The following is a 144,179-nucleotide window of genomic DNA, read 5'->3' as shown; positions in this document are numbered from 1 at the left end:
CATCATTAATTCACAAGCAATTAAAAGGAAATAAAACTTAAAACCAGGACTACTTGATACTGCGCACAACTCTCCTACAGTGGTTTGTTTTCATTTCCTCCAATGCTTGTTCCAGTTGCTGAACCAAGTGCATCAGGGTAGCTGGATCTGTCTGCAGAACTTTGGTGTTGCGATCTCCATTCTGATTAAGGTGTAATTTTATAGTCACTGATGGTTTTATCTGTTGCCTGAGGCTTCTGCTTGCAAGCTTGATTTTAAATGGAATAAGAGCATAATAACAATTTAGTACATAAAATACACTTAATACATAACATTTATAATTACTTATACCATGTATAAAAATAAAACTTCAGATAAAGCATAGACTTCAAAATGAAAAGTAAACTTTAAAACTTTTTTTGGGGAAAAAAAAATCAGAACATACATGCAACCTTACAGTGTGGAAAACTTTCTTAAATATGATATAAAAGGCACAAACCATAAAGAAAAAAGTGACAAATTTAACTATTTTAAAATTATTAAATTTTCTTCAAAGGACACATAAAGATGGTGGAAAAACAAGCCACAGACTGAGATTATTTTGCAACACATACAAGCAAAAAAAGATTAGTATCCAGAATGCATGAATAACTGCTCTGATTTATAAGGAACAAAACATAAAACCAACAGAAGAACGTACAGAAGACGAAATAAGCACTTAACAAAAGTAGTAACACAAATAGATAAACAGGCAAGTATGCTCAACTTTATTAGAATCAAGAAAATGGTCAATAAGACCATAAGATACGTTTCACTAGCATGATTAAAAAGCTTTCCATATGGAGCACTGCAGGTGATGGGAATGGAAACTCTCATCCACTGCAAGCGAGTAAAAAACTATAAACAAAAATTAATAGAAAATTTAGGATGGTGGTTACCTCCAGGGTGCTGGGAGGGGTTCTTATTACGGGAGGGAGATTCAAAGGTACTGGTTTTGTTCTAGTTCTTCAGCTTGGCAATGGGTACTTGTTTTTATTCTTCTTCTTTAAACTGAGTATCTATAATCTTTTGTTTGTATGATCTAGTCCAAAATTTTAAAAATAAGTACTACTGGTGGCTCGGTAGGTTGGCACATTATCCCATACACCAAAAGGTTGCAGTTTTGATTCCTGGTCAGGGTGTGTATAGGAGGCAACCAATCGATGTTTCTCTCTTACATCAATGTTTCTCTCTTTCTCCCTTCCTCTCTCTCTCTAAAATCAATAAAAACGTACCCTCAGATGAGGATTTAAAAAAAAAAAAGCACTAGTGATATATTATTAAAAGATAAAAAACTACTAGAAACAATGACCAACTTGGAAATTATGGCATTTAACCCAACACCAGAATGTGCTCTCTACAGGCGATTTTCCATTAAAAGGAACCAGGACCTCCTTGAATAGCTGATTCGATTGAAGTCTGGGACAGGAATTGTACAAGATGAACCTGAAACATCTTGTTATACAAGAAAGCAAGATTGTTATCTAAAACTACTAGAGTAATGTCAAAAGGACAAGAAGCCAAACTGAAGAGATTTCCAAGTGAGTGACAAATCTAAATCTAAGATTTCAGGATTAACTTAATACCACAACAGAATATTCTGACTAATAACTTCTTCCAATTAATTCTGGATCATTTGTACATAAAAAAAAGATACACACACACACAAAAACAAGATACTAATCCAAAGCTGAAATTTAATGTCTCAAAATAATTTGGAAACAATAGATTAATTCCTTTGGGTGAGTTAGTCTCCAAACATAAAATATATATCTGTAAGGCAAATTATCTCTGTAAGATCATTTCTCTAGTACAGAAGAATAAATATTATTACTGGAAATACTACTTATTCATTCAGTTATGCATTATTTATACTTCTTTTCCCTCTATATCTGCACTGACAGATAGGGACCAAATGTATTTAGGTGTAATTAAGTCAGGAATTTTAAAAAATATATATATTTTATTGATTTTTTAAAGAGAGGAGGGGAGAGGGATAGAGAGTTAGAAACATCGATGAGAGAGAAACATCGATCAGCTGCCTCCTGCACACTCCCTACTGGGGATGTGCCCGCAACCAAGGTACATGCCCTTGACCGGAATCGAACCCGGGACCCTTCAGTCCACAGGCCGACGCTCTATCCACTGAGCCAAACCAGTTAGGGCAAGTCAGGAATTTTTTGTTGAAAGACTTAAGGTCACTCAATCTATCCTCCCACTTTTAGATAACATGAGTCTATTTTTAAAAAATAAATTTTTATTGATTTCAGAGAGAAAGGGTTAGGGAGAGAGAGACAGAAACATCAATGATGAGAGAGAATCATTGATCGGCTGCCTCCTGCATGCCCCATACTGGATTGAGCCCACAACTTGGACCTGTGTCCCTGACCGGAATCAAACCTGGGACCCTTCAGGCCTCAGGCCAACGCTCTATCCACTGAGTCAAACTGGTTAGGGTAACATGATATCTAAATGTACTTATAAGATACTTATGTGTACCATTATTTTAAAAATTTCTAGATAAAGATTATATAATATACCTAACAAACACCTAGTAAGATAAAATTACACCTAATTTTTTCTCAGAAAGAAAACTGAATGACACTCAATACTACTACTGCAGGATAAAGAACAGTATCCCACAAAAGTTCATGATATGAACTTATTTTTAATGGGGATGGAATTCTGTCCTTCTCCCTGTAAAAATAACAACAGCAATCTACACTAATAAAAGAGAAACATGGTAATTGGCGTACGACGCTACCCTTCCATTGGCTAATCAGGGTGATATGCAAATTAACTGTCAGCCAAGATGGCGGCCAGCAGCCAGGCAGCTTGAAACTAACATGAGGCTTGCTTGCTTCAGTGACGGAGGACTCCAACGTTCCCACGCCTGACTTGCCCGCCTCTCAGCTGCAACTCTAAGCAACTATGTTGCAAATATAGAAGATAAACAAAACCCCAGAAACCTGCTTTACTCAGCGGAGCTTCAGCCAGCCAGACCGCAACACTGGATCAAATACAGACGGTAAACAAAGGCCAGAAACCTGTTTTCAGCAGCCGAGGCCTCAGAGCTAAAGCTGGCCCAGAATAAAAAAGAAAAAAAAAAAAAAAAGGAGGGGTTTGGAGCTTCAGTCACCCGTCAGCCTGAAAACGGCTCTCAGCCCCTCAGCCAGACTGGCCAGGCACCCCAGTGGGGACCCCCACTCTAAAGGGTGTGTGACCAGATGCAAACAGCCATCATCCCCTCACCCAGGCTGGCCAGGCATCCAAGTGGGACCACCACCCTGATCCAGGACACCCTTCAGGGCAAACCAGCCAGCCCCCACCCATGCACCAGGCCTCTATATGCCTCCCAGCACCGGGATCAGCGGAGCCGCGACCCCCTGATCGCCCTGCAACTCTGTGTGTGACAGGGTGCAGCGCCCTAACCCCCTGATCGGCCCTGCTCTGTGTGTGACAGGGTGCAGCGCCCCAACCCCCTGATTGGCCCTGCTCTGTGGGTGATAGAGGGTGGCACTCAAATCCGCTGCCCCCCACGGGCCCTGCTCTGTGTGTGACGGGGTAGAGCCATAACCTCCCCATCGGCCTTGCCCTGAGTGTGACAGTGGCGGCGCCCCAACCCCCTAATCGGCCCTGTTCTGTGGGTGATAGAGGGTGGCGCCCCCAACCCCCTGATCCGCCCTGCTCTGTGTGTGACGAGGGGCGGTGCCCCAACCCCCCTGATGGGCCCTTCTCTGTGAGTGACAGTGGGGAGCTCCTCAACCCCCTGATCGGCCCTGCTCTATGTGTGACAGGGTACAGAGCCCCAACCCCCCTGATGGGCCCTGCTCTGTGCATGACAGGGGGCAGCGCCCCAACCCCCTAATCCGCCCTGCTCTGTGCGTGACAGGGAGTGGCGCCGCAACTTCCCTATTGACCCTGCCTTGAGTGTGACAGGGGGCGGGGCCCCAACCCCCCAATCGGCCCTACCCTGAGCGTGACTAGGGGTGGCATCGCAACCTCCAGATCCGCCCTGCTCTGTGCATGACAGGGGGCGGCACCCCAACTCCCCAATCGGCCCTGCTCTGAGCCCGACCTGGGGCTGCACCTAGGGATTGGGCCTGCCCTCTGCCACCCGGGAGCAGGCCTAAGCCAGCAGGTCGTTATCTCCCGAGGGGTCCCAGACTGCGAGAGGGCACTGGCAGGGCTGAGGGACCCCTTTTCCTCCCGAGTGCACAAATTTTTGTGCACCGGGCCTCTAGTTTTAAATATAGTAGCCTTAAAGGTAACATCCTCCTTCACCAATGTCAGATGCATTCAATTTACTGGTGCTACTAATAAAGGCATTAATTATGTTTGTAATTTATGAAGTATAGGAAGTGGCTTTTTTTTAGAAACTCAACTATGATTAATTTATTTCCCATAAGCAACTGCACAATAATTAGATGGTTCACTACCAATCTCTACAAGACAAATCAGTTACTCAAAAATGAAAAGTTCTGTATTGTTACTAGTTTCCTAGCCTTTTAGCTGGTTTTCATTTGATAAGTCTTCCTCCCATAGCAGAAAATTCCACTCCAGTTAAAATCCCTTGTAATAATTTCAACTAATATGCACACAGAATCAATTAGTTCTCTAAGTAGTTTTAGCACTTAAATGCATTTCACCATGAGGCAGTATTCATTCAGTATCCCCTCAACTTCAAACTGTAGTAATTCTTATAGTAACCCAGCTATTCAAACTAATTTCACTGGATAAATGAGCTCTCTTGAGTTTAACTTTAGAAAATTCAATTGCTTATCCTTCTAATTTTTAAGATGTCTTTATAATGAAAAATTCGAAATCAACAAAGCAAAACAACAAAAAAATTCTAAGGGCTACTGGACCCCAAGATTCAGAAGATATCATCACTACATAATAGAGGTAAAAATGTATAAGATAAATTATCCCTGAACCTCATGAACATAACCATCCCTACTTCTCCACCTAGTTATTATGAAAGGACCTAAACATAAAGGTTTAACCAAGGATCTCCTCCTCCCCATGAGCTCTGCAGGACTTGCTGCTTAACCTGTACCTTGTCCCTTGCTGTATCCACACCCCATGATAGGTATACAAGAATTATTTGATAAATCATTTCTTTAAGAAGGTGCTTACCACCACTAGCCACCCTCCCAACCATTTTATATTTAGCAGTGAATTCCTGTTATGTGCCAGGCATTGTGCTGGGGACACAGTTGTTAACAAGATATAGTACCTGCCCTCAGGGAGTCTATAATCTGGTTCATGCCATATCTTGTGTTAATATCTATTCAAGTACTCATCAAACTAAAGTATAAGGTGTACCAGTTAAAAATGCGGATTTTTTTCAATAGATGGAGTTACACATATGTTGATATACATGCGATTTAATATATATGCTATTTTGTTGTATTGACAACAAGCTTCAAAACTTCATATGTCAAATTTTCTGAAGGTGTTAACATCATAGATATTTCTACACTTAAAAATGTTGAAATTCATGCCAAAAAAAAGAGCAATTGCAGGAAGTTTTAATTCATTACTTTATTTCGAAGAAAAGTGCTGCTGAATATTTCAGCAAGCTTATTGTGAACATGCTCCATCCTATCTAATAATGAGAAAATATGCTAATAGACCCTTACGCCATCACAAAGATGGCAGGGCCTGCAGCCAATAAGGAGAGAATATGCTAACTGACTGCCACTCCCTCAAAGATGGCAGTGCCCACAGCCACAAGATGGCCAGCAGGGGAGGGCAGACGTGGGTGATCAGGCCAGTAGGGGAGGACAGTTAGGAGCAACCAGGCCAGCAGGAGAGGGCAGTTAGGGGCAATCAGGCCGGCAGGGGAGGGCAGTTGGGGACAATCGGGCCGGCAGAGAAGCAGGCGTCGATAAGGCTGACAGGGAAGTGGTTAGGGGGTGATCAGGCAGGCGAGCAGTTGGGAGCCAGCAGTCTCAGATTGTGAGAGGGATGTCTGACTGCTGGTTTAGGCCTGATCCCTGTGGGACATCCCCTGAGGGGTCCTAAATTGGAGAGGGTGCCCCCCTCCCTCAGGGCACGAATCTCGTGCACTGGGCCTCTAGTCTCAAGATACTTGTGAACACTGGTTTAAATGCTTTATAAAAGTGATGATTTCAATGTGAAAAATAAAGAACGTCCAGGACAACCGAAAAAGTTTGAAGACCAACAATTACAAGCATTATTGGATGAAGATGTGTGTCAAACTTAAAAACAACTTGCAGAAAGATTAAATGTTGCTCAGCAAACAATTTCCGATCGTTTACAAGCAATGGGAAAGATTTCAAAGGAAGGAAAATGGGTGCCATATTAACTGAACAAAAGACAAATGGAAAACCAAAAAGTCATCAGTAAAGTGTTGCTTCAATGGCACGAAAGAAAGTCTTCTTTGTATCAAATTGTGACTGGAGATGAAAAGTGGATGTGAGAATCCCAAATGCACAAAATCATGGGTTGATCCAGGTCAACCATTAACATAGACTGCAAGGCCAAATCACTTCGGAAAGAAGACAATGCTCTGCGTTTGGTGGGATCAGGAAGGTGTGGTGTATTATGCGCTTCTAAAACCAGGTGAAACCGTTAATACTGATCGCTACCAACAACAAATAATGAATTTGAACCACGCTTTGATCATGAAACAACCAGAATGTGCCAGAAGACACAGCAAAGTAATTTTGCTTCATGATGATGCACCATCACACACTTCAAAACCAGTTAAAGACACGTTAAAAAAGATCTTGCCTGGGAAGTATTAACCCACCCGCTATATTCACCTGACCTTGCTCCTTCAGATTACCACTTGTTCAGATCGATGGCACACGCACTTTCTGAGCAGCACTTCTGTTGGAAGCAACCCATTTTCTTCCCTATCAGAAAAGTGTAAACAAGGAGCCCGGAATGCTGGTAACCTTGAGCTCAGGCAAGGGCCAAAGCTATGCACTGATTGTTTAGTCAAGACAATGGTGACTCAAGCAATTCACTGACCAAATAGTCTCAAAGTAAATCTTTACTAATATTTATTGACCTTTAAGATAGTCTGTCTGTTATCAGAATTGCCTGCCTTACTAAGGGCAATATGTGTATCCAAAATTGAATAAAAGGTTGGCAGGGCCTGGGCACCAGCTAAGTCTTTCTTCTTGAAACAGATTCTCTGCCTGGCCCACAATTTCCAAATTATTATTTCTTGTCTCGTCTTGTCATTTGCCCGTGGCCCTTCTCCAGATCCTGAACCCTAAGCTACACGGTACGTGGCATCACACACACTTCAAAACATATGAAGAAGTGGAAAATTGGGTCTTAGAATGGTTTGCCTCAAAACAAGCAAAGTTCTATTGGGGCAGTATCCACAACAAATTACCTGAAAGATGGGGAAAATGTGTAGCTAGCAATGGACATTACTTTGAATAAAGCACTTTTGATGTTTCTCTTGAAATTATCGTGTTTTCTTTGATTACAAAATCATTATTAACCGATAACACCTTTAACTGCTAAACTCCTCTATCAGAATTTCTATAACCTATTTGGACCACCTATTCAAGTCAGGAAGAATCCATGGTACAGTGGTTTACAAACTTTTTTGCATATTAGAATGACCTGGGTAAATGGAGAGCGTTTAAAAAAATCCTAAACCCTGGCCATTATGGTTCAGTTGGATAAGCATCATCCTATGCACTGAAAAGTCACTGGTTTGATTCTGATTCCCAGTTAGGACAAATGCCCAGGTTTCGGGTTACATCCCCAGTCGGGGTATGTGCGGGAGCAACCAACTGATGTTTCTCTTTCATGTTGATGTTTCTCTTTTTCTCTCCCTTTCCCTTCCTCTCTCCCTAAATCAATAAAAACTTATTTTAAGAAAATACTGATGCCCTGGCCAAACCCCATACCAATAAGTCAGAATCTCTAGGGAAGTGGGGTGGGGAATGGAGCACAGAATTTTTTAAAGCTCCCAGGTCATTCCAATATGCAGTTCAGTTTCGCTAGGCTAGTGTGCTAAAAACCACATATTCCAGTGGTTGCCAACTGGTGATCTGTGAGGTCTGAAAGGTTGGCGACCACTGATATATTCAACATGCTCATTCCCATATGCATGTGGGCCTTTACAGCTTACACTGTCTCCTCTGTCAAGAATATTTATCCTAGTTTTCTCTATTCATTTATCCTTCTGAGATTTCACCCCCTTTTGTTCAGACTTTTCTGAATCATTCCTGTGTACATTCACTGAACTACCTGAACTACAGCTTTTTTGAAACACTCAGTGTATCTTGATTTACACAATTCTATTCTTTTCCCTCCTCCAAAATCATCTATATATATAAAACCCTACTATGCAAATAGACCCAACGGTGGAACAACCGAACAACTGGTCACTATGACATGCGCTGACCACCAGGGGGGCATGTGCGGAACATGGCGGGTGTCGGCAGCAGGAGGCAGAGCGTGGAACATGGTGAGCATTGGCCATGGCGGGATGGTGGAGCAGGTGAGTGGGGGTTCCAGACCTAGGTAGGGCGCCAGTCGCTGTCATCAAGGAAAGCCTCTGGTCATTACTGAAAATACTTTGTTCCCGCACACTGCAGTCCCGCTGGGCACTCACACCTGCTGCCGGCACATGGTGCTGGACCCGATCACTTGGCGCTGTCAGCGGGTGCGAGCGACGGCTGTAGGCCCCTATCGCCCCTGAGGGCTTCTCCACCTCCCCCTGCTCCTGAGGGGCAATCAGGGCAGCAGCCGCTGCTCATACCCACTGCTGGCACCAGCCCAAATCACCCTGTACCGTCAGCAGGTACGAGTGGGGCCAGTGCTGTCAGTGTGTGGGGGGAGCGGGACGGCTGGCAGACAGGGGACTGGGGGCCACGGTGAGAGGGGCCGGGCGGAGGCGCGGAGGATGGGCCAATACCTGCTCCTGTGCCCACCACAGCCTTGTGGCCCACAGTTCCTCTTAAGGTACACGAATTCGTGCACTGAGCCCCTAGTCCTATATAATAAAAAAGCCTAATATGCTAAGTGTCCAACTGTTCGACCAGTCACTACGATGCGTACTAACCACCAGGGGGCAGACACTCCAATTGGTTGGATAGCTTGCTGCTGGGGTACAGCCAATTGGGACTGGGAGAGATGGGCTGGACATGCCCTGGACCCCTCCCGCGGTCCCTCGCCAGTCCTGATCATGCACCAGTGGGGTCCCTCGGCCTGGCCTGCACCCTCTCGCAATCCGGGACCCCTCAGGGGATGTTGGAGAGCCGGTTTCGGCCCAATCCCCACAGGTCAAGCCAAGGGAACCCACTGGTGCATGAATCTAAGCATCGGGCCTCTAGTATTTCATAACTATTTTTTTTTAAATATATATTTTATTGATTTTTTACAGAGAGGAAGGGAGAGGGATAGAGAGTTAGAAACATCGAAGAGAGAGAAGCATCGATCAGCTGCCTCCGGCACACCCCCTACTGGGTGTACTGCCTGCAACCAGGGTACATGCCCTTGACTGGAATTGATCCTGGGACCCTTGAGTCCCCAGGCCGACGCTCTATCCAGTGAGCCAAACCGGCTAGGGCCATAACTATTTTTAATTACAGGGTATTTCGAGAACATCTAATATTCCTAAATGACAATATCTTTTCCAGCTGAGAAAGCATCTTACACTTTGTTTCCCAAAGCATTTAGCAAAGCAAATGGATGACAATCAATAAACATCTCTTAATCTGTCACTGTTTGAAGAAGGGTTACATGCAATAGTCTGACAACTACCTTTTGGTTATCTATATGGCTTTAAAAACAAATGAATCTCACAAATATAATATGTACAGAAGCCAGAGCCAGGCACAAAAGAGCACTGCTGAATCATTCCATATACATAAAGTTAAAGAGCAGCAAAAGTAATCTATGTATTAGAAATCAGGAAAAGAAAAAAGGGGAAGTAGTTGGCAGGAGATGAGGAAGACACTTTTGGGATGCTGGTCATGGGTAAGTGTTGGTTTCATGGGTATTTTCACCATGAGATAACTCATTGAACTGTACATTCACTGACCTGTGCACTTTTCTATGTGTGTATTTATTTAAACAAAAAGGCTTTAAAAAATCTAAGCATCACTGAAGAAAATCTGCATAACCATCTCCTTTTCCAAAATAACCTATTTCTTACAAACTTTGCAAATTAAACTGATGTGACACATTAAAAATATAAGAAAATGAACTATTTGTGAAATGGCCTGAAAAATGAACATTAAAAAACTAGTTTCAGGCCTTCAACACACTATTGTCTATGTCTACGGGTTATGCATATATGCATGTAAGTTCTTTGGTTAAAAGGCCTGGGGAGGGGGTTAAAATGGAGGGCAGGGGGCCAATGAGGGGAAACAAGGGGACACCTGTAATATTTTCAACAATAAAGATAAATTTTAAAAAAATGCTATCTAAAAGACATACAAACAAACAAACCTCTCAAGTTTCAAACCAGAGTTTGGTTAAGGTGGTAAAGAATAGGCCTGAGGACATAAACCTAAAATTAATCTTGTATCTAATTCAGATTAATAACAATAAAAAGCCATACCTGTACATCTAGTCGCCATTCAAGGCTGTGGTAACTGGGGAGGTCTGGTGCCAGTTCACTCAGAATAGTTCTGATCTCCTTTCTGTTATCCAGATAAAGCTGAAGCAACAATTTGTTCAATTCTTCTGAGAATCCCAGAACAAAAACAGAGTCTTGGAAATCCAGTTCGGAAATCTAAAGTGATTTGAGTTTAACAGAACATCAAAATTTATCTTTGTCTAGAAAATGCTAAAACAGTTGATATACTACTACACAAAAGAATATGAAATCCCTGAATTCTTTTGATAAATCCCCAAATTCTGTCTGGTAAAAGAAACAACACTCCTTAATTAAAGGCAACCCTTGCTCACTATTTTAAAATCTGAGTTTCTGAGACATAAAAATACTTTATTAAAATATAAAAATAAAGAATTATTAAAATGCCCTGTTTTCTCTCCTGTTCTGTATCACGCCAGATGCTGCTAATATGCAAAAAAGTAAATCACTATATTCTCCCTTCTCTTAGGATACATACTATGGTATATGGTTCAGTAACATGCAGAATTAATGGCAATTTTAATTTACACTAACACTAGAGGCCCCATGCACAAAATTCATGCAAGAGTAGGCCTTCCTTCCACCGGCTGCCAGCACTGGCTTCCCTCTGGCAGGCTTCCCCCCAGCAGCTGGAGGGCACCGGGGACCCAGCTTTGTCCTGAAGGACGTCCGGTCTAATTAGCATATTACCTTATTATTATTATAGATGAAGGTATTCATGACAGCAGATTGTTATACACTAGAGGCCCAGTGCTCGAAATTCATGCACGGAGGGAGGGGGTGGCTCTCTCAGCCCGGCCTGCACCCTCTCCAATCCAGGACCCTTGGGGGATGTCCGACTGCCGGTTTAGGCCCAAATCCTGCAGTTTGGGCCTAAACCGGCAGTCGGACATCCCTCTCGCAATCTGGGACTGCTGGCTCCTAAGCACTCACCTGCCTGCTTACCTGATCACCCCTAACTGCCTCTGCCTCAGCCCCTGCACCCGGGACCCAGGCTTTCCTCCTCCGGCCAGTCACAGGCACCTGGGACCCGGGCTTCCCTCCCTCTGTCCAGCAGCAGGTACCCGGGACCGGGGTGGCTTCACCCAGGCCAGCTGCAGGCACCCAGGACTCCTGATCGCCCCTAACTGCTCCCCTGCCAGCCTGATCACCCCTAACTGCTCTCTGCATATCTGATCATCCCTAATTGCCTCTGCCTCAGCCCCCACACCCAGGACCCAGGCTTCTCTCCTCTGGCCTGCTGCAGGCACCCGGGTCCTGGGGGAGGGCCCTCAGCCTGGCCTGTCCCCCTTCACAGTCTGGGAGCTCTCAGGGGATGTTCTACTGACAGTCTAAGGCCACAGTCTGGCCTCCCTCTGTGGGAGGTGACCATGCTAATCAGAGGAAGGTGCACCCCATCACCCTACCACTGCTGCTGCCTCTGGCCTCCCCTATGGGAGGCAACTGGGCTGATCAGGGGGAGGCACGCCCCCATCACCCCTCTGTTGCTGCCACCTCTCCAGCCTCCTTGGCCTGCCCTGGGCCCTCGCAGCCGCAGTATAGATTGTTTAGGCCTGGCTTCACCAAATCAATCATAAGCCATGAACAACATTACTGAAATAAGCAGGTATTTGCCAGAACTATGATGTAGAGCAGGGGTCCTCAAACTACGGCCCGCGGGCCACATGCAAATACAAATATTGTATTTGTTCCCGTTTTGGTTTTTTACTTCAAAATAAGATATGTGCAGTGTGCATAGGAATTTGTTCATAGTTTTTTTTTAAACTATAGTCCGGCCCTCCAACGGTCTGAGGGACAGTGAACTGGCCCCCTGCTTAAAAAGTTTGAGGACCCCTGATGTTAAGTATGCATGACCTTCCTAAGGTTGGGGAAATGCAAGATAGTCCACAGAAGTCCTTACCATGAGCTTTGAGCTTTCAGTGAGCAGGTATATTAATCCTTCCACGCCATGCTGGACAGTGTCACTACTCACATTGAGTTTTCCTGAGAAAAAAGGAAAAATGAGCAAATAAATTATTGTGTGGTTTTTATCCTTTTACTCAAACTCTTATTTAAGACTAAATATTGTCCATTATTCCATTTTTTTTCAAACAATTAAAAACAATGAGGTGGTAACAGCGTCCCGCTCCTTCTCGCTCCCAGCCCCATGCCTTCAGGAGCGCCCGCTGTAACCTTCCTTCTTCACCAATGCAGCCGCCCGAGGCCAGACCTGCGGCAACCGACTTAACCTGAGAACCTGCCCTCCTGCAGCGGGAAAAAACAATGCTTCACCAAAAGAAGACGTGTGAACAATAATAACCGAACACTGGCGTGATGCGGCTCGCCGGGCTAGTCCACACACTTCGGTGAGCGTAAGCCTTATGGTATGTCTCGCAGGCGGTAGTATGTCTATTTTACCCACGAGGAAGCCGACTGATAGAAGCTCTAAAAACCTCACGGCTTCTTAGGAAAACGGCAGGCCCTGCGCCCGGACTGAAGGGCCCTCCGGGCGTTACTCTACCACAAGGGCACTAGACCCTCGGAGACGCAACGACCCCTTTTCAGGGCTACAGACAACGGCTAGCACAGCCTGCGGGGCCGTGCCCCTCCCTTCTTACTGGCGGCGCCCTCGTAGATCTTGGGGTTCGCTCCTCGCCTCAGGAACTCCACCGCAATCCGCCCAAACTCGGCGACGACTGCAACGGAAGCCAGGAGACCATGAGCACCGGGCGCTCCCGCGGCTTCCCTCCCGGACCCCACAACGCCACCCCCCGCTGCCGCGCCCCGGACCCGAGCTGTTCACTCGCGGCAGAAAGGCCAGGTGCTCCTTGTGCTCCTCGGATAGGTCCAGCAGCATCTTCGCGGGGTCGCCACCTTCCCTTCAGCGCGGACCCCGCCCTCGCCACTTCCGGTCCCGTGTCCGCTCGCGAAGGAAGTCCGACGCGTCAGCGTCCCGAGCTTTGGGTTCTGGGCTGTGTTGGTCCCCTGCTCCAAGGAGCCCTGGGGTGCGAGCTGCGGCGCGGGGGTTAGCGGATTCTTCTGATCGCAAATACTATCAAATATGTAGCAGGCTGGGGGGCACGTTGCTAGGCCCTGTGGGAGACAAAAAGGGGTTTAAAATCCGAACGCCCCTCTACCGCCGCAGAGCTTACATTTATATCAATAGCTAACAGTTATTAAGCACTGCGTCAGGAACTGTTCTTACCATGTTCTCATTAAAGGTAAGGAAGCTGAGACTTTTTTCATTCTTTACATTTTTTTATTACAAATATATTATACATTTCTTTTACAAATTAAGAAGGTACAGGTTAGCAAAACTATACACAGGTTTTTTTAAAAGACAAGTTTGAATCACATTATACCTACATTTATAACGGTGTTGTTTTTGTTTGTTTGTTTTCCATTTAAAGCATACCATGTAATACTTATTTACCATTAACTGGTCTTCTACAAAATCATTTAAAAATTTTTTTATTGATTTCAGAGAGGAAAAGAGAGGGAGAGATAGAAACATCAATGATGAGAGAGAATTATTATTATTATTATTTTAAATTTCTTTATTGATTAAGGTATTACATGTGTCCTTATCCCCACATTACCTCCCCCCACACACACACTCATGCCCTCACCCCTCTGTTGTCTGTGTTCATTAGTTAGGCCTATATGCGTGCATATAAGTCCTTTGGTTGATCTCTCCCCCTTACCACCACCATCCCCTACCTTCCCTCTGAGGTTTGATGGTCTGATCGATGCTTCTCTGTCTCTGGATCTGTTTTTGTTCATCAGTTTATGTTGTTCATTATATTCCATAAATGAGTGAGATAATGTGATATTTATCTTTCTCTGACTGGCTTATTTCACTTAGCATAATGCTCTCCAGTTCCATCCATGCTGTTGCAAATGGTAAGACCTTTTTTTTTTTTTACCACAGCGTAGTATTCCATTGTGTAGATGTACCACACTTTTTAAATACACTCATCTACTGATGGGCACTTAGGCTGTTTCCAAATCTTAGCTATGGTGAATTGTGCTGCTATGAATATAGGTGTGCATATATCCTTTCTAATTGGTGTTTCTCGTTTCTTGGGATATATTCCTGAAAGTGGGATCACTGGGTTAAATGGGAGTTCCATTTTTAGTTTTTTGAGGCAACTCCATACTGTTCTGCACAGTGGCTGCACCAGTCTGCATTCCCACTAGCAGTGCACGAGCGTTCCTTTTTCTCCATATCCTCGCCAGCACTTGTCGTTTGTTAATTTGTTGATGAGAGAGAATTATTGATCGGCTGCCTCCTGCACACCGCACACTAGGGATCAAGCCTGCAACCTAGGCATGTGTCCTGATGGGGTATTCAACCATGATCAGTTTATACTAGTAGGTCTATGCTCAACCACTGAGCCATGCCCACCAGCATAAAAAATCATTTTTAATGTTAGCATGCTACTCCATTCTACGAACATTCTATAATTTATATTTTCAATAATGGTTAGATATTTGGCTTCCTCTTGCTCCCCCCTTCTCTTCATTAATAGCTTTTAGAACCAATAAAGCCACGTTCTGATGTTTTCTATTAGTTTTTGAATTTACTAAAACTTCAAAAGGCAGCAGTAGCAAACACTAAAATAAAAACTGTTCTTACCTTGGATGAAACTTTTCCCTACATTGATTTCCAGAGAAAGTGGAAGGCAAGTGGTGGAGGGATGGGGGTGGGAGAGAGAGAGAGAGATTGACTCCCAAGCATGCTCCCGAACCTGAGCTGGGGAATTGAACCTACAGCCCAGGTACATGCTCTTGCAAAACCTGAAGCCCTTCAGTGTGCAGGCCTATGCCCAACCACTGAAACAAGCTAGCCAGAGCAAACCCGAAGCTGTGATAGACTACTAGAGGCCCAGTGCACAGATTCGTGCACCGGTAGGGTCCCTCAGCCTGGCCTGTGCCATCTCGCAATCCAGAGCACCATGGGGGATGTTGGACTGCCAGTTTTGGCCCAACCTGGCCTGCAGGGATCGGGCCAAAACCAGCATTCCGACATCCCCCAAGGGATGTAGTAGTGCATGAAGCAGCAGGTGGCTGGGGAGGAGCCTAAACCCAGGCCAGGTGCAGCGCAGCTCCTGTTTCCTGGCCCCACTGCACCTGCTGCCACCACCGCTTGGTAGGCTCGCTGAGCAGCGCTCTAGCTGTGGGAGTGCACTGAAACCCAGCAGCAGCTTGTTCATTGAGTGTCTGCCCCTTCCTGGTTAGTGTGTGTCATAGTGACCGTCCACTTGTTTGGTTGGTTAGGCTTTTATATATATATACTAAAGGCCTAGTGCACAAAAATTTCTGCACTCGGGGAGGAGGGGAGGCCCCTCAGCCCGGCCTGTGCCATCTCGCAGTCTGGAACTCCTCGGGAGATAAAGACCTGCTGGCTTAGGCCTGCTCCCGGGTGACAGAGGGCAGGCCCAATCCCTAGGTGCAGCCCCTGGTCTGGCTCAGAGCAGGGCTGATAGGGGCGCCGCCCCCTGTCATGCACAGAGCAGGGCGGATCGGGAGGTTGCGATGCCACCCTCAGTCACGCTCAGGGTATGGCCGATTGGGGGGTTGGGGCACCGCCCCCTGTCACACTCAAGGCAGGGTCGATGGGGAGGTTGTGGTGCCACCCCCTGTCACCCACAGAGCAGGGCCAATCAGGGGGTTTGGGTGCTGCCCTCTGTCACTCACAGAGCAGGGCCCATCAGGGGGGTTGGGGCTCCGTACCCTGTCACGCACAGAGCAGGGTCGATCAGGGAGTTGGGGAGCTCCCCACTGTCACGCACAGAGCAGGGCCCATCAGGGGGTTGGGGCGCCGTCCCCTGTCATGCACAGAGCAAGGCGGATCGGGAGGTTGCGATGCCACCGTCAGTCACACTCAGGGTAGGGCTGATAGGGGAATTGGGGCACCACACCCTGTCACACACAGAGCAGGGCAGATCAGGGGGTTGGGGCGCCGCACCCTCTCACACTCAGGACAGGGCTGATGGGGAGGTTATGGCTAAACCCTATCACACACAGAGCAGGGCCCGTGGGGGGGGGCGGTTGGGGCGCCGCCCTCTATCACCCACAGAGCAGGGCCGATCATGGGGTTGGGGCGCCGCCACTGTTACACTCAGGGCAGGGCCGGTGGAGAGGTTATGGCTCTACCCCGTCACACACAGAGCAGGGCCGATCAGGGGGTTGGGCACCGCACCCTGTCACACACAGAGCCGCAGGGCAATCGGGGTTGGGGAGTTCCCCCCTATCAGGAACAGAACAGGGCTGATCAGGGGGTTGGGGTGCCTTCCCCTGTCACGAACAGAGCAGGGCGGATAGGGAGGTTGTGGCCCCGCCCCCTGTCACACACAGAGCCTCAGGGTGATCAGGGGGTTTGGGCACTGCCCCCTGTCACGCTGATCCCGGTGCCAGGAGGCCTCGCGGCTCCGCTGATCCTGGTGCTGGGAGGCAAATTACCCTTTTACTATATAGGATAGAGGCCTGGTGCACAGGTGGGGGCCGGCTGGTTTGCCCTGAAGGGTGTCCTGGATCAGGGTGGGGGTCCCCACTGGGGTGCCTGGCCAGTCTGGGTGTTGGGCTGAGGGCTGTTTTCAGGCTGTTGGGTGACTGAAGCTCCCAACCGCTCCTTTTTTTCTTTTTGTTTTTTATTCTGGGCCAGCTTTAGCTCTGGGGCTCGGCTCCAGCTCTTAGGCCTCTGCTCTGTTTTGTTTGGGTTCTATAATTGAAACACTGTTTCAACTCCAGCTCTGAGATCCCGGCTGACTGAATGCAGGTTTCTGGGGTTTTGTTTAGCTTCTATATTTGTAACAATGTTTCAAACTGCAAGCTCAGAGGCCGGCAGCGGCAGGCGGGGAACGTTGGAGTCCTCCGTCACTGAAGCAAGCAAGCCTCATGTTCGCTTCAAGCTGCCTGGCTGCCGGCCCCCATCTTGGCTGGCAGTTAATTTGCATATCGCCCTGTGTCGAGTAAGACTCCCTCCACATTCTGCATGGAGTAGGGTTCGGTATCTGAAAGAGGAGCCGCACAACAAATGAGAGAAAAAGACACGAGATAATTTTGCAATATTGGGGGACCAGGCGGGCAAGTCCCGAAGGACTTCCACCACTGCTCAGGCTGCTCCAATCTTTTATTGATCTGGAGTAGCCCTTAGGGTAAGGAGGTTTCAATGACACACAGATCAGCAAACAATTTCCAGGAATAGACAAAGTATCTGATTAGCTCATCAATAGATTTCCGGGAGTAGGCAGAGTTTCTGATTAACAATAATCAACAAGGATCTACATAAGTATCTAAGGAATTAAGGGAACTAAGGTGGGGATGCTTCAACTATTATTACCTAAATTAACTGGGTGGTGCACAGTTCTGACCTTTGCTAGAACTTCAAAGGTTACTAGCTTTTGGGGGGTCTCTGTCTAAACTCAGCTAGTGAAGACAATGAATGGACTCCGGCAGCCCTGATTAGCCAATGGGAAGGGTAGCAGACGTACGGCTAATTACCATGTTTGTCTTTTATTAGATAGGATATACTAGAGGCCCGGTGCGTGAAATTAGTGCACGGGGGGCGGGGGGAGGGTTACCTCAGCCCAGCCTGCATCTTCTCCAATCGGAGACCCCATGGGGGATGTCTGACTGCCAGTTTAGGCCCAATCCCCGCAGGCCAGGTTGGCCCAAAACTGGCAGTCCGATATCCCTCTCACAATCTGAAACCACTAACTCCTAACCACTCACCTGCCTGCCTGCCTGATCACCCCTGACCACACTGCCTGCCTGCCTGATTGCCCCTAACCCCTCTGCTGGCCTGCCTGATCATCCCTAACTGCTCCCCTGCCAGCCTGATTGCCCCCAACTGCCCTCCCCTGCCGGCCAGTTCACCCCCAACAGCCCTCTCCTGCCGGCCTGGTCATCCCCAATAGCCCTCCCCTGCAGGCCTGATCACCCCCAATTGCCTTCCACTGCTGGCCTGATCTCACTCCCAACTGCCCTCCACTGCCGGCCTGATCTCTCCCCCAACTTCCCTCCCTTGCAGGCCTGATTGCCCACAACTGCCCTCCCCTGCAGGCCTGGTTGCCCCCAACTGCCCTCCCCTGCCAGCCTGGTCGCCCCTAACTGCCTCTGCCTCGGCCCCCACCACCATGGCTTTGTCCAGGAGGAAGTTAGATGTCTGGAAGATGGCTGGTCAACCTGGTCTAATTAGCATATTACCCTTTTAGTAGTAGATAGATTATATAGGATAGGATTGCTTAAATGTGGATGAAAAGCCTTTTTCAGCAGGAGGAAATGCTCTTGGCAGACGAAAATACATAATCCCTATATCTGGACTGATAGCCAGCCATATGGACTATACTGCCAAACCGGTTATTAAAAAATTGAACTGCTTTCTTACACCTTACACCAAACAGCTGTTGCCCTTAAAACCCCTCCTCAGCCCCCACCTTAGGTTCTGCCTTCACAGTTCACCCAGATTAGGTTCTGATTGGTCGGTTTCTATGCCAGTCAGCGTCAAACTCTCTGCCTCCTAGGCAGCCATTGGCTCATTGCAGTTCACCCAGATTTGGTTCTGATTGGTCAGTTTCTATGCCAGTCAGCGTCTCCAGGCCTATCTCTGGGCCTCTCTCTAAGCCTGATCTTCAGCCTCTATGGCAGCTGCGTATCAGGCCCTGCCTCTCTCTCCAGGCCTCTCTGGGAGCCTAATCTGCAGCCTCTGCAGCAGCTGTGGATCAGGCCCTTCCTCTCTCTCTGGGCCTCTCTCCAGGCCTGATCCACAACCATGCCTGCCTCGCCCTGCTGCCCCGCCCACCCGCTGGCCACCAGCCTTGCTGTGATAGGAGCCTGTGGACCACAGGGGAGCACCAAGAGGTGCTCCATGCACTTCCTGGTGACCAGTCATCTGTCTGGTCATTTAGATTGTGATGACCCCTGGCCTCTTATAATGTAGAGAGACTAGGGGCCCAGTGCACAAATTTGTGCACCTTAAAAGGAACTGTGGGTCGCAAGGCTGTGGTGAGCACAGGGGCAGGTCTTGGCCCATCCTCCGAGCCCCCAATCCCAGCCCCTCCACAGCAGCCCCTGATCCTGTCTGCCAGCGGCCCCACTCTCAACGCCACTGCTCCCACCCACTAACAGCACCAGTCCCGCTCGCACCTGCTGATGGTGTGGAGCAATTGGGGCCAGCGCCAGCAGTGGTTGCAAGCAGGGCCGGCACCATAAGTGGTGGTGAGCAGCGGCTGCTGCCCCAGTCACCACTCAGGAGAAGGGGGAGGTGGAGAAACCCTCAGGGGTGATTGGGGCTGGTGCCAGGCTCTGGCAGTGGGTGTGAGCAGCAGCTCTGGCACTGGCAGCGAGTGCAAGTGCCCGCTGGTGGGATTGCGGCATGCAAGAACAAAGAATTTTCAGTTACCACCTGAGGCTCGCCCCGATGACAGTGACTGGTGCCGGACCTAGGTCTGGCGCCCCCCACTAACCTGCTTCACCATCCTGCTGTGGCGGACCCCCGCCATGTTTCACTCATGCCGCCTGGTGGTCAGTGTACATCATAGCGACTGGTTGTTCGGTTGTTCTGCCATTCAGTCTATTTGCATATTAGCCTTTTATTATATAGGATTAGTTTGCACAGAGCTTTTGTATATGTTACCTTATTTTTCTTACTTAATAGTAGAAGCCTGGTGCACAAATTCATGCACAGGTGGGGTCCCTCAGTCTGGCCTGCAATCGTGGCCGATCGGGGCCATTGGGGCCTGCTGGCAAGGGATACGGACCACGGGAGTTTGGCCGGCCACAGGAAGTTGGCTGTGGAAGGGCACTGACCATGAGGGGGCAGCTCCTGCATTGAGCATCTGTCCCCTGGTGGTCAGTGCAGGTCATAGCGACCAGTCGACCAGTTGTAACAGTTGCTTAGGCTTTTATATATATAGATAAATGCTAAGTAGCCCATAACTTGTTATTTTCTTTATTTTTAAATTTTATTTTATTGTTTAAAGTATTACAGATAGTAGTACATATGTCTCCTTTTTTTTCCCATTGACCTTCCCCCAGCCTCCCCTACCCCCCAGCACATGCCCTCACCCCACCCCTCCAGTGTTTTGTGTCCACTGGTTATGCTTATATGAATGCATACAAGTCCTTCTGTTGATCTCTTACCTCCCCCCCGCAACATTCCCCAGCCTTCCCACTGTAATTTGACAGTCTGATCAATGCTTCTCTGCCTCTGTATCTATCTTTTTGTTCATCAGGTTATAATGTTCTTTGTTATCCATAAATGTGTGAGATCATGTGGTGTTTTTCTTTCACTGCCTGGCTTATTTCACTTAGCATAATGCTCTCCAGTTCCATCCATGCTGCTGCAAATGGTAAGAATTCCTTATTTTTTATAGCAGCGTAGTATTCCATTGTATAGATGTACCACAGTTTTCTAATCCACTCATCTGTTGATGGGCACTCAGGCTGTTTCCAAATCTTAGCTATTGTAAATTGTGCTGCTATGAATGTAGGGGTGCATATATCCTTTCTGATTGGTGTTTCTGTTTTCTTGGGATAGATTCCTAAAAGTGGTATTACTGGATCAAATGGCAGTTCCATTTTTAAATTTTTGAGGAAACGCCATACTGTTTTCGACAAAGGCTGCACCAGTCTGCATTCCCACTAGCAATGAAGGAGGGTTCCTTTTTCTCAGCATCCTCACCAGCAGTTTTCATTTGTTGATTTGTTGATGATAGCCATTCTGACAGGTATGAGGTTGTACCTCATTGTTGTTTTGATTTGCGTGTCTCGGATGATTAGTGACTTTGAGCATGTTTTCATATGGCTCTTGGCTTTCGGAAAAAAACTTTTTCTTTTAAAAAGTGTCTATTTAGGTCCTTTGCCCATTTTTTGATTGGATTGTTCATCTTCGTTTTGTTAAGTTGTATGACTTCCCTATGAATTTTGGAGATTAGGCCCTTATCAGTGATAACATTGGCAAATATGTTCTCCCATGCAGTGGGCTTTCTTGTTGTTTTGTTGATGGTTTCTTTTGCTGTGAAGAAGCTTCTTATTTTGATGTAGTCCCATTTGTTCATTTTCTCTTTAGTTTCCAATGCCCTAGGAGCTGTATCGGTGAAGAAATTGCTTCAGCATATGTCTGAGATTTTGTTGCCTTTGGATTCCTCTAGTATTTTTATGGTTTCCTGTCTTACATTTAAGTCCTTTATCTATTTTGAGTTTATTTTTGTGCATGGTGTAAGTTGGTGGTCTAGTTTCATTTTTTGCATGAATCTGTCCAATTTTCCCAACACCATTTACTGAAGAGACTGTCTTGACTCCATTGTATGTTCTTGCCTCCTTTGTCAAATATTAATTGAGCATATTGGTTCGGGCAGATTTCTGGCCTCTCTATTCTATTCCATTCATCTATATGTCTGTTCTTGTGCCAGTATCAGGCAGTTTTGAGAACAGTGGCTTTGCAATACATCTTGATATCTGGTATTGAGATCCCACCTACTTTGTTCTTTCTCAGGATTGCTGAGGCTATTTGGGGTCTTTTTTTTATTCCAGATGAATTTTTGGAGAGTTCATTCTAGGTCTGTGGTATATGCCGTTGGTATTTTAATGGGAAGTGCGTTGAATTTATAGATTGCTTTGGGTAGTATGTACATTTTAATAATGTTGATTCTACCAATCCATGAACATGATATGTTCTTCCATCTGTTTATGTCTTCCTCTATCTTTTTTTTCAATGTCCTATAGTTTTCTGAGTAGAGGTCTTTTACCACTTTAGTTAAGTTTATTCCTAGGTATCTTCATTTTTTTGGTGGGTGGTAAATGGAATTTTTTTTTAGTCTCTCTTTCTGTAAGTTCACTATTGGTGTATAGAAATGCCATAGATTTCTTGGAGTTAATTTTGTATCCTGCTACATTGCCTAACTCATTTATTAAGTCTAATAGTTTTCTGATGGAATCTTTAGGGTTTTCTATGTACAATATCATCTCATCTGCAAATAAGGACTGTTTTACTTCTTCTTTTCCACTTTTGATGCCTTTATTTCTTCTTCTTGTCTAATCGCAATGGCTAATTGTTCCAGTACTATGTCTAACAGAAGTGGTGAGAGGGGGCATCCCTATCTTGTTCCTGTTGTTAGGGGAAATGGTTTTAGTTTTTGTCCATTGAGTATGATGTTGGCTGTGAGTTTGTCATATATGGCTTTTATTTTGTTGAGGAATGATCCTTCTACTCCCACCTTGCTGAGAGTTTTTATCAAAAATGGGTGTTGGATTTTGTCACATGATTTTCCTACATCAATTGATATATGACTATATGGTTTTTTCTCTCAATTTGTTTATGTGATGTATCACATTTATTGATTTGTGGATATTGTACCATCCTTGCACCTCTGGGATAAATCCTACTTAGTCATGGTGTATGATCTTTCTGATGTACTGCTGGATCTGATTTGCTAAAACTTTGTTTAGGATTTTGGCATCTACGTTCATGAGGTATATTGGCCTGTAATTCTCTTTCATTGTGTGTTGTCTTTATCTGGTTTTGTTATTAGGGTGATGCTGGCTTCATAGAATGAGCTTGGAAGTGTTCCTTCCTCTTGAATTTTTTATAGTAGTCTGAGGAGGATAGGTTTTAGTTCTTCCTTGAATGTTTGGTAAAACTCCCCTGTGAAGCCATCTGGCCCTGGTCTTTTGTTTGCTGGAAGCTTTTTGATGACTGCTTCAATTTCTTCCATAGTTATTGACATATTGAGATTTTTAGATTCTTCCTGATTGAGTTTGGAATGTTGTATTTTTCTAGGAATATGTCCATTTCCTCCAGGTTGTCTAGTTTGTTGGAGTAGAGCTGTCCATAGTATTTATTAACAATCATTTGTATTTCTGTGGGGTCTGTTGTTATGTCGCCTCTATCGTTTCTGATTTTGTTTATTTGGGTCCTCTCTCTTTCCTTCTTGGTGAGCCTGGCTACAGGTTCATCAATCTTGTTTATCCTTTCAAAGAACCAGCTCTTGGTTTCATTGATTTTCTGTAGTGTTTTTTTGGTCTCTATGTCATTTATTTCTGCTCTAATCTTTATTATCTCCTTCCTTCTGTTCACTCTGGGCTTTTCTTGTTGCTCTCTTTCTAATTCTTTGAGTTGTAGAGTTAGATGATTTACTACCATTTTTTTCTTGTTTTTTGAGGTAGGCCTGTAGAGCTATAAACTTCCTTCTCAGGACTGCTTTCATTGTCTCCCATATATTTTGCATTGTTGTGTTTTCATTATCATTAGTTTTCAGGATGTTTTTAATTTCTTCTTTGATCTCACTGGTAACACAATCAATATTTAATAACATGCTATTCAGCTTTGAAGTGTTTGAGTGTTTTGGGTTTTTTTATTGTAGTTTATTTCTAATATTATGCCATTGTGGTCTGAGAAGATGCTTGGTATTATTTCTATCTTCTTGAATTTGGGGAGACTTTGCTTGTGACCCAGTATGTGGTCTATTTTTGAAAATGTCCCACGTGCACTTTAGAAGAAAGTATATTCCATGGCTTTGGGGTGAAATGTTCTGAAGATGTCAATTAAGTCCATCTGATCTAGTGAGTCATTTAGGATTGCTGTTTCTTTGCTGATTTTTTCTCTAGAGGATTTATCCAGTGATGTCAGTGGTGTATTAAAGTCCCCTATTATGATTGTATTGTTGTCAATCTCTCCCTTGATATCTTCCAGCAGTTCTTTTTTAATGTATTTGGGTGCTCCTGCATTGGGTGCATATATGTTTTTTAGGGTTATATCCTCTTGCTGTATTGATCCCTTTAGTATTATGAAGTGGCCTTCCTTATCTCTTGTTATGGCCTTCACTTTGAGGTCTATTTTTTCTGATATAAGTATTGCTACCCCAGCTTTTTTTTCATTTCCATTTGCCTGAAAGATATTTTTCCATCCCTTCATTTTCAGCCTGTGTGAGTCCCTTCTTCTGAGGTGGGTCCCTTGTAGACAGCAAATATATGGGTAATGTTTTTTTTTATCCATTCAGCCACTCAATGTCTTTTGATTCAAACATTTAGTCCATTTACGTTTACATTATTATTGAAAGGTACTTGTTTGTAGGTATCTATTTTTTGTGCCTGTTTTCTTTCTTAGATTTTTATTTCTTCTTTTTACACCAGTCCCTTTAGCATTTCTTGCATTGCTGGCTTGGTGATGATAAACTCCCTTAGCCTTTTTTTGTCTGTGAAGCTTCTTATTTCCCCTTCAATTTTGAATGATAGCCTCTCTGGATAGAGTATTCTTGGATTCAGTCCCTTGCTTTGCATCACTTTATAAATTTCTGTCTATTATTGTCTGGCCTCATGTGTTTCTGTTTAGAAATCATTTGATAATCTAATGGGAGACCCTTGTATGTAACTTTCTGTCTCTCTTGCAGCTTTTAAGATTCTCTCTTTGTCCTGAACATTTGCCATGCTAATTATGATGTGTCTTGGTGTGGGTCTTTTCGTTTTCATCCTGTTTTGGACTCTCTGTGCTTGTGTGACTTTTTTCTTCCACACCTCAGGAAAGTTTTTTGACATTCTTTCTTCTAATAGGTTTTCTAATCCTTGTTCCTCTTCCTGTTGTTCTGGTACCCCTATTATTCGTATGTTGCTTCATTTCATGTTGTCCTATAGCTTCCTTAGGCTCTCCTCCTGTCTTTTAATTTTTTTCTCCAATTGCAGTTCAGTTTGGGTGTGTTTTGCTTCCCGGTCTTCTAATTCACTAATTTGGTCCTCCACTTCTAGTCTACTTTTGAAACTTTCCATGGTGTTTTTTATTGTAGCTATATCACTCTTTATTTCTTCTTGGTTCTTTCATAAGTTATTGATTTTTTCATCCATTTCTTCTTGATTCTTACATAAGTTGTTGATTTTGTCCTCCATCTGGTTTATGCACTCTAGGACCCTTATTCTGAATTCTTTTTCTGACATATTGCATGCCTCTGTTTCACTTAGCTGCTTTTCTGGCGAGTCCTCCTTTTCTTTCCTTTGAGGGTTTCTTTGTCTACCCATTTTTGGTCTTACCGACTGCTCTGGATGTTGATTGGTGCAGGGGCTTCTCCTTGGGTGGCAGTGGTTCCTCAGGCTGCAGTTGCTCCTCTAGTGGTCATGGTAGTGGCTGCTCCTCAGTTGGCAGTGGCTCCTCTGGTAGGTGCTGTTTGCAGCAGTGGTGTCTCCTCTGGCTGGTAGGTGAGGCTGCTCGCATAGCTGTTATTGCTTGGACAGGGGTGGGCTTATCACGAAGCTGCTTGTCCTTGGATTAGAGCTGGCTGCATGCTGCTGCTGTTCCTCAGATGGAGAGGGCTGCGCGTGAGGCTTCCGCTCTTTGGACAATGGGCAGGTTGCTTACAGGGCTACTGCTCCTTGTATGGGTGCGAGCTGCTTGCACAGCTGCTGCTCCTCAGATGGGGGACGGTCTGCTTGTGTGGCTGCTGCTCCTCAGGTGGGAGTGAGCTGCATGTGCGACTGCTGCTCCTCGGATGGGGGCAGGATGCTCACCCAGCTGCTGCTCTTTGGACAGGTGCAGACTGCGTGTGGTTGCTGCTCCTTGGACCAGTGTGGGCGGTGCAAGGCTGCTGCTCCTCAGATGTGGTCGGTCTGTCTGCTTGTGTGGCTGCTGCTCCTTGGGCTGGAGTGAGCTGCATATGCAGCTGCTGCTCCTCGTACAGGGGCTGTCTGCTCGCATGGCTGCTGCTCCTCAGACGAATGGGCTGCTTGCGTGGCTGCTTCTCTAAGGGCGGGAGCGAGCTGCAAATATGTCTGCTGCTCCTCGGATGGAGGCAGGCCACTCACCCAGCTGCTGCTCTTTGGACAGGTGCAGGGTGCGTGTGTCTGCTGCTCCTTGGACCCGGGTGGACTGCACAGGGCTGCCGCTCCTTGGACGTGGGTGATCTGCTCTTGTGGCTGCTGCTCCTCAGACTGGGGCAGGCTGCTTGGGCGGCTACTGCTCCTTGAATGGGAGCGGGCTGTTTGTGGTGATTCTGTTCCTTGTATGGGTATGGGCTGCTCAAACCGCTGCTGCTCCTTGTATGGGGGTAGGCTGCTCGTGCAGCTGCTGCTCCTTGGAGGGGGGCAGGTTTCTCACACACCTATTGCTCCTCAGACAGGAGGAGGGTGTGGGCTGTGCTGCTGCTGCTCCTCGGATGGGGGCGGGCTGTGTGGGGCTGCTGCTTCTCAATCGTGGGCAGGCTGCTCGTGAGGCTGCTGCTCCTCAAACAGGGCAGGCTGCTCACATGGTTGCTGTTCCTCAGATGAGTGAGTGGGCTGCTCACACAGCTGGCCGCTGCTGCTCCTTGGACAGGGGCAGGCCACGTGAGGCTTCTACTCTTAGGTCTGGGGCAGGCTTCTCGTGGTGCTGCTGTTCCTTGGACAGGAGTGGGCTGCTCACGTGTCTGCTGCTTGCATGGTTACAGTGTCCCGGGCTCAGGTGTTGGACCAGTCAGAGGGAAGCACTCTTCAGAACTCACTGGAGCCTGCGCCCAGGGTGGCTGGAGACTCGTTGACCATGGGACCACAGCTGAGGTAGCAGGTCCCTGGCAGGGGTGTTTGTAGAGTCCCGGGTGATATCTGAGGGCACCCTGGGTGGGGGTAAGGCCTGGATCCCAGTTACAGAAGCTCTCCCCTTAAAAACGCTAGGCTTCTGGGGATGAGCTGGCCTCCTGGAAATGCTTACAATGGTAGCAGAGGCTGCCTAGTTAGGCAAGCCAGTTTAGCCTGACCACGAAGGTCCTGTGGGATCTATCTCTGCCACACTCACATACACACACTCACATCCCACATGACCACACACTGCTCTTTTGGTCCCTCACTGACTTACGCTCTCTCCCTCACTGCTGCCTTCTTCCTGCCTCTGTAGTTGGGTCTGGGGTGTTATTGACCCATTTGTGGATGGAGTTTCCTCTCCAGGTGTCTGGTTATGAGGCTCACTCTCTAGCACCTGGCCAGACATGATAAAGTTCACCTCAACAAGACACAACACGAAGGGACCAAAGCACGAATATACTCACGACAATAATAACCCAACTATAAGTGACCACCTGAGAAAAGAGAATTAGGGGCAAGAAAAGAGAGAATAAATGATATCAAAGAGAGCGAAAAAGATGAGAGAAAAGAAAAAGGAAGAAAATGGATATATATATATATATATATATATATATATATATATATGAAAATACCACAGAACCAATAGATAAATAATCAAACAAAAATAATAATAATGACAAAAAAAAATAAAAAATACAAAGAGGGTGGGGGTAGAATCTGTAGATGCTAAGCTTATATGTAGAAGTTAAGGTTAAGAATTGGATGAATATGGGAAGGATCTCAGTTCCGTATAGAGGAAGTAGAGAGGGGATGGGTGGATAAGAGGAAAGAGAACGAGAAAAAATAATAATAATTAATTTACAAAAAACTTGATTTCAAAAATGGTATAAAAATAGCAAATACAAATAAAATAAAATAGAGTAATGGAAAAATAATGTGAAAAGAAATAGAAAATAAAGCAACAAACAAAAACAGGAAAACAAAGAAAAAAGAGAAAAAATGAAAAAAAAGATCGATAACAAAGTAATGAAAAAAATAAAATAAAAATGAAAAAGTGAAGTGTTCCTTTGGCTGGCTTAAGATCCCAGTCTTCTGTACTGTAGTGTTTCTCAGGTTTCGATTGCTGGGACTGAAAGTCTCTATTTAGTCCAGCCCCTTTGTGCTCTCAGGGACTATTTTGGGTTTTTTTGGTATTTTTTTTTTAATCCTGTTACCATTCAGGGTGGAATCCGGATGTGGCTGTATTAGTTGCCTGGATACTGGAGGGAGGGGCTATCTCTTCAGGACAAAATGGTTGCCCAGGTCCCAGGCTCAGGCATGACTCAGCACCAAACTCAATGCCACTGCTCCTGGATTCCCCTCTCTCCCCAGATTTCACAATTCTGCACCTTCTCTCACACTCCAGCCATGGGTAAGTGTCTGTATCTGAAAGGTCCTATGAACTAGGATCTATGAAGAAAGGCACAAGCCACAGAGGCTGGAGAGGCTGCACCTCTGTGCACTCCTCTCCTGCTGGCACTCTTCAGCCTTTACTGACTGTGGATCCAGGTCTAGAATACCCTGCTGACCAGCTGTTCTGCGTATCTTCTTTCCACTGCACCCGTCCCAAGGGACGCAGCCCAAGCCGGTGCCATGTGGGTTCCCTCTGATCCTCAGGGCTCAGAGTTCTGGCCGATTATCCTTCCCAGAGCCTTGACTTTACCTTCTGCCAGGAGTCTTCTGCCTTTCCTGGCTGCAAACTGTCTCCCAGCTGAATCTCCTATGCCAGTTCGGGCTGGATGTTACTCGTTTCAGCTGCTCACCCTATCTGCTCCGGGACAAGGCACGGGACACGTCCGTCTATACCGCCGCCATTTTTCCCTCCCTGAGAACCTATATGATTCATTTGATTGGGAAAGTTTAGCTATGAAGACAGAAATCAGAATAGTGGTTGCCTATTGGGGGTTGGGATAGATTTGGAAAGAAGCTTAAAGAAACTTTGGGGTAATGGGATTATTCTACCTCTTGATTGGAATACTGGTTACATAGATGTGTATATTTGTCAAAGTCATTGAGTCTTACATGTAAGATCTGTGTGACTCACTGGTTGTAAACTTTACCTCAGTTAAGACAATTAATAAAAAGTAATATTTTAGCAGATGTTCAAAAGATGTCTGAGGCCAGTACTAGATTTAGATTGTATTTTTAATTCTCCTAGGAACTGTACCTATGTAGAATTTCTTAAATTTTATTTTTTCACTATATACTGCATTCATATGGTTTTAAAAAAACAAAAACATTCAAACAAATCTTGGGGGTGGAGGGAGAAATAGTAAAAATTCTTATTTCTGTCCTTGTTTCTAATCCTCCCAGTTTCCTCCCCAGAGGCAACTACTATTCTCAATTTCTTATGAATTCTTCCTCAGACTCTTTATTCAAAAACAAATGCCCTAAGTTTGATAAGTCCAAGAAAATATGGTGCTAACATGAAATATCTTGTTGACAGTTATGTAGCATTAGAACTGTGATTAGAAATTATAGCATTAGAATTATTATTAGAAATTTTAACATTAGAACGGGAGGTCCTATTTGATCAATTCTTCACCCAAACTGGGGTTGTCATGACTTTTCAAAGTGCAGTTTCCAGAGGATTTTCACATGCTGTCAGTCCTCCTTGGGTAGTCAAGTTAGAAATGCTCTTTTTGGCTAAGACTTTTGCTATTTCTAACTGCTGAAGCCATCGTTTCTCTTTAAAAGCACTGTAAGAAAACAAGATTTATTTATTTATTTATTTATTTCACTGATGAAGTTCAAGCTTTTATTTTATTTTTAATTGAATTTGTTGGGGTGATATTGGTTAATAAAATTATATAGGTTTCAGGTATACAATTCTATAATACATCATCTGTATATTGTATTATGTGTTCACCACCCCAGGTCAAGTCTCCTTCCATCACCATGTATCCTCCCACACCTTTACCCTCTTTTACCTCCCCCAACCCCTTTTTCCCTCTGGTTATCACCATATTGTTGTCTGTGTCTGTGAGGTTTTTTTTTTCTTCTTTGCTTAATCTCTTCACCTTTTCATCCAGCCTGGCTTGGGGTTGAGATCCCAATGCTTATCAGGGGAACCTTTGCAGCTAAGATATCCCTCTGAAATCTCAGCCACCGCCTGCCCATGGGCACAGAGCCAGCCCTTTTCATGCCCTGCCATCCTGCCAGTCTTGATGTGGCTTCTTCTGTAAATCTTTGGTTATGAAACTTTTCTCCAGCTAGTCTTCAGTTGGGGTTTCAGGTTGATTCCTCTACATTTTAGTTGTAATTCCAGTTTGGTCCCGTGGGGAGGTTAGTGTAATATCCACCCACTCCAGCACCATCTTGGACATAATTTATAAGGAAATCCAATCTTGTCCCATTTATAGCAGAAATGATGGAAATTTTTAGGTTGATTTTTGTAGCTATGGCAAGTTTATCTTATCACATGAGTTAAGATGTAAAACAGGAAAAAGGAATCTTTCTAAAACCAGTTTGTTCTGAAGCCACAGGAATGGTATTTCTCAAGGCAATACGTACCATAAACTTGGAACCCACAACTAGAAACAGAAAGCAACTCAATGTCATATAGAAAGCCACTCAAAAAGTTGAAAACTTTTCCTATCTGTTCCTCCTAGGCATCCCTATACATAACATATTCCCTAACTTATTCTCCATTCTGCTTCTTCTCACCCACCACAAGCACACAGTTTGCATTGATAAAATAGTAAATATTCTGATAGAGTTTAATTGAAATTCAATGAAAGTTAATATTTTATGATAGCTACAAGGATACCAAAGTTACTGTGCCTTTTCTTATAAATTTGAAAGTGATTGCTCCTAGTTTGTAGGATGCAAATAAGATTTACTACAGAAGGGTTTTACATTCCCTTGAACATTGGGGTCCTCCAAGATTCTATCTTTTGTCTTCCTCTCTTTCTTTTTGCACCCTTATCATAGGAGGCCTCATTTACTAATTGCCCATATCTATGACTTCTAAATCTTGGGCTTTCTTAAAAGTACATATCTCCAATCCTATCTAATAAAAGCCTAGGTGGTGTCAGGTGATGTCATCACAAGATGGCCGCCCCCACTTTGTCACAAGAGGCCACCACAAGATGGCCACCCCCACGTCATCACAAGATGGCTGCCACAAGATGGCCAACACAAGATGGCCACTACAAGATGGTCAACACAAGATGACTGGCAGGGGAGAGCAGTTGTGGGCAACCAGGCCAGCAGGGGAGGGCAGTTGTGAGTGAACAGGCCAGCAGGGGAGGGCAGTTGTGGGTGAGATCAGGCCATCAGGGAGGGCAGTTATGGGCGACCAGGCCAGCAGGGAGGGCAGTTAGGGGCAATTAGGCTGGCAGGGAGGGCAGTTGGGGGTGATCAGGCCAGCAGGGGAGGGCATTTGGAGGCAACCAAGCTGGCAGGGGAGGGCAGTTGAGGGTGATTAGGCTGGCAGGGAAGGCAGTTGAGGGTGATCAGGCAAGCAGGGGAGGGCAGTTGGGGGCGATTAGGCCAGCAGAGGAGGGCAGTTGGGGGTGATCAGGCTGGCCGGGGAGCAGTTAGGGGGCGATTAGGCAGGCAAACAGGCAGGCAGGCAGGCGGTTAGGCACCAGCAGTCCTGGGTTGTGAGAGGGATGTCTGACTGCCTAAATAGGCCCGCTAAACTGACAGTCAGACATCCCCCAAGGGGTCCCAGATTGGAGAGGGTGCAGGCTGGGCTGAGGGACAGCCTCCCCCCCTCATGTATGAATTTCATGCACTGGGCCTCTAGTTAGTAAACAATAGCATTTTGTAATTGGACATCTCACAAAAGCTTCCAATTTATATGTCTTATATCTTCTTCCTAAATCTGTTCCCCTTCAGTATTCTTGCTGACACAGTGATTTTGCTATCCCCACCATCTCCAAAGCTATAAACAAAACTCAATTCCTCCTTATCTGTCCATTCCTACACCCAGTTAGTGACAAATTTTGTAGATTATTCATTAGAAATATGCCACAAATATGCCTTTCTTCTAACTACTTCTGTTTTATTCCAGATCTTTATTGCCTCTTGCTTCTCTTATTGCAAAGTCTCCTAACTTTATTGTAGTCTTTTTATACCCACAATATTACTTCTTTCTAGCAAGTCTCCCATGTAGCTTCACTAGATTTTTTTTAAAAAATTAAGCAAAACTGCTTATGTGACTTGCCTGATAAAAAAGAACTTCTGTGAGCTCCTACATACTTCCTACCTCATGGAAAAGGAATAAAAAGCAAACTCTCCACTTGGGCACACAAGATGCTTCTCAATGTAGGTATAATCTACCTTGCCAGTTTCATCTCATGCCATTTTCTCCCTATGCCTTAAAATGCCTTGTATAAATACACTTACTTTCTTGAAAAATAATGTGTTTTTTTTCTTCTTTACAGAACAGCACCTTTGACCATGTTTCCACCTCTACTTGACTCCTTTTCCATACCACCACCAGTTTTATCTGGCAAAGTCCTGTAAAATTAAAGGGCTTTCATTCAATCTATCAGGAATAACCTTGCATGAAAGTAACTTATTATTTTCAAACATTTGAATTAGATCCAAGTTTGCCTGATTCAATATATATATATATATATATATATATATATATATATATATATATATTTATATTTATATTTATATTAGAGGCCTGTTGCATGAAAAGATTTGTGCAATAGGCCTTTCCTTCCCCTGATTTTCCTCTGGCACCCGGGACCCAGGCCTTCGCTCCAGCCAGAGCCGCCTTCAAGCCTTCGCTGCTCCGGCCGGAGCCGCCTTCAGTCTTTGCTCTGCCGCTTTGTGCCTATGTATGCAAATTAACCGCCATCTTTGTTGGTGGTTAATTTGCATATCTCGCTGATTAGCCAGTGGGAGACGTAGCGAAGGTATGGTCAATTACCATGTTTGTCTTTTATTAGATAGGATATATATTAGACCTCTGGTGCATGAAATTCATGCACTAAGTGGGGTTGTCCCTCAGCCCAGCCTGCATCCTCACCAATCTGGGACCCCTCGGGGGATGTCCAACAACCAGCAGTTGGACATCCCTCTCACAATCCAGGACTGCTGGCTCCCAACCGCTCACCTGCCTGCCAGCCTGATTGCCCCCTAACCACTCCCCTGCCAGCTTGATTGACACCTGCTGTCCTGGTTGCCCCCAACTGCCCTCCCCTGCCAGCGTGGTCACCCCCAAAGGCCCTCCCCTGCCAGCTTGATTTATGCCTAACTGCTCCCCTGCCAGCCTGATCTCACCCCCAACTTCCCTCCCCTGCCGGCCAGTTCACTCCCAACGGCCCTCTCCTGCCGGCCTGGTCATCCCCAATAGCCCCTCCCCCTGCCAGCCTGATCACCACCAACTGTCCGCCCCCTGCCGGCCTGATCTCACCCCCAACTGCCCTCCCCTGCCAGCCTGATCTTGCCTCCAACTACCCTCCCCTGCTGGCCTGGTTGCCCTCAACAGCCCTCCCCTGCTGGCCTGATCACCCCCAACTGCCCTCCATTGCAAGCCTGTCCCCCCCAACTGCCCTCCACTGCAGGCCCAGTTGCCCCAACTGCCCTCTCCTGCAGGACTGGTCCCCCCCAACTTCCCTCCCCTTCAGGCCTGGTCCCACCCAACTGACTTTCCCTGCAGGCTTGGTCGCCCACAACTGCCCTCCCCTGCTGGCCTTCTTTTTTTTTTTTAAATATATTTTATTGATTTTTTTACAGAGAGGAAGGGAGAGAGATAGATAGTCAGAAACATCGATGAGAGAGAAACATCGATCAGCTGCCTCCTGCACATCTCCCACTGGGGATGTGCCCGCAACCCAGGTACATGCCCTTGACCGGAATCGAACCCGGGACCTTTCGGTCCGCAGGCCGACGCTCTATCCACCGAGCCAAACCGGTTTCGGCTCCCTGCTGGCCTTCTTGTGGTAGCCATCTTGTGACCACATAGGGGTGGCCATCTTGTGCGAGGGTGTGATGGTCAATTTGCATATTACATCTTTATTATATAGGATGTGTGTGTGTGTGTGTGTGTGTGTGTGTGTGTGTGTGTATTTTAGAGAGGAAGGGAGAGGGAGAGAGAGATAGAAATATCAATGATGAGAGAGAATCATTGATTGGCTGCCTCTTGCACACCTTCTACTGGGGATTGAGCCCGCAACCCAGGTATGTGCCCTTGACTGTAATTAAATCCAGGACCTTCAGTTCGCAGGCCGACACTCTATCACTGAGCCAAATCAGCTAGGGCCTGATTTATCTTTAATGTTCTGTATCAACTACTTGCTTTACCACAATGGCGATGACTCCTTGGGCCCTCTAAATGGGATTAACCCATAGATGCAGCCCATAAAATCAAGTCCTTAGCCTTAAGGAAATCACCTTTAGCTATTCCCCGTGTACCACCTGACTTGATTTAAAGTCCTCTCTCACTTTTTTCATGTATGCCTTAGTTCTTCCTAGGCTCAATGCTCACCTTGGCATTTGAACTCTGGTTTTTCTGCATTATTCAAAAATGCTTCATTGAACACATTACATGCCAAGCAGTATTCCATGTGCTAAAGAAACAAAAAGTGATCAAAACACACATGCCCTCACGGAACGTACATTCTAGTGAGGAGGCAAATACACAAAATAAAGGGCTAGTATAATATTAGACTGTGAGAGATCCAAGATGATGGCAGAGTAGGTGGATGTTACACTCAAATCCTCCCAGGACCAAACTGGAATTACAACTAAAATATAGAGCAATCAACCTGGGTAACCAACAGAAGAGCTGAACAGAAGTCTTTAACCAAGGATTTACAAAAGAAGACACATTGAGACTGGTAACAAGGGGGGGACATGCAAAAAGGACTGGCCCAGCTTTTACCAGTGGAGGCTGAGCTTCTGAAGAGATATTTCAGCTGTGGGGGTTCCTCCTGAGAAGTGTAGGGTCTCAACCCCAAGCTGAGCTCCCGAGCCCAGAGCATTAAAGTTGGGAAGTCACCCACATAACATCTGGCTGTGAAAATCAGCAGGAATTCTGTCCACGAAGGAGAGACTGTTAGAGACACAGGCAACCCATTAAAGGGCCAACACACAAAATCTCATTCAGTCACTGACCCTGAGCTCTGGAGGAGAGGGAGGGAGTGGAGTGAGACTGGGGTTTGTGGCTTTTGAAAGAGCTGAAGGAACAGCTCCCAAAATACCTGTGCTGAGTCACTCTCCCATACCACAGACGCCATCTTTCTTGGGTGGAGCACTTCCCTCCATATGGCATCAGCCTGGGGGAATGCAATAGCCTTACACTCTGAACTCCATATAGCGCTACCCTGCAGAGCTTACACCCTGTTGAGAACTCAGCTGCCTGGGCCAGGGTCTAGAGGTCTGAGAAGACTCAAGGGTTGTCAGTGACTGAGTTGTGTGGCTCTGGATTAGGGGCCATTATCCCCACTTTCCAGTGAGCTTGACTGATGTCTCCTCTCATGGGATATCTGCTAGCTCTAATCTCCAGGCTCTTGAAGGCTTAATTCTACTGACTCCTGGTGGCTCTGCCCTACTGAGATCTGGTCAGAATCCAGGACAGACTGGATTGTGTGGCTCTAGAACAAGGGCCATTTTCCCCTCACATGCCTAAGTGGTACAGAGTCCTACCTTCACAGGGCCAAATCTTTTTTTTATGTTTATTTATTATTATTTTTTATATTTATTGATTTCAGAGAGGAAGGGAGAAGGAGAGAGGGGTAGAAACATCAATGATGAGAGAGAATCATTGATCAGCTGCCTCCTGCATGCCTCCTAATGGGGATCAAACCTGCAACCCAGGCATGTGCCCTTGGCTGGAATTCAACCTGGGACCCTTTAATCCACAGACTGACACTCTATCCACTGAGCCAAGCTTCCTAGGGCACAGGGCCAAATCTTGATCTGTTTGGGCCTGATAAACTCTGCTGGTCTCCCCCTGATGACTCCCTGAGACCCCTGTCCACCATAAAGGTGTGCAAGAACCAAGTGGATAGCAGTTAGTTACCCTGGGACATTTGCTGAGTGTCCTCAGACCTACTACTGGCACATACTGAACCTGTATCAATCTGCTGAAGATCACTTGCCCCTACCTGGCGACTCACTAAGAACCTACCCCATGCAGCTTGTTCAGTGAATGAGCCTAATAGGCAACCAGCAGGCAGAGGCAGGCAAGGTGGATCTCAGAGTGCTTTGGGACTTTTGCTGACCTTCCCTCAGGCCCAGTGCTGATAAAAGCCAGCCTTGGTGTGTAGCTTGGTCCTTCCCATGCACACGCAGGCCCAGTAGAGACAGCCACAAACATTAGATAGTTTTGTAGAACCAAAAAGATAGCCCAGGGCCAGTCATAGACAGTGTCTGACATTGGCCAGCACAAGAGTCTTTCCCAAGAAGCCCTAGACCCAACAAACATAGTGGCCAGATCCAGACAATATCAGAGTAGAATCCAATTACCTTTACTAGTGGCATATCCAAAGGGAGACAGGAAACAGACCATACTGAGGTGAATTCTGCTTCATGTGGTCAACATCTGTACAATAGCTTGTGCACTGTGGTTGGAGTTGATTCTCACAGTCAGCCAGCCTGAAGGTCAACCTCATGCATGAATGAGCCAATAGCAATCAAAACTCAAGTACAACAGGAGGGTTCACATAGCCCACAGAAGGGACATTCTGGAGCACCTAACTTAGGTGATCTAGGAGATTGCAACACTGTGTCCCATAGGACAACTACTACATAAGACCACCCTACCAAGACTGGGGTCATAGCAGATCTACCTAATAGATAGAAACAAACAAAAGAGGCAGCCAAAATGGGAAGACAAAGAAATATGTTCCAAATGAAAGTAGAAATCTCAAAAAAAAAAAAAAGCTGAATGAAATGGAGACACACAATTTATCAGATATAGAGAAAAAAAATGATTATAAGGATACCAAAAAAACTTAGTGAGGCCCAGCCAGTGTGGCCCAATGGTTGAGTGTCAACCTATAAACCAGGAGGTCATGGTTCAATTTCTGGTTGGGGCACATGCCCAGATTGTGGGCTCAATCCCTGGTGCAGAAGACAGTCGATCAATGATTCTCTCTCATCATCAATGTTTCTATCTCACCCTTTCCTTCCCTCTCTGAAATCAATAAAAATATATATTGAAAAAAACCTTAGTGAGAATTAAAACTGCATGATAAAAGATACAGAAACCATAAAAAAGAACCAGTCAGAAATGGAGAATACAATATCTGAAGTGAAGAATAAACTAGAAGGAATAAACAATATGTTGGATGAGCAGAGGATTGAATAAGCAATTTGGAAGACAAGGTAGCAGGGAATACTCAATCAGAGCAGCAAAAAAATTCTTAAAATGAGGATAGCTTAAGAGACATTTGGGAAAACATAAAGCATAATAGCATGTGCTTCATAGGGGTACCAGAAGGAGAAGAGAGACAGCAGGGGATCAAGAACCTATTTTTAGGAAGAGGAGGAAGACAGCAGTGTAGGTAAACATGGTTCTCACCTCTACTCATAACCATATCAAAATTACAAAGCTTTGGTTCTACAAAGCTATCTACAGTTTGTGGCTGCCTCTACTGGGCCTGGGTGTGCATGGGAAGGACCAAGCTACACATCAAACTATGGGACAATCATTCAGAAAAACCAGAATGGAAGTCGTACAACTATAGAATTAAAGAAGAAACTATATTGAGATTAGTAAGAGGGGCAGAGGTACAAAATTGGCTGGTCCAACACCCATATGTGGTGTTTTGTTAATCCAGAGGGATATCTTGGCTGTGAGGCCTACGTTAGGAGCAAGGGGTCTCAGCCCCATACCAGACCTCTCAACCAGGTTCCAGTGCTGGAAAGAGAAGTCCCCATAACTTATAGCTTAAAAACCAGTGGGGATGGTGGCTGCGTGGCACAGAGGCTGCTGGAGTCCAAGGTGTTCCTCTTAAAGGTCCATTGCATGGAATTACTCAGACTCACGCTCCGTGGCTCAAGAACTAAGGCAGCAGCTTGAAAGGATCCAGTGAAGTAAAGGAGGAGCTAAATTGTCAGGCATCAGGGTAAGAACTGGTGGCCAGTTTTCTCCCAGACAAAAGTGCTGGCAGAGGTCGTTGTTCCTATGCTGAGACTTCCCCTGCCAAAGAATCTTCTGGCAGGTGCCATATATGAGTTTCCATCAACCTGGATCACACTGTTCACCCTAACCTGGTGATTCCCTGAGTCACCACCCAATTTGCAGCCCCACCCAAGATGTTCGAGATGGTTGTTCCATATAAAACAGCCTGACCTGGCTCAGACTTCAGACTTTTCTAAAATCCCTCAAACAAGTAACAGGTGGCCTTAGTATGCCCATACCTCTCAATAAGAAGCCCCAGGCCCAACACTAGCAGCAGCTTGCCGAGGTTCACAGCTTGGCCTTTCCTGGGCACCTCCATGCCCAACACAAGTAGTAGCCATCTGAAGATCACTCTGTAGTTTGTGCCAGGTGGCCCCAGAGAACAGGCAGTAGCTGACTTTCTACCTCTTGGGAGGCCCCAGGACCAGTACACCTGGTGGTCAGTTTTAGACCATACAAGATTATAACCTTACTACATCTATGAGCGACACACTCACGGGGCAGACTCAGTGAGCACCACCAAGGCCTCACTGAAGCATGTCCTGCTCCATAGGGACATCTTCTGCACAGAAGCTCTTCCACTGTAGTTGCAGCTGGTGTTCACAGCCAATCATTAGCTTGGGGGTCAATCCAGTGATGCCAACAGCAAGCAAGGCTCATCTACAACAGGACAGTGCACACAGCCCACATAAGGGCACACCTAGAGTGCCCAAGTCAGGTGACTGGGGAGGCTAAGCCACTGAGCCCTACATGACACCTAATACACAAAGCCACTCTACCAATTCTAGAAAACATAGAAGATCTAACTAATACATACAAATGAACAAAAGGGAACAGCTAAGATGCAGAGACAATTAAACATGTCACAATGAAAGAACAGAAGAAATCTGCAGATAAGAACTAAATGAAATAGAAGTAAGCAAACTACCAGATACAGAGTTCAAAACAATGGTTATAAGGATTCTCAATAAATTTAATGAGGTCTTCAAGGAACTTAGTGACAACTTCAAGGAACTTAGAACATCAACAACATAAAAAAAGACAAAAAAAAAAAAAAGACCAGTCAGAATTGAAGCATACACTAACTGAAATGAAGAATAATTTACAGCCCTAGCTGGTTTGGCTCAGTGAATAGAGCATTGACCTGCAGACTGAAGGGTCCTGGGTTCAATTTCAGTCATGGGCACATTCCCAGGTTGCAGGCTCGATCCCCAGTAGGGGGCGTGCAGGAGGCAGCCAATCAATGATTCTCTCATCATTGATGTTTCTCTCTTTCCCTCTCCCTTCCTCTCTGAAAGCAATAAAAATATATTTAAAAAAATAATAACTTACAGGGATTCAATAGTAGAGTAGAGGACACTGAAAATCAAATCAGTGATTTGGAATATGAGGAAGCAAAAAACACCCAATCAGAAGAGCAAAAAGATAAGAGAATCTCAAAATATGAGGAGAGTATAAGGAGTCTCTGGGACATCTTTAAGTATACCAACATTTGCATCATAGGAGTGCCAGAAGGATAATAGAGGGAGCAAAAAATTGGAAACCTATTTGAAAAATTGATGACAGAAAACTTCCCCTACCTGCTGAATGGAATAGACTTATGAGTGCAGGAAGAGAAGATAGTCTGAAACAAGAGGAGCCCAAACAGGCCCATACCAAGACATAACATAATTCAAATGCCAAAGGTTAAAGACAAAGAGAGAATCTAAAAAGCAAGAGAAAAACAGTTATCTACAAGGGAGCACCCACACCATGGTCAGCTGATTTCTCAACAGAAACCTTGCAGGCCAGAAGGGAGGGGCAAAAAATATTCAAAGTGATGAAAAGCAAGGAACTATAACCAAGATTACCCAGCAAAGCTATTATTTATAATTGAAGGTTGGATAAAGAGCTTCACAGGTAAAAAGCTAAAGGATTTCATCACCACCAAACCAGTATTACATGAAATGCTAAAGGGTCTTCTTTAAGAAGACTAAGAAGTAAAAGAAAAAAGATAAAAATATGAACAATAAGTCCAGCTAGCATGGCTCAGTCATTGAGGGTCGACCTATGAACCAGGAGGTCACAGATTGATTCTGGGTCAGGGCACATGCCCAGGTTGTGGGCTCAATCTCCAGTGTGGGGTGTGCAGGAGGCAAATGATCAATGATTCTCTCTCTTCGTTGATGTTTCTCTCTCTCCCTCTCTCTGAAATCAATGAAATATATTTAAAAATATGAATAATAAAATGACAATAAATAATATCTATCAATAATTGAATCTAAAAATAAACAAACAAGGCATCTAATGAACAAAATAAAATATGAATAAAATAGAACTAGAGGCATGGAAACATGGAACATACTGAGGAATATCAGAGGAAAGGGGGGTATGGGGGCTGGAAGAGATTAGCCAAAGAACTTATATGAATATATGCATTGCCCATGGACACAGATGATAGGGTGGTGAAGGCCTGGGGCAGGACAGGAACTGGGTGGAGGGGAGTAATGGGGGAAGATAAAATGAGGGGACATCTGTATAACACTCAACAATAAAGATTTTTTTTAAAGAACCTGTTTGAAGAAGTAATGACTGAAAACTTCCCTAATCTGGTTAAGGAAAAAGACACAAGTTTCAGGAAGTGAAGAGAGTCCCCAAACAAGATGGACCCAAAGAGTCTCACACCAAGATACATCATAATTAAAATGGCAAAGGTTAAAAACAAAGAGAGAATCTTAAAAGCAGCAAGAGAAAGACAGTGGTTACTTACAAAGGAGCGCCCATAAGACTGTCAGCTGATTTCTCAACAGAAACATTTCAACCAGAAGGGATTGCCATGAAATATTAAAAGTGATCAAAAGCAAGACCTACAACCAAGACTACTTTATACAGCAAGGCTATCATTTAAAATCAAAGGAGAAGGTAGGTCCGTTGGTTAGAGCATCATCTCAATACATCAAGTTGCTGGTTCTATCCTGGTCAGGCTACATACAAGAGTCCACCAATGATTGCATAAATAAGTGGACCAACAAGTGGGTCTCTCTCTCTCTCTCTTTCTCTCTCTCTCTCTCTCTCTCTCTCTCTCTCTTTATCTCTCTCTCCCCCTCTCTCTTTCTATTTCTCCCCCTCTCTCTTTCTTCCCCTCTCTCTATAAATTATAAAATAAAATAAAATTGAAGGTGAAATAAAGAGCTGCCCAGACAAGAAAAAGCTAAAGGAATAATGTTAGCACCAAACCAGTATTACCACAAATGTTAACATATCTTCTTAAAGAGACAAAGAAGAAAAAACAAAAGAGAGGAACATAGTTAAAAGAATAAAATGGCAATAAGTACATACTTATCAACAGTCACTTTAAATGTAAATGGTTCAAATGCTCCAATCAAAAGACATAAGGTAGCTAATGAATAAGAAAACAAGACCCATATATATGCTCTCTAAAAGAGACCCACCTTGTATCAAAAGGTACACACAGTCTAAAAGGGATGGAAAAATATATTTATGCAAATGGAAATGAATAATAAGCTGGGGTAGCAATACTTATATCTTTCAAAATAGACTCCAAATCTAAGGCTATAGTAAGAGACAAAGAAGGACACTACATAATGATAAGGGTGTAAGCCAACAAGAGAATATAACTCTTGTAAACATTTATGCACCCATTATAGGAGCACCTAAATATATAAAGCAAATCTTGATGGACATAAAGGGAGAGATGGAGAGTAATATGTTCATAGTCAGGGATTTTAACACCACTGACATCAATGGAAAGATGTTCCAGACAGAACAATCAACAAGGAAACAGTGGCCTTAAATGACATACTAAATCAGATGGATTTAATTGACATCTTCAGACCATCAGAATATACATTCTCTTCAGTTGCACATGGAACATTTTCTAGGATAGACCCACATGTGAGGAAACAAGCAAGACTCAATAAATTTTAAAAGATTGAGCAAAATAGAGACAGTCTCATAGAGAGCAGGCAGACAGCTTTGGGGGTGGGGTCAGTATTAGAGGACATGGAAAACAGTGTAGTAATTACAGGGGTGAAAGGGGATGTGTGGAGGTGGTAGAGGGCACAGAGCAGATAAAAGGTGATAAAAAATAAAATAAAAATTTAAAAAAGTAATCTAATAAGTATAATAAGATTGAAATCATGCCAGGCATTTTATCTGACCCTAATGATATGAAACTAGAAATTAATCACAACAAACTAGAAAAACACACAAACAAAAAGAAGGCTAAATAACACATTACTAAATAATGAATGGCTAACAATGAGATCAAGGTAGAAATCAAAAGATACCTTGAAACAAATGAAAATGAGAACACAACAACCCCAAACCTATGGGACCCAGTGAAAGCAATACTAAGAGGAACATTCATAACATGCCTAACTCAAGAAACAAATGAACAAAACATTTCAAATAAGCTTACTTTACATTTAAAGGAACTAGAAAAAGAACAGCAGACAAAGTGCAAAGTGAATAGAAAGAAAAAATGATCAGAGTGGAAATAAAAGAAAATCTAAAAGAAAATAATACAAAAGATTAATGAAACCAATAGCTGGTTCTTTAAAAAGATAAGATTGGCAAACCTTTAACCAGACTCATCAAGAAAAAATTGAGAGGACCCAAATAAGTAATATCAGAAATGAAAAAGAAATAAGAAATGGCACCAAAGAAATACAAAAGATTGTAAGAAAACATTAGGAACAACTATATGCCCACAAATTGGAAAATCTGGACTAAACGAATAAATTCCTAGAAACATATAATCTTCTAAAACTGAATCAGAAAAGATCAGAAAATCTGAATAGACTGATTGCAAGTAATGAAAATGAAGCTGTAGTAGCAACACTCCCAAGAAACAAAATTCCTGTACCAGAAAGCTTCAAAGGTAATTTTTTCAAATATTTAAAGAAGAACTAACACCTTCTAAAACTGTTCAAAAAAATTCAAGAGGAGGAAGACTCCAAAGCTAATTTTATGAGGTGAGCATTATCCTAATTCCAATACCAAATAAAGACACTACAAAGAAATAAAATTATAGCCCCATATCCCTGATGAACATAGATGCTAAAATCATCAACCAAATATTAGCAAATCAAATTCAACAATATACTAAAAAGATCACACACCACGATCCAGTGGGATTTATTTCAGAGATGCAAGGTTGCTATAATATCTTCAAATCAAAAAATGTGATACACCACAGAAACAAAATGAAGGATTAAAAATCATATAATATCAATAGATGCAAAAAAAGCATTTGATAAAATCAAGCACCCGTCTTATCTAATAAAAGAGAAACATGCAAATTGACCGTACCTCCACCACACTCAAAAGCCACACCCACAAGCCACGCCCACCAGCCAATCAGAGTGGCAGCCATGGACTGAGAGCAAGCAGAAGGCTTGGTTGCCCCGGCGATGGAGTGCTGGGAGCTGGTCCATCCTTGCTGTTTCAAGGGACCTGGCATATATGGCATACTGTTCTTAATATGTTTGTTCACCTTCTTGGCACTATGTGTTTTAACCAAGGTCACCTCTCTGAGAAAGGTTGTTTCCCCAGGTAGGGATTTTCCCCTGAAGTTAGGTAGGGAATAAAACCCCTTAACTAAGTGCCAGGCGGGTAATTAATCACTTTAACTACGAACAATCATGCTTAAGCTACATAATCTTTACTCCCTGGAACGGAGATAAGAAACGCCCTAACCTTTGGAATAGAGATTGATAAGATTGGAATCAACTGGTATAAATACAGATGTAACAAGACAACAGGACACAGAACCTAGACACAGAACCTACACAGAACCTAGAGACAGAAGAACTTTGCTGGAGAGAACATGGCAAAAGATCCTGGACAGAAACTGGCCACAGAACCTAGAGACAGAACCTGGCTACAGAACCTGGATAGAACACGGCAAGAGAACCTGACCAGAACCTGGTGACTGAACCTGGCTGGAGAACCTGGACAGAACCTAGCGAGGGAACATGGCTACAGAACCTGGCTGGAGAACCTGTAGAACCTGGCTGGAGAACCTAGCAAGAGAACATGGACACAGAACCTGGCTGGAGATGCTAACCAGAACTTTGCCGGAGATCCTGACCAGAACTTGGCTAGAGATCCTGGCTAGGCTGCTGATCAACTGAACACTGCCTCTGTGTCGTTCCTTCTTCGCTGACTCTGTCCACACCTTTGGGGACCCCCGGACCTGCTGGGGTTGGACCCCAGCAAGGAGGAAGCCAAGCTTCCCGCCTTCCCTGGCTGGCTGTGGCCTCTGCTCAAGGCAACAAAGTTTCAATTATAGAAGAAAAATAAATCCCAGATACCTGCTTCCAGCCAGCCTCCACTGGGAGTTTTGGTGGCTGGGGGCCGTGGCCAGCCTGCAAATAGCCATCAGCCCCTCACCCAGTATGGCGACACCCTCATGGGGTGAGGGTCCCCACTGGGGGCCTTGGCCAGCCTGCAAACAGCCATCAGCTCCTCACCCAGGCTGGCCAGGCACCCCAGCAGGATCCCCCTCCCTGAATGGGGTGTGGCCAGTCTGAAAACAGCCCTCAGCCTCTCACCCAGGCTGGCCAGGCACCCCAGCGGGACCCCCACCCTGATCCGGGACACCCTTCAGGGCAAACCAGCCAGCCCCCTCCCATGCATCAGGTCTCTATTTTTATATAATAAAAGGGTAATATGCAAATTGACCCTAACAGCAGAACAACTGGGAATGACTGGTCACTATGACACACACTGACCACCAGGGGCAGACACTCAATGCAGGAGCTGCCCTCTGGTGGTCAGTGCAGTCCCACACGGGGAGCTTTGCTCAGCCACAAGCCAGGCTGATGGCTGCCAGTACAGTGGTGGTGCTGGGAGCCTCTCCCGCCTCCTCCGCAGCACTAAGGATGTCCGACTGCAACTTAGGCCTGCTCCCCGCTGACAAGTGGACATCCCCCGAGGGCTCCCGGGCTGCCAGAGGGATGTCTGACTGCCAGCTTAGGCCCAATCCTCTGGGGAGCGGGCCTAAGCCAGCAGGTGGACATCCCCCGAGGGGTCCCAGACTGTGAGAGGGCACAGGCTGGGCTGAGGGACCCCCCCGAGTGCACAAATTTTTCTGCACCGGGCCTCTAGTCTATACTAATAAAAGGGTAATATGCTAATTAGACCAGACATCTTCCAGCCATCCTTTTGGACAAAGTTGCAGCAGCTGTGAGAGCCAAGGGCTGGTTGGTGGCACAGGAGAGGCAGTGGTTTGGAGGGCCCGGGCTGGTTCCTCATGCACTGCATGGCCCCACCATCCACAGAGACGGACACTGGGAGAGGCGGGCCAGTCCTACCCACCACCGAGGACCCCTCCATTCACAGAGGTGGGATGGGGAGAGGCGGGGTGGCCCACGGTCCTGGAGCCTCCGCAGAGGCTAGATGGGGTGCAACTGAGGTGCCTCAACCTCCCACAGTCTCTTCCCCAGCTTGCCAGCCCCAGATCGCACCCCCGTACACACACAAGTGGGCAGGGGGCGGGGCCAGTGCTAAGAAGTGAGGGCTGAGGGTCGGCAGCCCCAGCATTGGCCAGCTTTGGCAGCAGCAGCAGCAGCGAGGTGATGGGGGTGGCGCCTTCCCTGATCCTCTTGGTTGCCTCCCGTAGAGGGAGGCCAGACAGCGGCTTAGGCCTACTCTCCATGGGTCATCAGTAGGACATCCCCTGAGGTCTCCCAGTCTGTGAGAGGGGGCAGGCCGGGCTAAGGGAACCACCTCCCAGTTCACGAATTTTCGTGCACCGGGCCTCTAGTTTATGATAAAAACTCTCACCAAAGTGGGAACAGAAGGATCATATCTCAACATAATAAAGGCCATATATAACAAATCCACAGCCAACATCATACTCAATGGGCAAAACCTAAAACCATTTCCTATAAGAACAGGAACAAGACAGGGATGTCTGCTTTCACCACTCTTATTCAACATAGTACTGACAGTCCTAGCCACAGCAATCAGATGAGAAGAAATAAAAGGAATCCAAATTGGAAAAGAGAAAGTAAAACTGTCATTATTTGCAGATGACATGACACTGTATATAGAGAGCCCTAAGGAGTCCACCAAAAAACTACTAGAACTGATCAAGGAATTCAGTAAAGTTTACAAAATAAATATCCGGAAATCAGTTGCATTTTTATGCACCAATAATTATCTATCAGAAAGGGAAACTAAGAAAACAATCCCATTTACAATTGCATAAAAAATACTTAGGAATAAATTTAACCAAAGAGGTAAAAGTCTTGTGCTTGGAAAATTATAAGTCACTGAAGAAAAAAAGTGAAAGCATACACCGTGTTCATAATAGGAAGAATTGACATCATTAACATGTATGTACTACCCAAAGCAATCTATAGAATTAATCTATACTACTTGAATCAATCTATAGAACCAATCTATATTACCATATGATTTCACTTATGTGGAATCAAATGAACAAGCAAAATAGAAACAGACTCATAGATACAGAGAATAGACTGACAGCTGTCAGAAGGGAGGGATTTGGGGGGCTAGGTGAAAAAGGTGAGGGATAGACACAGACAACAGTATGGTAATTACCAGAGGAGAAAGGGAGTGGGGTGAGGCAGAAGAGGAGAGGGTAAAGGGGGGATAAAGTGTAATGTAAGGAGATTTGACTTGGGATGGTGAACACAAAATACAATATACAGATGCTGTATTGTAGAATTGTACCCCTGAAACCTATATCATTTTGTTAACCAATGTCACCCCCATAAATTCAATAAAAATTAAAAAAATATAAGCACTATGAATAAAAACAAAGCAGGGCTGGAGGGTGGGGGTACAGGCTGGCAACTCTTAGGCCAGTTTCTTCTCTAATAGTCCCTGCCTCTTTGTCAGGCTCAGACCCCGCTCTGTGTGTGGGGAACTGGGCTAATTCTGGCATTTACCCAGGAGAGGCAGATGTAGTCACTGCCACTCTGGCAAGCCAGGACAGTACACACACTCATTAATAGGGCTGCCTTGCTATATAGCATTATTTGTCTTCACCAATTGGGCTCTTGCTTGGGCTTTCTGAACACTGGGACCTACTCAAAATATATCTGTAAGCTCTTGAGAAGACCTAGGAATTCCAATAGCTGCTCATGTCCTTCTAGAGGTGGGAGCAGAGCATTATGGGCCATACTGCTGAAGCAGTGGCTGGTGTGTCTGTGTACCCAGACCTCACTCTTGCTTTGACTAGCTCAAAAGACAAGAGTAATCCTTGCATCCACCCTGACCTTCATTTGTTATTGTATGCAATCTACCATCAAGTTCTATCAATTTCTTTCTTACATTTGTCTCAAATGCATCCACTTCTCTCCTTTACTCAAGTCACTCCCGTAGTGCAATCTACCACTCACTGTCTCTCCTCTTGACCCCTGTATTGTCTCCCATCTGGACTTCAGAATCCTTTCTAGTTCTGCATGGTAGCCAAGTGGTCTTTTAAAAGTGTAAAGCTGATCAGGTCAAACATTTCCCTCATTGTTTTAAGGCTAAAACTGCCCAGTCTTTCATAGGGATCCCAGCCTGCCTCTCCATCTTTGTCTTATATCTTTCTTCTCTATCTTTGCTCTAGCACATCTTTCTGTTTCACATACGCTCCATGAGCTCCAGCCACAAGGCTTTTGCACAAGCCATTTCTTCTACCCGGATCACTCTCTCTCCACTCTTTCTCCACCTGGTTAACTCCCACTCATCCTTCAGAATTCAGCTCAGACATTTTCTTAGCGAGTTCAACGTCCATGTCAGGCTTCCATAGAGCCTCTCCCTTCAAGTTCCTCCCCTTCATAGCACTTTCCTCAGCTTGTGTGATATTGTCCATCACACCCAACTAAGCAGTTTGCCTCACCAGTGCAGGACCATATCTGTGTTTGCTCTTGATTGTATAGGATGAACAATTGCCCTGGTTTGCCAAGAATGGAGGGATTTCCCAGAAAGCAGGACTTTCAGTGCTAAAATTAGGAAAATCATCCTATTACTATAGCCCCAGCTCAATAAATGTGTGTTGAGTGAATAATAGTTAATAATCACTAATTGGGCCATCAATCCAACCACCTAACTGAATCTGTTTCTTTTTAGCATAGGAGTCCAAATTCAAAAAGGAAAGGGTAGTATAACTATATCCACCTCTCCCTGGATTGACTAGCAGTTTCAGGTATACATAGATGCTTTCATGACTCCTATGAGGGGCATAAACCAGACCTAAAAGACCTGTGCAGGAGTGTGAGAACCATGCCAGGTCCCCTGATAGTCAAGGCCGGTAGGAGCATAGAGACCTTGTTATCAATACACCAGAATGGCCAAAGGCCGCTCTGGGCATGCGCCTAAATGGAATGTTCAAGAACTCTGAGCCTGGGAATCCTAATCAGTCCAAGATACCATGAGCGGGTGCAAGGACACATGTACACTGTGCCCTTCAGTAGCCAATATGATTGATGTAACTATTAGCACGAAGCCTTCTTTGTCTAAATGCTATAAAAGTAGGTTACTGACCAGTCTAGTCAGCTGAGGTGGGAGTGAGAAGAGTAGCCAGGGTGGAGTGTGTGAAGAAGTCTGCTAGAGAGAGCAGCTGGGCAGGAGAGACAGGAGAAGCTGCTGAACCAGAGAGCACAGATACCACTATGATGTGAGGTGGTGAGTCTAGGAGGCAGCATGTGGCTGCTCAGATAATAGCTGTGGGTGCAGAGACTGATGCTGCTTTATGGGAAAGATCTAAGTTCACCAGCTGGTGTCCGGCTGCCTGCCTGTATGGACTTTGCTGTGAGGACTATTCTTTCTGATGGCTATATGGCCACTGGCTTCTCCAATAGGCTCATTCTTATACACCCATAACCTCTCATGTCTTCTCCGTCTAAGACCCGGTGTCCTAGGAAGTCCAGCCCCAGGCAGAGGGGCTCAGACCCAACACCTGTTACTAGTGAGCAGAGGATAAAGGAGGAACTTGGACTAAGGAGAATTTAGAAGAATACAAGGACTCATAGACACTCAGAGATACTCAGAGCACCAGAGCTCCTGCAGGGCTCTGGCCCTGCCCTGACAAGGGGCATGAAAACTACAGGTTGCCCCCCAAGGGAAGATGCAATGGAAAGAAAACAGATGGAAAGGAAGCAGAGAATGCAAATAGAGGGAAGAGAAAGTTACTGGGAAAAGAGAAATATTAAAGTTGGAAAGATTTGCTGGAAGCACTGTATAAAATCAGACTGACCACCCCTCCTTCCATGCCTCCCTTATTCACTAACCTCTTTCTTTAATGCAATGTTTTCCCCAGAAATTCCTGTCTCAACCTTGAAGTTGTTTTTCCTGATAGCTACAATTTTATAAGGTACTAGAGGCCTGATGCACGAATTTTGTGCAAGAGTAGGCCTTCCTTCCCCCAGCTGCCGGCACTGGCTTCCCTTTGGCACCTGGGACCCAAGCTTCCCTCCAGTGCTGGCAGGCACCTGGGACCTGGGCTACCCTCGCAGCCCCGGCTTCATCTGGAAGGACATCCAGAATGAGGTCCAGAATGATGTTGGGTATAATTAGCATATTACCCTTTTATTAGTGTAGATACCTACAAAAACAGCATGCTAGTACAACCTCTTTTGGAAACTGTTTGGAAGTGTTTACTAAAAATAAATTTAAACTTACTCTGTGACCTAGTAATTCCATTTCTAGGTATATAGTCAAGTGAAATAAATGCAAATGTCCACCAAATATCACATACAGAAGTAACAATACAGTCTTATTCAAAATAGCACCAAATTAGAAACAACCCAGATGTCCATCAATATGAGAACAGATAAGTAAAGGTGTGGAATACTACACAGAAAAGGAATACAATATAGAAGTAAAAAAAAAAAAAATCAACACGTGAAAAAACATGGGTGAATCCCAGAGGCAATATGTTGAGCAAACAAGCCATACATAGAAGGCAGATACCACATGATGCCCTTTACATGAAATTCAAGAACAGGCAAAACTAATCTTATCGTTAGCGATCAGGATAATGGTCATATCTGGGAGGAGTTATTGACTGGCAAGGGGCAGGAGGGAACTTTTTGGGGTGCTGGAAATACTTTGCATCTGATATGAGTGACAATTACATGGATGTATGCAAAATGATCCATATATGTGGGATTAACACTTCTTATGCATTTTGCTATATATTTCACAACCCATTTCCTCCCCAAGAAAACACTACACATAACAGACAGTGGTAGCCTTTCTTCCCCCCAAAGCACACACATGCCTACCTTAAAACACAGATGTGTTTGCACATTCCCATCCTGCCTAGCATTGCACTGGGCCATAGTAATTACTTATTGGATGCTTGAACAATAAGCTCATTTTTAGCATGCATCTGTTGATAAAACTAACCAGTATTTCCTTTCTTATGTTTACAGACTGATTTTAAGATGGACTATATAATGCTTTCAATTAATAATTTGCTAGTCTTTTTCTAGACTTTTAGATTATCTCTTTTTCTACATTCTAGTCAGAGACAACTCACAAATTACAAGGATTGAAGATTTTAAACAGTTTCTTCTTTTACTGTACTAACTTCATTGCCCTGAATTGTGCCTGTGTTATAACCCAGATCATTCTCACCACTAGGTGGCAATAACCTCACTAAAATAAAATAGAGCTGAAATAAAGACCAATACAGAAGGGCAACTAAAACAATTTAGCCTTGTTTTTTCTTTCCTTCTCATAAATTCAGTAAGGAAAAAAGCCAGTCACAAATCTGTATTTCTGCTATAATACTGGCACCCAATAATACCTCATCTATATATATAAAACCCTAATATGCAAATAGACCGAATGGCAGAACAACTGAACAACCAGTCACTATGATGTGTGCTGACCACCAGGGGGCATGTGCAGAACATGGCGGGTGTCAGCAGCAGGTGGCAGAGTGTGGAACATGGCAGCATTGGCCGCAGTGGGATGGTGGAGCAGGTGAGTGGGGGTGCCAGACCAAGGCAGGGCGTCAGTCGCTGTCATTGGGGTGATCCTCTGGTGGTTACTGAAAATTCTTTGCTTCCACGCACTGCAGTTTCACACGGCACTCACACCCGTTGCCGGCACTGAAGCTGCTGCTCGCACCCACTGCCAGCACCCAGCACCATCCCCAATCATTCGGTGCCATCAGCAGGTGTGAGTTGTGGCTGCTGGACCCTGAGGGCTTCTCCACCTCCCTCTGCTCCTGAAGGGCGATCAGGGCAGCTGCTGCTGCTTGCACCTGCTATTGGCACTGGTCCCAATCACTCCACACTGTCAGTAGGTACGAGTGGGGCCGGGGCTGTCAGTGCATGGGAGCAGCCGCTGGCGGGACTGCTGGCAGACAGGGGACCAGGAGCTGAAGAAGAAGGGGTTGGGCAGGGCGTGGAGGATGGGCTGAGACCCATTCCTGTACCCACCACAGCCTTGGGCCCACAGTTCCTTTCAAGGTGCATGAATTCATGCACTGGGCCCCTAGTAACTAATAAATGGGACTTGAGATTTGATCAGAGTTGTGTTTTCAGTGAAATCTGATAACAATATATAAACATTTTACCTTATGATATGAATGTGCCTGAAAAATCCATTAAGCTACACTTAGCTATGTCTTTAAATATGATAATGTATAACTTTTAAAAACTTGCCTTAAACATTAATGCCAATTCTATCACCCTATCCAATATAGACCTCCCCCACCTTTAGTTGCCCAATAAGTCAACTGAGCTCTTTGTGGTTTGGTTGGTCATTAAATTGTTTTTCTTTTTTCCTTTCACTTTCATTACCAACCAACCTTCCAATACACTTTTGATGTCTCCCTCCCACATTTTAGTTTCCTCTTCTCCCTTTAATTGTAATGAACATTTATTATTAGTTTTTAAAATTGATTTTAGAGAGAGGACTGAGGAGAGTGAGAGAGAAACATTGATCAGTTGCTTCCCACACATACCCTGACTAGGGATGGAGCCTGTGACCAGGGCATGTGCCCTGACTAGGAAATGAAGCAGTGACTTCTTGGTTTATAGGTTGACGCTCAACTACTGAGCCACATGGACCAGGCTGAAACAATTCTTTTAACTGTGTCTATTTTCTTCCTGAAAGCTTATGTAGTAAAGCACTACACGGATTGGACTGGCCAATAAAATCAGTTTGTTTTGTCCTAGACATGAGGCTAAGGTGAGGTCCCTGAAGCCAGGTGCATTGGAACATCCTGCATAAATTCTATGGCATGATAAGGCTTCATAGACCAATCCCTGCCCCTAGCCCTGCCCTACTAAAAGTTTACCCTTGTATGTTTAAAGAGGAAACATTACCTGGCCACGGCTAAGTAGTAGATGGCGTTTTCCCTTGGAGTTCTCCTGCTGTGCTCAGAGAAAGATTTGAAGGAGGATCTGGGTATAAAGTCAGTACAGGATGTTGCAAAATAAAAAGATGGGTGTGAATAGCCCACTCTGGAAACTGGAGGGAGGAAAATTTGGGGGAGATATGTATTTTTTATGAGCTTTTCTTTTTTCCTAACTGTGGCAATCATATTTTTCCAATTTTGTTGTTGATGTCTTTGTAATTCAGAAAATACATTTGTATCTACCAGCTGAGGACATTTGAGAGTTTGTTCTCTTGTGTCCTGCTGTGAAATTGCCAAAGGATTGATGGGTTTCCTGCTTGTAATTTGTTCCCTGAGAGGTGGTAGCTTGCACATAATGTTCTGTGAGTCCTTGTTCCCAGCTTTGTGCCAGCTCTTGGAGGTCATTTTTGGTTTGGTGAAACCATCCACCATCACAGGGTCTCCAACTTTTGCCCCAAAGACCCTTGCTCCACAAAGTTGGCTTTTGTAAAGATTATGACTCTGAGCTCTGAGGACCCACTGTTTTATTTTAATATAGATCCTCATGGGGACTGAAATCTTCAGAAAAGAAACCGTGGACCACATTTTACTAAGTAAATACAATACGCAGTCTTTATGCTTGTGTTTGGATGCGATGGTCAGGGGAGTTTGACCCACTGCATTTTTGCATTCCAGGCACAGCACGCTGTAGTTGACAAAGGCCTTCAGAATCAACAGCTGGCCCGCTTCTGCAGCTGCATGAATGGGGCATTTAGAGACATCTGCATGCAGGGCTTCGTGGCACCATGCTCGGTAGGGGTGGACGCCAACTGCCTCGTTGGGCCGCACACCCTGCTTCAGGGCCCATTCAATGAGCTCAATGTAGCCATAAAAGGCAGCAATGTACAGGGCCACCCTTTTCTGATACCTGAATGAGTGAAACAAGTAGGAGTGGGGTGTTTAGTAAGTCAGCAAACAGACAAATGTAGTTAAATTAAATACCTATGAAACATTCTAGTTAAAATGTTTGTTTCTTCCTAACTTGTACTCAAACGATTTTCAGAAAAGGTATACAGTAACATACAAGTTAAACTGTAGAGGTTCTGCTTATACACATTATCCTACTATGCACATGTACATAGTTCAAACTGATTTCTTTTTATGCAAATTAAATGCTCAGGAAAAATACAAAGCTTTATATCAATTGGGAAAGTACTGGAAGAAATTCAACACATTTTAGAAATTTGAAAGTTGTGCATGCTTGTTCTATCTTTTTTAACAATCCTTATTTTTTGGCTTCTGAGATGCTACTTCTATCTGATCACCACTAGGTGGCCCCCTACCAACACCATGCCCAGTGCCATCATCTCCTCTCCCACTCCATTTATCCCTCTCCAGGCTTTGCCTCACACTATACTCAATGAACTTTTTATTACTTAAACTAGAGGCCCAATGCATGAAATTTAAGAGTAGGCCTTCCTTCCCCCAGCTGCCAGCACAGGCTTCCCTCTGACTGAAGGCAGGCACCGGGATCCGGGCTTCCCTTGCAGCCCTGGCTTTGTCCGGAAGGACTTCCCATCTAATTAGCATAATACGCGTTTATTATTATAGACTAGAGACCTGGTGCACAAAAATTTGTGCACTCGGGGGGAAGGAGGGGTCCCTCAGCCCAGCCAGTGCCCTCTCGCAGTCTGGGACCCCTCGGGAGATAACGACCTGCTGGCTTAGGCCTGCTCCCGGGTGGCAGAGGGCAGGCCCAATCCCTAGGTGCAGCCCCTGGTCTGGCTCAGAGCAGGGCCATTTGGAGAGTTGGGGCGCCGCCCCTCTCATGCACAGAGCAGGGAGGATCGGGAGGTTGCGGTGCCACCCTCAGTCACGCTCAGGGTAGGACTGATTGGGGGGTTGGGGCACCGTCCCCTGTCACACTCAAGGCAGGGTCGATGGGGAGGTTGCGGCGCCACCCCCTGTCACACACAGAGCAGGGCCAATCAGGGGGTTGGGGCGCTGCCCCCTGTCACTCACAGAGCAGGGCCCATCAGGGGGGTTGGGGCTCCGTACCCTGTCATGCACAGAGCAGGGCCCATCAGGGGGTTGGGGAGCTCCCCCTGTCATGCACAGAGCAGGGCCGATCAGGGGGTTGGGGAGCTCCCCCCGTCACTCACAGTAGGGCTGATAGGGGAGTTGGGGCACCGCCCCCTGTCACACATAGAGCAGGGCGGATCAGGGGGTTGGGGTGCCGCACCCTGTCACACTCAGGGCAGGGCCGATGGGGAGGTTATGGCTCTACCCCGTCACACACAGAGCAGGGCCCGTGGGGGGCGGTTGGGGCGCCGCCCTCTATCACCCACAGATCAGGGCCGATCATGGGGTTGGGGCACCGCCACTGTCACACTCAGGGCAGGGCCGATGGGGAGGTTATGGCTCTACCCCATCACACACAGAGCAGGGCCCATGGGGTGGGGGGGTTGAGGTGCCGCACCCTGTCACACACAGAGCCGCAGGGCGATCAGGGGGTTGGGGAGCTCCCCCCTATCAGGCACATGGCAGGGCTGATCAGGGGGTTGGGGAGCTTCCCCTGTCATGAACAGAGCAGGGCGGATAGGGAGGTTGTGGCCCCACCTCCTGTCACACACAGAGCCGCAGGGCAATCAGGGGGTTTGGGCGCTGCCCCCTGTCACACTGATCCCGGTGCCAGGAGGCCTCGCGGCTCCGCTGATCCCGGTGCTGGGAGGCATATTACCCTTTCACTATATAGGATAGAGGCCTGGTGCACATGTGGGGGCGGGCTGGTTTGCCCTGAAGGGTGTCCTGGATCAGGGTGGGGGTCCCCACTGGGGTGCCTTGCCACCCTGGGTGAGGGGATGATGGCTGTTTGCAGCTGGTCACACACCCTTCAGGGTAGGGTTCCCCACTGGGGTGCCTGGCCAGCCTGGGTGAGGGGATGATGGCTGTTTGCAGCTGGTCACAGACCCTTCAGGGTGGCTGTCCCCACTGGGGTGCCTGGCCAGCCTGGGTGAGGGGATGATGGCTGTTTGCAGCTGGTCACACACCCTTCAGGGTGGGGGTCCCCACTGGGGTGCCTGGCCAGCCTGGGTGAGGGGATAATGGCTGTTTGCAGCTGGTCACACACCCTTCAGGGTGGGGGTCCCCACTGGGGTGCCTGGCCAGTCTGGGTGAGAGGCTGAGGGCTGTTTTCAGGCTGGTGGGTGACGGAAGCTCCCAACTGCTCCTTTTTTTCTTTTTCTTTTTTATTCTGGGCCAGCTTTAGCTCTGAGGCTCCAGCTCTTAGGCCTCCGCTCCTGAAAGCAGGTATCTGGTTTGTTTCGGTTCTATAATCGAAACAATGTATAACTCCAGCTCTGAGATCCCGGCTCGCTGAAAGCAGGTTTCTGGGGTTTTGTTTAGCTTCTATATGTGTTACATGTTTCAAACTGCAGGCTCAGAGGCCGGCAAGGCAGGCGGGGAACGTTGGTTTCCTCCTTCACTGAAGCAAGCAAGCCTCATGTTAGTTTCAAGCTGCCTAGCTGCCGGCCGCCATCTTGGCTAGCAGTTAATTTGCATATCACCCTGATTAGCCAATGGGAGGGGTAGAGGTCGTACGCTAATTACCATGTTTCTCTTTTATTAGATAGGATTGGAGGCTGTCTTCTGTTCCAACAATTGAAGTTCTAACTCTTCACCTTGGCTATAAGGCCCTTCATCATGTGTCCCCTGCCCCCTTCTCCTGCCCAACTTTGTACCAGTCCCCTTCAATTTCACTGAACTGGAGCCACACTGGCCTTTTTACTATCCTTCCAACACCCCATAACGCATAAGCTGAAAGATGGGGGAAGGCTGTTCAGAGAAAGAAGAATCAGGGAGGGAAACCTAGACAGGGCCCCACCAGGTATTGTCCAGGATACATTTGGGCAAGGCTATCTGACCCCACTGTAGAGATGGAGACAAGCTAGCCTGATATCTAGGATACACTATGTGTAACTAACTCTCCTATGTCTGATTGCATGCTCTCCACACCACCTTTGGATGTGGTATGTGACTTCCCATGTAATTTTCTTGTATGAAGCAGGTGGTTTGCCCAGAACATATGAGTCTCTAGGAGCCTCTGGCAGTTAGATTATAACTAATTAGAGTTATAGGTTAATGCACTGGCACTTTGTTTCACACATTAATTTCTTTTGAAATTCATTATTGCACATCAGCATCTCTGGACTTGATCAGTTTTCTTGATTTGGGAGCAGAGCCTCTCCTGGATGGACTAACTGGCCTCTGCTTTCATCCTTATCACCCATCTTGTGGGAACTGGAAGCACTCTTGTTACCAAGGTTAATTGATCCTGCCTCCTAAATGTATCTTTTCACAGTCTGTTCTCTTAGTCCTAAACAATAAGAATCTCTTGACTATCTCCCTGCCTTCCTCTATTCCTCACACTGAAGCCAGCCAGCCTTCTAAAACGCTTTTCTCTACCTTCAGAATACGTCCTTTACATTTCTGTGGGTCCTGCGTGAACTGGCTTCTTCATAGCTTTTGAGCCTCTGGCCATTAGCTCCCTCTCACGCTGATCTACCATGTGAAACTTCTTTCAGTACCTTGCACATCTATTCTCTTGCCCTTATCTTTGTACATGTGGGTCCATCTGTTTTGGAACACGTGTTTTTTTCTCCCTACCATTTATCTGAGTACCAACTCTTCAGGCCTCAATTTCAATTCTCTTTCTCAAGATGATCCCCTGAGTCTGTTATTTCTCCATATTATACATTCCCATATCATCTTGCATGGTGCCCATGTCATAACACTTTTCCCATGGACTGATAACAGTACCTAACATTTGTATCCTGCTTGCCACCTGCCAGACAGCTCTCTAATTCCTTAATCTCTAAAACAGTTCTATAAGATAGACATTATTATCATTCCCATGTTATACAAGAGGACACTGAGGTACAAGATGATGGAATAATTTGCCCAAGTTTACACAACTGGACACTGAGGGAGTGGGGCTTTGAACCTATCAGATGGGCACTGCAGTTGGTACTCTCAAACATTTTGCAGTTCTGCTTCTTCAGGAATTGGTTACTGGTTTTCTCTTTCCCCTACTGGACTGTAAGTTTGCTAAGAGCATGGACTATGTCTTGTTAATTGCTTTATTCACATGATCTTGCATAATACATAGCAAATGCTCAATAGATATTTGTTAATTGGGTAGAGGAATAAAAGGAGCTTTTCAATGTGATCATTTATAGTCACCAAGCTCTTACATTTTATTTAAATATTAAGTCAAATGGAGATGGTTAAGCACATGAGTACTAGATTTAAATTGTCAGGATCCAACACCCAGTCATGTCCTTGCTGGCTGTGTGACAATGGGCACATTTTCTTTATAGATTTCCTCATCTATAAAAAAAAGATAAAATAGTATCTACCTCATAAAATTGAACAGTGCCTGCTACAAAGTACTCAGTAAATATGCACTATATGTAACAATGTAGCACAACTATTTCTTTGGATTTAGAGCATGAAAAAAATTAATCTAAAATAGTTGAATATTTTGTAAAATTGCAAATGGTGGCTTTCCAATCTGTCACTTCACAGAGCCCTTGGAGCTCCTGGTGGGTATGTGGGCTTCTGTACAGCATAATTAAATCACCCACAAGGGGGCACTGTTCTAAAATACTACAATACCACTGAATTGAAAACAAAGGGGTAATATAGCGTTTGGGAAGCTGCAGAGATACATTAACTTTTCTGAGCCTACCCACCTCCACGGCCAGGCCTCACATGCTTCACTTCATGTACTGCAAAAGTATGAATGTTGTATTAAATGCAGCTTGAAAATTTATATGGGAGCTTAGGAAGAGGCAGCCAATGTTTCAGCCAATCAATTAGCGAATGTGTTGTATTTTTTAAAGAATAATTGAATGTGAGAGTGAGAAGATACTTATTCTGATGGCTTTAAAAAGAGATGTTAAAAGTCTGATACCCAAACCAAACTAGTCACCCATTTAAATAGTGTTTCCTGAGGAATGTGTACCCGAATTGCAATCCTTCCCCCAAAGGCTGTTAGCTCTGATGGCATCCCTGCTTCCTCATTCTACAAATCTCTCCATAATGGGGTCTGGTTGAGACATGCTAACTGGAACTGGCATGGAGCAGCACACCAGCCATGGAGTGAATTATAGACTCACAGTCCTATGAAAATTTAGGGTTACTTAAAAAATTACTTAAATTAATTTAGCATTTGCTTTATCTCCATACTTAAGTACCGGTTTTTCATTTGATAAATAGCGTTGGACTTTAAGTTTTTGTCCGAGGAGACAACCCATCAGAAATTCCTTCCATCCATCCCAGACGTCCAAGCGAAGCGTTGTGCCTGTGGATCAAGAGAGGCAGTTACAGTCCAGTCCATCATGTGGCTTGGCAATCCATAAAACTTCTAAAGATAGCTTCCCCCACAGAGGCATGGACTAGATCACTGATGGCAAACCTTTTGAGCTCGGTGTGTCAGCATTTTGGAAAAACCCTAACTTAACTCTGGTGCCGTGTCACATACAGAAATTTTTTGATATTTGCAACCATAGTAAAACAAAGATTTATATTTTTGATATTTACTTTATATATTTAAATGCCGTTTAACAAAGAAAAATCAACCAAAAAAATGAGTTCGCGTGTCACCTCTGACACGAGTGTCATAGGTTCGCCATCACTGGACTAGATGCAAAAGTAACGTTGGAGTAAGTTGACAGAGATGTTATTCTTAGCTGAGGCTTGCACAGTGATTGCATATGATGCTGAAATATTTTTTGCAGCTCTCTGAAAACAGTACTGTGGATACTGATTCCATGATGACGTACATATCACCATGTAAAACTAAAGCTATTTTGTTGGAAGAGGAAACTAAAAAAATGTGGCAGGACAAATGGGCTCCTTCTTGGGCCTTTAGCTTATGATAGGCTGTGGGTGGAGCTGAATGATCCTTTTGTTCTGTGCTTCACAAAGAAGGAGCCATTCTGTGTTATGAAAGTTCATTGCTCCTGGAGGATTTATCACTTGCTCCTCAATAGATGACTCTCTCCTGATGCTGTGACACCACATTCCCTTTGCTCCTTGGGCAGGTGTTCTTCAGGAATCTTTCCTCAGCCTTCGGATCTACTCACTCTACACATCCCTCAGGATAAAACCCAACTTGGCCTACCCTGTCCTCTGTCATCTTCCTCCACCCAGCCTGCCCCACTTACTCTGTCCCGGGCACTCTGACCTTTCACCTGTCCTTGAGACATACCAATTCCACTCCCATCTCAGTAACTAAAAATTTATAACTTCTTTTGCTTCACGGGGTCTTTATCCAGATTTTCACAGGGGAGTGTCCTTCTTACTCAGTTTCTAATTCAAGCATCATGTCCTCACAGAGGACCTTCTCAGCACCATAGCTAACTCAGTCCCTGCCGCCACTGCCTCTCCCCTCTAATACTCTTTATCCCATGACCTTATTTTTACTTATTCATATCCCCTGCCATCAGTACTTGAAATAATTTTACTTGTGTAAAGATTTTTTTTCATGCCCCCATTAGACAAAAAGCTCCTTCAGGACTTGTCGCACTTGGTAAGTGCTCACTAAATACTTGTTGGTTGACTAACAGGCAATCTCAGTGATGCTGATGGCTTCATTGACCACCCATGTACCACTCCCTCTCTAGTCCACAACTCTAGCCTAGCCTCTGCTGCAGCTCCAGATCTCCTTGCTGAGGACACTGCCATACAAGGGACCATACTACCTTCATGTTATTCTAGAAGACAACTTGTTAGCTTTCATCCCAACCTGCTTTTCCTCCTGCATTCATCTCAGAGTTGTTCTCCATCCATCCCTTTTTCTTTTTTTTTAAATTGATATCAGAGAGGAAGGAAGAAGGAGAGAAAGAAACATCAATGATGAGAGAGAATCATTCATTGGCTGCCTCCTGCATGCCCCACACTGGGGACTGAGCTCACAACCCAGGCAGGTGCCCTGACCAGGAATCAAACTGTGACCTCCTGGTTCATAGGTCAATGCTCGACCACTGAGCCACGCTGGCAGGGTGCATCCCTTTTTCTCATGCTCTGCATCTATACAGTCACTGAGACCTGACTAGTTTATCTCAGAAATGTTAAAGAACTGTTTCCTCATCTTCATCTCAACCAGCTCTGCCCTATTTCATGCCGAGATAATCTCTCTCCTGAATCTACTCTGAGAAGCTCCCAAGAAAGTTCCTCCTCCCTTTATTCAAGTCTCTGCTCAAATGTCATCTCTTTTGGCTGTGTAAAAATAGCCTCCCCCACTTTCCCACATCCTTATATCCTGCTTTCTTTTACTTCATAGTTCTAATTTCTGTTTAAAATTTGCTATTTTCCTGTTAACTTGATGGTGCTTGCTTTCCTCATGGTAATACAAGCTCCCAGAGGGAGCCTTGCCACTCTCACTCACAGCTCTCTGCCTGCTTTCTCAGTGGTGCCTGTTCATGGGGAATGTTCAGTGGTATTTGTTGAATGAAGTTCCACTCATTCCTCAAATCCATTTTGGGCATGTGCTGCCCTCCTTACACTTAGCAGCCCAGCAGTCTGGTCTGCCCTTCTGGATACACACCAGGCTATTTCTGGCTCTGGGCCTTCTTCTTTTGCTGCACTTCTGTCTGAATTCTTATGACTCCTTCCCCACACCCTCCTACCAATAGTTTATGACGCACACTGGCATCATCTTCTCCAGGAAGCCCTCCTTGACTACACCATTCTCTCACTTCTCCAAAGAAGTTAAAGTATATTTTGACACTATCATTGGGCATACATTCCTACTTTGGAATTGCTAGTTTGCAAACACTAACAGAGAACTCTTTGAGTCCAAGCATCACATATCATCCAGCCTGTAGCTCTGTTTTAGTTATGCTCTTGGGTTGCAAGGAGGATCTCAAGAAAATGGGTTTATTATATTAAGACAATTACTGGAAATGGTGTGCATTAGGGACCAAAGCCCCAGAATCTCTGCTTTCTCTGTCTCTTTGTATGTCTTCTCACTTTCTCTACCAACAGGCTGTCCTGCTCACAGTTTCTATCCTATCTATCACAACTTTAGCTTGTATTCAACATTGGTTTACCACAACCCAACCTTATTTCATGATACCTTTCATTTTCTATCCCTACTAATAACCAAGACTAATAATAAATGGGAATAGGAATAATATATTGAATACTAGTAGCAAATATTTATTGAGTGCTTATTATATGTTCTGGCTTTGTTCTAAGTACTTTACATGAACAAGATAATTTAAAATTCACAACAGCCTTGAGTGATAGGTTGTATTATTATTTCCATTTGACAGATGGGGAAACTGAGGTATTATGAGATTAAGTAGCTTGCTCAAGTTTTACATACCCAGTAAGCAGTGGAACCAGGCATTGGACCTGGATAATATGGCTCCTATGCCCATGTTCCTGTACTCTATGTTTAGTTTTCTATTTCTTATGTCATTTTTCATCTATTCATTTACTCCCTTGATGCTATACTGTGGTTCAGCTACCAGGTCCCTGCTGGGTCTCGTTGAGGATCACCTTCTGCCTTTCTCAGTCTTACAAATTCCCAGTTGCAGACTGACTTGCCTATGCCAGGACCCCTGCTAGCAGGACTTATTTGAAGCTAGATATCTGCAGGTGGTATCTTCCTAGCCCATCTATCCTTCATTAAGTGGATGCCTTACCTCAAGGTCTCAGCTCTCCCTGTCCACTGCTGATGAGCTCTGATTCTTAAAACTACCGTGAAGGCTATATGATTTAAATTCTCACCAACAATAGGGCACTTCCATCAAGCCTTGTTTTTTTTTTTTTTTAATATATTTTATTGATTTCTTACAGAGAGGAAGTGAGAGAGATAGAGAGTTAGAAACATCGATGAGCGAGAAGCATCGATCAGCTGCCTCCTGCACATCTCCTACTGGGGATGTGCCCGCAACCCAGGTACGTGCCCTTGACCGGAATCGAACCTGGGACCTTTCAGTCCGCAGGCCGACGCTCTATCCACTGAGCCAAACCGGTTTCAGCAAGCCTTGTTTTTTTATTCTGCTTTAATTCCCTATCTGGGAGAAAATGTTATAACTATCAATTTCAGTTCCTTGCAAAGAACTAAGATAAGAATGAATGCATTCTCTGTTAATGCTCAACTTTTATTTATCCAGAGATTTTCTAAGCAAGTTAACCAGCACTATTTATTAGCTAATCCTTCCATCCCAATCAATTTGCTGCCCATTAAATGTCTTCATAAGTTTAGGAATTCTGTAGGGAAATAAAAATTTACTTGAAAAATGCTGTTGTTCCAGAAAATACAACTAAAATCTATACAACTAAAAACTATAACTGAAGTGAAAACAAAACTAATGGGACTTAAGGTTCAGGCCCTCTTATTCTATGAGCTTTATAATTCTCTACTAGAGGCCCAATGCACAAAATTCCTGCAAGGGGCTCAGCTTGCCACTGCAGCTGTCTCGGGCCCCTGCTGCCTTGGCTTCATCCGGGACGTCTGGTGTAATCAGCATATTATACTTTTATTATTATAGATTCTTAATTTTGAATTATTTTGTAAGGGATCCCCAAAATTGTATATATTTACAAAACCTGGATCCACCCACTTGCTGCTTGCAAACCTATCCATCTACCATGCCCAAGCTATGCAGGAAAGCAGGTGCAAGCACTAGTGCCTATTTTAGGGAATTGGTATCCATGTGGTCCCTGTATTCCAAGTTCCAGATTCCTCATCCCTACTCTAAGGTCAATATCTGCCTATCTGACTTAGGCTCTTTCTTCTTGAATATAGAAAACCTTTCTCTGGTTTGGGTTTCCCCTAATGAGAAACAAAACAAAACATTGATCAGAACTTAAAGAGCACCAATAAAAATAGGTATACATAAAGTCATGCTGAATTGCCAATGTAAATTGTTGGAAACAACCCAATCTTGAGTGTGTGATTACCATTTATTATCAGTATGTTCTTTATCAGGTCGGTTAGCTTCCCTGAGTCTCATCTGTAAAAGAAATTAAAATGGCACAGTAGGTCTCCAAGGGCCCTACTAGAGGGACCAAGGAGAGATAAAGGGACCTGGAGCCAGCCCAGATTTCAGGGTCTGAGCTGACAGAAGCCTGCTCCTGGAACAGTCTCTCAGATGCAATGTGTTCAGGCTGGCCATGAAACCTGCCATGAGTCACAGTGAAAAGTAGCAATAACATCACCCTTTGTAAAGGAAAGGCATTCATTTTTTTACTCATTTATGTAGGCACACCTATTCCCGAAAGGATTAATGTCAGTTTATAAGAACATTTAAAATGTAAACAGAATAATGAGCAGACAAGCACACAGATAAGCAAGAGGAAAGTTAGGGCCAGGATAGATCTCAGGAGCTAGAAATAGGCTAAAATGAACATCTATCCCTTATAGGTCAATACAAGAAAAGGTGTGTGTGTGTGTGTGTGTGTGTGTGTGTGTGCCTATATAAGGTATCACTAACCTCAAGTCACAAAATCACAAATATTTTGGGATGTTTAGCTTTGATACATTCTTTTTTTTTTATTTATTTTTTTTATTGCTTAAAGTATTACAAAGGGTATTACATATGTGTCCATTTTATCACCCTGCCCTAGACAGTCCCCTAGCCTCCCCTATCCCCCAGTGTCTTATGTCCATTGGTTATGCTTATATGCATGCATACAAGTCCTTTAGTTGATCTCTTACCCCCCTACCTCCTGCCCCCCAACCCTCCCCTGCCTTCCTGCTGCAGTTTGACAATCTGTTTGAGGCTGCTCTGCCTCTGTATCTATTATTGTTCAAAAGTTTATAATGGTCTCTATTATCCATGAATGAGTGAGATCATGTGGTATTTTTCCTTCATTGACTGGCTTATTTCACTTAGCACAAAGCTCTCCAGTTCCATCCATGACGTTGCAAATGGTAAGAGTTCCTTCCTTTTTAGAGCAGCATAGTATTCCATCGTGTAGATGTACCACAGTTTTCTAATCCATTCATCTACTGATGGGCACTTAGGCTGTTTCCAGATCTTAGCTATGGTGAATTGTGCTGCTATGAACATAGGGGTGCATATATCCTTTCTGATTGGTGTTTCTGGTTTCTTGGGATATATTCCTAGAAGTGGGATCACAGGGTCAAATGGGAGTTCCATTTTCAGTTTTTTAAGGAAACTCCATACTGTCTTCCATAGTGGCTGCACCAGTCTGCATTCCCACCAGCAGTGCACAAGTGATCCTTTTTCTCCACATCCTCTCCAGCACTTGTCGTTTGTTGATTTGTTGATGATAGCCAGTCTGACAGGTGTGAGATGATACCTCATTGTTGTTTTGATTTGCATCTCTCGGATGATTAGTGACTTTGAGCATGTTTTCATATGTCTCTTGGCTTTCTGAATGTCCTCTTTTGAAAGGTGTCTATTTAGGTCCTTTGCCCACTTTTTGATTGGATTGTTTATCTTCCTTTTGTTGAGTTGTATGAGTTCCCTATAAATTTTGGAGATTAGGCCCTTATCAGATATGACATTGGCAAATATGTTTTCCCACACAGTGGGTTTTCTTGTTGTTTTGTTGATGGTTTCTTTTGCTGTGCAGAAGCTTTTTATTTTGATGAAGTCCCATTTGTTTATTTTCTCTTTAGTTTCAAGTGCCCTAGAAGCTGTGTCAGTGAAGAAATTGCTTCGGCATATGTCTGAGATTTTGTTGCCTTTGGATTCTTCTAGAATTTTTATGGTTTCCTGTCGTACATTTAAGTCCTTTATCCATTTTGAGTTTATTTTTGTGTATGGTGTAAGTTGGTGGTCTAGTTTCATTTTCTTGCATATATCTGTCCAATTTTCCCAACACCATTTATTGAAGAGACTATCTTGGCTCCATTGCATGTTCTTGCCTCCTTTGTCAAATATTAATTGAGCATATTGGTTCGGGCCGATTTCTGGGCTCTCTATTCTATTCCATTGATCTATATGCCTATTCTTGTGCCAGTACCAGGCAGTTTTGAGAACAGTGGCTTTGTAATACAACTTGATATCTGGTATTGAGATCCCACCTACTTTGTTCTTTTTCAGGATTGCTGCAGCTATTCGGGGTCTTTTTTTATTCCAGATGAATTTTTGGAGAGTTCGTTCTAGATCTCTGAAGTATGCCGTTGGTATTTTAATGGGAAGTGCGTTGAATTTATAGATTGCTTTGGGTAGTATGGACATTTTAATGATGTTGATTCTACCAATCCAGGAACACGGTATGTTCTTCCATCTGTTTATGTCTTCCTCTATATCTTTTTTCAACGTCCTGTAGTTTTCTGAGTAGAGGTATTTTACCTCTTTAGTTAAGTTGATTCCTAGGTAGCTTAATTTTTTTGGTGCAATGGTAAACGGGATTGCTTTTATAATCTCTCTTTCTGAAAGTTCACTACTGGTGTATAGAAATGCCTCAGATTTCTTGGGGTTAATTTTGTATCCTGCTACATTGCCAAATTCATGTATTAAGTCTAGTAGCTTTTGGATGGAGTCTCTGGGGTTTTGTATGTATAATATCATGTCGTCTGCAAATAAGGACAGTTTTACTTCCTCTTTTCCAATTTGGATGCCTTTTATTTCTTCTTCTTGCCGAATTGCAATGGCTAACACTTCCAGTACTATGTTGAACAGGAGTGGTGAGAGGGGGCATCCCTGTCTTGTTCCTGTTCTTAGGGGAAATGGTGTTAGTTTTTGCCCATTGAGTATGATGTTGGCTGTGGGCCTGTCATATATGGCTTTTATTATGTTGAGGTATGATCCTTCTACTCCCACCTTGCTGAGAGTTTTTATCAAAAATGGGTGTTGAATTTTGTCAAATGCTTTTTCTGCATCAATTGATATGACCATGTGGTTTTTTTCTTTCAGTTTGTTTATGTGATGTAGCTTTGATACATTCTTGATAAGTTAATCACTAAATATTCTACTACCAAAAAAGTCCTTTAATCTTCTTATTATTTATCTTCTTTCTTTTGTGTGTGTGTGTGTGTGTGTGTGTGTGTGTGTGTGTGTGTGTTTTGTTACTCCTCACCTGAGGATTTTTTTTTCATTGATTTTAGAGAGAGAGTGGAAGAGCAGGGAAGAGACAAAGAGTGAAACATGAATGTGAGAGAGACACATTGACTGGTTGCCTCCTGTATGTGCCCCAGTTGAAGCCGGGGATTGAACCTGCAACCGAGGTACATGCCCTTGACTGGAATTGAACCTGCGACCCTTCAGTCCAAGGGCCGGTGTTCCAACCACTGAGCCAAACTGGCTAGGGCTATTTATCTTCTTAATTGCTGTAATTTTATTATCTCTCTATCCACTTTATTGAAACTATTCTCTTTGTGTTTACCAATGATCTTTAAGCCAAATCAAAAGTTATTACTTAGACATTGTTTTTGGCTTTTTCTGGCATCCTGAAAATTGGCTCTTCTTCGTCACCTGTAACAATGCAAAGTCCACAGTTCCCCTCTCGACTCTGACAGCTTTCTGTGTCTCATTTCCTGACTGTCCACTTGCCCTGACTTCACGGTGTCCTTAGCACTGGACCTTGGCCCTTGACACATCCCGCTGTAATTGCTCTCTAAGGAAAACACTTCTCATAGAGCTCAACCCACAGCTCCATGGGCAGGATATGACAGCAACATCTGCTAACCCAACTGTCACTCAAGCCCTAGCTCCATGTTTGTCACGGAGTTGTGCTTTCAGGTTGGCCACTAACTAGCTGAGTAACTTGCAGGGGAAAAAACCCAACATGAAATTTCTGAGTTTCCTTATATCTAAAGTTTAGTACCCTAAGCATAAGTTCCTTTTCCCAAGTTCGCAACTGCTGTCCTAGTGACAGAACCCTGGTGCCCCCCTCTTCTTTAATGTGATCCAGCATGACATTCTGTCTCTTCTTCCAGAATTTCTCAGACTTGTCTCATTCATTGCTAGTGAAATTAGTTAACACTGGAATTATCAAAAGTTCCAGTTAGCACCCGGCCAGTGTTGCTTAGTGGTTGAGTGTCAACTTATGAATCAGGAGGTCAGAGGTCAATTTTTAGTCAGGGCACATGCCCGGGTTGCGGGCTCTGTCCCAGGTGGGGGAGCATGCAGGAGGCAGCCGATCGATGGTTCTCTCTCATCATTAACGCTTCTGTCCCTCTCCCACTCCCCTTCTCTCTGAAATCAATAAAAATATATTTTTTAAAAAGTTACAGTTAGCATATCACCCTGCCTTCAGTGTTTCCTCATTCCTTTCTATGTTTCATGCTCCTTGTTATCAGATGTTACTTCTGTTAAAGCAAGCCTTTCCCAGAATGTACATGATTTCAGAGGCTGAGCACATTAAGCCTGTGCTCTGTTGCCTTACCCCTAAGACCCTCCTTAATCTGACCTCACCTATGTTTCCTATTGGTCTCGGCAAGGCTCTTCCAGACAGTCTCCTGTTCGCTGTTCCTCCTGGATTAAACCATGTCCATGAACCTGTGGCTCATGTTTTTCTCCTGGCCCAGAAGCCTGGAATGTCTTCCCATCCCCCTTGCTGATGATCCTGCCCCTTTGTGTGCTCAAGCCCCATATTTTTTCAAATGCCTTCCCTTGAGCCCTTCAACCTACATTGAACTATCTTATTGGGTTATAACTGAGTGTATGTGCATTTCTCATTTCCACCAAGTTACTGTGAATGCCCAGATGCAGAGGCAGTTTTGTATACTTCTGTATGAGCTAGTTTGTGCAATGACTAATTGAGCTGCTTAAATCTTTTATTTTCATTCTGAATTTGACTGCTTCTCTAAAACCATCTGATTTTCCACTGCCTTTGGAAGATAATGCAGGTTCAACTCCAGAAAGGGCCAGGAATGACTCACTGACTGGAAAGGAGGGAACCTGGAAGAGAGGCTGATCAAAGTCTCTTTTATCCGATATTTTAAAAAAGTGGGATACTTAAGAAATGCTAGGGATGCTTTTGGGAAAGGTATGAAGCAGGCCAAAGACGTCCTCCTTTCCCTTTGAGTTTTTTTTTCCTTGCCTCCCCTCCTATACCTTGTGTTCTCATAGTGGCCAAAGTAACCCACCCTGGTCATACTCGAGTCTCTAACCTTATATCTGAAAACACATATTCCTACAGGGATGTTTTAATATGTTGTTGTGTTGTTCTTGACACACCCTGAGCAAGTCATTTAACCACTCAGAACTTTTTGCTTTCTTTAAATCTTTAAAAATTTGGGTTGGGCCGAGCCATTTCTCAATTCTCTTCTAGCTCTAAAATATCACATCACGATCTGAGAAACATAGGCTGGAAGAACAGTCACCCTATTTTTTCCATTTACCCTTTGGTATTTCATTAAATAACTAGATCATAAGTTGCTTAGGGACAAATGACTCTTGTGTGCCCTTACTCAAATAGCCCCACCATGTTCTGGGCAGGGCTGATCCACAGAAAACACATAGAGCAGGTGTGTGCTTTACAGTGAGGTACTCTGGGGACAAATCTTAGAATGATCCTTCCTCTGATCAAAACAGGGATTATAGGTTTATACTGGGGCTTCTGGTCAAGATGGTGGTATAGGTAAGTGCAGTACTTGCATCTTCCCACAACCACATCAAAACTACAACTAGAATACAGAACAATCATCATTCAGAATTGCCTGAAATATAGCTGAACAGAGGTCCTACAAATAGGAAATTAAAGAGGAAGCCACATTGTGAATAGTACAAGGGGCAGAGATGCTGAGCCAGCTGGTCCCATACCAACATGTGGCAGATAAAAATTGGGAGGTATATCTAGGTTGTAGAGGTCCCTCCTGAGGAGTGAAGGGTCCCAGACCCACACCAGGCCTCCTAGCCCAGGATTCAAAGGATAATAAGTACCCATAACTTCAGGCTGTAAAAAGCAGTGGGGATTGAGGCCGAGAAAGACAGAGGCTGCTGGAGTCCCAGGCAGTTCTTCTTAAAGGGCCCCCACACAGACATACTTGAAATTGTTTTGAGCTCACCACTGGGGCAACAGTTTGAAAGGCACCAGGGACACATGGGGAGGAACTGAAGTGTCTGACAACAGGACAAGAGTGGAGGGGCAGCTTTCTCCCAGACAGAAGAGCTGGCAGAGGCCATTTTCCTTTTCTGTGCCCTCACCCCACAGAGCCAACAGATGGGCACCATATCTGAGTCTCCATCAATCTGGTTAACACTGTTTGCCCCACCCTGGTAATTCCCTTAGACCCCCACTCCACCCAAGTTGTGGACCCACCCAAGCTATTTCCATTGGCTTTTCCATACAAACAGCCTGTCTTGACTTATGATTCAGACTTTCCTAAAACCTCTCAGACAAACAGTATCTGGCTTCTGTGTGCCCCATATCTCTTGCTAAGTGGCCGCAGACCTGGCACTAGCAGCCGCCAGCCTCGGTTTGCAGCTTGGCCTCTCATGGGCACCTCCAAACCCAGCATAATTAGCATCCATCTGCTGATCACTTTGTAGCTCATGCCAGGTGGCCCTAGGCAGAACACAGGAGGTGGCTGACCATGGCCTGCATCTCCCAAGAGGTTCCAGAGCTAGTGCACCTAGTAGACAGCTTCAGATACCATCCCACCACCTCCACAAGTGACTCACTCAAGGGAAGACTCAGTGGGCACCAGAGTCCTTCTGAAATAAGTCCTTCTCCTTGGAGTGGGCCCTGGCATAACTGATCCTCCAAGTGGTTGCAGCCAGTCCTTGTAGCTGATCAGCCAGAGGGCAAATTCCTTCCATCGCTGTGCCAACAGCAATCAAGGTTCAACTACAACAGGAGGATGTATACAACCCACAGACACATGAGGGCATACCTGGAGTGCCCAGCTTGGGTGATCAGGGAGGCTGTGCCATTGGGACCTATAGGACACCTACTATATTAGGCCACTCTACCAAGCCTGGGAGATGTGGCAGCTCTACCTAATACATTAGAAACAAACACCAGGAGGCTGCCAAAATGAGGAGACAAAGAAACATGCCCCAAATGAAAGAACAGAACAACACTCCATAAAAGAACTAAACAAAATGGAGACAAACAATCTACTAGACACAGACTTCAAAATCCTGGTTATAGCCCAGTCAGCATGGTTGAGCATTGACCTATGAACCAGGAGGTCACATTTTGAATACTGGTCAGGGCACATCCCCAGGTTGCAGGCTCAATCCCCAGTGTGGGCATGCAGGAGGTAGCCAATCAATGATTCTCTCTCATCATTGATGTTCCTATGTCTCTCTTCTTCTCCCTTTCTCTATGAAATCAATTAAAGCATATTTAAGAAATAAAACCACTTGTTATAAGGATGCTCAATGAACTTGGGGGAAGAGTAGATGAACTTTGTGAGAATTCAACAAAGAGATCAGAAACATAAAAATGGAGATAGAAAACATGAAAAAGAACCAGTCATAAATTAAGAATACACTAACTGGAGAATTTTTATTGTTGAGAGAACCAAGATGGAGGCATAGGTAAACGCCGGAGTTTGCTGCTTTGAACAACTACTTCAAAAGTAAAACTAAAAGACGGAACGGACATCACCCAGAACCACTGGAACACTGGCTGAGTGGAAGTCCTACAACTAGGAGGAAAGAGAAACGCATACGGACACTCAGAGGAGGCGCAGTGCTGAAGTCAAATTCTGAGGTGCAGAGAGCGCGGAGCGGGCTGGCGGCGGAGGGCGCGGTTGGCGTTTTCAATCGGGAGAGAGTCCCAGACTCTGAGCTCCAGATCCGGGCGAGTCTTTAGGGACCCAGACTCAAACGGGAGAAGCGGGACTGACTGGCTTCTGTCAGAGCGAGTGCAGCTTTCTCTCCGAGCTTTGCAGCGGGTGCTGGGACTCAGAGAGGCAGAGCCCCTGGGGACAGGACTGAGAGCCGCCATAACTGCTCTCTCCAGCCCACCCTGTTGATCCTGTGCGACCCGCCCCGCCCAAGCCCTGCACAGAGGCATTTGCCGGATAGCCTCAGGCAAACGCCAGATTAGCACCTCCCTAGAGGACAGAAGTTCTCTCACTGCTGACACAGCTGATTCTCATAGCCACTTGGCCTGGAGGTCAAACCCTCCCTGGAATTAGCTACAACAATCAAGATTTAACTATAAGACCACGAACAAAGACCACTAGGGGGTGCATCAAGGAAGCATAACAAAATGCGGAGACAAAGAAACAGGACAAAATTGTCAATGGAAGATATAGAGTTCAGAACCACACTTTTAAGGTCTCTCAAGAACTGTTTAGAAGCCGCCGATAAACTTAATGAGATCTACAAGAAAACTAATGAGACCCTCGATGTTATATTGGGGAACCAACTAGAAATTAAGCATACACTGACTGAAATAAAGAATATTATACAGACTCCCGACAGCAGACCAGAGGAGCGCAAGAATCAAGTCAATGATTTGAAATGCGAGGAAGCAAAAAACACCCAAACGGAAAAGCAAAATGAAAAAAGAATCCAAAAATGCGAGGATAGTGTAAGGAGCCTCTGGGACAGCTTCAAGCGTACCAACATCAGAATTATAGGGGTGCCAGAAGATGAGAGAGAGCAAGATATTGAAAACCTATTTGAAGAAATAATGACAGAAAACTTCCCTCACCTGGTGAAAGAAATGGACTTACAGGTCCAAGAAGTGCAGAGAACCCCAAACAAAAGGAATCCAAAGAGGACCACACCAAGACACATCATAATTAAAATGCCAAGAGCAAAAGATAAAGAGAGAATCTTAAAAACAGCAAGAGAAAGAAACTCAGTTACCTACAAGGGAATACCCATACGACTGTCAGCTGATTTCTCAACAGAAACTTTGCAGGCCAGAAGGGAGTGGCAAGAAATATTCAAAGTGATGAACACCAAGAACCTACAACCAAGATTACTTTATCCAGCAAAGCTATCATTCAGAATTGAAGGTCAGATAAAGAGCTTCACAGATAAGGAAAAGCTAAAGGAGTTCATCACCACCAAAGCAGTATTATATGAAATGCTGAAAGGTATCCTTTAAGAAGAGGAAGAGGAAGAAAAAGGTAAAGATACAAATTATGAACAACAAATATGCATCTATCAACAAGTGAATCTAAGAATCAAGTGAATAAATAATCCGATGAACAGAATGAACTGTTGATTATAATAGAATCAGGGACATAGAAAGGGAATGGACTGACTATTCTTGGGGGGGAAAGGGGTGTGGGAGATGGGGGAAGAGACTGGACAAAAATCGTGCACCTATGGACGAGGACAGTGGGTGGGGAGTGAGGGCGGAGGGTGGGGTGGGAACTGGGAGGAGGGGAGTTATGGGAGGAAAAAAGAGGAACAAATGTAATAATCTGAACAATAAAGATTTAATTAAAAAAAAAAGAATACACTAACTGAAATGAAGAATATGTTACAGGGAATCAACAATGGAGTAGATGAAGCAAAGGATCAAGTCAGAGATTTGGAAAATAAGAAATAAAACACCCAATCAAAATAGCAAAAAGAAAAAAGAATTACAAAAATCATTGAGGATAGTAAAAGGAGCCTCTGAGACAACTTCAAGTGCACCAACATTTGCATCATGAGGGTGCCAGAAGGAGAAGAGAGAAAACAAGGAATTTAAAACCTATGTGAAAAAACGATGGTGGAAAACTTTCCTCATCTAGTGAAGGAACTAGATATACAAATCCAGGAAGCACAGAGAGTCCCAAACAAGATGAACCCAAAGAGGTCCACACCAAGACACATCGTAATGAAAATGACAAAGATTAAAGAGAGAGAGAATCTTAAAAGCAGCAAGAGAAAAGCAGTTATTGATGACAAGGGAGCTCCCATAAGACTGTCAGCTTATTTCTCAACAGAAATTTTGCAGGCCAGAAGATATTGGCAAGAAATATTCAAGGCCTGGCTGGTATGGCTCAGTGGATTGAGTGTCACCCGATGCACCAAGAGGTTGACAGTTCAATTCCCAGTCAGTGCACATGCCCAGGTTATGGGCTCAACCCCCAGTAGGGGGTGTGCAGGAAGAAGTCGATTGATGTTTCTCTCATTGATGTTTTTATCTCTATCTCTCTCTTTATTCCACTCTTTCTGAAATCAATAAAAGCATATAAAAGAAAGAAATATTCAAAGTGATGAGAAGCAAGGACCTAAAACCAAGGTTACTCTATCCAGCGAAGCTATTCATTAGAAGTAAAGAACCTATAAAGAGCATCCCAGACAAGAAAAAACTAGAGCGTATCACCACCAAACCAGTACCACATAAAATGTTTATGAAGAAGGAAAAAGAGTAAAAATATGAATAATAAAATATCAATAAATGCATATCTATCAACCATTGAATCTAAAAAACAAACAAGCAAAACAGAACCAGATTCAAAGATACAGAGAACATTTTGATATTTCCAGATGGGGCGGGGGGGGGGGGGTTGAGGAGATGGGTGAAAAAGGTGAAGGGATTAGGAAGTACAAATTGGTAGTAACAGAATAATCATGAGGATACAAATTATAGCATAGGGAATATAGTCAATAAAATTGTAGTAACTATGTATGGTATTAGATGGGTACTAGATTTATTGTGATGATCCCTTACTAAGTTATATAATGTCTAATCACTGGGGTGTACACCTGAAACCAATATAACATTGTATGTCAACTGCAATTGAAAAATAAAAAATTATTCTTTTTTTAAAAAAGAAAGAAAATTGTTGATATGAAAAAGTATGCTCTGACCCAAGAGTGAATTTGGTTAGAAATGTGAAGAGTCTACTTGGGAAAAACAGGTTTCCATTTTGGATAATAATGGACTTCAGAAAGCAAGTTTTACTTACTGATATTCAGAGTATATTGAATTGTAAATTTTGAAAAAGTCAAATAAACACTATACTAATTAAAGCAATAATAAATAAGAAAAAAAACAGGAATGATCATTGATGTCAAAGTTTTGAGAACCTCAATTAAAAATAACAAAAGAATAAGTAAATATGGTAGGAGAAGTAACAATGAATGCAAATTTAACATTTATTAAGAGCAAAACTATTTTACTCAAGAATGTCTACAAAGAGCTATTATAAGTTGGAAGAACTCAAATTCCATTGCAACAAATGTTACAGCACGGCACCACCTAAAAATGTGCTAATTGTCAGCAAAGATACATTTGCTTCAATCAAGAATCTCTGTAAGGTTTGAAGCATTTTCCAATGTGGTTAAAACAAACCTGATAGTTTTACTGGTGTATGGCTAGCAGTACAGGATTAAAAGGGAGGTTGTATCTGCTGTGAGAATGAATGCCAGCTCACTGAGGCAGTTCAGCCTGCAATGTAGTGGCTTTACCCTGTTTAAAAGTTTAATATAACCAACATTTTAAAAAGAGATTGCATAAAGCAAGGCTCAGGACAGTGTGTATCATATGCTACCACTGTGTTAAAAAGAGGAAAAAGAATATGTACTTGAACTTGTTTTTATATATGCTGCAAACATATTTGAAAAAGAACAAGACACCAGACAAGACTATGTGACCTTTCTTATGTCTTAGTCTACAGAACCGGACACCAGAGAGAGGAGTTTTGATAAATTATATCAACAGTGCTTACAGAAGTTTTAGTTTAGAAAGAACTCCTCCATTTGTTAAGAATCTGGTATCAAAGAACCCTAGTGCTGAGTAGTAGGTGGTATCAAGTGTAGAGGACAGTACCAATGCCAGTCTGATAGTCCCTGAGGGTGTTGCAGTCGAACATCTCCAGTCCCCTTGGGGTCCGGAGGCAGAAGACACTCACAGGGAAGCCACATCTCAAAGATAACAGCGTTCTCAGCTCAGACACTTTTTTACCAAGAAGGGAAATGCTCTCCATTATCAACATTTTCTCTTGTGTAACAGCATTGAACACATAGAGAGTGGGCTTATCTTCTTCCTATGGGGAGAGAAAAGAAGAGAACTCAGGAACAAGCACTGTCTGGAGGTTGGGACAGACAAATATGTTGAAAGGTGGCTCTAAGTGCCTCTAGCTAAGGATGAAAAGGAAGGTCAGTTTACATTTTCTAACATCTGGTCTGAATTTTGCTCTTCTCTCTGAATCTTGCTCTTTACTCGTGCTTTGAGTAAAATAAAGGAAGACTAGGCAGGGCTTTGAGATCCTTCTTACTTCTTAGTCTACAGGCCCAGCTGCACAGTGTTGATAATTTATATCCCCACTGCACTTAAGGAGGTAAATTTCAAAACAACTCCATCGTGCTGCACTTTAATTAGGAAATGCTATGGATTCTACACCTTCACTTAAAAAAAGTGTTTTCTGTGAGGTTATCTCTGGAAAGTGGAATTGAATTCAGGTTGGGATGGGAGTTTTGCTTATCATTTTACTAGAGGCCCGGTGCATGAAATTTGTGCACAGGTAGGGTCCATAGGCCTGGCCGGTGATCAGGGTCGATCAGGTTCCCTGCCTCCTCCTTCCCTCGCCCTGCCGCCACCACTGGTTGCCCACCATGTTCCACGCTGCCTCCTGATGGTCAGTGCACATCATAGTGAGTGATTGAACTCCCAGTCGAACTCCCAAGGGGACACTTTGGATATTAGCCTTTTATATATATAGATGCTCTTCATTGTCTGTATCACTTGACCTTTAAAAATAACCATGTGCTTTTATTTTATTATTTTAAAAAGGAAATACTAAATACGAGTGAAAAAAGTTTCCTTTGTTCCTTTTACTTTGTAATCTTAGTAGGAAAGCAAGTGGAATGGAAATATCGGAAATAGAGTTAGGAATGAAAATTGGGGGAAAGTATTAATCATTCTGTTAGCAACAGTTAAATCAAGTGGAACCAACACAAAAACCACAGGAAATAAGGAAATTGGGAAAGTGGTAGGGAGGGAAAATTTATTAACATTTCCACTTTTCTAACTTAAATAAATAAATAAATAAATAAATAAATAAATAGAAGTGGCTTTACTTCTATTTTAGAGGATTCAGGCCAATCACATGTTTTCTTCAGTCCCCTTTTGCTGGCTTGGCAGATGGGAGTGCACAGAGCTGACATGTAGCGTGCCCTGGTAACCCACCTCCTCTCCAAGAGGGGCCTTGAGCAAAACCTAGAAGCTGAAAATGGCCTCCAGTTTCCTCAAGGTGGCTCCAGCCAGTCACTTCCCTCCTGGACCCCTTCCACTTTCCCTCCCTTTTTCTCCCATCAAAATTCATCTCTGGTTTCTCCAGGGTCCCTCCTTGCTTCAGGCTTATAATGCATTAAATGTATTCCTCACCTCCCAGATAACACATCATGAAAATCTCTTTGAAAGAGCCTTTGAGGAGTAATGTTATTGATGAAAGTTTAGGCTGCAATGTTTTAATCTAGGGTCCATTTTAGTAACTCAAATCACCTAGGCTCAGTCATCCAGCAAGCTGAGCTGCTCCCTGAGTCTAAAGTGCTTGTAATAGGATTAAAAATGATGGCAGAGTAAGTGGATGGTATGTAGACCACTCCCAGAATAAAACTTGAACTACAACTAAAATACAAAAATAAAAATTAAAAAAAAATCCTGAATAATCAACTGAAGACTAGCTGGAGAGAACCTTGATAACCAAGGATAGAAAGTGGAGACCACACAGAGACCGGTAAGAAGGGTGGAGGTGCAGAGGGCTTGCTGGACTCCCACAGAAAGCAGCTGAAGTTCTGGAGAGATATCTCAGCTGTGTGTGTGGGGGGCATGAGGGGTTGTAACTGAGAACTCTGGGGTCTAGTCCCCAACCTGAGCCCCAGAGCCCACAGCAGCAGAACCGAGAAAGGTGCCCACATAACATCTGGCTGTGAAAAGCAGCACGATTGCTGTCTGCCAGGGAGAGATGGCTGGAAATGCAGGAACCCTCTTAAAGGGCAAAAATTTCGTGTGCAGCCACTCATTTTGTGGTCTGGCAGAGGTAGGGAAGAGTGGACTGGGGCTTTGTGAGCAGAAGCCAAGGTTGGGTGCTCTGGGGTTAGAGCTCAGAAGGCAGACATCCTGGTCTCCTGTGCTGAGTCATTCCTTCACATTGTAGAAGACACTTTCTTATGCAGAACTTTACTATTCAGGCAGATTTACCTGGGAGGAAGACAGTTGACACATCCTATTGGAAAACACATTGCCCCATGGTGTTTCTGAGGCCCATTAAGAGACAAAGAATAACAATTAGCTTCCAGGAAGGAACAATTGCCCCATCATGTTGGAAAAACTCTCGCCACACATGTGGATGATTGCCTCAGGGTTACTCAAGACTGAATCCACTCACTCTGCAGGCAGAGGCAGGTCTCTGAAGACTTTGAGTCTTTACCTGATGTAATTAGTCAGAAACAGCATTTGACACTGTCCATAACTAGAGATTGAGAGGCATTGCAGATCTACCTAATCCTAATATATATAAAAACCCTGGGTCCATCACAACCAAATGGACAACCAGTCCACCCCCCAGCCCTCAGGCTCCATTGATCAGGTGATGGCTAACAGGTGAACCAGGTCACTCACGCTCCAATGGATCCATGGCAGCAGCATCTGGTGAGCAGGCGGAAGGCAGACTGCTTGGTCCCTCCCCGGGCTCGCAGGCTCTCACTGATCAGGGGATGGCTAACAGAGAACCGGAGTCACTCTGGTTCCCTGTTAGCCATCCCCTGATCAATGGAACCAGAGTGAGTGGTGTGGGGACTGGTGATCAGCTGGAAAGCAAGCCTCTTGGTCCCTCCTCCCGGCCCTCAGACTCCAATCAATTGGTGGCAGAGGCAGGGCAGAACTGGGGACTGGCTTCCTTAGTAGTACTACAGGTACAATCTCCAGAGGACAGGCCAGGAACCAATGGACCAGCGCCACCAGCACAATCCCGACAGCGCTGCCGGCCTCCTGGAACTCGGCCTCGGGCACTGCAGCCGCTCCCCCTCCCTAGACACTCCACAAGGAAGAAAGGATATCACCAGCAGCACCATCTAGTGCTGTTTCTGCTCTACAGGGCCAGTAGTTACTGCTCTCCCTGTGCTTCCTCCAGGTTGCCCGCCCCCTCCAGATGAAGTGTGTGCACTGCACACAGAAGGAGATGTGAGTAGGTAGCACACAGGCAATTAATTTCAAAAGATTTTGGACCAATCATTTCCCTCATTGTCCTGTTGGTTTGTTCCTCTCTAAGTATTTCCTCAACAACCTCACTAAAGGAGCAGATACTAATAGGAATGGTCCATTAAGACTAATTAAAGCCATTAAAATTAATTTTGTTTGGAGATTTATTGGGAAATTTGGAACTCTCATTGAGACCATTGATGCATGTCAGGGAGTCACACAGTGGAGCCCTTGAAACGACTGCTGCTGGGGGCTGTGACACAGTGGTTGCCCCCTGCCCCCGCCCTGCAGGCCTGGCACTAGCTCTGAGGGGCTCCAGAGCTCTTACTGATCAGCTCATCATCACAGCTGCACCTCCAACCCCTTCAGGTTGTGAGAGGAGAATAAGAGGATATGAATCATGAAGGCCAAACTGGGAGACATTTTCACAAGAAGATGGATCCAGCCATCATTTTATGATGTGGTTTGTGAACCATTGAATGTCCCCCCTTAAAGTATATCTTCAGGACTTGCTCAGTGCCAGGGAGTCCACGGGGAGCAGAGCCCTTAGATGTAAGCATTCTGTGTGTTTCGGGGTCTCCTGAGGGTGTACATCCCCTGGAGGGTGAACCCCAGGCTTCGGGGAGGCCTCAGACTATTGTTTGAACTTACAGCTCTCACAATGTGTGAAGGCAGGAAAACCAGCCGTGAAATTTGCATCCCGTCCCCAGGTGTTACAGGGTGACATGCAAAGCTAAATGGATGGAATTGCGATGGTGCCTCAGCTGACTGAGATGGGAGAGTGCCCTCAATCCCTGGGCCTCTGTGATCACGGGAGTCCTTGCACTGGGGCCAAGGGAGGCAGAAGGAGGACCTGAGGAAGTGTGAGGGGCTTGGCTGTTATTGCTGAAGGAAGAGGCTGGACGTGGAGCCAGTGGTTCTCCCGAGCCCCTGGGCAGAGATGCACCTACCACACCCAGTGCTGCCACTGTGTCCCCACTGACAGAACTGCAAGTCCATCAGCGTGTGCTGCTGTCAGCCCATGTGCGTGGTCCTTCATTATACGAGGATGGAAACTGGCCCCCAGGGAGGTGGGGTCAGAGGCTCTGTGGCCAATGAGCAAGTGGAGAGTAAGTGGTGGGAAGGGTGAGGACAGCACTTCAGAAAGCAAGGTGCACTCAGGAATACATGGGAGGACACTGAGCTGTGCAGGAACATGGGAGCTGGGCAGGCAGACAGCGATGCTGCACAAGAGGGGAGGTGGTGGCAGAGGGCAGCAGGGGCAGTAAAACCCCTGTGGACTCAGCCAACAGCAGGCCTGGGTCTCACAGGTCCTGTGGTCAGAGTAGGGCAGCTGAGCGGACCCTCTGCTCCAGCTCTCACATGCTGTGCAAGGCTGCGGCGAGCAGGGAGCCTTCTGGCCCATGCTCATCGGGATGCTGGCAGAACTGGGGACTGTCTGACTAGAGGCCCAGCTGCGTGCTGTCGGTGGACAGAGATCCCCTGAGGTCTTAGAGGCCACCCTGGCTCCTTGCTATGGCTTCTCTAGTTCCCAAGGGTGCCTGCCCCCGCGGCTGCCATGACTGAGCAGGACAGGCCCCAAGGAGCCACAGGAGCCACATCCCAGCTCCATGGCTGGGCTGTTAGGAGCAGCCACGGCCTCTCCCACACTCAAGAGGAAACAGTCACACAAGGCAGGACACCGGGGCCACTGGGGTCTGCCCACCATGGACACCAGTCACCCTGGACCTTGTCACACTGTTGTCTGAATCCTAAATATTGGGAACGTGTGACTCCTGCCAACTATCTGCAACAGCAGAATGACCAGTCATTATGACACGCACTGACCACCAAGGGGCAGACGCTCAATGCAGGAGCTGCCCCTGGTGGTCAGTGTGCTCTCACAGGGGAAGCACTGTTCATCCAGAAGCTGGGCTTATGGCTGGTGAGTACAGCGACAGTAGTGGGAGCCTCTCCTGCCTCTGTGGCAATGCTAAGGATAGGATGTCCAACTGGCAGCTTTGGCATGCTCTCTGTGGGGGGGAGCGGGCCTAAGTCATCAGTTGGACATCCCCTGAGGGCTCCCGGACTGTGAGAGGGTGCAGGCTGGGCTGAGGGACCCCTTCCCGCAAGTGAACAAATTTTGTGCACCGGGCCTCTAGTACATAATCACTAATCCAAACAGGCAGCCAAATGTGGAGACAAAAAAATAATTCCCAAATGAAGAATAAGAGAATTCTCCAGAAGAAGAGATAAATGAAATGGAGATGAGAAATTTATCTGAGATTAAAAAGATGGCAACTGGCAAGATGGCAGGGAGAGAGAGAGTGTGAAACAGTGAGGGAGCGAAAGGGGAGTGTGTGGATGTGTGTGTGTGTGTGTGTGTGTGTGTGTGTGTGTGTGTGTGAGAGAGAGAGAGAGGGAGAGAGAGAGAGAGAGAGAGAGAGAGAGAGAGAGAGAGAGAGAGAGAGAGAGGAGAGTTAGGGACAGTTAGATCCTGCAGGACTTTTGGGGGCTGGTGGACCAGGCAGTCTTAGACTGAGAGTCCATGCTGCTGCTGCAAACACTGCTGGCCAGCCTGAGCTGGCACAGAAACCATGCCACCTTGAAGGGCAGAACTGCTGTGACTAGGATCCTAGCCTCACCACCACCCAGATTGGCCTCAGATGCAAACTAGGACCCTACAGCAACTCTGGACAAAGACCTGCTACCACAGCTCCAGTCCCATAGACACTGATTTGGCCGCAGATTTCTGTGAATCACAGAATGCATGCCCCTTTCTGCCAGCCTGCTGCAGCAACACAGGGCTTGCCCGATCTCTGGTGCATGAGTGGGCCTCCCAACAACACAGGGTGGCTATGTAACCTGGTTGCCCTAGCAGGCCAGGAACTCTGATTATTGGCGCACTTGCATGGACTGATTCTTGGCACTGAGCACCAGTCATTTTTATTCTTGGTGCATGCACGCAAGGACTCTGCTTCTCCTCATGCTTGTGCATGTGCACGGGAACCCTGATTCTCAGTGCACACACATCGAGGGCCAGTGACTCCAATTCTCGGCACACAAGTGCACAGGGACACTGATTCTCAGAAAGTACGTGAGGCCACACAGAACACCAGAAATTCCAATTCCCTATTCTCAGTACGTGCACACGGGGACTCTGATTTCTGATACATGCTTGGGGAATCTTATTTTTGGCACATGCATGTGGGGACTCTGTTTTTCAGCACATGCATGTGGGGACCCTGATTCTAGGTCCACATGCAAAGCTGCATGGAATGCCAGTGACTCTGATTCTCAGCGCGCACACGGGGGCCCTCATTCTCAGCACACATGTGAGGACCATGATTCTCGGCATGCACATGAGGCTGCACTGAGTGCCAGTGACTCTGATTCTCGGCATGCGTGGCTCTTACTGACTCACGGCAGCCACACGTCTCACTGTCTGAGCTCTTCAGTGATGCTTGGGTGACGCGACAATCCTCAGGTAGATCAGGCCCCCGCAACTTGGTGCTTGGACCTTCTGGTGATAGCTAGAATGGGGAGACAATAAAACAATCCACAAGGGAAAGAAAAAGAGAAATTTCCAATAAAGGAACTAAATGAAATGGAGGCAAGCAATATGTCAAAAAAAAAAAAAAAAGAATTCAGAGTACAGTAGGTCCTCGCGATTTTCACCACAAGTCGGAACCCACCTACATAAGTACCTATGTCACTCACATGGAGTACATACACAGCAGTAATGAAGTGAAACAGTAAAAATAATTTAAAAGAAAGATAACAATTCCTGACCTTTACTTGTGGTAAATAATAGAAAACATAAAGCACATATGTACATACATCAAAATGATGGAACTTTTTTTTTTAATTAAATCTTTATTGTTCAGATTATTATATTTGTTCCTCTTTTTTCCCCCCATAACTCCCCTCCTCCCAGTTCCCGCCCCACCCTCCGCCCTCACTCCCCACCCACTGTCCTCATCCATAGGTGCACGATTTTTGTCCAGTCTCTTCCCGCATCTCCCACACCCCTTTCCCCCCCAAGAATAGTCAGTCCATTCCCTTTCTATGTCCCTGATTCTATTATAATCACCAGTTCATTCTGTTCATCGGATTATTTATTCACTTGATTCTTAGATTTACTTGTTGATAGATGCATATTTGTTGTTCATAATTTGTATCTTTACCTTTTTCTTCCTCTTCCTCTTCTTAAAGGATACCTTTCAGCATTTCATATAATACTGCTTTGGTGGTGATGAACTCCTTTAGCTTTTCCTTATCTGTGAAGCTCTTTATCTGACCTTCAATTCTGAATGATAGCTTTGCTGGATAAAGTAATCTTGGTTGTAGGTTCTTGGTGTTCATCACTTTGAATATTTCTTGCCACTCCCTTCTGGCCTGCAAAGTTTCTGTTGAGAAATCAGCTGACAGTCGTATGGGTATTCCCTTGTAGGTAACTGAGTTTCTTTCTCTTGCTGCTCTTAAGATTCTCTCTTTATCTTTTGCTCTTGGCATTTTAATTATGATGTGTCTTGGTGTGGTCCTCTTTGGATTCCTTTTGTTTGGGGTTCTCCACGCTTCTTGGACCTGTAAGTCCATTTCTTTCACCAGGTGAGGGAAGTTTTCTGTCATTATTTCTTCAAATAGGTTTTCAATATCTTGCTCTCTCTCATCTTCTGGCACCCCTATAATTCTGATGTTGGTACGCTTGAAGCTGTCCCAGAGGATCCTTACACTATCTTCGTATTTTTGGATTCTTTTTTCATTTTGCTTTTCCGTTTGGGTGTTTTTTGCTTCCTCGCATTTCAAATCATTGACTTGATTCTTGCGCTCCTCTGGTCTGCTGTCGGGAGTCTGTATAATATTCTTTATTTCAGTCAGTGTATGCTTAATTTCTAGTTGGTTCCCCAATATAACATCGAGGGTCTCATTAGTTTTCTTGTAGATCTCATTAAGTTTATCGGCGGCTTCTAAACAGTTCTTGAGAGACCTTAAAAGTGTGGTTCTGAACTCTATATCTTCCATTGACAATTTTGTCCTGTTTCTTTGTCTCCGCATTTTGTTATGCTTCCTTGATGCACCCCCTAGTGGTCTTTGTTCGTGGTCTTATAGTTAAATCTTGATTGTTGTAGCTAATTCCAGGGAGGGTTTGACCTCCAGGCCAAGTGGCTATGAGAATCAGCTGTGTCAGCAGTGAGAGAACTTCTGTTCTCTAGGGAGGTGCTAATCTGGCATTTGCCTGAGGCTATCCGGCAAATGCCTCTGTGCAGGGCTTGGGCGGGGCGGGTCGCACAGGATCAACAGGGTGGGCTGGAGAGAGCAGTTATGGCGGCTCTCAGTCCTGTCCCCAGGGGCTCTGCCTCTCTGAGTCCCAGCACCCGCTGCAAAGCTCGGAGAGAAAGCTGCACTCGCTCTGATCGAAGCCAGTCAGTCCCGCTTCTCCCGTTTGAGTCTGGGTCCCTAAAGACTCGCCCGGATCTGGAGCTCAGAGTCTGCGACTTCCTCCCGATTGAAAACGCCAACCGCGCCCTCCACCGCCAGCACGCTCCGTGCTCTCTGCACCTCAGAATTTGACTTCAGCACTGCGCCTCCTCTGAGTGTCCGTATGCGTTTCTCTTTCCTCCTAGTTGTAAGATTTCCACTCAGCCAGCTTTCCTGTGGTTCTGGGTGATGTCCGTTCCGTCTTTTAGTTTCACTTTTGAAGTAGTTGTTCAAAGCAGCAAACTCCAGCATTTACCTATGCCGCCATCTTGGTTCTCTCCTCGGAACTTTTTTTTTTTAAAGAAATAAATGGGAGATGGTGATGTAACCATGAAATGACGCATGTCGAGTCCGACGTAACCCGAGGACTGCCTGTTATGGTCATACAGTTCATAAACTGGATGGATGAGAAAATCAACAACTTATGCAAAAATCAGGAAGAAATCAAAAGTAATACAGCTACAATCAAAAAAAAGATGGAAGGTTTCAACAGTAGATTAGGAGAAATGGAGGAACAAATTAGTGAGTTAGAACATAAGGCAGAGAAACAAGCCCAATCTGAACAGCAACTGGAGAAAAAAATTAAAAAGCAGGAGGAGAGCCTAAGGAAGTTTTGGGACAACATGAAATGAAGTAACATATGTTTAATAAGGGTGCCAGAAGGACAAGAAGAGCAGCAAGGATTAGAGAATCTATTTGAAGAAATAACGACAAAAAATTCCCTGATATGGGAAAGAAAAAAGTCACACAAGTACAGGGGGACCCAAGCAACATGAACCCCAAAAGACCCACACTAAGATACATCATAATTACAATGGCAAACATTAACAAAAAAGAGAGAATCTTAAGTGCTGCAAGAGAGAGAAAGAGAGTTGCCTACAAAGGATCCCTCATCAGATTAACAAATGATTTCTCAACAGAAACACATCAGGCCAGAAGAGAATGGAATGAAGTGTACAAAGTGATGCAGAGTAAAGGACTGAATCCAAGAATACTCAATCCAGCAAGGCTATCAATCAAAATTGAAGGGGAAATAAGGAGCTTCACAGACAAAAAAAGGCTAAGGGAGTTTATAACTACCAAGACAGCAATGTAATAAATACTAAAGGGACTGTTGTAAAAAGAAGAAATAGGAAGGGAAGAAAGAACACAGTCATAAAGAATTGAAATGGCTACAAACAAGTACCTATCAATAATAACATTAAACATAAATGGATTAAATGCTTCAATCAAAAGACATAGAGTGACTGATTGGATAAGAAAACATGACCCATATGTATGCTGTCTACAAGAGATCCACCTCAGAACAAGGGACTCACACAGACTAAAAGTGAAGGGATGGAAAAATATATTTCAGGAAAATGGACATGAAAAAAAGGTAGAGTAGCAATACTTATATCTGAAAAATTTGACCTCAAAGTGAGGGTCACAACAAGAGACAAGGAAGGCCACTTCCTAATTCTAAAGGAATCGATACAAAAAAAGGATATAACTCTGTTAAACATGTATGAACCCAATGCAGGAGCACCCAAATACATAAAAAAAACTTCTGGAAGATATCAGGGGAGAGATTGACAGCAATACAATCATAGTAGGAGACTTTAATACCCAATTAACATCAATGGATAAATCCTCTAGATGAAAAATCAGCAAAGAAACAGCAATCCTCAATGACTCACTAGATCATATGGACTTAACCGACATCTTCAGAACATTCCACCCCAAAGCCACATAATATACATTCTTCTCAAGTGCACATGGGACATTTTCAAAGATAGACCACATATTGGGACACAGGCAAAGTCTCTCCAAATTCAAGATGATTGAAATCATATCAAGCATCTTCTCAGATCACAATGGCATGATATTAGAAATAAACTAAAATAAAAGCAATCACAAACATTCAAACACTTGGAAGCTGATTAGCATGCTATTAAACAATGTTTGGGTTACCAAAGAGATCAAAGAAAAAATAAAAACCGTCCTGGAAACAAATGACAATGAACACAACAATCCAAAATCTATGGGACACAGTGAAAGCAGTGCTGAGAGGTAAGTTCATAGCATTACAGGCCTACCTCAAAAACAAGAAAATTTGGTAATAAACCATCTAACTCTCCAACTTGAAGAATTAGAAAGAGAGCAACAAGAAAAGCCCAGAGTGTGCAGAAGGAAGGAAATAATAAAGATCAGAGTGGAAATAAATGATATAGAGACAAAAAAAGTACAAAAGATCAATGAAACAAAGAGCTGGTTCTTTGAAAGGATAAACAAGATTGGTGAACCTCTAGCCAGGCTCACCAAGAAGCAAAGAGAGCGGACCCATGTAAACAAAATCAGAAATTAAAGAGGTGAAATAACAACAGACCCTACAGAAATACAAAGAATCATAAAAAAAAAAAAATACTATGAGCAACTCTATTCCAACAAACTGGTCAACTTAGAAGAAATGGACATGTTCCTAGAAAAATATGACCTTCCAGAACTTAATCAGGAAGAATAAAAATATCTGAATAGGCTAATAACTAAGGAGGAAATTGAAGCAATAATAAAAAAACAACTTCCAACAAACAAAAGCCCTCAACCAGATGGCTACACAGGGGAATTTAACAAACATTCAAAAAAGAAATAAAACCTATCCTCCTCCGACTCTTTCAAAAATTCAAGAGGAAGGCACGCTTCCAAGCTCTTTCCAGGAAGCCAGCATTACCCTAATCCCAAAACCAGATAAAGACAATACAAAGAAAGAAAATCACAGGCCAATATCCTTCATAAACATAGATGCCAAAATTCTCAACAAAATTCTAGCAAATCAAATCCAGGATCATGTTAGAAAAATCATACCCAATAACCAAGTGGATTTATTCTGGGGATGCAAGGATGGTACAATATTCACAAATCAATAAACACGATACAGCACATAAACAAATTGAGAGAAAAAAACCACATAGTCATATCCATTGATGCAGAAAAAGCATTGGACAAAATGCAACACTCTTTCTTGATAAAAACTCTCAGCAAGGTGGTAATAGAGTGATCATCTCTCAACATAATAAAAGCCATATATGACAAACCTATAGCTAACATCATACTCAATGGGCAAAAACTAAAACCATTTTCCCTAAGAAGAGGCACAAGACAGGGAAGCCCACTTTCACCACTCTTGTTCAATATAGTATTGGAAGTACTAGCTATGGCAATCAGACAAGAAGAAATAAAAGGCATCCAGATTTGAAAAGAAGTAAAACTGTCATTATTTGCAGATGACATGATATTGTACATAGAAAACCCTAAAGACTCCATCAAAATACTACTAGACTTAATAAATGAATTCAGCAATGTAGCAGGATACAAAATTAACACCCAGAAATCTATGGCTTTTTTATATACCAATAATGAACTCACAGAAAGAGACCCTAAAAAATAATTCCATTTACCTTTGCAACAAAAAAATTAAGTTACCTAGGAATAAATTTAACCAAGGAGGTAAATGACCTGTACTCAGAAAAATTACATGTTGTTGAAAAAATAGATAGAGGAACACATAAACAAATGGAAGAATATACCGTGTTCATGGATTGGTAGAATCAACATCATTAAAATGTTCATACTACCCAAAGCAATCTGTAAATTCAATGCAATCCCCATTAAGATACCAATGGCATACTTCAGAGATCTAGAACGAACTCTCCAAAAATTCTTCTGGAATAACAAAAGACCCAGAATAGCTACACCAATCTTGAGAAAGAAGAACAAAGTTGGAGGGATCACAATACCAGATATCAAGCTATAATACAAAGCCACTGTTCTCAAAACTGCTTCGTACTGGCGCAAGAACAGACATATAGACAAGCGGAACACAACAGAGAACCCAGAAATTAACTCAAGCCATTATGCTCAATTAATATTTGACAAAGGAGGCAAGAGCATACAATAAAGTCAAGACAGTTTCTTCAATAAATGGAGTTGTGAAAATTGGACAGATACATGCAAAAAAAAAAAAAAAAGAAAGAAAGAAAGAAAGAAAGAAAGAAAGAAAGAAAGAAAGAAAGGAACTAGACCACCAACTTACACCATACACAAAAATAAACTCAAAATGAATAAAGGACTTAAACATAAGACAGGAAACCACAAAAATCTTAGAAGATGCCATAGGCAGCAAAATAGCAGACATATGTCATAGTAATATTTTTACCGATACAGCTCCTAGGGCAATGGAAACTAAGGAGAAAATAAACAAATGGGACTACATCAAAATAAAATCTTCTGCACAGCAAAAGAATCCATCAACAAAACAACAAGAAAGCCCACTCCATGGGAGAACATATTTGCCAATGTTATCACTGATAAGGGTTTAATCTCCAAAATTTACAAGGAACTCATACAAGTTAACAAAAGAAAGATAAACAATCCAATCAAAAAAATGGGCAAAGCACCTAAATAGACACTTTTTGAAAGAGGATATACAGAAGGCCAAGAGACATATGAAAACATGCTCAAAGTCACTAATCATCTGAGAGATGCAAATCAAAACAACCATGAGGTACCATCCCACACCTGTCAGACTGGCTATCATCAACAAATCAACAAAGGACAAGTGCTTGAGAGGATGAGGATAAAAAGGAACCCTTGTGCACTGCTGGTGGGAATGCAGACTGGTGCAGCCACTGTGGAGAACAGTATGGAGCTTCCTCAAAAAAATTAAAAATGTAGCTTCCTTTTCACCCATTAATCCCATTTCTAGAAATATATCCCAAGAAACTAGAAACACCAATCAGAAAGGATATATGCACCCCTATATTCATAGCAACACAATTTACATTAGCTAAGATTTGGAAACAGCCTAAGTGCCCATCAGCAGATGAGTGGATTAGAAAACTGAGGTACACCTACACAATGGGATACTATGCTGCTGTAAAAAAGGAGGTCTTACCATTTGCAACATCATGGATGGAACTGGAGAGCACTATGCTAAGTGAAATGAGCCAGTCAGAGAAAGATAAATATCACATGATCTCACTCATTTGTGGAATATAAAGAACATCATAAACTGATGAAGAACAATACATACAGAGACAAAGAAGCATAGAACAGACTGTCAAACTATAGTGGGAAGACAGGGGAGGATTGAGGGGTTGGTAGGAGATCAACCGAAGGACTAGTATGCATGAATATAAGCATAACCAATGGACACAAACACTGGGGGTGGGAGGTGAGGGCATGTGCTGGGGGTAAGGGGGACCGGGGGGAGGTCAGTGGAGGAAAAAGGAGACATATGTACTACTATTTGTAATAATTTAAACAATAAAAAAAGAAAAGAAATTTATCCAATATAGAGTTCAGAATAATGTTGGTAAAGATGCTCAATAGCATGAGAAAAGATATAGTAACTCTGAAAAAAGAATTGTTGGAAGTAAAGAATGACATAGCACTAATAAAGAACACCTAGGAAGGAATATACAGCAGATTAGGGTAAGCTGAGATTGGACCAGTGAATTAGAAGACAGGGTATAAAAAAAATCACTCAATCAGAGAACCAAAAAGAAAAAACAATTGAAAAAGAGGAGAACAGCTTGAGGGAGCTATGGGAAAACCTGAAATGTAATAATAGTTGCATAATGGGTGTGCCAGAAGAGGAATAAAAGGAGAAAGGGATAGAGAATGTGTTTGAAGAAATAATGGCAGAAAACTTCCATAACCTAGTAAAGGAAAAAGTCACACAAGTTCAGGAGGCACAGAGCGTCCCAAGCAAGAAGAATCCAATGAGAACCATGCCAAGAAAAAAATCATGATTAAAATGCCAAAAATTAAAGACAAAGAGAGAATCTTAAGGGCAGCAAGAGAAAAGCAAACTGTTACCTACAAAGAGCTTTCATAAGGCTGTCAGCTATTTTCTCATCAGAAACTCTACAAGACAGGAGGGAATGGCATGACGTATTGAAGGTAGAGGAATGCCAGAGTCTGAAAACAATATTACTATATCCAGCAAGGCTATCATTCAAAATAGATGGTGAAATAAAGAGCTTCCCAGACAAAAAAAAAAAATAGCGGGGGGTGGGGGGGTCGGGAGAGATGGGGGGCCAAAGGAGTACATCACCAGCAAGCCAGCATTATAAGAAATGCTAAAAGGACTGCTATAATGAGAAGAAGAAATAGAGAGAGAAAACTAGACATACAGAATTAAAATGGCAATAAATAAGTAACTATCAATAATAACCTTAAATGTAAATGGATTAAATTCTCTAATCAAAAGACATAGGGTAGCTGAATGGATACAAAAACATGATCCAATTATATGCTGTCTACAAGAGATCCACCTCAGAACAAGAGACTCACACAGGATGAGAGGGAAGAGATGGAAAATGTTTTCCAGGCAAATGGAAATGAAGACAAGCTGGGGTAGCAATACTCATATCTGACAAAATAGACCTCAAAGTGAAAGCCATAAGAAGAGATAACGAAGGCCACTTCATAATACTAAAGGGATCTATACAACAAAAGGATATAATCCTGGTAAACATATATGCATCCAATATAAGAGCACCTAAATATATAAAAAAAACTTCTGGGAGAGATCGACAACAATATAGTCATAGTAGGGGACTTTATCATCTTGCTAACTTCACTGGAGAGACCCTGAAGACAAAAAATTATCAAGGAAACAGTGACTCTAAGGGACACACTGAATCAGATAGATTTAATTGACTTTATAGAACATTTCACCCAAAAGCTGCAAAATATACATTCTTCTCAAGTGCACATGGGTCATTCTCAAACATGGACCACATGCTAGGACACAAAACAAGTCTGTTCAAGTTTAAGAAGATTGACATCATATCAAGCATCTTCTCAAATCACAGTGGAATAAAATTAGAAATCAACTACAGTAAAAAACACCCCAAAACATTCAAACACAAGGAAGTCAAGTAGGATGTTATTAAACAATGAATGAATAATCAATGAGACCAGGAAAGAAATAAAACATTCCTGAAAACAAATGAAGATGAACACACAACTAAAATCTCTCAGACAGAAGAGAAACAGTCCTATGGGGGAGGTTCATAGCACTAGAGGCCTACCTCAAAAAAACAAGAAAAATTAATAATAGATTCAGCAAGATGGCAGCTAACAGGATGGCTGTGAGGGAGAGAGTGTGAGTGAGGGAGCTTAAGGAGAGTGCGTGAACGTGTGGGGCGTGTGTGTGTGTGTGTGTGTGTGTGTGTGTGTGTGTGGCAGTTATATTCTGCAGAACTGTTGGGGGCTGGCGGACCAGGCTCCCCTAGTCTGGGAGCCTCTACTACTGCTATAATCTCTCACGGGTCTGCCAGCTCTGCCGCAGAGACTGTGCCATCTTGAAGATGAGAGCGGCCGTGACTGGGTGCCCAGCCTCACCTCCACCCAGGAGACCTCTGACACCACCCAGGACCCTACAGCCACACCGGCCAGGGACCTGCTACCTTGGCTGCAAACCCACAAACACCGAGACTCCAGCCTCGTCAGCTGCGAGCTTCTGAAAAGTTTGTCGGTGGCTGAATAGGCAGATGTGTCCTGCACCTTTTCATGGAGCAGGTAGAAGAAATAGCTGAATCAAGTAACATCCACCCGGAATTGGCTAATTAAACACAGCCAGTGGGATAATCCATGGTCCCAAAGGACAGAGGATACCTGGAGAACGGTAGGATCAGGGATATGGGATGGAGAGAGAGAGACACACAACCAGTACTAGAGGGTCAGAAGGAAACTGCACTGCACCAAGTCTGCATCCCTTGGGGACATGCGTAACTCTCAACTGTGGAAATGGGTCCTTGGACTGCTGGCAGCTGGGGACTTTAGATCTAAGTCCACAACCATAGCAAACTGTGCCCCGAAAGGCAGCCTGAAGTTCTGCACTGGCCGCGCATTGCTGGGGGAGAAAGATAGGCAGCGGTGCAGTTGCTCTGTCTTTATATTTTCCTTGCTTTTACTCACTAAACCCGGTGCATAGGATCTTTCAATTACAAACACTCACTGAGGCTGGGATGCAGGGGAAAGTGGTTTTGGGGAAGCTGGGGAGCAAAATAGAGAGAGGCAACCAGGAACCCAGCTCTGGGACAGTCCAGTCCCTCCAACTCTGAACAGCCATTTTTCTCCTGAAGATCAGGCTCCTTTTAGCAGTGCAGCTACATCCAGCCTTGAGCTCTGCAGGGAAACGAGGATTCTGCATACCCCCAGGGAGCCCTCCGGGACTGGGTTGAGGGACCATTTGGTCCCAGAATCTAGTACAGCAACACTGCCCCCTAGAGCCCGTGTCAGATATAGACACTTGTGTAAATACGACTGAAAGCAGGCAGATAAGCAAAGCAGGTAGATTGATTCCCCTGTCTAAAACCAAGGTTGTGGAATCTGACACGGAGGAGCAGTGGATCACTGGGAATTTCAACAAAGTGCTGACTACCTAACAGAAAGCTGAGACATGGACAGAACAGTAGAAAGGGGTCTTATACCAGCCCCCATGGAACATTAAAACTCAGCTGAAGTGAACAACACTTCACTACTTCACTTTTTTATTTTTTATGTTTTACTTAAGAAATTAAAATTTTATTAATTTTTATTTATTATTATTATTATTTTAATCTTTTATTTTGGGGGGTTATAGTTCTACATTCTATTTTTATTTTTTATCATTATTTTACTTTATCTCATTTTTTCCTTTTTGCCAACCTTTTCTTCCTCATTCTCCCTTTTTCATCCTGTTTCTCTTCTCCTGTTCATGCTTTTGTTTTTCTCTCACCTTTTTTTTACTCCTTGTTAAAAATTGATCTTCTTTATCTGCCTTATTGGTGCATTACTATTATAGTAGTCTCTGTTGGCTTACTCATATATCTAATTTCCTCTCTCCTGCTCCAAGTCCAGGCACCCTCTTTTCTCTTTCATAGCTAGCCAATATTTTTGGTTGTTGTTGTTTGTTTGTTTGTTTTTATGCTTTTGTTTTTCCTTTCCTAGCTTGCTCTCTTCTTCTACTAATAGCTTAATTAGGTTCACTCACCAAACTCAAGCCTATTTGCTCTTTACTCTATTCTCTTTTTCCAAAAATAGATGATTAAATAGATAGATAGATAGATAGATAGATAAAAGAAAGGGGCAAATATATATATATATATATATATATATATATATATATACATATATATATATATATATATATATAATTTTTAGTTGAGTATTTTGTTTTTCATTTTTCTTCTTATGTACTCACTAGGGGCCAGTGCACAAAATTCGTGCACTGGGGGTGGGGGTCCCTCAGCCCAGCCTGCCCCCTCTCACATACTGGGAGCCCTCAGGGGATGTCCTACTGATGGCTTAGACCCGCTCCCTGCTCCCCTTGGGGAGCAGGCCTAAGCCACAGTCTGGCCTCCCTTTGTGGGAGGTGACTGGGCTGATCAGGAGAAGGCACTAGACACATCACCCCGCCGCTGCAGCCACTGCCAGTCACCACAGCCACCAAGGTGTTTTCATCAACACAGGCTCCAGTCCCTTCACCATGAAAAAATGACAACTTTCTTTAGGCATTTTCAAGGTGTGTCTTTCATAGGATATGACATTTCTTTCTTTTTTTTTTTATCCTCCCTTGAGGATATGTTTCCATTGATTTTTAGAGAATGTGGAAGAGAAAGGGAAAGACAGAGAGAAACATCAAAGTGAGAGGAACACTTTGATTAATTGCCTCCTGCATGAGCCCTGACCTGGGACCCGGCCAGGGAGGAGCCTGCAACCTAGGTACATGCCCTTGGTCAGAATTGAACCCAGACCCTGCAATGGGCAGGCCAAGGCATTATCCACTGAGCCAAACCGGCTAGGGAAGGATATGACATATCTTAGCCCTCCAGCAGCAGACCTTCATTTTCTTCTCCAGGAGTGAGGTAGAAAAACCCTAGATCACCTTTTTGGATTCTTATTACTCAAGTTACTAAGATTATTACCAGTGGCATACAGGGAGCTTACCCAATGAGCGGTCAGAACAGGTGTTTCCTCTGCAGTTCACACCAATCGCCAGCTCAGCTCCTGCCCAGGCCTAAAGCCTCTGGTCGAGACTTTAGGCTTGGGCAGGTGACCCCCAGACCCTCCAATCACCAGCTCCACCCCTGCCCAGGCCTAAAGCCTCTGGAAGAGGCTTTAGGCCTGGACAGGGGACCCCCAGCTCCCTCTGATCACCAGCTCGGCCCTGCCCAGGGCTAAAGCCTCTGGCAGAGCCTTTAGGCCTGGGCAGGGGCCCCACAGCTCCCTCCCATCACCAGCTCTGCCCCTGACCAAGCCTAAAGCCTCTGGCCAAGGCTTTAGGCTTGGGCACGGGCCCCCTCGTCTCTGATCACAGGCTTGTCCCTGCCCAGGAGCCCCTGGCTCAGGCCCTTCCTAGGCTGCTCAGGGCCCACACAGGGCCTACCTTGGAGTGACCTGGGTGCCGATGATGTTCCTGGGACCCAGACCACTGGGCACCTATGTATGCACATTAACCGCCATCTTTGTTTGGCTAATTTGCATAGTCGCTCTGATTGACTGGTGGGGATAGCGGAGTGACACCAATTTGCATGTTTGTCTATTATTAGGTAAGATTCTCTTTCTACCTCCTCTATACTGAATCATGGCCATTCCCCCATTTATTCAATTCCTTTACCTTACCTTCTGGAAATAAGCTCTGTCTCTTCAGATTCAGTCCCCTCCCTTTTTTTCTGGGTATTTGCTGTTTGCATTTTTTGGTTTACTTGTTGGTTTTCTGGAGTTTTCTCACCATATACAGATATTTTCCCCTTCTTTTTTTTCTTTTTTTTTTCTTTTTTCTCTTACCTTTTTTCCTTTTCTCAATATCATTTTTTGTGTGCTCTCTTATCTCCTCTAATTCCCATTTCTCTGGTGGTCACCTTTATTTGGGGTTATCAGTGTCGTGAATATATTCATGTTTTTTTTTCCCCCTCTGTGTCATGTCTTGTTGAGTTTTATTTTGTGGCTTTTGGTTATGTAGAGAGTGAGCCACATAACCAGACACACTGACTGGAGCAAAATGGGGAGACAAAGAAACACTAGAAAAGGAGGAATCACCAGAAGAGGAAGTAAACGAAATGGAGGCAAGCAATTTGTCAGAGAAAGAATTCAGAGCAATGGTCATAAGGATGCTGAAAAGGATGTAAAACAAATTCAAGAACATGTGTAAGAAACAAGAGGAAATGAAGAAGAACCAAGAAGAAATGAAGAATGATATAGCTGCAATAAAGAACACAACAGAAAGCATCAACAGTAAACTAGAAGATGCTGAGGACCACATCAATGAGCTAGAAGACAAAGTAAAAAAAAATATCTAGGAAGAGTAGCAACTGGAAAATAAAACTTAGAAGCAGGAGAAGAGCCTAAAGGAGTTTTTGTGGGGCAACACAAAACAAAACAACATCTGCATAATAGTGGTGCCAGAGTGAGAGGAAACTAAGCAAGGAATAGAAAACCTGTTTGAAGAAATGACAGAAAACTTCCCTGATATTGGGGGAAGAAAAAACTCACACGAGTACAAGAAGCTCAGAGTCCCAAACAAGATGAACTCAAAAAGACTGACACCAAGACACATCATAATGAAATTGGCAAACACCAATGACAAAGTAAGAATCTTAAAGTCTGCCAGAGAGAGACAGAAAGTTGCCTACAAGTGATCTCCCATCAGACTATCAATTGATATCTCAACAGAAACACATCAGGCCAGAAGGGATTGGGATGAAATATATGAAGTGTTGCAAAGCAAGGGACTGAATCCAAAAAGACTGTACCCACAAGGCTATCATTCAAAATTGAAGGTGAAATCAGGAGCTTCACAGACAAAAAAGGGCTAAGGGAGTTTATTACCACCAAACTAGAAATGCAAGAAATGCTAAAGGGTCTGCTGTAAAAAGAAGAAATAGGAAGGGAAGAAGGAACACAGGCATAAAGAATAAAAATGGCAACAAACAAGTACCTATCAGTAAATGCTCCAATTAAAAGACATAGAATAGCTGAATGGATAACAAAACATGACACATATAGCTGCTGTCTACAAGAGACCCATCTCAGAACAAAGGACTCACACAGACTGATAATGCAGGGATAGGAAAAAATTTTCAGGCGACTGGAAATGAAAAAAAAGCTGATATAGCAATACTTATATCTGACAAATTAGACCTCAAAGTGAAGGCTATAACAAGAGATAAGAAAGGCCACTTCATAATGCTAAAGGGATCAATTCAATAAGAGGATATAACTCTGGTAAACATATACACTGAGTGGCCAGATTATTATGACTGGCCAGATTATTATGATCACCCCATCAGTACTTTGTTGGGCCACCTTTTGCCTTCAATGCTGCGGCGATTCTTCTTGGCGTTGACTCCACGAGACGTTGAAAGGTGATGTGAGGAATCTGACACCATGCCTGATGAATTGTACTGTCTAGTTCTGTGAGATGTGATGGTTGTGGAACCAGCTGCCTGATGGCTCTTTTAACTTCGTCCCCCAAATGCTCAATTGGATTGAGATCTGGTGATTGTGGGGGCAACCTAAGCAAGGTAAAGTCTCCCTCATGTTCTTGAAAGCACTCCTGCACAATATGAGCACTGTGGCATGGCACATTGTCTTGTTGGAAGAAGCCATCTCCATTGAGATACGCCATCAACATGATAGGATGAACTTGATCAGAAATGATACTTAGTTATGTTGTGCTATTCAGATGTTTATAATGGTCTGGCCCTCTAGCAACTTCAGCCCAAAATTATAGCTAATTTGCCTACAAACATCAGGTGATCATAATAATCTGGCCACTCAGTGTATGTACCCAATACTGGAGCACCTAAATAAATAAACAAACAAACAAACAAATAAATAAATAAATAAATCTTCTGGAAGATATCAAGGGAGAGATCGACAGCAATACAACCATAGTAGGGGACTTTAATACCCCAATGACACCACTGGATAAATCCTCTAAAGAAAAAAATCAGCAAAGAAACAGCAATCCTAAATGACTCACTAAATCAGATAGACTTAATTGACATCTTCAGAGCATTTCACCACAAAGCTAGAGAATATACGTTCTTCTCAAGTGCACAGGGGACATTTTCAAAGATAGACCACATACTAGGACATAGGCAAAGTCTCTTCAAATTCAAGAAGTTAGAAATCGTATCAAGCATCTTCTCAGATCACAATGGCATAAAATTAGAAATCAAGTACAATAAAAACCATGAAAAAGAATCAAACACTTGGAGGTTAAATAGCATGCTATTAAACAATGATTGGGTTACCAAAGAGATCAAAGAAGAAATAAAAAACATCCTGGTAACAAATGACAATGAAAACACAAAAATTCAAAAATCTGTTGAACACAGTGAAAGCAGTCCTGAGAGGTAAGTTCATAGCTCTACAGACCTACCTCAAATAAACAAGAAAAAATGTTAATAAAAATCAAAGAATTAAAGAGAGAGCAATAAGAAAAGCCTAGAGTAAGCAGAAGGAAGGAAATAATAAAGATCAGAGTGGATATAAATGACATAGAGACCAAAAACACAATACAAAAGATTAATGAAACCAAGAGCTGGTTCTTTGAAAGGATAAACAAGATTGGTGAACCTCTAGCCAGGCTAATCAAGAAACAAAGATACAATACCCAAATAAACAAAATCAGAAATGAAAGATGTGACCTAACAACTTCCCCAACAGAAATACAAAGGATTATGAAAAAATTCTATGAACAATTCTATTCCAACAAACTGGACAACCTAGACCAGTGATGGCGAACCTTTTGAGCTCAGCATATCAACATTTTGAAAAACCCTAACTTAACTCTGGTGCCGTGTCACATATAGAAATTTTTTATATTTGCAACCATAGTAAAACAAATACTTATATTTTTGATATTTATTTTATATATTTAAATGCCATTTAACAAAGAAAAATCAACCAAAAAAATGAGTTCGCGTGTCACCTCGGACATGCGTGTCATAGGTTCACCATCACTGACCTAGACGAAATGGAAATATTCTTAGAAAAATACAAGCTTCCAAAACTCAATCAGGAAGAATCAATAAACCTGAATAGGCTGATAACTATCAAAGAAATTTAAACAGTCATCAAAAAGCTTCCAGCAAACAAAGGCCCTTGTCCGGATGGCGTTACAGGAGAGTTCTACCAAACATTCAAATAAGAACTGAAATCTAACATCCTCAGACTATTCCAAAAAATTCAAGAGGAAGGCACATTTCCAATCTCTTTCCAGGAAGCCAGCATTACCCTCACTCCAAAACCAGATAAAGACACCACAAAGAAAGAGAACTACAGGCCAATATCCTTGATGAACATAGATGCTAAAATCCTCAACAAAATTCTAGCAAATAGGATCCAGCATTACATTAGAAAGATCATACACCATGACCAAGTGGGATTTATTTTGGGGGTACAAGGATGGTACAATGTCTGCAAACCAATTAATGTGATACACCACATAAATAAATTGAGAGACAAAAATCACATAATCATATCAATCAATGCAGGAAAAGCATTTGACAAAATCCAACACCCGTTCTTGATAAAAACACACCCCAAAGTGGGAATAGAGGGATCATACCTCAACATAATAAAAACCTTATATGACAAACCTACAGCCAACATCATACTCAATGGGTAAAAATTAAAATTATTTCCCCTAAGAACAGGAACAAGACAAGGATGCCCACTTTCACCACTTCTGTTCGACTATAAGTGCTATCGATAGTGATCAGACAAGAAGAAGAAATACAAGGCATTCAAATTGCAAAAGAAGAAGTAAAACTGTCATTATTCACAGATGACATGATATTGTACACAGAAAACCCCAAAGACTCCATAAAAAAAAACACTAAACTTGATAAATGAATTCAGCAATATAGCAGGATACAAAATTAACACCCAGAAATCTATAGCTTTTTTGTACACCAACTAGAGGCCCGGTGCATGAAATTCATGCACAGGGGCTTCCCTCAGCCCAGCCTGCACCCTCTCCAATCCAGTACCCCTCAGGGGCAGTCAGACATCCCTCTCACAACCCAGGACCATTGGCTCCTAACCACTCACCTGCCTGCCTGCCTAATGCCCCTAACTGCTCCCCTGCCTGCCTGATTGCCCCTAATCACCTCTGCCTGCCTGACTGGTCACCCCTAATGGCATTCCCCTGCTGGCCTGGTTGCCCCCAATGTGCATATGGCTGGGGTCCCTCAGCCCAGCCTGTGCTCTCTTGCTGTCTGGGAGCCCTCGGGGGATGTAAACCTAAGCCAGCAGTCAGATATCCTTAGCTCTGCTACAGAGGTGGGAGAGGCTCCCACCCCTGCTGCTGTACTTGCCAGCTATGAGCCCAGTCCAGGGCTTCTGGCTGAGCATCACTCCCCCTGTGGGAGCACACTCCTACATTGAGCATCTGCCCCCTGGTGATCAGTGTGCATTATAGTGACTGATTGTTCCACTGTTTGGTTGATTTGCATATTAGCCTTTTATTATATAGAATGAGAGGGACTGACAGAGGTCAGAGGTGAGGGGGATGGACATAGACAAAAGTGTGGTGCTGACCAGAGGTGGGGGGGCTGGGCGGAGGAGGGTAAAGGGGGGGGGGAAATGGGAGTCATCTATAATAGTGTCAACAATAGAATAAAAACAACAATGATATACCACTACACTACACACCTATTAGGGACAAAAAGGATACATTATGAACTATGTATGTACTACTTTAATAAAATTTTTTTTTAAATATTTTTATTGATTTTTTACAGAGAGGAAGTGAGAGGGATAGAGAGTTAGAAACATCGATGAGAGAGAAACATCGACCAGCTGCCTCCTGCACATCTCCCACTGGGGATGTGCCCGCAACCCAGGTACATGCCCTTGACCGGAATCGAACCTGGGACCTTTCAGTCCGCAGGCCGACGCTCTATCCACTGAGCCAAACCGGTTTCGGCTACTTTAATAAAATTTAAAAAATTAAAAAGAAAGAATTTTGTCCAGAAAGGAGTGTTGTTGAAATGTTGTTGTTTTTTATTTTTATGGTAAAGCTAAGGAAGCTTCAGAGCCCCTGTGAGGGCTGGATTTGTTCTGGGGGAGACAGCAAGCAAGTTGCAACTGGCAACATTTTGGCTAACCTGCCTGAAATGATTTAAAAGAAAAAGGGACAGATTCTCCAAGCCTACAGTTATTTTTAATTTATTTTCTTATTTAAATAAAGTCATTTTTGACCTTATTTAAAAAAATCCCCCCCCCCCCCTCAAAATTAGTCATTCAGGTTTAGTAAACTTTAGGCCTCACAAAACCTGTGTTAGTCCCTTAGGGTTGAGGTCCCCAAAGGAGTTCGGATTCATTCATTATATTTATTTGCTCCTTTTAATTCTTGTTCTAGAGGGAGAGTGAGGAAAGTTTTTTTACTCAGTAATTTTTATAGTAAGAATTGTATTGGAACCTGCTCCTTCTTTGGCTGCTTACGGGTTTACCTTACCGGGAATTCACAGAGACTTTAAGCCCTTTGAACATAGGGGCAGAGCTGTATTGTGTTTCTATAATACAGGCACAAAGTTAATACAACTTTTATAAATATTGTTGAAGAAACTGATAAATTTCAGGGCCATGAGGCATTACTTTTCCTTCTGCTCCACCTCTTGATTGAGACTTCTGTGCAGAGCATAAGGCTGGAGGGATGAGCAGGTAGAGCAGAGTCAAGTTGCTTTTCCAAACCCTAGATCCCATACTTTGATTTTACATAATAGATGCATTTCTGAATGACATTTTGAATTGGGTATATTATATTTTGCTAATATCAACTCCCTTTACTCATAGAGATTATTTTTTAAAAAAATTAAATCTTTATTGTTCAGATTATTACAGTTGTTCCTCTTTTTTTAGCTCTCCTCCACCCAGTTCCCACCCCACCCTCTGCCCTTACCCCTCCCACTGTCCTCATCCATAGGTGTACGACTTTTGTCCAGTCTCTTCCTGCACCCCCACACCCTTTTCCCCCAAGAATTGTCAGTCCACTCCCTTTCCATGCCCCTGGTTCAATTATATTCACCAGTTTACTCTGTTCATCAGATTTTTTATTCACTTGATTTTTAGATTCACTTGTTGATAGATATGTATTTCCTGTTCATAACTTTTATCTTTACCTTTCTCTTCTTCCTCTTCTTAAAGAATACCTTTCAGCATTTAATATAATGCTGGTTTGGTGGTGATGAACACCTTTAGCTTTTCCTTATCTGTGAAGCTCTTTATCTGACCTTCAATTCTGAATGATAGTTTTGCTGAATAAAGTAATCTTGGTTGTAGGTTCTTGCTATTCATCACTTTGAATATTTCTTGCCACTCTCTTCTGGCCTGCATAGTTTCTGTTGAGAAATCAGCTGACAGACGTATGGGTACTCCCTTGTAGGTAACTGACTTTTTTTCTCTTGCTGCTTCTAAGATTCTCTCTTTGTCTTTTGCTCTTGGAATTTAATTATGATGTGCCTTGGTGTGGTCCTCTTTGGATTCCTTTTGTTTGAGGTTCTCTGCACTTCCTGGACTTGTAAGTCTATTTCTTTCACCAGGTAGGGGAAGTTTTCTGTCATTATTTCTATAAATAGGTTTTCAATATCTTGCCCTCTCTCTTCTTCTGGCACCCCTATAATTCAGATGTTGGTATGCTTGAAGTTGTCCCAGAGGCTCCTTACACTATCTTCATAATTTTGTATTCTTTTTTCTTTTCCAGTTGGGTATTTTTTGTTTCTTCGTATTTCAAATCTTTGATTTGACTCTTGGGATCCTCTTGTCTGCTGTTGGATCTCTGTATATTATTCTTTATTTCAGTCAGTGTATGCTTAATTTCTAGTTGGTCTTTTTTCATATCCTCCAGGGTCTCACTAAATTTATCGGCGTTTTCCAGAAAATTCTTGAAAAACCTTATAACCGTGGTTTTGAACTCTATATCCCGTCATTTGCTTTCCTCCATTTCTGTCATTTGTGAGCTCTTTCTTTGTCTCTGCATTTTTTATGCTTCCCTGTGTTGGTAGAGAGTGGCTTTGTGTGTTAGGTGTCCTATAGGGCCCAGTGGTTCAGCCTCCCCAATTACCTGAGGTGAACACTCTTGGTGCACCCCTTTGTGGGCTTTGTGCACAGTCTTGTTGTAGTCTTGTTGTAGTTAAGCCTTGATTGTTGTAGTTATCACTGGGAGGAATTGACCTCCAGGCCAATTGGCTGTGAGAATCAGCTGTGTCTGCAGTGAGAGAACTTCTGTGCTGGAGACACACTTCTTGGGCAAGACTTGCTACAATGGGGCTTTGGTGGTCACTGAGTCTGCCCCCTGAGTGTGTCCCTTATGGATCTGAGGAGTTGTAGTCTGGATGGTCCCACTCTGACCACACTTGCTCTTGGATCTAAGGAGGTGCTAATTTAGCCTCTTCCTGAGGCTACCCAGCAGGAGCTACAAAGAGATCTGCAGATTCCCCTTCCTTTTTCAGTGTTTGGAGGTGCCCAGATGAGGCCCAGCTGTGAAGCAATGCAAGCTGCTGTGGGGCCTTGGGCCTTCTCTTGGAAGTTCTGGGTCTGTCTGGCCTAGCTGCACTTTGTTAGGTAATTTTCAGATTGCAAAGGGCCAGGGCATTCATATGCAAAAGCCTCTGCCGCAGCCTGGGTGGGGTGGGGTCTCAGGGAATCTACAGGGTGGAGCAAGCAGCTATCGCTGATCCTCAGCCCTGCCCTAAGGGGCCCTGTGTCTCAATGTCCTGGTAATTGCTGCAAGCACTTCTGAGGGAAAGCCGCCCTCAAGTTCTGAGTTCTGCCCGCTGCCAGACAGTCCAGTTTCTCCCTGTATGAGTTCTGGGTCCCCAGAGACTTCCCGGAACTGGAATTCAGAGCAGTCGGGAGCTTGTGACTCCCTCCTGATTCAAAAAGACAGCCGGGTCCTCAGGTGCCAGCCCCTTTCCAAGCGCTCGAGCCTCCGTACCTCTGCACTTTACTTCCGCAGCTCCTCTGAGTCTCAGTGTGCTTTTCTCTTTCCTTCTAGTTGTAGAATTTCCACTCAGACAGCCTTCTTGTGGTTCTGGATGATGTCCGTTTTGTCTTTTAGTTGTATTTTTGAATTTGTTGTGGGAGGCAGCAATTTCCCGTGTTTACCTATGTCGCCATCTTGGTTTCTCCCTCATAGAGATTATTTTAAGTGATATTTAAACGTTTTGTACTATGAGGTGCAAAGTATTTTGCTTATTTCAAGAATGTTTGTGCATTCTTTCTGTAGTAAAGTGAATTATCAATGCAGTAAGTCTATTCGGGGGGTCTGCTTAAAATGGGGCACACCAGTACTAAATTCGGCTGCAACAATGATTAATGCGCACAGCATGTGTGGAGTTAGATGGCTGTTGGACATAACCATTTCTTTGGTCCATTCGCTCCCACAGCACCTGCTTCAACCAGAGGCGGTGTCTTGACCCTCCATGACCTCTTTGTCATGGCGACCGAGGGAGTCTCCTTCCTGAGGCTTTGGCAGTCAGCTGGGCGCAGACCTTCCCAAGAGGGCGGTAACCCTGCCAATGCGTCAGGGGCGGGGACCCCTTGGCAGAGGTGGGGCCGGGAGGCACACGGGGAGGGAGAGCTTTTGGACCCACCGGCTGAACCCAGTGGACTCGCAGCAGCAGCTTCCCTCCACCCCTTCCCTCCTCCTGGGCTGGCGGCTGGACGGCTGAGGGGAGCTGGCAGCCACTGGCAAGGCCGGTGCGGGCTCGCGAGGGTGGGGAGTCTGAGACGTGGTCCAGGCCAGGGGGGCAGTACTTCTTCCCAGGGTTTCAGAGGGTGCTGGGGCGGGGACGCCCCCAGTCTTTGCGCTGGGGGCCTGGAGAGGAGGGAGGCTGCCCCGCCCCCACCGCTGGGTGGGACATTGCGTGGGAGGGGCTGTGGGTCCCTAGCCCAGACCCACTCTCCCAGGGGCCGGTCAAGTGCTCAGGTGCCTCCAAGGCCTCCGGACCTTGGGGGTGAGAAGGAGCATCTGGGCCCGCCCCACAGTGAGTACCTGGCTCTGGTGTCTGAGCTGCGGGCAGGCAGCAGGTGGCAAGAGTAGATGGAGAAACTCTTGGTGAGGTGCGCAAAACTTCTGCCTGGGCAGCACCAGGACCTCAGAGTTGTGGTGGATAACAAAGCAATGGCATCCATGGCCTCCATGCTGGCCTGGGGTCTGAGAACCTGACAGGGTATGGATGTGCCTCTTCTGCCTCCACCTGGCAGGAGCTCTGCTGTGCCGCCAGCGGAGGGAGGGTAGGGGCTGACCCAGAGGGAGCCACTTGCTGCTTTCCAGTCCCCTATGGGCTGAGGGAGGCAACCCATCATCCATTTGGTTGTTTTGGATGTTAGGGACCCTGACTCTTTATATATATAGATAATCAACTCACAGAAAGAGAAACTAAAAAACAATCCCATTTACTATTACAACAAAAAAATTAAGATACCTAGGAAAAAACTTAACTAAAGAGGTAAAAGACCTGTACTTGAAAAACTACAGGACATTGAAAAAAGAGATAGAGGAAGACATAAAAAAATGGAAGAACATACCATGTTCATGGATTGGTAGAATCAACATCATTAAAATGTCCATACTACCCAAAGCAAATTATAGATGCATGCAATCCCCATTAAGATACCAATGGCATATTTCACAGACCTAGAATAAACTCTCCAAAAATTCATCTGGAGTATAAAAAGACTCCAAATAGCCACAGCAATTCTGGGAAAGAAGAACAAAGTTGGAGGAAGCTCAATACCAGATATCAAGCTATATTACCAAGCCACAGTTCTCAAAACTGCCTGGTACTGGCACAAGAACAGACATATAGACCAATGAAACAGAACAGCGAACCCAGAAATAAACACAAGCCATTATGCTCAATTAATATTTGACAAAGGAGGCAAGAGCATACAATGGAGTCAAGACAGACTCTTCAATAAATGGTGTTGGGAAAACTGGAGAGATACATGCAAAAAAAAAAAATGAAACTAGACCACCAACTTACACCATACACAAAAATAAACTCAAAATGGTTAAAGGACTTAAAAGCAATATGGGAAACCATAAAAATCTTACAAGACTCCATATGCAGCAAAATATCAAACAAAATATCTTTACAAATGCAGCTCCTAGGGCAATGGAAACTAAGGAGAAAATAAACAAATGGGACTACATCAAAATAAAAAGCTTCTGCACAGCAAAAGAAACCATCAACAAAACAACAAGAAAGCCCAGAGCATGGGAGAACTTATTTGCCAATGGTATCTCAGATAAGGGTTTAATCTCCAAAATCTATAGGGAACTCATACAATTTAACAAAAGGAAGATAAACAATCTAATCAAAAAATGGGCAAAGGGCTTAAATAGACACATTTCGACAGAGGATATACAGAAGGCCGAGAGACATATGAAAATATGCTCACAGTCACTAATCAACTGAAAGATGCAAATCAAAACAATAGTAAGGTACCATGTCATACCTGTCAGAATGGCTATCATCAACAAATCAACAAACAAGTACTGGAGAGGATGTGGAGAAAAAGGAACCCTCATACACTGTTGATGGGAATGTAGACTGATGCAGCCACTGTGGAAAATAATATGGAGTTTCCTCAAAAAGTTAAAAATGGAACTCCCATTTGACCCTGTGATCTCACTTCTAAGAATATATCCCAAGAAACCAGAAACACCAATCAGAAAGGATATATGCACCCCTATGTTCATAGCAGCACAATTTAAAATGGCTAAGATTTGGAAAAAACCTAAGTGCCCACCTGCAGATGAGTGGATTAAAAAACTGTGGTACATCTACACAATGGAGTACTATGCCACTATAAAAAAGAAGGAACTTTTATCATTTGCAACAGCATGGATGGAACTGGAGATCATTGTATTAAGCGAAATAAGCCAGTCAGAGAAAAATAAATATCACATGATCTCACTCATTTGTGGAATATAATGAACAACATAAACTGATGAACAAAAACCAATCCAGAGACAAATGGCAGGGGAGGTGGGGGAGGTTAGAGAGCAACCAAAGGACTTGTATGCATGCATATTAGCATATCCAATGGACACAGACACTGGGGCAGTGGGGGCTTGCCTGGGGAGGGAAGGGCTGGGGGTGCAGTTAGGGGTCAATTGGGGAAAAAGGAGATATATGTAAAACTTTAGACAATAATAAAAAACAGAACTCTCATTTGACCCAGTAGTGCCACTTATAGGAATATATTCCAAGAAACCAGAAACACCAATCAGAAAGGATATATGCACTCCTATGTTCATAGTAGCACAATTTACAATAGCTAAGATTTGGAAACAGCCTAAGTGCCCATCATCAGATGAGCAGATTAGAAAACTGTGGTACATCTACACAATGGAATACTACTCTGTTATAAAAATGAAGGAATTTAGCATTTGCAACAGCATGGATGTAACTAGAGAACATTATGCTAAGTGAAAAAGCCAGTCAGAGAAAGATAAATATCACATGATCTCACTCATATGTGGAATATAATGAATACGATACAGTGATGAACAAAAATAGATCGAGAGACAAGGTAACATTGAACAGACCATCCAACCTCAGAGAGAGGGTGGGGGAGGAGGGGGATTAGAGATCAACCAAAGGACTTGTATACATGCATAATAGCTTAACCAATGGACACAGACACTGGGGCAGTGGTGGCTTGTCCTGGAGGGTAGGAGTGGTTGGGGGAGTCAATTTGGGAAAAAGGAGACATATGTAATACTTTAAACAAACAAACAAAAAATTAATAATAAATTATTTAACCCTACAACTAAAAGAATTAGAAAGAGCACAACAAGAATAGACCAGAGTAAGGAGAAGGAAATAATAAAGATTACAGCAGAAATAAATGACATATAAACTAAAAAAAAATACAAAAATAAAATGAAACCAAGAGCTGGTTCTTTGAAAAGATTAGCCAGACTCATATAAACGCAAAGAACTGGACCCAGAGAGAAACAAAGATGGCGGCATAGGTAAACACCGGAGTTTGCTGCCTCGAACAACCACTTCAAAAATACAACTAATGGACAGAATGGACATCACCCAGAACCACAGGAAGGCTGGATGAGTGTAAGTTCTACAACTAGGAGGAAAGAGAAAAGCATACCGAGACTCAGAGGGGGCACAGTGCTGAAGTAAAATACTAAGGTGTGGAGTGCATGTGGAGCAGGCTGGCGGCTGAGGGTGTGGTTGTTGTTTTCAATCAAGAGGGAGTCTAAGGCTCTGAGTTCCAGTTCCGGGCGAGTCTCTAGGGACCCAGACTCATACGGGAGAAGCCGGACTGTCTAGCATCACTCAGAAACCTAGGGCAGCTTTCTCTCTGTGGGGCTTGCAGCGATTACTGGGACACTGAGAAGCAGAGCCTCTGAGGGCAAGACGGAGAGCAGCCATAATTGCTAAGACTGCCCTGTTGATCCCGTGGGACCCACCCCGCCCAAGTTCTGCAGGGAGACTTTTGCTGGATAGCCTCAGGCAAAGGCTAGATTAGCACCTCCCTAGAGATCCAGGAGCCAGGAAGCCCAGAGGTCAGAGTGGAACCATCCAGTTTGCAGCTCCGTGGAACCATAAAAGACACACGCAGGGGGCAGACTCAGTGAGCACCAAAGCCCCATTGAAGCAAGTCTAACCCCAGAGGGGTGTCTCCAGCACAGAAGTTCTCCCACTCCAGACACAGCTGATTCTCACAGCCAATTGGCCTGGAGGTCAATTCCTCACAGGGATAACTACAACAATCAAGGCTTAATTACAACAAGACTGTGCACAAAGCCCACAAGGGGGTGCACCAAGAGTGTCTACTTCAGGTAATTGGGACACTTAGCACAGAAAGGCACTATATCGACACAGTGAAGCATAAAAAATGCCGAGAGAAAGAAACAGGACACAAACGACAGAATTGGAGGAAAACAAACTGCTGGATATAGAGTTCAAAACCACACTTTTAACGTCTTTAAAGAACTGTCTAGAAGCCACCGATAAATTTAATAAGGCTCTCGAAAAGACTGGTGAGACCGCCGACAAATGTAGTGAGATCTTCAAGAAGACTGGTGAGACCGCCGCTAAATGTAGTGAGATCCTCAAGAAATCTAATGAGACCCTCGATGTTGTGATAAAGAACCAACTAGAAATTAAGCATACACTGACTGAAATAAAGAACATTATACAGACTCCCAACACAGACCAGAGGATCGCAAGAATCAAGTCAAAGATTTGAAATATGAAGAAGCAAAAAACACCCAACCGGAAAAGCAAAATGAAAAAAGAATCCAAAAATATGAAGATAGTGTAAGGAGCCTCTGGGACAGCTTCAAGTGTACCAACATCTGAATTATAGGGGTGACAGAAGAAGAGAGAGAGCAAGATATTGAAAACCTCTTTGAAGAAATAATGACAGAAAACTTCCCCTACCTGGTGAAATAGACTTACAAGTCCAGGAAGCGCAGAGAACCCCAAACAAAAGGAATCCAAAGAGGACCACACCAAGACACATCATAATTAAATTCCAAGAGCAAAAGACAAAGAGAGAATCCTAAAAGCAGCAAGAGAAAGAAAATCAGTTACCTACAAGGGAGTACCCATACGACTGTCAGCTGATTTCTCAACAGAAACCTTGCAGGCCAGAACACTTGCAAGCTGTTTTTATGAGACCAGCATTATCCTAATTCCAGGAAGGGAGTGGCAAGAAATATTCAAAGTGATGAATACCAAGAACCTACAACCAAGACTACTTTATCCAGCAAAGCTATCATTCAGAAGTGAAGGCCAGATAAAGAGCTTCACAGATAAGAAAAGCTCAAAGAGTTCATCACCACCAAACCAGTATTATATGAAACGCTGAAAGGTATCCTTTAAGAAGAGGAAGAAGAAGAAAAAGGTAACGATACAAATTATGAACAACAAATACACATCTATCAGCAAGTGAATCTAAAAATCAAGTGAATAAATAATCTGATGAACAGTATGAACTGGTGATTGTAATAGAATCAGGGACATAGAAAAGGAATGGACTGACTATTCTTGTGGGGTGGAAAGGGGTGTGGGGTGAGGGAAGAGATTGGACAATAATCATGCACCTATGGATGAGGCGAGTGGGTGGGGAGTGAGGGCGGAGGTTGGGGTGGGAACTGGGTGGAGGGGAGTTATGGTGGGAAAAAAGAGTAACTAATGTAATAATCTGAACAATAAAGATTTAAATAAATAAATAAATAAATAAATAAATAAATAATGCAAAAAAAAGAATTGGAGCCAAATAAATAAAATAAGAAATGAAAGCTGTGAAGTAACCACTGATATCACAGAAATCATGTAAGAAAATACTATGAACAACTATATGCCAACAAGTTGGGCAATGTGGATGAAATGGACCAATTTCTAGAAACATACAGTCTCCCAAAAATGAATCAGAAAGAATCAGAAAACCTGATAGGCCAATAACAACTGATAAAATAGAAGGAGTAATAAAATAACTCCTAGCAGCTCTACCTGGTTTGGCTTAGTGGATAGAGCATTGGCCTGTGGACTGAAGGGTCCCAGGTTCAATTCCAGTTAAGGACACATGCTCAGTTTTCAGGCTCAATTCCCAGTTTGGGATGTGCAGGAGGCATCTGATCAATGATTTTCTCTCATCATTGATGCTTCTATGTCTTCCTTCCTCTCAAAAATAAAATAAAATAAAATAAAATCCTATATAAGAAAAGGGTAATATGCAAATTGACCCTAATGTCAGAACGACCAGAACAACCACTGGACCAGTCACTATTAGGTGCACTGACCACCTCTTGGTCCCTTTCCCCGGCCAGCAGACTCTGATTGCCTGATGGTGAATGGGGAACTGAGGGTGGGTGGTGGGGGAAGCAGATCAAGCCGGGCCAAGGACCCCCCCCCTGCCAGTTGCTCCACACATAGAGGGTAACCTGTGGCGGGGACAGGGGTGGGGTTGGCAAGCGGGTGGAATGGCTGACCTCTTGGACCCTTTCCCCAGCCATCAGGCTTCCATTGCCCAATGGTGAATGGAGAACCAGGGGTGGGTGGCAGTGGGGGGAGGGGTCGGCTGTGGGCAGTTGATTAAGATGGCCCTGATTGCAGGCCAAGCCTAGGGACCAGAATTTTGTGCACCAGAATTTTGTGCATCAGACCTCTAGTAAAATAATAAAACTCCCAGCAAAAAAAAAAAGCCCTGGTCTGGATGGCTTCACAGGGGATTTTTACAAAACATTTAAAGAAGAAATAATACCTATATTTCTCAAACTATTCCAAAAAATCCAAGAGGAAGGAACACTTCCAATCTGTTTTTATAAGACCAGCATTATCCTAATTCAAAAACCAGATAAAGACACTAAAAAGTAAGAGAATTACAGGCCAATATCCTGATGACATAGATGCTAAAATTCTCAACAAAGTGTTAGCAAATCAGATCCAGCAACTATTGAAAAGATTATACACCATGACCAAGTGGGATTGATTCCAAGGATGCAAGGCTGGTACAATATTTGCTAATCAATAAACATGATATATCACATAAACAAATTGAAAGACAAGTGTCACATGATCATATCAATAGATGCATTTGACAAAATCCAACACCCATTTTTTATAAAAACTCACAGCCAACTGGGATTAGAGGAAGCATATTTCAATATGATAAAGGTTATATATAACAAACCTACAGTGAACATCATACTCAATGGGAAAAATATAAAACCATTTCCCCTAAACACAGGAATAAGACAGGGATGCCTGCTTTCACCACTCTTGTTCAACATAGTACTGGAAGAAAAAAATAAAAGGCATCCAAATTGGAAAGGAGGTAGTAAAACTTTCATTATTTGCATATGACATGATATTGAACATAGAAAACCCTAAAGACTCAACCAAAAACCTACTAGACTTAATAAATGAATTCAGAAATGTAGCAGGATATAAAACTAATGCCCCAAAATCCATAGCATTTTTATACACCAATAGTAAACTCTCAGAAAGAAACTAAAAAAAAAATCCCATTTACCATTACAACAAAAAAATTAAGGTATGTAGGAGTAAACTAAACCAAGGAGGTAAAAGATCTGTACTCTGAAAACTAGAGAACATTGAAAAAAGGAGATAGAGGAAGATATAAATAAGTGGAAGAATATACTGTGTTCATGGATTGGTAGAATCAAATCATTTAAATGTTCATATTACCCAAGGCAATCTTCAGATTCAATACCATACCTATTAAAATGCCAATGACATATTTCACAGACTTAGAACAAACACTCCAAAAATTTATATGGAAGCAAAAATTACCCTGAATAGCCACAGCTAAATCTTGAGAAAGAAGAACAAAGTTGGAGAAATCACAATACCAGATATCAAGTTATACTAAAAAGCCACTGTGCTCAAAACAACCTAGTACTAGCATAAGAACAGGTATATAGATCAATAGAACAGGACAGAGAACCCAGAAATAGACCCAAGCCACTGTGTTCAATTAATATTTGACAAATGAGGCAAGAGCATACAATGAAGTCAAGTAAGACTCTTCAATAAATGGTGTTGGGAAAATTGGATAGGTACACACCAAAAAAAAAAAAAATGAAACTGGACCACCAACTTACACCATACACAAGAATAAACTCAATGAATAAAAGATTTAAATGTAAGATGTGAAACCATAAAAGTTCTAGGAAAAAACCATAGGCACTAAAATCTCAGACATTCCTCATAGCAATATGTTTACCGATATGGAAACTGCAGATAAAATAAACAAATGGGACTACACCAAAATAAAAAGCTTCTGCACAGCAAAAGAAACCATCAACAAAATAACAAGGGAGTCCACTACATGGGAGAACATATTTACCAATGATACATCCAATAATGGTTTAATCTCCAAAATACATAAGGAACTCATATAACTTAATAAAAGGAAGACAAATAATCCAATTTAAAAATGGTCAAAGGACCTAAGTAGACTCTTCTCTAAAGTGGACAGACAGAAATCCAAGAGATGTATGAAAAAATGCTCAAAATCACTAATAATCTGAGAGATGCAAATCAAAACGACAATGAGTTATCACCTCACACCTGTCAGAATGGCTATCATCAACAAATCAATAAACGACAAGTGTTGGCAAGGTTGTGGAGAAAAGGGAACCCTAGTAAATTCCTGGTGGGAATGCAGACTGGTGCAGCCATCGTGGAAAAGAGTATGGCGTTTCCTCAAAAAATTAAAAATGGAACTGCCATTTGACCCAGTGGTCCCACTTCTAGGAATATATAAGAAAGTTGAAACATTCATCAGAAATAATATATGCACCCCTCTGTTCTGTTCATAGCAGCACAATTTACAATAGTTAAGATTTGGAAACAGCCTAAGTGCCCATCTGAAGTGTATAGAAAGATCATGGTACATTTACACAATAGAATACTACATGGCAATAAAAAATAAAGAACTCTTACCATTTGCAACAGCATGAATGTACCTGGAGAATATTATGCTGAGGGAAATAAGCCAGTCAGAGAAAGGTAAATGTCACATGATCTCACTCATATATGGAATCTATTGAACCAAATAAATTGATGATCAAAAATAGACCTAGAGACATAGAAGCATGAACAGACTGTTGAACCTCAGAGGGTAGGTAGGAGAGGGTGGGTGGGAAGAGATCAGCCAATTAACTTGTATGCATATATGCATAACCCATGGACACAGGCAATGGGGTGGTGAGGGCCTGGGGGTGGGGGGGGGGGATAGGAGTGGGCTGGAAGAGGTTAATGGGGCAAAAAGGAGGACCTATGTAACCCTTTCAATAATAAAGATTAAAAAAACACAAAGTATAAATAAATAAATAAATAAACAAACAGATAAATAAATAAAATAAAAAGTACAAGGAAGACAGTATTATTATTATAGCCAGGTTACGTCAGAAAAAAAATTGAAAACTACAGAACTTGTTTTTTTCTTTTTTGCAACCAAGAACTTCCCAGGTGCATTAAATTAATAATGTATCTGGAACATAGTTCTCAGTGCTGTTTTAACTCTCTATATCCACCATTTTATAAACCTTGTTTTTGTGAGAAAAACCCATTTTAAGTTAAGCACGTAGGTTAGAGACACTTCTTCACAGTGGTTATATGGACGGGGAGCAGCTAGATGTTAATTCATAGCAATTTGCTAACTCACCTTATCTACATAAATGAAGGAGTCTATCCATGTATATGATACCCAAGTATTCTGAATGAGGGAACACTGGTAGTTATACCCAAGGAAGTCAGATGCTACCAAGTAAACAATATATACACAAATCATTGATGGACATACATAAAATTATATTTTCCCCGTTACAAACAAATCAAGACACTATGGTAGGAGGTATGCAAAGTGTCTTACAAATAAATATTTCATGTGAATAATTTCACTTTTGTCTTCAAAAACCAAATGCAATTCACTCTACCAGTTGTTTGGAGAGGCGGAACTGAGATTTATGTATTATCATGTGACCAGTTCTGTATTTAATGGGGGGAAAAGTGTGGAATGGGCCAACGATCCAAACTGGTGATTTCCCTGACCTTCCTGCCCCTCTCCTCTCTCCAGCCAGCAGTGCTGCCAGTTCAGTCCCACAACCCACTATGACAGCCTCTGGCCAGGAAAGGAGGCCAGCACAGAAAATGCCTTCCCCAAACCAACACATCTGGCAGTTTGAAATATCTGCTAGGTAAGTAAGCAAGGTATTTTTCCTATTTTTGACTCTGCAATAGCCTTTTTAAACTGTTTAAATGAGAATGTCCTTGGCTCAGAGAGTACTATCCACCTGGCTTTGTACACTACTCTACTTAATCATTTTGGTGTTGAAATGGGATGAGAAGGCACCTTGGAACTGGTTCCTCATATTTATTCCAGTTTGGATATTTGATACTATTCTGCTTGTATTGATTGTGGAAATGGCTGGGCTATATAAGTCTGGTTTTGACCTCAACATGGATCACACAATATTAAAACAAACAACACCTGGTACCTCATTGCAATTTTACTTAATTTAGCTGTCTGCCTTGCACACTGTGCTAAACTGGAACAGTTTGCTTCTATAAATCTGTCCTATGTCTTTATTCCTCTGTGTACCTTACTGAGTGGGGCTTCAACAGAGCTTGGCTATAGGTTCTTTTCTGTGAGATACTGACCTCTAAGGACATCATCTTATTTTATTGCAGTTCAACAAGCTGTCATTGAAGCGCTCTGAATCTTTGCAAGCTCAAAAAAACAGAAAACAGGGAAAAATAACAAATGCAGTTTTATACTGCTCCCATAAAATAGTCCTGGTGAGTCATGGACTCCCAGGCAATCCAAACATAATTAGTCAATATTTGAGTTATTAATATCTTTGTAATCCCTAAATAAAGTTTATTTTGGATTTTATAACCAAACAAAAACAAGTGCAACTCACTGTAAATACATCCTATCTAATAATAGACAAACATGGCAATTGACCATACCTTCGCTATGCCTCCCATTGGCTAATCAGTATGATATGCAAATTAACCCAACCAAGATGGCGGCCGGCAGCCACACAGCTGAAGCAAGCAGGAGGCTTGCTTGTTCCAGTGATGGAAGAAGCCAAGGTTCCCTGCCTGCCGCGGCCCAGCTCTGAGCTCCGAAAGCAACAAAGTTTCAATTATAGAAGCTAAACAAACCCCAGATACCTGCTTTCAGCAGGCCGTGGCCTCGGAGCTGGAGTGAGCAGGAGCCGGCTCTCAGCTCCAGTGATGGCAACAAAGTTTCAATTATAGAAGGTAAATAAATCCCAGAATAAAAAGAAAAAAAAAGAAAAAAAGGAGAGGCTGGGAGCTTCAGTCGCTGGCCAGCCTGAAAATGGCCCTCAGCCCCTCACCCAGGCTGGCCAGGCACCCCAGTGGGGACCCCCACCCTGACCCTGGACACCCTTCAGGGCAAACCAGCTGGCCCCCACCCATGCCACCAGGCCTCTATCCTATATAGTAAAAAGGTAATATGCAAACTGACCCTAACAGCAGAAAGACTGGGAATGACTGGTCACTATGACACACACTGACCACCAGGGGGCAGATGCTCAATGCAGGAGCTGCCCTCTGGTAGTGAGTGCGCTCCCACAGGGGGAGCTCTGCTCAGCCACAAGCCAGGCTGATGGCTGCCAGTACAGCGGTGGTGGTGGGAGCCTCTCCTGCCTCCTCAGCAGTGGTAAGGATGTCTGATTGCAGCTTAGGTCTGCTCCCCGCTGGCAAGTGGACATTTCCTGAGGGCTGCCGGGCTGCCAGAGGGATGTCTGATTGCCAGCTTAGGCCCAATCCTCCGGGGAGCAGGCCTAAGCCAGCAGGTAGTCATCCCCCGAGGGGTCCCAGGCTGCGAGAGGGCACAGGCCGGGCTGAAAGACTCCCCCCCCCACCCCCCCCCGCGAGTGCAAAAATTTTTGTGCACCGGGCCTCTAGTACATGTATATTTATACTAATAATGGAGGAATATGCAAATTATCCGGGATGCCATCACAGTAACAGTAATGACCAAACAGCAGGCTGCGTGGGGCAACCAGGCCAGCAGGAGGGTTAGTGAGGGACAACCAAATGACTGAACAGCAGGCTGTGTGGGGCAACTAGGCCGGCAGGGGGGTTAGTGAGGGATGATGACCAAACAACTGAACAGCAGGCTGCGTGGGGAGACCAGACCAGCAGGGGGGGAAGTTTGGGGCGACCAGGCCAGCAGGGGGGCAGTTGGGGGCAACCAAGCCAGCATGGGGACAGCGTGAGGCAACCAGGCCAGCAGAGGGGCAGTTGGGTGTGACCAGGCCAGCACAGGGGGCAGTGCGTGGTGACCAGGCTGGCAGGGGGGGGCAGTTGGGGGTGACCAGGCCTGCAGGGGGGCAGTTGGGAGTGACCAGGCCAGCAGGGGGTGTAGTGTGGGGTGACTAGGCTGGCAGGGGAGAGCAGTTGGGGGCAACCAGGTCAGTAGGGGGGGGCAGTTAGGGGCAATCAGGCCAGCAGGCAGAGGAAGTTAGGGGTGATCCAGCTGGCAGGGAGGGCAGTTAGGGGCAATCAGGCAGGCAGGCAGGTGAGCAGTTAGGAGCCAGTGGTCCTGGTTTGTGAGAGGGATGTCCAACTGCCGGTTTAGGCCGGATCCCCAGGATCGGGCCTAAACCAGCAGTTGGACATCTCCCGAGGAGTCCCAGATTGGAGAGGGTGCAGGCTGGGCAGAAGGAACCCCACCCCCGACCCCGGCCCCGCACAAATTTTGTGCACTGGGCCTCTAGTTAACAATAAAATAAGAAAAGTTAAAGAGAAACAGATGGAAAGGAAACAGTTAATGCAAGTTTTGAACATTACTGTATTTTTTTTCACAAGTTCAGCATTTTCATATTTTGCTATTTTGGAGTGCAGAAACTTGCCCCAACTATACCAGGATAGACCAAAAAAAGAAATAATGTTTGTTTTGTTGAACTGAAAGAATTCAAGTTGATCTGTCTCCATAAAAATCTAACCCTTATAAACTCCTCTTTTTGTAGGTCAGTCATCCTGGAGAGATTACACTTGGAGTCTAGACACTGAATTGGAACACCTTCTTCACCAAATTCTTTTTTTTTTATTTTAATTAAATCTTTATTGTTCAGATTATTACATTTGTTCCTCTTTTTTCCCCCCATAACTCCCCTCCTCCCAGTTCCCGCCCCACCCTCCACCCTCACTCCCCATCCACTGTCCTCATGCATAGGTGCACGATTTTTGTCCAGTCTCTTCCCGCATCTCCCACACCCCTTTAACCCCCAAGAATAGTCAGTCCATTCCCTTTCTATGTCCCTGATTCTATTATGATCACCAGATTATTTATTCACTTGATTCTTAGATTCACTTGTTGATAGATGCATATTTGTTGTTCATAATTTGTATCTTTACCTTTTTCTTCTTCTTCCTCTTCTTAAAGAATACCCTTCAGCATTTCATATAATACTGGTTTGGTGGTGATGAACTCCTTTAGCTTTTCCTTATCTGTGAAGCTCTTTATCTGACCTTCAGTTCTGAATGATAGCTTTGCTGGATAAAGTAATCTTGGTTGTAGGTTCTTGGTCTTCATCACTTTGAATATTTCTTGCCATTCCCTTCTGGCCTGCAAAGTTTCTGTTGAGAAATCCGCTGACAGTCGTATGGGTATTCCTTTGTAGGTAACTGAGTTTCTTTCTCTTGCTGCTTTTAGGATTTTCTCTTTGTCTTTTGCTCTTGGCATTTTAATTATGATGTGTTTTGGTGTGGTCCTCTTTAGATTCCTTTTGTTCGGTTCTCTGCGCTTCCTGGACTTGTAAGTCTATTTCTTTCACCAGGTAGGGGAAGTTTTCTGTCATTATTTCTTCAAATAGGTTTTTAATATCTTGCTCTCTCTCATCTTCTGGCACCCCTATAATTCTGATTTTGGTACGCTTGAAGCTGTCCCAGAGGCTCCTTACACTATCTTCGTATTTTCGGATTCTTTTTTCATTTTGCTTTTCCAGTTGGGTGTTTTTTGCTTCTTCGCATTTCAAATCTTTGACTTGATTCTTGCGCTCCTCTGGTCTGATGTTGGGAGTCTGTATAGTATTCTTTATTTCAGTCAGTGTATGCTTAATTTCTAGTCGGTTCTTTATCATAACATTGAGGGTCTCATTAGTTTTCTTGTAGATCTCATTAAGTTTATCAGCGGCTTCTAAACAGTTCTTGAGAGACCTTAAAAGTGTGGTTCTGAACTCTATATCTTCCATTGACAATTTTTTCCTGTTTCTTTGTCTCCGCATTTTTTTTATGCTTTCTTGGTGCACCCCCTAGTGGTCTTTGTGTGCAGTCTTATTGTAGTTAAGCCTTGATTGTTGTAGTTAATACTGGGGGGATTTGACCTCCAGGCCACCTGGCTATGAGAGTCAGCTGTGTCTGCAGTGGGAAAACTTCTGTCCTCTGGGGAGGTGCTAATCTAGCCTTTGCCTGAGGCTATCTGGCAAATGGCTCTTCCCAGGGCTTGGGCGGGGCGGGTCGCACTGGATCAAACAGGGCAGGTGGAGCGAGCAGTTATGGCTGCTCTCAGTTCTGTCCCTAGGTGCTCTGCCTCACAGAGTCCCAGCAACCGCTGCAAACCTCGGAGAGTAAGCTGCCTTCGAGTTCCGACCGAAGCCAGACAGTCCCGCTTCTCCCGTTTGAGTCTGGGTCCCTAGAGACTCCGCCCAGATCTGGAGCTCAGAGTCTGCGACTTCCTCCCGATTGAAAACAACAACTGCGCCCTCCGCCACCAGTCCGCTCCGCGTGTGCACTCCGCACCTGAGTATTTCACTTCAGCACTGCGCCTCCTCTGAGTCTGGATATGATATTCTCTTTCCTCCTAGTTGTAGAGTTTCCACTCAGCCAGCCTTCCTGTGGTTCTGGATGATGTTTGTTCCGTCTTTTAGGTGTACCCTTGAATTGGTTGTTCGAGGCAGCAATCTCCGGAGTTAACCTATGCCGCCATCTTGGTTTTCCCCCAAATTCTTTACATATTATTTTTTGTATGTCTCATCTTAGAAGAGATAAACATTTTTTAGAAACATATTTTCACTTATAAATTAAGCATTTTAAAGAAGCATGTTTATACATATTTTGTGTATAAATATATTTAAAATCTAAATTCACATATTATGTGTCTTCTGGATTTTGGTGTTTGTGCACTAATAGTGCCTTTCAAAAGCTAAAATGTATATTATTTTAAATCAATTTTAGACCAACTAATATAGTTCGAATTTCTTCAACTTGTCTGATAGATATCTACTCAATGCTACCACAGTTAATCCAATCTCTTACCATAAAACAACATCCCAAGGGTGACAGAAAGGATGCCCTAAGTTTAACCCAGCCCTGTCTATGGGGGTTGGGGAAGTGTTGTGATAGTAGAAGGCAGGGAAACCAGAGGAGTGTTAGGGAGACTGAGCTCACTCACCCTTTGGAAGGCACAACCTGCCAGATAGCTGCTTCTCAGCCCACTTTGCAGTAGGGCCTGGACTTGGGACTAGGATGCTCCCAATAGGCCTACCCATCACCCCCAGTTAGAATTAGGAGCCCGTAAGACCAAGACACCACAGAGAGGGAACCCCAGCCTGAGGGCAGAGATGAAGCAGGGCTGGCGGCAGTGTCCCATGCCTGCTCTGCGGGCTCAGGAGTGGCTGCAGGGTGGCCTTTCCAGACAAGCTCTCAGCATGATTTAGAACTGGCTTTTGGCTGCGTAATCTCTGAGCCAGGTGCTCCAATCTTCCTTTTTGACTGTGAACTACCCAATAGCCTTTCAATATGTTTATTTTCTTCTGAAATTGTCCAGGGTTCAATTCTGCTGCTTATAGCTAAGAACCCTGAAGCAGGATAGGGAAATGGGCAAGAATACAGGAGCACCTTGCCTTGAAGGTAGAGGGAGAGGAGAGACACCAGAGGAAAGGAGGAAATACAAACCCTAAAATGCATCTTAATACCTGCTTCTGATAACAATCCCATCCCTTCTTTTTATTCTTATACTGTGCCTCTCAAGGTCTTTATCAACTCATTTATTTAACGTATTTTTGAAGAGCTTACTGTGTGCCAGGTACTATTCCAGTTCCTGGGTGACAGCAGTGAACAAAATGAAGCAATAGTTTCCGCAATAACACGGGTTAGAATGATGAAGGCAAGTGCGACAGCACGTCTGCATGCTGGACAGTGACCTGGGCCTGGCATGCCTCACACCATGGACTGCAGGAACTCAGTGGCTGCAGTAGCATTCACAGTGAGCGGCAGGATTGGCTCCTATGTTAGTAGAACTTGGAGATATTTGCCATAGGAAATAGTTCTTACGGTTTCTATGAGTTTTTTCCAAAGAAAGAAAAAATGATGCAATATTCTTTCCCACTATTCTCATGCCACACCACCTTCATTTACTTTTTCAAATGTGTCTATGTTACCAGTAAAGCAGAAGGTGTGATATGCTGGAAAATATATTGACTTTTAAAATGTATTTGGAGTACATCACCTCTTAATTTATATACTGTGTTTCCCTCTTTTCATACAAGCAAAACTTTATAATCCACACAAAAATATAAACACAATAAAAGCAATTATTGTGTTATTTCATATCTACTTGCACCTTTCATATCTACTTGCACATTTTCAAAAAGAAAATTGCTTACTTGCCAAGTTTTTAAACTTTGCAAAAGTGTTTGGTTCACATCTTGATATTTCTAAATAGTACCAAAATAAATTAAGAGACTCTAGCTTTTCTAGATTCTCAGAAGGTAGAAATAATTGTATGAAGTAACATAAGAAGGGCACTACTTTCCCTGGCTGGTGTGGCTTCATTGTAGGAGCGTACATCAAAAGGTAGTGGGTTCAAGTCCTGGTCAGGGCACATGCAGAAGGCAACTGATCAGTTTCTCTCTCTCTCTCTCTCTCTCTCTCTCTCTTTCAATTAAAAATTTTTTAAAAGAAGGATACTACTTAAGCTGTATACATCTAATTATGCAATAAAGCAATAACATGATTTGGAATGCAGCCTTTGATTTCTTAAGACAGTTCAAACAGCATAGAGCTGTATGACTGCATTCTTTGAAGCATGGAATATATTCATGAAGTATTTTTTTTGTGAGCCATTCTGAATTGTTATCATACATACACCAGAAGTAGTATGGATTTTTGAAATAGGCTTCTTTTATCATCTGATCTAAACAGGAACTAAGGTAGGATAGAAACCAATATTTATGAGTTCTGCAGGTAATTCTCTTCCTTCAGATTCAAGGTAATATTTTCTTCCTCAAACCCGGTGATAAGAAATTCTATAAATGTGATTCTACTGGAGAAGGTGAAGATTAAGATCAGTAAGATTTTCATGGGATGTGAGAGTTTTTAATTAAAGCCTATGTATTGGCCAGTACTGTGAGTTACATCCTGCCTCTCTTGAATTAACCCTTCAGCTCTGTACTCTATTTTTTCATTAGCAGTTTAAACTCCAGGGAAGGTTAGAGTTTAGCACAAAGGAAGCTTGCATCACTGTGATAGATAAAGCTTTTTTGGCAGAATAAAACATTTTTATAAGTAAAACTATTAAGATAGATTGCCTCTCTGGAGGGAAACTGGGGGCCAGAGGTAGGAGGTAGACTTTTTACTGTATATCCTTTTGTTGTTGTTTTTTAATTGAGCACCATATGAATGTGCTACCTAGTCAAAAACAAATACAAATTAAAATGTTTTAAATAAGAAAAATCAAGCTATGCTTAGTTAAATAATGGTATCCTATTTATATTCTTAACACATTTTATCTAAATCTCTGAATAGCTATAGTTCAATCAAATTCCTCCAGCTAGCTCAAATTTTAATAATGAACTTGTACCAGTAAAAAATATATTTTAAAAATGAACGTGTACCACTATCTCCAACTAAGCAAACAGCTAAAACATCTTGAACATCATTATTGCATTGGAAAATTCCAGGAAATTTTAGAGAGTTGTCCTACACAGTACCAAAACCACAGCATATAACTAATTTAAATACATAAAGCAAAGACATTTAAGAAATGATATAGGGGGAGGAGGGAGGTTCCAAGATGGTGGTAGATCTCTCCTGCACCTCCTCCCAGAACTAAACTGGAAATAAAAATAAATTGGGAAACACTTACCCTGAATTACCAACTGAAGACTAGCTAAAAAGGAGACCTTTAACAAGGAAGGGCAAGAAACTACCTTGAGACTGGTAGGAAGGGCAAGGTCGAGAGAGGGGCTGGCCCAGCTCCCACAGGTGGCAGGTGGAAAGTGAGGACAGATACCTCAGTTGCAACGGGGTTTTCCCTGAGGAGTGAGGCCCAGAGCCCAGGCTAGAGATAGCCTGGAACACCAGAGCTGGGAACAGCGGCCTACATCACATCCAGCCATGAAAGGTCGTGGGGCTTCTATCTCCAGGGAGAGAAGAAGCCTGTCAGAGATAAAAAAAAAAAAAAAAAAAAAAACACCTTTTTTTTTTCTAATGAGCACAGGATCTTCTTTTGCAGCCACTCCAGTGATGCTTTGGTGGAGGCAGGGCAGTGCAGACCAGAGTTTTCTGAAGAGAGTCCAGGGTGGGAAGCATTAAAAGGAGGCATGAAATAACGTGGCCAGAAGACTTGGGCCTGGTTGTCCCCGCTCATACAACAGCAGCCATTTTTCCTGAGAGGCACTGGCCCCTCCCAGCAGCCACAGTGTACCACCCTTGTGGATATAGCTCACCCCACCCTCAGGAATCCCACTCACTCCTCTCAGTATCTCTGCTCCTACTGAATAGGCAGCAGCAGAGGCCAAGTACAGTATATGGGTCTGGACAGTCTCAGGGGATGTCAGTGACTGATTTTGGGGTAGGGTCATTCCCTCCACTGTCCTAGGAGCCTGACAGGTGCTTCCCCTTCCCAGGAGAGCTTGCAGAAACTCCCACCTTCCAACAGACCTCACTGGACTGCATAAGAGGGGCTCTGCCCTCCTGAAATAAGGGAAATATTCTGGGACAGACTCAGATGTGTGGCTCTGGGACAGGGAACACACCCACTGTGGTTCCTGAAATCTGAATGGCACCTCCCCATCATGGGAGACCCAGAGGTCTCATCCTCCAGATTCAGCTAAAAGCCCTTTCAGTGACTAAGTTTGACAGCTGGCCTGCAGTCAGGGGCAGATGGAGATGAATTCCTAGGTACCTTGGGATGTTTGCTCACCTGCCTCTTGGTACCATGCAGCTAACAAGCCAGCACTAGAATGCAGTTTGGCCTCTCCGGTATACAGCCAAGCCCTGTGGAGGTGACCACAAACTAGATCGCTTGAAGTATTGAACAGATTGCGGAGAGTCAAGCATGGACAGTGTCTAGCACCAAAGTACCTTTGAAAGGCCCAAAAGGGCATACAAAACAGTAAGCCTCAGTCAACATAAGAGCAGGATCCAAAGGGAGCTCCCAGCAGGCACTAAAGTCTACCAAGATGAACCCCACTTCTCTTTTTTTGCATTATCTTATTTGTTTTTTCCTTTTTACTGCTTTCTTATTACTTTTGTCTCTCTTTTTTTTTCTCTTTCCTTTTCTTACTCAATTTTATCTCTTTTTACTTTTTCTTAATATTTTTCTTTTTAAAAATGTTTATGATCATTATATCTTCTTGGTCTATTTTTGTTGTTTTTTTTTTTTGGTATTTTTATTGATTTCAGAGATGAAGAGAGAGGAAGAGAAAGATGGAAACATCAACAAGAGAAAGAATCATTGATTGGCTGCCTCCTGCATGCCTCTCACTGGGGATCAAGCCCACAGCCCAAGCATGTGCCCTGACCAGGAATTGAATCATGACCTCCTGGTTCATAGGTTGATGCTCAACAACTGAGCCACACCAGCCAGGCAATTTCTTTCTTTCTTTCTCTTCTTTTTTCCTTTTCATAATTTTCCTTCCTCTTTTCTTTTTAAAAAATTAATCTTTATTGTTGAGATTATTACAGATGTCCCTCTTTTTTCCTCCCACAGCTTCCTTCCACCTGGTTCCCACCCCACCCCAGGCTCTCGCCACCCTATTGTCTGTGTCCATAAGTAATGCATACATGCATATAAGATCTTTGTCTAGCCCTGACTGGTTTGGCTCAGTGGATAGAGCATTGGCCTGCGGACTCAAAGGTCCCAGGTTCGATTCCAGTCAAGGGCATGTACCTTGGTTGCGAGCACATCCCCAGTAGGGGGTGTGCAGGAGGCAGCTGATCGATGTTTCTCTCTCATCGATGTTTCTCTCTGTCCCTCTCCTTTCCTCTCCATAAAAAATCAATAAAATATATATATTTTTTAAAAAAGATCTTTGTCTAATCTCTTCTCGCACTCCCCCACACCCCTCTGAGAATCGTCAGTCTGTCCATTTCCATGCCTCTGATTCTATTCCATTCACCAGTTTATTCTGTTCATCAGATTTTTTAATCATTTGATTTTTAGATTCATTTGTTGATAGATACGTATTTGTTGTCACTTTGTTGTTCATAATTTTTTATCTTTTCATTTTTCTTCTTCGTCCTCTTCTTAAAGAATACCCTCAGCATTTCATGTAATACTGGTTTGGTGGTGATGAACTCCTTTAGCTTTTTCTTGTCTGTGAAGCTCTTTATCTGATCTTCAATTTTAAATGATAGCTTTGCTGGGTAGAGTATTCTTGGTTGTAGGTTCTTGCTATTCATCACATTGAATATTTCTTGCCACTCCCTTCTGGCCTGCATAGTTTTTGTTGAGAAATCAGCTGACAGTTGTCTGGGCACTCCCTTGTAGGTAACTAACTGTTTTTCTCTTGCTACTTTAAGATTCTCTCTTTGTCTTATGCCCTTGGCATTTTAATTATGATGTGTCTTGGTGTGGTCCTCTTTGGATTCCTCTTGTTTGGGGCTCTCTGTACTTCCTGGACTTGTATTTCTTTCACCAGGTAGGGGAAGTTTTCTGTCATTATTTCTTCAAATAGGTTTTAAGTATCTTGCTCTCTCTCTTCTTCTGGCACCCTCATAATTCGGATGTTGGTATGCTTGAAGTTGTCTCAGAGGCTCCTTACGCTATCTTCATATTTTTGGATTCTTTTTTCTTATTGCTCTTCTGGTTGGGTGTTTCTTGCTTCCTTGTATTTCAAATCATTGATTTGATTCTCGGGATCCTCTAATCTACTGTTGAATCCCTGTATATTAGTCTTTATTTCGGCTAGCGCAGCCATGGGCAAACTACGGCCCGCGAGCCGGATCCGGCCCGTTTGAAATGAATAAAACTAAAAAAAAAAAAAAAAGACCGTACCCTTTTATGTAATGATGTTTACTTTGAATTTATATTAGTTCACACAAACACTCCATCTGAAAGGACAGAACAGGACTGATAGCTGTGTCCTTAACCCCTCTTCCAAGAAAAAGCCGCAGAATGTATCAGTTACTCAGCCTGCCCTTATCTCGGCCATTGGGAAAGCGGGGGAAACTAGCCCAAGGCCAAGAGTATGCTAGCCACCCCCCTGTCTTTGTGTAACCAGACCCTAGCTGCACCCTGCCCTTGCGTCACTAGCCCCCAGCCCTCACTCAACCAACCGGAATCGGCCAAATCAGTGGTCAGAGTGTGGCCCCACCCCCCGACCCCAAGCCCTATAAATTCTTTGTTCCCTTGGGACTCGGGGCTCTCTCTTGCATCCAGTAATGGAGGCAGGGGGGCAGGGACCAAGTCTCAGGCTTGAATAAAAGACCCTATGCTTTTGCATCGGATTTGGTGCTCCTTGGTGGATCTTTGGGGAATCTTGAAATCTGGGCATAACACATCCATGCTTTTGTTCCAGCCCTCTGGTCCAGTTTAAGAACCCACTGTGGCCCTCGAGTCAAAAAGTTTGCCCACCCCTGGGCTAGTGTGTGCTTGATTTCTGACTGGCCCTTTTCCATTTTTTTGGCATTCTCACTAAGATTCTTGAAAGTCTCACTAAGTTCCTCAGAGGTTTCTAGAAGATTCTTGAGTACCCTTATAACCATGGTTTTGAGCTCTATATCCAGTAGTTTGCTTTCTTCCATTTCTTTCATTTGTGACATGTTTCTTTGTCTCTGCATTTTGGCTGCTTTCCTGTGTTTGTTTCTATGTATTGGGTAGTTGCTAAGTCTCCTTGAGTTGATAGAGCAGCCTTGTGTAGTAGGTGTCCTATAGGGCCCAGTGACTCAGTCTCCCCAGTCACCTGAGGTGGATGCTCCTGGTGCACCCCTTTGTGGGCTGTGTGCGCAGTTTTGTTGTAGTTAAGCCTTGATTGCTGTTGGTGTCACTGGGAAGAATTGACCTCCAGGCCAATTGGCTGTGGGGGCCAGCTGTGACTAGAGTGGGAGAACTGCTGTGCAGGAGACATTCTTATGGAACAGGACTTGCTTCACTGGGGCTTTGGTGCTCACTAAGTCTGCCCCTTGAGTGTGTTGCTTATGGATGTGAAGAGTTGTAATCTGGTATGGTCTCACACTGACCACTGGTACACAGGCTCTTAGGTCTCCAGGGAGGTGCAAAGTCATCCACTGCCTGGGGCCACCCAGCAGGAGCTACAGAGAGATCGGCAGATTCCTCCTCTTTGTATCGGGTTTGGAAGTGCCCAGACAAGGCTCAGCTGTGAAGCAAGACAGGTTGGTGCTGGTGCTGGTGTCAGCCTTGGGCCTTTTATTGATAGATTTGGGGCTCCCTGACCCAGCTGCAGTTTATTTAACAGAGTTTTTGCCTGAGAAAGGACAGACCATTTATATGCAAAAGCCACTGTGCACAGCTTGGGTGGAGTTGTAAATTGGATGTGGCAGGGTCTCAGGCAATCTCCAGGGCAGAGCAAACAGAAATGGTTGCCAGTCAGCTGTGCACTAGGGAAGTCCCAGCATGGGAACAATGACCACTGCAAGCACCTCTGTCTGGAAGAAAGCCACCCCCAAGTTCCTGCCCCAATGCCAGACAGTTCAGTTTCTCCCCGTATGTGTCTTGGTCCTCCAGAGCCTCACCTGGCACTGGAGCTCAGAGGAAGTGGAAGCTTGTAAATTCAGTTAGTGGTGCCGGCCTTTTAAGAGGAGCAGCTGAATCTCCATCAGCCTGTGTGTCACTCAGCCCCAATCCGCACTGGTTTTTACAGTCCATAGTTCTTACTGCCAGTATGGACTTCTTTCCGCAGCTCTGGGATCTTGAGCTGGGGGTCTGGTGTGGGGCTGGGACTCCTTGCTTCTCCAGGAAGCCTCTGCAAAGGCGATCTCCCTCCTGATTTAAAAGAAGCTCACACCAATGCCGAACCAGTCCATTCCACACCTCTGCACCTCCTACCAGTCTCAATGTGCTTTCTTTTTTACTTCTCTAGTAGTAGTACTTCCCCTCAGCCAGCTTTCCCATAGTTCTTGGTGATAGTTGTTTTGTATTTTAGTTGTAATTTTGATGTGGTTGTGGGAGGCAGCAAGTACAGGCATTTACCTATGCCACCATCTTGTTTCTCTCCTTCCTTCCTCTTTTCTTTATACCATTTTCCTTTTCCTATTCTTTACTCTTATTTTTTCTCTACTTTCTTCCTTTTCATATTTTCCCCCTCCTTTCTTTTTTTTCTTCATGTATTTTTTTGCTTTTCTTTTCCTTCTTTTCATCTTTTCTTTTCTTTCCTTTCCTTTTCTTACCTTGTTCTCTTATGCTCTTTTTCTTGTGGTTGTTTTTGTTGTTGGGGACATTTGTATGTTTCTGTTTTGTTTTCTGTTTTCTTGTGCTTTGTTTTGTTCTGCCAGTACCTGGACAACAGCTCACACAACATGCTTGTGGTTGACCATCCCAGTCAACCAGTCTGAAGGAAGATCCTATCCATAAGTGGGACAACAGCAATCAAGATCAAATTACAACAGGAGAGCACAATCCACACAAGGGACATTCCTAGAGCATCCAGCTCAGGAGGTCAAAGAGACTGCAGCACTGGGTCCCATAGGACACTTGCTAAATAAAGCCACCCCATGAAGACTGTACAGCATAGCACTTCTGTCTATTACATCGGAGAGAAAAAAACCCACAAAAAATACAGCTAAAATGGTGAGACAAAGAAAAACCTTCCAAATGAAAAAAAAAAAAATGAGGAATCTCCAGAAAAGGAGCTAAGAAATAGAGGCAAGAAATGAATCAGATATAGATTTCAAAGAAAGGTTATAATATTGCTTAAGGAACTTAGAATTACAAAGAATATAGTAGGAACTACAACAACATGAAAAAGTAAATTGAAACCATGACCAAGAACCAGTCAGAAATGAAGAATAACATATCTGACATCAATAATACACTGGAAGGAAAAGTAGACAGACTTAAGAAGAAGATAGGATCACTGAGTTGGAAGGTAAGATAGAAAAAAAAAAACAATTAGAGCTGCAAAAAGAATAAAGAATTAAAAAGCAGAAGGGTAATTTAAAGGAACTTTGAAACAACATGAAATGTAACAACTTCAGCATCATATGGGTACCAGAGGAGAAAAAAGTGAGCAAGGAATAGAGAACAATGAAGAAATAATGACAGAAAACTTATCTAACCTGGTGAAGGAAAAAGTCACACAACTTCAAGAAGTATAGAGTCCCAATCAAGATGAACCTAAAGAGATCCACACCAAGACACATCATAATTAAATTGACAAACATTAAAAACAAAGTAAGAATCTTAAAGGCAGAGAGAGAGAAAGAGAGAGAGAGAGAGCGAGGGAGAGAGAGAGGGGGGGAGAGAGAGAGAGAAGGTCACCTATAAGGGAATTCTCATTAGACTGTCAGCTGATTTCTCAACAGAAATACTACAGGCCAGAAGAGATGGGCATGAAGTATACAGAGTAATAAAAAGCAAGGATATAAATCACAAACTTCTCTATCCAGCAAGGCTATCTTTAAAATTGAAGGCAAAATATCTTAGCTATGGTGAATTGTGCTGCTATGAACATAGGGGTGCATATATCCTTTCTGATTGGTGTTTCTGGTTTCCTGGGATATATTCCTAGAAGTGGGATCACAGGGTCAAATGGGAGTTCCATTTGTAGTTTTTTGAGGAAACTCCATACTGTCTTACATAGTGGCTGCACCAGTCTGCATTCCCACCAGCAGTGCACGAGGGTTCCTTTTTCTCCAGATCCTCTCCAGCACTTGTCGTTTGTTGATTTGTTGATGATAGCCATTCTGACAGGTGTGAGATGGTACCTCATTGTTGTTTTGATTTGCATCTCTCGGATGATTAGTGACTTTGAGCATGTTTTCATATGTCTCTTGGCTTTCTGAATGTCCTCTTTTGAAAGGTGTCTATTTAGGTCCTTTGCCCATTTTTTGATTGGATCGCTTATCTTCCTTTTGGTAAGTTGTATGAGTTCCCTATAAATTTTGGAGATTAGGCCCTTATCAGATATGACATTGGCAAATATGTTTTCCCACACAGTGGGTTTTCTTCTTGTTTTGTTGATGGTTTCTTTTGCTGTGCAGAAGCTTTTCATTTTGATGTAGTCCCATTTGTTTATTTTCTCTTTAGTTTCAAGTGCCCTAGGAGCTGTATCAGTGAAGAAATTGCTTCGGCATATGTCTGAGATTTTGTTGCCTTTGGATTCTTCTAGAATTTTTATGGTTTCCTGTCGTACATTTAAGTCCTTTATCCATTTTGAGTTTATTTTTGTGTATGGTGTAAGTTGGTGGTCTAGTTTCATTTTCTTGCATATATCTGTCCAATTTTCCCAACACCATTTATTGAAGAGACTATCTTGGCTCCATTGCATGTTCTTGCCTCCTTTGTCAAATATTACTTGAGCATATTGGTTCGGGCTGATTTCTGGGCTCTCTATTCTATTCCATTGATCTATATGCCTATTCTTGTGCCAGTACCAGGCAGTTTTGAGAATAGTGGCTTTATAATACAACTTGATATCTGGTATTGAGATCCCACCTACTTTGTTCTTTTTCAGGATTGCTGCAGCTATTCGGGGTCTTTTTTTATTCCAGATGAATTTTTGGAGACTTCGTTCTAGATCTCTGAAGTATGCCATTGGTATTTTAATGGGAAATGCGTTGAATTTATAAATTGCTTTGGGTAGTATGGACATTTTAATGATGTTGATTCTACCAATCCATGAACACGGTATGTTCTTCCATCTGTTTATGTCTTCCTCTATATCTTTTTTCAACGTCCTGTAGTTTTCTGAGTAGAGGTCTTTTACCTCTTTAGTTAAGTTTATTCCTAGGTAGCTTAATTTTTTTGGTGCAATGGTAAACGGGTTGTATTTATAATCTCTCTTTCTGAAAGTTCACTATTGGTGTATAGAAATGCCTCAGATTTCTTGGGGTTAATTTTGTATCCTGCTACATTGCCAAATTCATCTATTAAGTCTAGTAGCTTTTTGATGGAGTCTCTAGGGTTTTGTATGTATAATATCATGTCATCTGCAAATAAGGACAGTTTTACTTCCTCTTTTCCAATTTGGATGCCTTTTATTTCTTCTTCTTGCCAAATTGCAATGGCTAACACTTCCAGTACTATGCTGAACAGGAGTGGTGAGAGGGGGCATCCCTGTCTAATTCCTGTTCTCAGGGGAAATGGTGTTAGTTTTTGTCCATTGAGTATGATGTTGGCTGTGGGTCTGTCATATATGGCTTTTATTATGTTGAGGTATGATCCTCTACTCCCACCTTCCTGAGAGTTTCTATCAAAAATGGGTGTTGATGCCGAAACCGGTTTGGCTCAGTGGATAGAGCGTCGGCCTGCGGACTGAAGGGTCCCAGGTTCGATTCCGGTCAAGGGGATGTACCTGGGTTGCGGGCACTTCCCCAGTGGGAAATGTGCAGGAGGCAGCTGATCGATGTTTCTCTCTCATTGATGTTTCTAACTCTCTATCTCTCTCCCTTCCTCTCCGTAAAAAATCGATAAAATATATTTTTTAAAAAATGGGTGTTGAATTTTGTCATATGCTTTTTCTGCATCAATTGATATGACCATGTGGTTTTTTTCTTTCAATTTGTTTATGTGATGTATCACGTTTATTGATTTGCGGATATTGTACCATCCTTGCATCCCTGGGATAAATCCTACTTTGTCATGGTGTATGATCTTTCTGCTGTACTGCTGGATTTGATTTGCTAAGATTTTGTTGAGGATTTTGGCATCTATGTTCATGAGGGATATTGGCCTGTAATTCTCTTTCATTGTGCTGTCTTTACCTGGTTTTGGTATTAGAGTGATGCTGGCTTCATAGAATGAGCTTGGAAGTGTTCCTTCCTCTTGAATTTTTTGTAGTAGTCTGAGGAGGATAGGTTTTAGTTCTTCCTTGAATGTTTGGTAAAACTCCCCTGTGAAGCCGTCTGGTCCTGGGCTTTTGTTTGCTGGAAGCTTTTTGATGACTGCTTCAATTTCTTCCATAGTTATTGGCCTGTTGAGATTTTTAGATTCTTCCTGATCAAGTTTTGGAATGTTGTATTTTTCTAGGAATTTTTCCATTTCCTCCAGGTTGTCTAGTTTGTTGGAGTAGAGCTGTCCATAGTATTTTTTAACAATCATTTGTATTTCTCTGGGGTCTGTTGTTATTTCGCCTCTATCGTTTCTGATTTTGTTTATTTGGGTCCTCTCTCTTTGCTTCTTGGTGAGTCTGGCTAGAGGTTTGTCAATCTTGTTTATCCTTTCAAAGAACCAGCTCTTGGTTTCATTGATTTTCTGTATTGTATTTTTGGTCTCTATGTCATTTATTTCTGCTCTAATCTTTATTATCTCCTTCCTTCTGCTCACTCTGGGGTTTTCTTGTTGCTCTCTTTCTAATTCTTTGAGTTGTAGAATAGATGATTTACTACCATTTTTTCTTGTTTGTTGAGATAGGCCTGTAGAGCTATAAACTTCCCTCTCAGGACTGCTTTCATTGTGTCCCATCGGTTTTGGATTGTTGTGTTTTCATTGTCATTAGTTTCCAGGATGTTTTGAATTTCTTCTTTGATTTCATTGGTAACCCAATCAATATTTAATAGCATGCTATTCAGCTTCCTGGTGTTTGAGTATTTTGAGTTGTTTTTATTGTAGTTTATTTCTAATATTATACCATCGTAGTCTGCGAAGAAGCTTTTAATGATTTCAATCTTCTTGAATTTGGGGATACTTTGCTTGTGACCCAATATATGGTCTATTTTTGAATATGTCTTATGAGCATTTGAGTAGAATGTATATTCCGTGGCATTGGGGTGAAGTGTTCTGAAGATGTCTATTAAGTCCATCTGATCTAGTGAGTCATTTAGGATTGCTGTATCTTTGCTGATTGTTTGTCTAGAGGACTTATCTAGTGCTGTCAGTGGTGTATTAAAGTCCCCTACTATGATTGTATTGTTGTCGATCTCTCCCCTGATATCTTCCAGGAGTTTTTTTTATGAATTTGGGTGCTCCTGCATTGGGTGCATATATGTTTACCAGGGTTATATCTTCTTGTTGTATTGATCCCTTTAGTATTATGAAGTGGCCTTCCTTATCTCTTGTTATGGCCTTCACTTTGAGGTCTATTTTGTCCGATATAAGTATTGTTACCCCAGCTGTCTTTTCCTTTCCATTTGCCTGAAAGATATTTTTCCATCCCTTCACTTTCAGTCTGTGTGAGTCCCTTCTAATGAGGTGGGTTTCTTGTAGACAGCAGATGTATGGGTCATGTTTTTTTACCCATTCAGCCACTCGATGTCTTTTGGTTGGAGCATTTAGTCCGTTTACGTTTAATGTTATTATTGAAAGGTACTTGTTTGGAGCCATTTCTTTTTGTGTGTGGCTGTTTTCTTTCTGAGCTTTTTATTTCTTCTTTTTATACCAGTCCCTTTAGCATTCCTTGCATTGCTGGCTTGGTGGTGATAAACTCCCTTAGCCTTTTTTTGTCTGTGAAGCTTCTCATTTCCCCTTCAAGTTTGAATGATAGCCTTGCTGGATAGAGTATTCTTGGATTCAGTCCTCTGCTATGCATCACTTTGTAAATTTCTGTCCATTCTTTTCTGGCCTGAAGTGTTTCTGTTGAGAAATCATTTGACAATCTAATGGGAGATCCCTTGTATGTAACTTTCCATTTCTCTCTTGCAGCCTGTAAGATTCTCTCTTTGTCCTGAACATTTCCGATGGTAATTATGTGTCTTGGTGTGGGTCTTTTCGGGTTCACCTTGTTTGGGACTCTCTGGGCTTGTGTGACTTTTTTCTTCCCCACCTCAGGGAAGTTTTCTGATATTATTTCTTCTAATAGGTTTTCTAATCCTTGTTCATCCTTCTGTTGTTCTGGTACCCCTATTATTCGTATGCTGTTTTGTTTCATGTTGTCCCAAAGCTCCCTTAGGCTCTCCTCTTGTCTTTTAATTTTTTTCTCCAATTGCAGTACATTCTGGGTGTGTTTTCTTCCTTGTCTTCTAATTCACTAATTCGGTCCTCCGCTTCTCCTAGTCTACTGTTGATTCTTTCAATGGAGTTTTTCATTGCAGCTATATCACTCTTCATTTCTTCTTGGGTCTTACTTAAGTTGTTGATTTTTTCATCTGTTTCTTCTAGCTTCTTCCATATGTTATCGATTTTTTCATCTGTTTCTTCTTGCTTCGTGCAGAGGTTGTCGATTTTTTCCTCCATCCAGTATGCACTCTAGGACCCTTATTCTGAATTCTTTTTCTGTCATGTTGCATGCCTCTGTATTACTTAGCTGCTTTTCTGGAGAGTCCTCCTTCTCTTTCCTTTGGGGGTTTCTTTGTCTACCCATGTTTGATCTCACTGACATATCTAGACATTGAGTCGTTCAGTGGTTGCTCCCTTGGTGGCAGTGACTCCTTGGTCTGTGGTTGCCCTTCGGGTGGTTGCAGTAGCAGCTGCTCTTCAGTTGGCAGCAGCTCCTCTGGTGGGTTCTGTTCACAGCTGTGGTGGCTCTTCTGGCTGGTGGGGCGAGGTTTCACGTACAGCTGCTGCTCCTCAGAAGAGGGTGTGGTGCTCAGGAGGTTGCTGTTGCTTGGATCTGCTTTCCAGGGGAGTGCTGCTCTTCCCGTCTCACCAGCTGAGCAATTTCGCCAATTCGGTGTGGGTGTTATTAGTTTCAGCTGCTCACTCCATTTGCTCTGGGACACGACCTGGGACGCGTCTGCCTATATCGCCGCCATCTTCCAGATCTCCCAACACCCATTTTTGATAAAAACTCTCAGCAAGTGGAAATAGAGGGATTATACCTCAACATAATGAAGGTCATATATGAAAAACTTAGAGCCAATATCATACTCAATGGGCAAAAACTAGAAGCATTTCCCTTAAAATCATGAACAAGGCAGGAATGGCCACTGTCACCACTCTTATTCAACCTAGTACTGGCATGAACATTGAAAAGGAGAAATAAGCCTGTTATTCACAGATGACATGATACTGTGCACAGAAAACTAAAGACTCCACCAAAAAACCGTGAGAATTAATAATTAAATTTGGCAAAGTAGTAGATACAAAATTAATATTCAGATATTGACATTTTTATACACCAATAAAGAGCTCTCAAAAAAAGAAACTAAGAAAACAATCCCATTTACCACTGCACCCCCTCTCCCCCCCTACCCCCCCACCCCCGCAAGAAAAAAGACCCTGGGAACAAACTTAACCAAGCAGGTAAAAGACCTGTACTAGAAAATTACAGGACATGGAATGAAGAAATAGAGGAAGATACAAGCAAATGGAAGCATGTACTGTACTCATGAATTGGAAGAATTAACATAATTAAAATATCCATATTACCCAAAGGAATTACAGATTCAACACTATCCCTATTAAAATACCAATGGAATATTTCACAGATCTAAACAAATATTCCAGAAATTTAGATGAACCTCCAAAACACCAAATAGCCAGAGAAATCTTGAGAAAGAAGAACAAAGTTGGAGGGATCACAATACCAGATATCAAATTATACTGCAAAGGCCCTGTAATAAAAACTTCCTGGTACTGGCACAAGAACAGGCATATAGAGGAGAACCAAGATGGCGGCATAGGTTAATGCCGGAGTTTGCTGCCTTGAACAACTACTTCAAAAGTGAAACTAAAAAACGGAACGGACATCACCCAGAACCACAGGAACGCTGGCTGAGTGGAAGTCCTACAACTAGGAGGAAAGAGAAACGCATACGGACACTCAGGGGAGGCGCACTGCTGAAGTCAAGTTCTGAGGTGCGGAGTGCGCGGAGCGGGCTGGCGGCGGAGGGCGCGGTTGTTGTTTTCAATCGGGAGGGAGTCGCAGACTCTGAGCTCCAGATACAGGCGAGTCTTTAGGGACCCAGACTCAAACGGGAGAAGCGGGACTGTCTGGCTTCGGTCAGAGCGAGTGCAGCTTTCTCTCCGAGGTTTGCAGTGGGTGCTGGGACTCAGAGAGGCAGAGCCCCTGGGGACAGGACTGAGAGCCGCCATAACTGCTCTCTCCAGCCCACCCTGTTGATCCTGTGGGACCCGCCCCGCCTAAGCCCTGCACAGAGGCATTTGCCAGATAGCCTCAGGCAAAGGCTAGATTAGCACCTCCCTAGAGGACAGAAGTTCTCTCACTGCAGACACAGCTGATTCTCACAGCCACTTGGCCTGGAGGTCAAACCCTCCCTGGTATTAGCTACAACAATCAAGGTTTAACTATAAGACTGCGAACAAAGACCACTAGGGGGTGCACCAAGGAAGCATAACAAAATGCAGAGACAAAGAAACAGGACAAAATTGTCAATGGAAGATATAGAGTTCAGAACCACACTTTTAAGGTCTCTCAAGAACTGTTTAGAAGCCGCCGATAAACTTAATGAGATCTACAAGAAAACTAATGAGACCCTGGATGTTATATTGGGGAACCAACTAGAAATTAAGCATACACGGACTGAAATAACGAATATTATACAGACTCCCAACAGCAGACCAGAGGAGCTCAAGAATCAAGTCAATGATTTGAAATGCGAGGAAGCAAAAAACACCCAACTGGAAAAGCAAAATGAAAAAAGAATCCAAAAATGCGAGGATAGTGTAAGGAGCCTCTGGGACAGCTTCAAGCGTACCAACATCAGAATTATAGGGGTGCCAGAAGATGAGAGAGAGCAAGATATTGAAAACCTCTTTGAAGAAAGAATGACAGAAAACTTCCCCTACCTGGTGAAAGAAATGGACTTACAGGTCCAAGAAGCGCGGAGAACCCCAAACAAAAGGAATCCAAAGAGGACCACACCAAGACACATCATAATTAAAATGCCAAGAGCAAAAGACAAAGAGAGACTCTTAAGAGCAGCAAGAGAAAGAAACTCAGTTACCTACAAGGGAATACCCATACGACTGTCAGCTGATTTCTCAACAGAAACTTTGCATTCCCAGACGACTGTCAGCTGATTTCTCAACAGAAACTTTGCAGGCCAGAAGGGAGTGGCAAGAAATATTCAAAGTGATGAATATCAAGAACCTACAACCAAGATTACTTTATCCAGCAAAGCTATCATTCAGAATTGAAGGTCAGATAAAGAGCTTCACAGATAAGGAAAAGCTCAAAGAGTTCATCACCACCAAACCAGTATTATATGAAATGCTGAAAGGTATCCTTTAAGAAGAGGAAGAGGAAGAAAAAGGTAAAGATACAAATTATGAACAACAAATATGCATCTATCAACAAGTGAATCTAAGAATCAAGTGAATAAATAATCTGATGAACAGAATGAACTGGTGATTATAATAGAATCAGGGACATAGAAAGGGAATGGACTGACTATTCTTGGGGGGGAAAGGGGTGTGGGAGATGCGGGAAGAGACTGGACAAAAATCGTGCACCTATGGATGAGGACAGTGGGTGGGGAGTGAGGGCGGAGGGTGGGGCGGGAACTGGGAGGAGGGGAGTTATGGGGGGGGAAAAAGAAGAACAAATGTAATAATCTGAACAATAAAGATTTAATTAAAAAAAAAAAGAACAGGCATATAGACCAATGGAAAAGAACTCAGACATCAGAAATTAACCCAAACCAATATGGTCAATTAATATTTGACAAAGGAGCCAAGAGCATACAATGGAGTCAAGATATTCTCTCCAATAAATGGTGTTGTGAAAATTGGACAGGTACATGCAAAAAAATGAAAGTAAACCACCAATTTGCACCATACTCAAAATGGATAAAATACTTAATTGTAAGTCATGAAACCTTAAAAATCCTAGAAGAAAACATAGGCATCAAAATCTCAGACATCTAATATAGCAGCATTTTCACCGACACACCTCCTAGGGCAAGAGAAACAAAGGAAAAAATAAACAAATGGGACTACATCAAACTAAAAACCTCTGCACATCAAAAGAAACCATCCTCAAGATGAAAAGGGAACCCACTGTATGGAAGAACATATTCACCAATGATAACCATGATAAGGGGTTAATTTCCAAAATATACAAAGAACTTATACATCAGCACAGAAAGACAAACAAATTAAAAAATGGGCAAAGGACCCGAATAGACACTTCTCCAAAGAGGACATACAGATGGCCAACAGACATATGAAAAAATGCTCAACATCACTAATCGTCAGAGAGATGCAAATTAAAACTACAATGGTATCAACTCACACATGCCAGAATAACTACCTTCAATAAATCAATAAACAACAAGTTCTGGTAATGATGTGGAGAAAAGGGAATCTTAGTACACTCTGGTGGGAATGCAGACTAGTGTAGCCACTTTGGAAAACAGTATGGAGTTTCCTCAAAAAATAAATGGAACTGCCATTTGACCCAGCAATCCCACTTCTGGGAATATATCCAAAGAATCCAAAAACACCAATCAGAAAGAATATATGCACCCCTATGTTCATAGTAGCACAATTTACAATAGCCAAGATCTGGAAACAGCCCATGTGCCCATGAGTAGATAAGTCATTAAAAAGGCTTGATACATTCACACAATGGAATATTACACAGCTATAATGAAAATGAAACTCTTACCCTTTGCTACAGCATGGAGGGACCTGGAGATTATTATGCTAAGCAAAATAAGCCAGTTACAGAAAGACAAATATCACATGATCTCACTTATATGTGGATCTAATGAACAAAATAAACTGATGAACAAAATAGATCCAGAGACATGGTGCATAGAACAGACTGACAGGTCTCAGAGGAAGGAGGTTGGAGAATGGGGTTGAAGAGATGAGAAGAGATTAACTGAAGAACATATATGCATGTATGAAGAGCCTATGGACCTAGACCAGTGGTCGGCAAGCTCATTGGTCAACAGAGCCAAATATCAACAGTACAACAACTGAAATTTCTTTTGAGAGCCAAATTTTTTAAACTTAAACTATATAGGTAGGTACATTGTTATTAACTTAATTAGGGTACTCCTAAGCTGGTTTTTGCTAAAAACATCCTAAATATGATTGAGGTATGTTTGCTGAGGTTGACCCCTTCCAACTCTCCCATCCACTCTCGTCTTGTATACTTGTTCCGTCTATCTCCCTTCCAAAAACCGACTTCTGCGCATGGGCCACGAAGTTTCAATCGCACTGTATGTGTGCGACCACACATGGTATTTTGTGGAAGGGCCACACTCAAGGGGCCAAAGAGCCACATGTGGCTCGAGAGCTGCAGTTTGCCGACCACTGACCTAGACAATAGTGTGATGAAGGCCTGAGGTGGGGCAGGGGCTGGCTGGAGTGGGACAAAGGGCAGGAGGAATGGGGGAACATCTGTAATACTGTCCACAATTTAAAAAAATGAGTCTGGCTGGCATGGCTCAGTGGTTGAGCATCAGCCTATGAACCAGGAGGTTGATTCCCTGTCAGGGCACGTGCCCAGGTTGCCAGCTCAATCCCCATTGTGGTGCATACAAGAGGAAGCCAATCAATGATTATCTTTCATCATTGATGTTTCTATCTCTCTTTCCCTCTCCCTTTCTCTCTGAAATCAATAAAAAATATATTTTAAAAAAATGATATGACATTTGGTATTAAGAAGTATGATTATAATAAGAAGTATTATAGTTCTGGCTGTAGTCGCTCAATTGTTAGAGCATCAGCCCAGCAACTGAATTGATTCCCCATCAAGGGCAGGTACCTGGGTTGCAGGTTTGATCTCCAGCTCTGGTTGGGGCAGTGCAGGTGAAAACCAATTGATGTGTCTCTCTCACATTTCTGTTTTTCTCTCTTTCCCTCTCTCCCCTTTCTCCCTTCCACTCTCTTAAAAAAATAAAAAAATTTAAAAAAGGAATGGAAAAAATATCCTTGGGTGAGGATTAAAAAATTAAAACAATTAAGAAGCATTATATTTTAATTTTTTGAATATCTGAGAGAAAATAAGACATAGTGATTTTTCATTTACCTTTTAGATAATTAAACATTTTTCAATATTATAAAAATAATAAGTGAATAAATCCTCACAAAACATTAAAGACATACAGTTGTGGTCTTTTGTTTACATAAACAGGATTATACAATGCTTATTTTCCTGTGACTTGTCCTTATTACTTATAATATTTTAGAATATTCCTTTTATATAGTCTTTCCACTTAGTCAATCAATAAAAATGTTAAAACAAACCTCACAGGGAAGGCAGGGGAGGGTGGGGGGAAGGGAGAGAGAGATCAACCAAAGGAATTGTATGCATTCATATAAGCATAACAAATGGACACAGACACTAGGGGGGTGAGGGCATGAGCAGGGTTGGGGTGGGGTCAGTGGGGAGATAAGGACACATATGTAATACCTTATTCAATAAAGAAAAGAAAAAAAAAGAAGTAATGGTGGACCAATGGACACATACAGTAGGAGGGTGGGGGGTGGGAGCGGCCGGGGAGAGGTAAATGGGGGAAAAGGGAGACTTATGTAATACTTTAAACAATAAAGAATTTAAATTTAAAAAAAAGAGTTAGCTTTGTTTACCATGAAAATTTTTTAATGCTAAATATGAGAAAATTAGTGTCTCAGGTAGCAGAGAATATGCATTTTACTAAGTTCCTTGAGGCTCATGTTTTCATATTGGGCAAAGAACTAGTACTGAATAATATTTCTGCCCTAGAGAACAGCTCTTAAACTCTGTAGGGCCCAGCAGGTGTGGCTCAGTGGTTGAGCATCTACCTATGAGCCAGGAGATCATGGTTCTATTCCCATTCAGCACATGCTGGGGTCCCTTGCTCAGTCCCCAGTATGGGGCATGCAGGAGTCAGCCAATCAATGATTCTCTCTCATCATTTCTATCTCTCCCTCTCCCTTCCTCTCTGGAATCAATAAAAATATATTAAAAAATAAAATAAAATAAACACTGTAGGCCATCTGTTTCTTTAATAAATTGTCAAAAGTTAAACGTAAAATTATTTTGCATATATTGTGATTTTAGGGTTTTGTCAAAGTTCTTATAGCCCATCCAGGGACCCCAAATTAAGCACCACAGATTAAGGGTCCTATAAATGGAAAAGCCTATCTCCATTGTATATGTACCTAATTCATGAATGGCTGCTCTGCTGGATTTGATTATAGAACCTGCCCCTTCATGCTTATTGTTACTAAGAAGTGCTTCCCTTTCCTCACTACAGTGCCCCAAATCCATTGTGGACCCATGGAAGTGCTCTACCTGCATTAATGTTTCAGATCCTCCCTTTGGTCTTGTTCCAATATTGATTTGTAGGTTGCTCTGTGGTGACTGTTTGGGGCAGGCAACAAGTTAGAAAGGGAGGGAGGGAAGAGAAGCAGTAAACAAGGGGAACTCTGTAGTCTCCATATCCTATCGCTCCTTACAGCATAAATTGAAGAAGGAAGAAGGCAAGAAAAGAAAACTTCTTCCTAAGCTGTGAAATTACTTTCATTGAATTATCCACAATGTTATTCAAAATGAAATAGACATCTTGGACAAATGTTATTTTGATCATCATACCTTAACAAAGCATTTGAGAGTTGAAAAAAAAGATATTCCAACATCAGCAAGACTCCAGCTGTTCTCCAGGGCTGCTCCAGCATACATCAGCTCCAGATACTGTCTGCCTTGTTCATCTTCAGAGAGAGGAATGTAGAAATAATCCTTAAAAATCAATAGCATTTTTTTCTCCATTAAATGATCTCACTTTATTAACAGAATTCTCACAGGTACATCCAAGTTAAGAAAAAAATGCTTACACAAACTGAAGTACAAATGTTTCTAATATTACAGTTACCACTATTTCTATTCCATTAACATAGATAATCAAGAGCTAGCTTGTATAAAGCAATTAAAATATAATCATTCTAGTTTATTGATCATGAGTAATTTTCTGCATTAACATGAATGGTCCAAAATTAATTCTGTTCTTTGTTTAAATTAAAATGTTCTTAGCCATTTGATAACTTTGCCACCCATTACACTCATGAAACAACACATGTAGGCCAGGAAAAAACATGTATCAATGCACATAAAAATTGTATGCTTATGAAATACAAATTATGCAGAAAAAAATGAAAATTTTAGACTGACAAAACCTAACAAGCTAAGCAAGATAGTTTGACAACAGAGTGAGAGAGCTTTTTGAAGTCACAATAATTGAATTATTTATGAATACAGCAATCAGAAACTAGGTATTGAGAAGTTTACAGCTATTCTGGGTTATTTAAGTTATCACCAATATCATATTCCAACATATGCAGGTATTTGGCTTTTGGATTCATTTTACTTATTTATTTTTGGTAAATCATTTTTACAGTTATTTGTTTCTTTGGTACCTAAACTTCCTTGAATGGAGTTTAAGATGGTTCTAAAATAAAAAGTATATCACCCAATTTTTATTATCTTAGGTTTATCACTTATTTTACTTTTACATTTATTTTTCCTTAGGTTTATCAGTTAAATGAAACATCTTCAGTTATAGAAATCACATCCCTTATCCTAAGGATTATAAGCACACTTTTAGCTCTAGATATTTAGTCTGGTACTTCAAATTAATTTCACCCAACTTTTATTCTGCAATTCTTTGATGTGACACAAAAGTCTTTTTCTCCTTTTAACTGAAGACAAATGAATCTCAGTTAGAAGGTCAACTATTAAATCCAGAAGGCAAATAATTATGTGTAGCAATTCAAACTGGTAGGCCAGTCAACAAAAGCCAGGTCTGTATGCTCAGCTTTTACTAAGAAACTTGAGTTCTTGAGCCTAATGCCAATTACCTTAAATGAAAGATAATGCTTCATCTCGACTAGGGTATTTTAACCATAAGAAATTCTAGGTTTGTCTACACATTGTGCAAGCATTAAGTGCCCAAGGTTTTATCTCTACCAATCACCAAAAAGAATGAGTTTTTTTCTATATACATATCCAGATCTCACTAATTTTACATATATAATTTTTTTTTCAGTGTGAGATGTACAACAAATATTTAAAATAGTCAAAAAGCCAGGTTAAAAAATGTTTTTAATGGCTGTGCTGGTGATTCACAAGGACCTAACTCTGAAAGCATTTCCCGTCAATTCCAGTTATTTGCTGGATGCTGTAATAGTTGATTCTCTTACCGTGACCGGCTGTTGGCGCCCAGGTTCCTTCCCACTATGTAGTTGTAGGCGAGATGACTGTATGGATTGTATCCCACAAACCCTGGTGTGCTAGGCATTTGTGTTGCATGAATTGGGGTGAAAGGTGGGGCATAAGATGGTCTTTTTGACATTTTGGAAGATTAAGTTCTCAGTTCCTTAAGAATGAATCTGAGACACTGCTGGCAGAAAAAGAGCCTGCAGCTTCTGGCTCACTTTCCTTTGTCCTGAGCACACCCTGCCCCTCCCAATAGCATATTATGAAAACGGTACACCTTTATGTTACTGGACCAACAATGTAATTTCTTTTTGTTTACATTTTCCACTGAGCATTATAAAAGTGTTTAATACAGAGGGAAGAAGTATTACACAGGGGTTCTTAACTTGGAGTCTACAGACCTCCCCAAAATTTATGGATATGACTTATATGGGAAAAACTATAATTTATTTTTATTAATTCTAAATAAAATTGAGATTTTAAAAAATTATGCATGTAGGACACATACTATGTGACTGTTACCAACAGGAATCACTGATATTTTCATATCACTTTATAGTTGCTGCAGATATCTCAAAATATGCTGATCACTATTTTGAAATTACAACAGTTATTAGACACGCTGCTAGAACTTGTTAATGTGTTTATAATGAAGCCAACATGTCACTATAGCACAAATTTGTTTTTTAATGTTTCCAAATTGTATTTCAATATAACGGTTACCTTTTCTTTGTATGTATTTTAATTTTTTTTATGCATTTAAAGGTATTCTGAGGAGTCCAGAGGCTTGCCAGATGCCAAAGTGATCTACAACTTATAAAGGTTAAGAGCCTCTGTGTTAGAAGATCTGCTAGTAGCTTGCAGTGATCACAGTAATCCACTAAATATTATGTAACTTGATTCACTATATGCTCCTTAGCAAATGGAAATGATCATCTCCAAGTTAAATGCCATTGGATGGTCAAGACTTAAATATTTGTCTTAATTTCCCATTTTTAGAGTGAATATAAGAAGTTTACAAGAAAATATTGCACCCAAATTAATTCCTCTTCTAAGATGCAACCTCTCTGAGTTTCAGTTTCCCTAAATGCAAAATGAAACTGCAGCCCAGTTCTCTAAAGTCCTATTCACCTCCACAATCCGTTGGTTTTTTATAGTTTGCTCACCAAACAAGCCATCTATCTGAGACCTGGCAAGCTCAGCTTATACAGCCTCCAGTTAGGGTCTTATTTCTGTCCTTTTGTGGGAATTACAATAATAATATATGACCCATGCACAACCCACAGATTTCATAAAGAGAAGTTTACTAACTAACTTTTTTTCCTGAGAATTTACTAACTCAGTTTGCTTTTCCGTCTAACATCTCCATAGTTACCATCTTCTTATCAAACTACTAGAGGCCCAATGCACAAAAATTCGTGCAAGAGTAGGCCTTCCTTCCCTCAGGCACCCGGGACCCAGGCTTCCCTCTCCTGGCTGCCAGCAGTCACCCAGGACCTGGGATGGCTTCCCTCCCACTCCCGCTTAGTCAGGAAGGATGCCCGATCTAATTAGTATATTACCCTTTTATTATTATAGATTGTGTAAGCAAACAAAGATATTTTGAAATAGTTTTAGTTCCCTGTTTGCTGCAAATATATCCAGTAGCAAAATCTCTGCCCTGTGTTCAATTTAAACTTCACTGCGCAGTTAAAATTAATATACATGTTAGTGGCTCAGGGACAAAGTACATACGTACCTTTATCATCCGCTTGACAGCTCCCACAGTTTCATCTGCTGAAACTTCAAATGGTTCAAAAGATTCCTCAAAGGCTATGAAAATCCTCATTTTCTCAAAAACAAAACACACCCATAAAACAAACCCCACAACTTTAAAAAAATATCCTATTGGATAGCTGGAAAAATTCCAATTTGCAATTAAGGACAAAAATGGTGGGCAGAGGCTACTATCACAGTCTAGTAGACTCAAAGGTGAGCTGAAAGAATGTGAAGAGACAAGTCCCACAGTATCACAGTATAGACAACATAGCAGCTATGTTTGGGGAAATGTTTCTCAGCCAATGGCAGCAGTCAATAACCACCTTGTTCC

The 144,179-nt window shown here is 43.3% G+C and overlaps 2 protein-coding genes and 1 pseudogene across 3 annotated transcripts in view; 1 reads left to right on the top strand and 2 right to left on the bottom strand.

The window, feature by feature from the left end:
- The window catches only part of COMMD2 (COMM domain containing 2), a 14,325-nt gene extending 803 nt beyond the window's left edge, over window positions 1-13,522 (bottom strand). The window contains exons 1-5 of the mRNA XM_081088337.1: window positions 13,391-13,522; window positions 13,219-13,296; window positions 12,522-12,604; window positions 10,586-10,759; window positions 1-247 (exon numbers count right to left, since the gene is read on the bottom strand). The exon at window positions 1-247 is cut by the window's left edge and continues 803 nt beyond it. Coding sequence (XP_080944463.1) covers window positions 50-247; window positions 10,586-10,759; window positions 12,522-12,604; window positions 13,219-13,296; window positions 13,391-13,457 — 600 coding nt within the window. The 5' untranslated portion in view covers window positions 13,458-13,522 and the 3' untranslated portion in view covers window positions 1-49. The remainder of the gene's footprint in view (window positions 248-10,585; window positions 10,760-12,521; window positions 12,605-13,218; window positions 13,297-13,390) is intronic.
- A 16,228-nt stretch (window positions 13,523-29,750) lies between these two features.
- Window positions 29,751-143,918, bottom strand: ANKUB1 (ankyrin repeat and ubiquitin domain containing 1; the record flags this gene model as incomplete). Its single annotated transcript, XM_081087444.1, has 6 exons — window positions 29,751-29,880; window positions 52,586-53,524; window positions 58,846-58,960; window positions 75,274-75,490; window positions 140,474-140,617; window positions 143,829-143,918. The coding sequence occupies 6 exons, from the start codon at window positions 143,916-143,918 to the stop codon at window positions 29,751-29,753; spliced, it is 1,635 nt and encodes a 544-aa protein (XP_080943570.1).
- LOC308516892 (transmembrane protein 60-like) lies at window positions 113,922-114,322 on the top strand (annotated as a pseudogene). Its single transcript has one exon. The product of its transcript is annotated as a transmembrane protein 60-like (transcript).
- Window positions 143,919-144,179: the final 261 nt, after the last annotated feature.

Source organism: Myotis nattereri, assembly GCF_964212035.1.
Source record: "Myotis nattereri genome assembly, chromosome: 3".
Lineage (NCBI taxonomy): Eukaryota > Metazoa > Chordata > Mammalia > Chiroptera > Vespertilionidae > Myotis > Myotis nattereri.
Note: the sequence above shows the minus strand (reverse complement) of the source record. Positions and strands in the feature narration are given on the sequence as shown.